Source organism: Enoplosus armatus, chromosome 15 (assembly GCF_043641665.1).
Source record: "Enoplosus armatus isolate fEnoArm2 chromosome 15, fEnoArm2.hap1, whole genome shotgun sequence".
Taxonomy (NCBI): domain Eukaryota; kingdom Metazoa; phylum Chordata; class Actinopteri; order Centrarchiformes; family Enoplosidae; genus Enoplosus; species Enoplosus armatus.
In genome coordinates this window covers 15182684-15325501 of record NC_092194.1, presented here as the reverse complement: position 1 = coordinate 15325501, position 142818 = coordinate 15182684, and the positions used below count along the sequence as shown (strand labels likewise).

At 41.5% G+C, this 142818-nt stretch overlaps 8 protein-coding genes across 11 annotated transcripts; 5 read left to right on the top strand and 3 right to left on the bottom strand.

The window, feature by feature from the left end:
* Nucleotides 1-11139: 11139 nt before the first annotated feature.
* LOC139297520 (SLIT and NTRK-like protein 3) lies at nt 11140-22680 on the bottom strand. The gene is made up of 6 exons (XM_070920228.1): nt 22465-22680; nt 22024-22275; nt 21681-21796; nt 20483-21412; nt 18933-19152; nt 11140-12279 (listed from the first exon to the last, which is right to left on the bottom strand). Exons 1-6 carry the CDS (start codon nt 22678-22680, stop codon nt 11140-11142), a joined length of 2874 nt encoding a protein of 957 aa, XP_070776329.1.
* A 9101-nt stretch (nt 22681-31781) lies between these two features.
* LOC139297228 (nardilysin-like) lies at nt 31782-52812 on the top strand. The gene is made up of 31 exons (XM_070919799.1): nt 31782-31999; nt 32537-32777; nt 33394-33475; nt 34326-34479; nt 35716-35789; nt 35978-36073; nt 36268-36390; nt 38512-38569; nt 39303-39376; nt 39630-39699; nt 39968-40045; nt 41185-41305; nt 43041-43099; nt 43409-43463; nt 43561-43665; nt 44029-44152; nt 44485-44571; nt 46215-46334; nt 46534-46585; nt 47092-47242; nt 48078-48205; nt 48399-48561; nt 48768-48799; nt 49075-49213; nt 49348-49395; nt 49484-49536; nt 50174-50257; nt 50496-50586; nt 50932-51048; nt 51744-51833; nt 51943-52812. Exons 1-31 carry the CDS (start codon nt 31782-31784, stop codon nt 52165-52167), a joined length of 3312 nt encoding a protein of 1103 aa, XP_070775900.1. The 3' UTR covers nt 52168-52812.
* A 15232-nt stretch (nt 52813-68044) lies between these two features.
* LOC139298128 (protein FAM163A-like) lies at nt 68045-69138 on the top strand. The gene is made up of 2 exons (XM_070921003.1): nt 68045-68137; nt 68761-69138. Exons 1-2 carry the CDS (start codon nt 68045-68047, stop codon nt 69136-69138), a joined length of 471 nt encoding a protein of 156 aa, XP_070777104.1.
* Nucleotides 69139-73093: 3955 nt separating this feature from the next.
* Nucleotides 73094-77229, top strand: LOC139297833 (rab GTPase-activating protein 1-like). Of its 2 annotated transcripts, XM_070920638.1 has the most exons (8): nt 73094-73211; nt 73846-73926; nt 74142-74252; nt 74605-74709; nt 74815-74898; nt 75013-75084; nt 75332-75574; nt 76708-77229. In XM_070920638.1, exons 1-8 carry the CDS (start codon nt 73101-73103, stop codon nt 76939-76941), a joined length of 1041 nt encoding a protein of 346 aa, XP_070776739.1. In that variant the 5' UTR covers nt 73094-73100; the 3' UTR covers nt 76942-77229. The 2 variants fall into 2 exon arrangements, with proteins under 2 accessions (XP_070776739.1, XP_070776741.1); XM_070920640.1 differs by lacking the exon at nt 75332-75574.
* Nucleotides 77230-77676: 447 nt separating this feature from the next.
* ebi3 (Epstein-Barr virus induced 3) lies at nt 77677-80659 on the top strand. Its single transcript, XM_070920919.1, has 6 exons — nt 77677-77773; nt 78341-78455; nt 78576-78678; nt 79507-79624; nt 79776-79939; nt 80434-80659. The coding sequence occupies exons 1-6, from the start codon at nt 77680-77682 to the stop codon at nt 80587-80589; spliced, it is 750 nt and encodes a 249-aa protein (XP_070777020.1). The 5' UTR covers nt 77677-77679; the 3' UTR covers nt 80590-80659.
* A 332-nt stretch (nt 80660-80991) lies between these two features.
* Nucleotides 80992-82738, bottom strand: odf3l2a (outer dense fiber of sperm tails 3-like 2a). Its single transcript, XM_070920977.1, has 5 exons — nt 82690-82738; nt 82206-82316; nt 82000-82116; nt 81683-81824; nt 80992-81337 (listed from the first exon to the last, which is right to left on the bottom strand). Exons 1-5 carry the CDS (start codon nt 82736-82738, stop codon nt 80992-80994), a joined length of 765 nt encoding a protein of 254 aa, XP_070777078.1.
* A 3056-nt stretch (nt 82739-85794) lies between these two features.
* crlf1a (cytokine receptor-like factor 1a) lies at nt 85795-102442 on the bottom strand. 3 transcript variants are annotated; one of them, XM_070920540.1, is made up of 10 exons: nt 102289-102442; nt 98341-98619; nt 96568-96697; nt 95032-95201; nt 90145-90302; nt 88950-89024; nt 88776-88869; nt 86748-86932; nt 86528-86597; nt 85795-86322 (listed from the first exon to the last, which is right to left on the bottom strand). In XM_070920540.1, the coding sequence occupies exons 1-9, from the start codon at nt 102359-102361 to the stop codon at nt 86574-86576; spliced, it is 1188 nt and encodes a 395-aa protein (XP_070776641.1). In that variant the 5' UTR covers nt 102362-102442; the 3' UTR covers nt 85795-86322; nt 86528-86573. The 3 variants fall into 3 exon arrangements, with proteins under 3 accessions (XP_070776641.1, XP_070776640.1, XP_070776639.1); XM_070920539.1 differs by having other exon boundaries at nt 85795-86597; XM_070920538.1 differs by lacking the exon at nt 86528-86597.
* A 12176-nt stretch (nt 102443-114618) lies between these two features.
* On the top strand, nt 114619-129936 carry keap1a (kelch-like ECH-associated protein 1a). The gene is made up of 12 exons (XM_070919992.1): nt 114619-114756; nt 119680-120562; nt 121041-121240; nt 121427-121583; nt 122984-123076; nt 123410-123556; nt 123753-123859; nt 124655-124784; nt 125148-125344; nt 127511-127716; nt 128407-128583; nt 129253-129936. The coding sequence occupies exons 2-12, from the start codon at nt 120353-120355 to the stop codon at nt 129429-129431; spliced, it is 1803 nt and encodes a 600-aa protein (XP_070776093.1). The 5' UTR covers nt 114619-114756; nt 119680-120352; the 3' UTR covers nt 129432-129936.
* Nucleotides 129937-142818: the final 12882 nt, after the last annotated feature.

Below are 142818 nucleotides of genomic sequence, written 5' to 3'. Positions count from 1 at the left end.
GTGCCAGAAACAACGCAGCCCTCTCATTAATTTGATGGAGTCAGTTAGTTAGTCCAGTCTTATATATCTTATATCTAACTGGATTTCTCGCCGGTATCGTAAAAACAACGCCACCAATTCAGCCCCACCGCGTTGTTGTAACGTCTGTATCCCTGCTTGATGTTGCAATTAACAAATATTTTCATTGTGGATTAATCTGTCCATTATTTTCTTGATTCAACGATTAATCGTTTGGTCCATGAAATGTCTGAAAATAGTGAAAAATGTCCATCACAGTTTAAGATTATATATTCAAATAGCTTCTTCTGCCAGACCAACAGTCCAAAGCCCAAAGTATTCCAAGACTACGAAAACAAGCCAATATTCAAAAATGAGAAGTGGAACCAGAAAAGTTGTCAGAATTGTTGCAGATTAATTTTCTGTTGAACGACTAATCAATTAGTCAACTAATCATTTCAGCACATTACACCCCAATTAAGCCAATAAGCCACTAAAGTTTTCCAGAGAAAATACAGTGAGCAGCTTTATAAAAAGAAAAATGTAAAACTGAAGGAAATATACAGCTCATGTTCTTGATAATGTTACTACACTAAAATCCCATTTAACTTAACTCATCTTTGACGCTTATAATTTCCACAGTATGAATGGCTGATAAATCTGTGGCACAGACGCATGACATGAAAAAGTTCGACAACCACTGGACTAAGAAATGACTCTGTTAATTGAAGAATAATTAGCAGATTAATCGACTCTGAAAATGATTTTGTTTGTTGCAGCACTTCGCTTGATTGTTCAACTTTCAAGAGTTCAATATTCAGATTCGGGATTTAATCATGTCATTAAATCAATCGGCACATCAGATATTTGCCAGTGAGCGGGCAGGAAAGAGGAGTCGCCTGAGGAGGAGATCTGACCGGACAGCAGCAGCCACAGCAGCAGAGGGTCGCATAACATCCAGCTCATGAACTGTGAACACTCCCAGCCTCTGGGTTGTGTTTGCTATTGTGATCCCACTGTCCCACCATTGTTAATGATAATGTCAGCAGTGACGGGTGTGTGAGGTGTGTGTGTATGTGTGCTTTACAGTGTGTTTGCAGAGCGCGCAAGCCTTTGTGTGCACTGTCAGTGTGTATCAGAGGAGTGTGTGTGTGTGTGTGTGTGTGTGTGTGTGTGTGTGTGTGACCAGAGGTGACCCAGTGGTGTCCCTGCTGGTCCGGAGCAGGGATAACACCCTCTGGAGGCGACGCTCATTAATCATCCCATTCAAACACACACAACGCAATCCATCCTCCCATCCTCTCCTCCTCCTGCTCCTCCTTCCCTCTCCTCCTCTTCCAGCACCAGCGCTCCGTAATGGGGTCACTGCTCCCATTTAACAGAGACAGACAGAGGAGAGAGAAAGGAAAAGCTGAAGGGATGTAGTGAGGGGGGGCATAGTAAAAAAAAAAGGAAGCAAGATTAAATAAGAAGTAACGAAGGGGGGAAGGACGGCGAGGGAGGCAGATATAATAAAAAAGATGGGGAGGGAGGGGAAGGAAATAATTACAGAGGGAGGTGTTTGAAAGTAGGAGCGATTAAGAGGAGAGGGAGGGGTAATAGAGCGAGGGAGAGTAAGTAAAGAGGGAGGAAGGGGGGTAAAAAAAAATGTGCTGAAAAACAGTAGAAGTCTTTCCCCCTGATTAATGTCGCGCAAGAGAGAAGCAAAACATTGTGTTCTTTGGAAATGTGGAGACGAATCTTTGGAATATGCCGCTGTGGGGACCCAGCACTAATTATGTGACTCTCTGTGTGTGTGTGTGTGTGTGTGTGTGTGTGTGTGTGTGTGTGTGTGTATGATTCATTCTTGCACTGGAGGACAAGCATGTGTACATAACCAGCACGCATAGAGATGCAGTAATGCTGGTAGAGGCACATAGACACATACACACACACACACACACACACAAACACACTACTGTAGCTAGCGAGCAACGCCAGGGGACCTCGGTAGAACCACGTTCCTCCTCCTGCTGCATTATTCTCTTTGGAATGTTGTTTTTATTTCCTGGTTCGAAACTGTGGTGCATCGCCCCCGGTAATCCAGTATCACACACACACACACACACACACACGCTGGAACGCCTCACTCATCCTCATCCCAGAACCACTTTCGAGAAAACAGCCTCTTACAGATGCCCCAAACAAAAAGGAAACAGAAGGCCAAAAAAACCCCATCTGAGCCTGACAAAAAGCGTGGTTTTCCCTCCCTCCATGCTCGTGCCCTCGAAAAGTTCACTCTGCTTCCTGGTGGACGGCGGCCCCTGCGAGTAACGTCGACATCCCTCTGCTGTTAAAGCAAAATTTTGACTTTTTGGGAAGTATGCTTAGAGTTAGATGAGAAGATTGACGCCACTCTCACATCTGTACAGTAAATATGAAGCTACAGCCAGATATCTTAACTTAGCACAAAGACTGGAAACAGGGGGAAACAGCTAGCCTGACTCTGTCCCAAAGAAACAAAATCCAACTAAAAGCACCTCTAAAGCTCAATAATGAACTCTTAGTACTTCATTTGTTTAATTGTTTGTTTAATCCAAAGGTTTTCAGACTGTGAGGAATGCCTCTCCAGGGGAGTGTGGGAGAGTTTGAGGGGGGAGAGATGTGAGGTTAGAGATAGAAATTACAAATCACTTTGCTGACTGTAGGATGTTCATGTTTTTTTCTGAGCAAAGCGCTCGCATCACCGGTCAAATGCCTGATTGCCACAATTTGTGTCTAAAAATAGCACTTAAATCTGAGACATGATATCAAACACACAGGCACACACATATTTTTAGATTCAGTGTGACGTACATTTTCCGAGGATATCGTGTCCATAAATCCGCTTAGAAATCATAGAAAAGAGACACTCCTTATAACTCCAGACCTTCCCTGAGAATCATCACATTTTTTAGTTTTCTTCTGTATCACAGTAATCCAGTCATAGTTGTCTGTACATCCAGCAGTAGATTGTAAACAAGAACTGCTAATAGCTAATTTGGCATACTTATAATGGTGCCAATTTGACGTTGTAGCAATGATCCTGTTTACCCCCTTGTCCCCCGGTTTTCCGGACTATTTCTTGAAAGTTACTGAGCCTGGCCAATAAGTAGTCCGACACATAAACCTCCCGTAAAACAGCGAATTGTCTTTTTTATATTTAAATATTTGTATGAATAAAACGCACCATATATAACGTGTTAATTAGTGAGCTTTAGAGATGTTGGTGTTGATGTTGGACTAAGCCAGGCTGGCTGTCTCCCCCTGTTTCCAGTCTTTGTGCTAAGCTAAGCTAACCTTACATTCAATGAATGAATAGAGTGGTATCAATCTTCTCATCTAACTCTCTGCCAGAAAGAGAATAAGCCATTTTCCCCAAATGTCAAACTATTCCTTTAAAGTGCTGCGGTTGAAGAAAAGATCATGGCTGTTCCTTGTAGTTGCAGTGATTCCACCCAAGTCAGAGCGGAGAGGTCTGGGCATTTGGTGTCGACTCCGAAAGCTCTGTCTGCCAGAGACGGGGAAGCTAATTTATATAAGAATGGGATGGAGATTAAGACCTCTGAGGGTATTATGGATTTTGGGAATTAAGCATAATGGATTTCATGTAGGGCTTTCTTTTACGAGTCCCCGGTTGGAGTGAGGTATGCAGCCTTGAGAGCAGATCTGATTCATTCCACGGCTGAAGAACTGGCTCGTGCACGAACCAACCAGCTTTCATTCAGTGAAAACACACAAACACACGCCTATTCTTATGCCCGCATTCATATAAACAGCAGCTCCCCGGGATGAGCCATGGTTCCTAAACTGTCAGAACTAAAATGCCTTTTGTCATCCCCAAGTGTATATTTATGAAGATTTTCCACTTCTATTTCACACCGCTCTGGTTTTTGAAACATGGTTTAGTGGAAATCATCAAAACCACAAACAAATACAATGCACAGTACACCAAAACACTGCACAACGATTTGTGATACTAACACACAGGATTTTAAAACTCTGGAAAGTACTCACGCAGGCCACTATTTCATCTGTCGTCACGACGAGCGTGAGGTAAACTGTGGACATACGCTATTCATGTTACCAAGTATTCCAACTGGAATAAAACCAGACAAGATTTTGTAAACAGTCTTTAAATTGTCCGCCCTAGACATTGTTTGAACTGTTAAAAGTACAAGGGGTGGACACAATAATATGAACACCTGCAAAATTTCATTCCATCCAGTGCGACAACATCACGAACCAGGGCTTCATTAGGAGGAATTAACTGCACATACTGCAAGTTCAGGGCAAGTACTCTTAAATTAAATGTTACTATTAATTATTACTTTGGATTGTATTAAAATTGCAATGATACAGTGTGTACAAGGCATACTGATGATTTTGTTCCTGTCTTGCTTCATCACACACACACACACACACACACACACACACACACACACACACACACACACACTACTCTGTAGAGTTAAATAGGTAAGGGAGATATTCTGTTATATAAGACTTGGATCATGTCTGTAACCTTCAAGGGTAACTCCTGAGTCGGTTTTGATTTATTACTAAAAATATTATTCTGATTGTTCTAAGGAGGTTTATCAGTGACGTTTAAAGCACTAAGGGGCAGTGGAACAAGTTGTAAACACAACATTGACATATTATCACCTTATAAAGTTGATATGGAGAGACTTATTAGCAAACAATTGCCTTTTTACACATCCAACAGACACGGGGAAATATTAGCATTCATTTGGAGTCTTGTTTCTGGCCACCTCATGAATGTATGTTCAATATTAAGTCTACTTTTAGCTCTAGTCTAGTCTCTATTACCTCCTGAGGGAAATATGTAGTTCTTCAGTTGATAAATGTGTCACTACCTTTGCTAACTGTGTCTGTCTACAGTTTGGTGCAGAGCAGGTAGCGAATATTAGGTTTATTAGAGCTGTTTCAGTGAAAACAGCTGCTGTTGCTGCCACACGTTGATGAAAGTGGTGAGAGTGAATCAAAACAGTAAAGTTGTGGGTCATAAAATCAAAGCAAAGATGCTAAGAAGCTCTGTAGAGCTGAGGAGAACTGCAGAGGCGGGTGATAAATCTGTGGGTTCATCACTTCCAGCAACTCCTTTCATATTACATGTACTCATTTGACCAGTTGTTAATATAAAAATATTGATTGGAGCTTTAAAGATTTTGTCTGGGTGTGTGTTTGTTTGCTAACTAGCGTTTGGTGAGAGCCACATAACTCCAGTTGATGTCAATATTTTCAGTCGATTCACTTGTTACTGCATTATGATGGATAGGTTGATAAAACAGCAGCAGACGAGACAATGTTTTTATTGCAGTGTTGCTCTGAATGCATTTCAAGTCTGTTGCCAGTCTATCCAACATTTGAGCATCTGTGTATGTGTGTAGAAGAAATATTGACTTTGGGGCATCACATTGGCTCAGATGTGAATCACATCACGATGGTGCCCAAGGTTCGAATCTATGTGACCCTTGTTGAATGTTATCTCTGTCTGCCTCTCTACTATATGCTATAAATAATAATAATAAAGAAAAAATGTAAAGAAGTCTTGAAAGAAATTGACTTTGGGCTCAAGAAATTGTTGGTTTTTGGACTTTGGCCTAAATTTGAGGCACCAGATAACAAAAATGTGACAGTATAAGCTTCACAAAGGTTATATTTATGAAGTTTATTGCAGGGTTGTTGAATAACATAGTACTGATAATCATGTTATTGATTTCAGTCTTGATTAGTCTTGACAGCTCCGTGCCATCAGGGTAGCACCCCCCAAAAAAGATCAGAACTGATCAGTAAATCTAAATGTGTGGCCGGGTGGATTTAGATGTTTGTTTCATCTGGTGATGAAAAAGTAAAAGAGAGGTCCCAGAATTCCCCCTCTGCGCACAGGACCCATAAATCACTGTTACGCCCCTGCAACCAGGCACATAAACACAATCGCACTCCCAGTTTCAGAGAGGCACTTGGAGGGAGAGGAGATATTCTGGTTTATCTCTGTGCACGGGTGCCTTCCCCTGGCTCCCACTCCACTCGCCTTCCGCCAGATAAACATGTTGTTCCAAACACTGGTTCAACACACGGCAACGGGCGGAGATTAAGGCCGACTTAAGTTTATCATAAATGAAGAGCAAAGTCGACAGTTGTGTGGCCCACTGCCTCTCAATACTAAAACCACCAGCTGGGGTATTTAGGAGGTGATGGGAGCTGTGCAATAGCAGCCACCAGGCATTCCAGTGCTGAGGTAGGTAATCCTCTGCTCCTGGCTCGCTCGTGACAGAGGAGGAAACAAGTCGAAACAGCAGGCAGACACGTTCACAAATCAGAATTTATGGTGCGATCAACAGTCTTATAGTTGTTTCAGAGAGACACTGAACCCGAGGCTTAGTGGTTTCTGTTGTAGCGCTCAATCCAGCGAATAATTAGTATGTAGTGAATTTTAAAAAGGCGGAAAATTGGATAAGAAAAATCAATAACACCAGTATCTGAGTAAAAATCAGATTTTGAAAATACATTTGTGGCAAAAAAAACATCTGTAGTTGAATCGTTTGATGTTGTTTTTGTTACTTTCAGAGATGCAGGATCAGCAGGTCATCTACATTTCCCCTCATTTTTTCTCTTTTTCTGAATGTTGCAAGCAACCTGAGGTGAACAGTGTCTTCTTGCAGCAGGAAACTCAACACCTTTCCGATGTGTGGGGACTTAAAATCAAACAAAAGGGAAAAAATCCTCTCACCCATATTCTCCTTATTCTGTCTGTTTCTGATCTTTCACATACAAACCTTAAGAAAACTCAAATAAACGTGCACAAAGATATAAAACCACACACACACTGCAACACAAGGCCTCTAAAGCCCATGTGATGTTTTCAACGTCAGCCAGGCCCGGTCCCTGCCATCTTAGTGTCTCCACACCAGCTTACTGCAACGGCAGAATGACACAGTAACAGTCACATATCAGCTTACTATAATAACACCTAGCCAATGCGCCGAATAATCCGCCATTTTGCTTCAAGACACTGTAAATAAGTATTGTCATGTTACACTGGGAGGCACGGAAATCTTCATCTTGTTCTGACCGTAACTGCTTGGCAGACACGTAATTGAGCTCCGAGTCTTAACAGAGATCATGTGGGTGGCGTCGCGTGCCGGAGAGCAGACACACAGAGAGAGATTCACAATGGCAAACACAGTATCTGTTTCACTCACATACTGTAAGTACTTCTTCCATCTCTGTGTCTCACTACCTACTGTAACTCTCCTCTCGCACACAAATTAACAAGTCCTCCAGCAGCCTTAAGCCTGGAAACACCCGCTCGCTGATCTTTCTCCCCTTCTTTTCATCCCCTCCCATCCTCCCTCAAATCTCCCTCTGTCCCCTTTAGTCCCTCTTTCCCTCCCTACCTTCTCATCATCCTCTTCCTTCCAGCATCCTCCTCACCCTCCCCTCTCTCTCTCTCTCTCTCACTCTCCCTCTATGTCTCTCGCTCTCTTTGTAGGTATTTCCCTTGCTGATGCTGTCCATTGAGAGCCAGTGATTGTCTGTGGGTGAGAGCAGAGGAGAAGAGTGGAGCCGATTACTGCAATGCAGAGCGACCAAACAACATCACGGCGCTGCAGCACACACCAAGTGTTTGCATGTGCGCTTGTATGTGCAGTTTGTGTACATATTTAAATGGACTTTGTTTACTCGTGCATTTGTATTTGTGTGAAGAAAGTGTGCACACATTTGCAGCACTGATGCAATGATGTAAATGTTTATATGTGTGTGTTTGTGAGCGATGACCAGCTCTACCACAACTATTTGTCATGCCCAAACACCAAAGCTTCTGCAGCTATGCACCATGACTTTTAAATAGATCTCTTTTCACTGACATCAAACTATGCCCAACTGTGCATTTCTAATACCCCGCATGTTTATGCAGAGAAGAATATGGTTTCACGCCTTCACACATACACACACAAGCACACACACAAGCTCACTCAGAAAGGATCCGCCTATTGCCGCTCAGGCTAAATCTATTATGCAAAATGACAGTGTTTTAATCAGGCTAATTGTCCAGCTCCTCGGCATGTCTCTGCCATCTCTACTTAACCGATGCCACAGCCGCACTGTTTTTTTCCCAATTTTTTTTAAGGAATAAATGACACGGCGGTGGAGGAAGAGCGAGAGGCAATCTAAGCCACAGAGGCCCACAGGCGTTTGAAGTCTAAAGACTCTTTCATCCTCGACTCTGGGAAATGAATGATTTTTTTCACACAGTGACAGGACAGCTCTGACAGGACCCAAACACATGAACCATGGCAAAGCTGTCAGATAGTCAAACCCACATACACACACATATACGGACGCATACAGGGAAACACAAAAAAATACATACACGCACACACACAGCTGGAACGAGTCCAGAACAGAAAGTGTTGCAGAAATCAGGCACTCTGCATTCATGGGCGAGGAAGTGAGAAGAGAGCGCTAAAAAGTGAGAAAGAGGGAGAGAATAGGACAGAGAGAATGATGCTATAATTAGTCGTTTGTTGCTTTAACTGGCATTTAGTTTTAACTGGGCTTCTTTGTCTGCAGACACAATGGGGCTGATGTGGCATGAGTGAACTACACAGCTTAGAGGATTAAAGCTGGACTGAGGCTGTGGCGCCGCACTCTCTCCGTCACGCACACACAGACAGACTAGCGCTCAACGAAGCTGCACAAACACCCGGCTTCACACACTTCCTTAAACACACACATCTACAAACAAAGGCACACCCCTCTGAATACACACACACACACACACAGTCCCGAGTGTGCACACACACATACACGTACACACACACACACACAGACGCACCCACAGGGGGATTATCTGTGCAACAGAGTTCTGAACACTGAGAGTGAGGAGGCGTCTGAAGAACTGCACTCATCACCGAAGGATGGAAAGAGCACAGCAAAGAAAAAAAAACACACACACACACACACAAACGTAGACACACTTCAGTGCGAGCTACCTGTGTGTCGAGCAGCATATAGAGCAGCATCTCTCTCCGTGTCTGTCCTGTGAGGCTGAGCTGACAGCCACAGCAATGAGAGAGAAAGAAGAGAGGGAAGGAAGGGGAAATAGAGGAGAGAAGAAAGAACAAAAGAGAAAGGTGAGGAGGGGAATAAAGAAAGAGGAGAAACAAAGAAGTGAGAGAAATCAGATGGAGGGTCGAAAGTGGAAGAGGACGATGGAGAAAATCATTAAGAAAGATACTGAGCTGGAGAGAGATGGAGCAATTCGTAACCTTGGCCCTGAGGGCCACCAGCCTTACATGTCCTTATTTCACAAATAGATTGTATTGATCTAAAACCATTAATGTGGTAGATTTCACACTATTAGCTTCTATATCCATCCTTTAGTGTGTGAGGAACCCTGCAGGCTCTCAGCTTTGCTCAACTCTCATCTGATCTCTCCAACACGCTGCGTGGACAAGCTTACAGGCTTAACATACCTCGAGCCGTTTCTTTCATGCACCATTAAGGCGATGGAGAGCGTAAGTGTGCATTTATGGGGGTCAGGGCATGTGTGTGTGTGTGTGTGTGTGTGTGTGTGTGTGTGTGTGTGTGTGTGTGTGTTTGTGTGTGTGTGTGTGTGTGTGTGTGCGTCAATTTGTCACACAGTAGCTGCCATCGAGAGGTCTTGTTTACGTAGCACCCTTTATTGTATTTCGTGGGTCGGCGGTAAGAAGGCTGAACCAGATGCAGAATCATCCTATACATTAATATAACATGATCCCTTACAGGAGAGCTTCAACACGCAAAAACTAAGAATAAATATATTCACAACTGCCTCTACTATTGGTAGGAGATGAAAGCATAAAAAGGTACCTCCGTAAAAGATAATAATCGATAGTTGATAGAAGTGTCTGTCTTTTTTTTTTTTGACAAAAAAAAAAAAAAGCCATTGCGTCCTGGGTTTTTTTTGTCCATTCTTTTGTTGCCATTCAATTTTCCTCTGAGAAATACTTAAAAATCAATACAATAACCTCTGTGCCTTTGTCCGGTGAAAGAAAACATGGAGCAGAGGTCCTTAATGGCCACATTAAGTCTGGCTGATTAAGAAATCCAAAACGCATCCATTGCCACAATGTCCTTCTGTATGTCGGCCTTCCTTTGTTTTGTCTTGCGTTAAAAAAAATAATCTCTGTATCCTTTCATCCATGAAATCAGAACCTTTTTTTATAATTTCACACAGCAAACCAACTATTCCTGGATAAGTCCCTCAACTAGCCCTGTAAAAATTCAACTGGATAAGCAAATTAAGTTAACTGGATGAGATGAAAATGAACTGCATACAAACAACTCCAATATTGACTGGGTATATCATTATTTTTGGTTCATCCAGGGAATGCAATTATTCGGCGGCTTTGATTGGTTTCAGTCTCAGTCGTCCATCAGCGTTCCATCCGTTGGTAGTCAAACCTCTTTGTTTAGATAAATAGATCTGTATTCATAGAAAAATAAGCATTGACCACACTGCTGGCTGTTCATTGCTAAGGCACTTGGCTGTTTTCAGTCACTTCTCTCCCTCTCGCTTCGTCTCTGTCGTTTCTCCATCTTACACGTCCGCCCAGCTCGCTCCATACCTTACGGCTGTAACAGTTTATGACTCTGTGTTTGATGTTGCAAAGAGCTGGTGTGTTTCACCTCCACGCAGGTCTTTTGAGAGTGATAATATGAACAGTAACGCCCACCACCACCACCACCACCACGCTGTCTCCCGCTCATTGTGGCTCTGAGTAGAAAAAGGGAGCCTCAGTACTTTCGATTGTGAGGCGTAATGGAGGAAAAATTCTGTAGTAGCTGCAGCTGAAGTTTCGCCTCCAGGCAGATATCTGGGATCAGCTAATCCTTGCCAAATACCAACTGCCAGTAGTGGGGAAAATACAAAAACTGACCTCAGCTCGTTATCCAGGAATAAACATAGTGTGTAGTGTAGTCCCGCTCCCCCACAGGCTCCTCTCAAAGCCACGCCAGCCTCTGTACAGGAGTCATTGTTACAGGGTGATTCATCACCAGAGAGCGAGATGATGAGGAGACAATAGAAGAGGGGTAGCAGGAGGAGGAGGAGTGTTAAAACTGGTAAGAGCGGTCCAGCACCTCCATGTAGTCTGGTGTGGTCCTCAGTCTGGCTCTCTGCTCTCCTGCTCCCTGCTCGCTCTGGCTGCTGTTACTACCGCCTGCTGTGGAGCTGGCGGAGGTGACCACGAGCGTTTGGTCGGGTCTGGCGTCCTGTTTGGAGTCTTGGGGGTGAGGGTAGCGGGGCGGCGGCCTCGCATACCTGTCTGGCAGGTCTCTGAACTCGGGGGCAGGGAGTCTGAAGAGGCAGTCCACCAGTTCGACCTTAGGTGTGGGGCCCTGGCTGTCGATCACTGTGGGGCAGAGGATGCCGTTCCCATGGAGGCCGGCGAGCGGTCCCATTGCTCCTGTAACAGTGTTGATGGGTGATGAGGACACCTCCAGAGTCCACTCCCTCTCCTTCTCTGCTGCAGAGCAGTATCCTCCCTCGCTCTCTTTGGAAGCTGCAAACGTCTGCTGCTGATGTGGTCGCTGTGTCACGGCTGCATCCTGCTCCTCTTTGTAGATGGGGTTGCTACACATGTGCGAGGCTGCAGCAGGGTCGGGACCTTTCGACGCAGCCTCTGGGGGGTGGATGGTGTCGTAGACGTGGTTGTGCTCGGGCGGAGGCAGAGGCGGCGTCTCCGGCAGGCCGTGGTGATGGTGGTGGTGGTGGTGGTGCGTCTGCTCTGTGAAGATTCCACACTCCATCTGGATGCCGGCCAAGTCTACCTCTCCCTGGCGACGGAACGGCAGCTTGTCCCTCCTCCTCAGGGCGTAGGCGATTAGTGCCGCTGCCGCGAAGAATGCCGACACAAACAACACCAGCAGGCTGAGCACTAACACCGACAGAGGGATTGAATCCTTCCCCGAAGGGATCAGGGGCCCCAGCCCTGAGCCGGGGTAGCCAACCGATACGCCGCTGTCTGCGGCTGTGGAGGTGGCTGTCTGCTGCTCGTGCTCCTGGTCCTCCTGGGGCTCCAGCTCAGGGCAGAGCAGCTCCATGGAGAGGGAGCGGAGGTCTACGCCTTTGGTCTTTTCCGGGGAATGGCAGACCACCTCTCCCATCACCACCACCGCGCTGAGCCCCTCCAGCCAACGCTTCAGTGGAGCTGCTTCACAGTTGCACTCCCACGGGTTCTGCTGCAGGTCCACCTGGAGAAAACACACAACACCACAGCGCGTTGTCATCGTGTAATAGCACACTAATTACTGGTCTGCCATGCAATGCAAGTTCATGAATCACTTTGCGGAATGTAAACAAGAAATAGATAATTTTGCAGGTATCCTTGTGATATATATTCGTAACTTGGAAACAGTCTCTTGTGTAGAATAAGCCGGTAGCTAACACTCTAATAAGATGACAACAAGAAAAATGATGTTTTCTCTCTTTCGCCACCTTTCACCAGCTAGAATACATGGAAAATGAGTTTTTCAGCATTTGCATAATAGAATACAGCTTTGCGCGATGGCCAGCGTCTTTAAATGACTTTTTGAAATATGCAGGCGATGTAAAGTACTGATTAATGTAAATTATGTCATTATAGGGTCATCATAACGTTGAAGTGCTTACATTTCCTGAATGGCTGTGCGCAGGCATGATATATTCTCAATAATGGAGGACGATCCGAGCAGTGACCAATTCAACTTGTACCACCCACAAGTGCTCACTTTAAAACCTGTTCACACATGTACTACAGCAGGTTATAGGAATATTTTAGTTTACAATAAAGACCACTCAGAGTTTACACAAGTGGTTATTGACAAAACTCACCGGCAGGTTTTGTGTGACGAGAATGTGAGAGTATCACAACACTTTGTTTTTAACAATAGATGGGATGTGATGCAACTCTCCCTTGTGCTATAATCCAATGGGTAGGTGCGTAAAGCCATTTTCTCGTTGCCAGCTATTGATTGCGTGTCCTAAAACAAACTCAAATATTCACTTTGCCACACTTTGAATAGGCTAAAGCAGATTATGCACAAAGGGAATCACTTACAGCACGTAGTATTGTCTGCAGAACTGATCTGTTCCATATCTTTAGCAATGACACTGGCAGCGAAAGCTGATATTCTCTCTGTCACACTTCCAAGGGCCTTGCACAAATGTTGTCATGCTAATTTGGTTAGGCCCTCTCCCTGGCTTGCAGAAATAGATGAATGCTTTGTGAGATGATTCAGCATTGCTGTTGTGGGAGCCATGGTGCGACTACTTCCCCATGCCTCACACTGAACAACAGGATGCTCCTTCACTTTACTGGAGTTGGCCCACTGTGGGCTTTTGTGTGGCTTAGATAATGACATAATTGCGACTGGAGGGTGAGTATAAAACAACGCTCTGCCGCAGTTTTAACTCAGTTTGAACACTTCCATGTTAAAGGTCCACTGAAAAGTGTAGTTGTCCATGTTTCAGCATGATTGTGACACAACTGGGCTGTAATTCAGCATGAATGCACATTAAAAAACAAGGTGACATTTAAAATGAACATTGTATGACCAAAATGTCAGCTTGTTTATGCAGTTTTATGACTTCCATCTGGTTGAAATTCTTGAAGCATTTTATTCCAGGTATTGTTTGCTTTCACACAGATCCCAAGGGCTCTATCCCCTTCTCTTTTGCAAGCATCTGTCCAACATGTCCAACACCGTTTACAATTTATACGCCTGGTCACCTAGCGTGTGATTTGCTGTCAACTTGTCAATCAAAGCTCTGCTGTGAAGGGAAATTATAGACCTCAGTTAGCCCGACAGGTGCTAGTCACAGAGAAAATGTTTGAGCATGAAACCATTATATATATATTTTTTTGTGTGAACACAAAGGCTTTTAGCAAACTCATTTCACTTACAAAGTCAGTTTTCAGTTAATGACACTGTATCGTGAACATACAGTACACTCAGTACACTGTTCACCCATAAAGAAAACCAGCCACCTAGAGTCTTGTTTTAATGTTACAGTTTTAACTGCAACATTCACTGTTTCAATGCTGCTTGTGATCATATTGCGAAAGAATTCATTCATGAAAAACACAAAAAAATCCTCCTTTGTCAGAAAATATATTTAGCCTGACTCAAATAATGGCATCAATTTTGGATGGAAACTGACCTCCTTTAGCCGCAGAAGAGTAAAGTTGCTCTTGTGGGTTTTTTATCATTATTACGGGGCTCAAAGATCAAGCAATAATTGTCCAAAATTTGCTTGGGAGCCATAAAAACTAATCACATCAGGGGAGAAATTCAGGATGTTCTCAGTGAGCCATGTGTCTTATAATTGATCACTTTGCCCAAACAGCAATATCCTGTCAGTCATCCGAATTGCTCCAGTTAGTTCACAGAAATATAGTCAATATAAGCAGGTTTTGGAAGTTCTGGTGCAGGGATTTTGCTGTAGTCTCTGGTGACAAGACGCCCCTGAGCTCCAGCTTGCCAAGCCCTCTCCATACTGATGAATGTGTTTCATTGTCTTTTGAATAATACACAGAGTGAAAATGAATAGAGGGCATTGGAAGAGGAATCTGCAGTACATGAAAAATTTTGTTTTTGTGAAAAAATGTGTATATTGGAAAAGTGTCTTCATTGGTACAGTATATTTGAGATAGTTATACATACAATACCAGAGAAATGCGTCAAAGCAATTCACCCATGGATACTCTTACACTTGAGTGCATTCCAGGAGGGTTTTTTTTTGTTGAAGTGTAATTTACTTTCATAGTGTACTCACGCTCCCTTTGCCTGCCTCGTCGACACCTACCTCAGATAGTGATTACCTATATTTCCCAGAGCGACTTCAACAACCCCTTGAGAAGGGGCATGAACTTGTTCCATACAACAGTTTGTGTTTCATGTAGGTGGAGAGAGAATGGTAGTAATAGCAGAGAGCAAGATGTTTCTGGTCCATTGAGGCTATTGTCAGTGGAGAAATTGGTATATCTGCCTCTGTGTGATTGCCGAACATCAGTGCAACATGGTGAGTCTTGAAAGAAGCTCTTGATCTTTTATTCTGAGGGAAAACAAACACTGACTTTTAATATTGCTGTATTAGAGGTCTGGATTTTCTGTGTTCGAGGTGTGCCGAAAATCGCTATGAAAGTGCGTCGACATGACGTGATGAATATGTTTGCCCTGTTACCTGCAGAAAGATACAATACTATCTACTACTTCACAATACTACTGAGCCCAGGAATGGAGGTTTTCGTATCATCTTTTTTATCAGATTGGCCATTTTTGTAAATCACACACTGGAAAGAACATTCAAAAATAATCTACTGTTCACAGCTGCTAGATAGACATATTGGGCTGACCAATAATCCAATATTATAGTTTATTACCTCTGATTATATGACTGTATGATGGCGATACTCTCATATCCAAATTTTGTGGGTCAAAATTTTCATGTTTAAACGAATGCAAACAACTTATATGGACCAAAATCTGTCACAGCATGACATATTAAATACTATAAAATATAAAAATATTTGTAAATAATACAAGATATTGTCCCTGTAAAAACTGAATATTTAAGTAAATATCACAATATATTGATCTAGAAATAATACTGCAACAATAAATGCAATATTAATCATGTCTGCATCATCCACCCATTCAGATAATCGAATAAAAGTGGTTATTAACACTAAATTAGAGATGCTCCGTGGCATGTTGTGTTGTAAACTGGCTTTATTGGTATTTACTAAAGTAGAAGACAGACAGTCAATGAGACTAAAGTCCATCTTCCGTCCTATAATAGAAAACACATTGGTATGTCTGCCAGACGACTGGTCAAACTGCTAAAAGCCTGGTATTTCAGGGGCTTTTATTGAGCTAATGCATTTATGTCTAAAGCACCTGTGGTGGTCATGTTTTTGCTGTGCTGTGCTGTTTCAAATGAAATATTTGCTGATATTACAAAAAAAAACATATAACTTGTTTTCGGTGCATAAACATCTTCACTGGTTTGTTTAGTGTTCAGGAGATATTTATTACACAGGACGTAAACCAGCCTCTTTTAATAGAACTACTAAATATAATGTGGTAAACATTAGTGGTTATAATTAACTCTATTACTGCTCAACTCAACATCATTTGACTGTCCTAGTTACTGGCAAGCTGTTAGTCACTTGATATTTATATGACAGACTACGTAGTTTGTTTGTTTTTTATAAGCTAAGCGATCGTTGATCATCACCATTGATAGTAGCAAGTTCAGTTGGTTGCTAGCCTGAAAATATTTTGTTCAGTTTGGTACAAAGCTAGCTTATTCAAGCACTGTTTATAAGGTTAATAGCTCAGAAGCTACCTATTTGTAACAGAGTTATGACTACATAATTGTTTCTGTAGCTTTCACGGGCCTTTCAATAAGCATTTAACCAGGAAGTAACGTACTGCGTATCACAGCTTAATCGCTCCACTGCTATAAGCTAATGACTCCGGCAGTGACAATGTAAATTCAGTATAGTCAGTTTAGCTTGAAGATTCGGGAGCAGAACAGGGTTGTTGTTGTTTTTAAACAGTTTTTGTACTGATTAAACAAAAAATATATAACGTCTTAATTTGTGAGCTTTAAAGGTGCTCATAGGCGGGTTTTTGCTAACGTTGGACAGAGCTAGGCTAGCTGTTTCCAGTCTTTATGCTACAGTAATAAGCTAACCGGCTGCTGGCTTTAGCCTCAATCCGGACAGACAAACATGAAAGTGGTATCAATCTTCTCATCTAACTCAGCAAGAAAGCAAATAAGTGTATGTCAAACTATTCCCTTTAACATTAGTTTGTACCAAACCCCTTTAAAAGGTATCACTGAGTCAATAAAACCGTTAAAAGTATTGACACAGACTCAAGCAAAACTGATAATCAGGTGAATATTAGTTTATATGCTCTCCTGTCAAACCTGCCCCTGGTGAATACTGTGTTGTTTTCATTTGTTTTCATCAATCTTTCTGGGGGTGCACATTGTTTTTCTATCTGACACACAAGGTGAGATGTGGCTGTGGGCAAGTTTCTCCATTGCAGCTGGCAGTGATGATGAGGGAGAGCTGCCCCACTACACAACAACGTTCTGTGTGTTTACTGAGAAAGACATATGTACTCCTGAACTGTGCATATTTCTGGCATCCACTCAGATGCTTACCTGACTTCATAATATTCTTTTCATTGGTTTTCAAATGGAAGACTCATTTGCTCTTGTGTTGCTGTTAATTCACTAGTTTAAATAAAGTATAGACACCATAGCAATTTAGATTTTCTCTGTAATGTCTCACTAATGGTTATTTTAAATAACAGTGACATCAGGGAGGTATTTTTCTAAAATATCGCAGCGTGTAAGTGGGTGTAACTGTATAATCCTGTTCTTGATGGTGACAATGACTCTAAGCTATACATGCAGCTGCTTTATGATTATCAAAATGGACTGCTTTTTACAGCAGCAGCGAGCTTCACCCTGCTTCCATCTGTGTTACCCTTTGATTTTACTGTGCAAACTCTGGCTCCAAAAGCACATGCCAGCGCCCAGAAATCCCGCTTCCCCAGCTTCAAACAGGCCAGCAGTAAGTCAACAGGTGATATCATTGTCACATTATTTTCTGCAGTCCATGGGCAGCGCTAATGTGGCTTTGTCAGAGTAATAACAACCCTGGTAAATGAATGAATTCAATTACTGTGCAGCAGATTTTGAGAGCTACAATGGTGATACCGCTGGGCTTTATGAATATGGCCCACAGTGTACTTCCATTTGGTGAATGCTTTAATGCTCTTGGACATCAGAGGCGTATGACAGCACAAAAACATAATACACTTCTACATGGTTCCTCCAGCTCCATAAACCACTGTCGTCCTTCCCCTGAGCAAACATTTAGAAACAGCCTCTGAACTGCCAGCCTCACCCACACTACCTACAATCAGGATTTTTTCATGGAGCAAAGTAAAACGGAAATTCACAATGACATTCAGGCTAATCCACACCCACCTTACCTCATTCTACTCTGGCTGTCTAAGAAAAGCCTGGTACACTAAATTTGCTGAAGTGAGAGGAGGCAGGATGAAAAAATGTAATACCTCGGGTTCGGTCCTTATCGCCGCATTGTGTACAGCAACCAGTCACATAATGCTGCAGTCAAATGTGCAAGGTAAGGTCTAACACAAACAGCAAATTTAACACATACTGTACATTATACAGTCTATTTACTAAGAGGTGCGTTAATTACAACCACGCTCAAAAACTTGAGACGTTTCAGCTTTCTCCAGTTTAGCTCCTGATTTATTAAGACCACTTATGCAAATCGAGTCAATTGCAATTTTCCAATTAGAATACCTGAGGCGCAACCGTAGTCCCACATGCCACAGCAGAGCTCTCAAAACAACAGACGATGCAGATGACGGAGAAAAATGCAGCTGTGCCAGGGGCCAAGAGATCAGGGACAGCCAGAAGTTTTTTAAACACGGGTATGGTTTGATCGAAGATTTCAGCTTGTTTTGTTTCTTTCATCAAGCTGTGATAATTTGATGTGTCTTGGCAATCTATTAGTTCTTTTAATTTCATCGTCTGACATTTGAAACAAATACACTCTGTATAATTATGCACATTTTCGTTTAGTAAACCAACGGGGGTGATCCAATTCAATAATCTAAATTTTTCACCCTGCCACTGTCACTCAACAGAATGCATGTTATTTGGCCTAAATTTGCTAAAAGCCTCATGCCAGGTATCTGACTCATTTACGCTAACAGCAGGTTAGCAGATCAGAATCGTTTTTTTTTTTTTCAAGCATCCACCTGCACTGAAACCCCCTTAATCGTTCAGCGAATAGGTTTGCACCGACCTGTACCAGTCCGGTGAGGTGCTCCAGCACGCCAACCATAGGAAGCTGCAGAAGGTGGTTGTTTCTCAGATTGAGGCGAGCCAGATTAACTCCAGAAAACACACCGAGAGGGAGGCTCCGCAGCAGGTTGGCGTTGAGGAACAACAGCTGGAGGGACGGCATAGAATCGAAGGTCCCAGGATCTACCTCACGGATCTCGTTGTACTCAAAATAAAGGTACCTAAAGAGATGAGAGGACAGTGTTAAAGTGTCTCTGTGTACATGCAAATAAACTGAAGATGGACTATGGAAATAGGAGGATAAATAGAGAATGGTTATGTAAAGGAAACTACCACTGCACCTCAGAAATGAAAAGCCAATAAGGTCCTCTGTTTATCAGTCTTTGTCTTAACTTTGTATAAATAAATAATTATTTTCACATGATTTATTTTGAAGTATTCCGTAAGGTAATTTACCTCCCCTGCATCCCGGCATGATAATTGCATAAATTAATATTTATCTAAAGAAGTCAAAGTCAATAACAGAAATTGTACTTATTCTGCGATTTTTGCACTGACGAGTACTTACACTTGCCTTGATAGGCCTGATCATCATGTCAAATTCAAGACACTTTGAATTTTTAAGGTTTTTTTTTTTTAGTTAATAGAAATCAGTGTGAACTTGGGGAATAATTAAGTATGAATGGAGACTTTTCCATGCATGCTAGTCATCCAATATACTTCCATTGCTCAAATAAGTTATAGATGTGGTTTAAATGTACTGCTCACTCGCTCTAGAGTCACTAACAAAGGCTAACGAGAGGTTAAGAGGAGACTTTTTGAATGTCCTGAGAGGATCTTTATTATTGATTAATAGTCAAATTAATGAGTCTGTAGATTTTCTGAACCTTATCTTGAAATATAGAGACGCTGGAGCTGAAAATTAAAGGTTAAATGATGCTCTGAATGAATACAAAGGTACTGTGGCACAAACCTTCTCATTCTTTTTATAGCAGAGGATGAAAGTTGACTTGTTGTCTTAATCAAACACCACAATGTTTAACTCACTGAATAAATACAATCACTGACTGTAGATATAAGCTGTATACATTATTTGCAGAGGAATTATCTTTGTGAGCTTAATCTGACAATGATACATATGCATCATTCTGACGACTTGTTTTTATAATAACCCAAAAAGCTAATTCCTGGCACCATCCAGACGTCTCACCGCCTTATCAACACCTCTGTATGCAAATACAAAAAAACACTAATTTTCACGTTGTCACTCATACCAGGCTCACACCTCAACTGAAGCATGCCATCAGGCAGCGTGACTAACAAATGACACTCCTGGAAGAGAATGGGCACCTTTCATCTCAATCAAACTCCTGCATAATGGTAATCAAAATGTTCTGCTCTGTGCTATGCCAGTATTACAGTGAAATTAATTTCCACATACAAATGTACAACTGTCCAAATAGCTGACATGTGGTTTCAGTTTATGAATTGGTTTTAAGTTCAGTGATGGCAACATGCTTGAAATGCTGCAGGCGATCCAAAACATCCTACCTTAGATTCTGCAGCCCCAGGAACATGTGGGGGCTGAGCCTCTCCAGGTTGTTCCCGGTCAGGTAGAGGCTCCTCAGGGTTGTCAGGCTGGAGAAGGCCCCCTCTTGGAGGTAGGAGATGCGGTTGTCCCCCAGGTGAAGCAGATCAAGGCTGGAGAAATTCCAGAAGTCCGTGCGGTAGATCCTCTGGATTAAGTTTCCACTCAGGTACAGCTTGCGGCCGTTGAGAGGCCGAGGTGTGAGCTGGGACACATTGAGGAAGGCGTTGCCCTTGCAGTTGACGGTCAGGCCCAGGTCTGTGATGTGCAGGTTGCAAGTGCAGCCCAGGGGACAAATGATGGGGATGGGGGGTCGTGTTTGGTAGCCAGCCACGGGGGGATTCTGGTTGGGCATCAGACTGCGAGGTGTGGGGGATATTCTGGAGGGTCGAGGCCTTTTAGTGGGCCTCGGGTGCCTCTCCCTGTCTTTACGCTCAGCTGAGGAAGAGGACGACGAAGTGGAGGAGGTATGAGTGTTCTGGCGGGAGCCGTGGACTATGGAGGAGGGTTTAGTTGGCCTGACTCGCCCAGGCTGGGTGTTGGGTTTAGAGTTTGGGGGTAAATGTTGGGGCTGTGATCCTGCTGATGGACCACCCCCCTCTGCTTGCAGCTCTTTATCCGGGAGGTCGGCACACAGCTCCTTGCGGGGGATTTCCCTCAGGTCCTTGCCGTGAAGGTGGAAGGGATACTCGCAGGTAACGTCCCCCACTACAGCCGTGTAGGGGATCTGACCCAGCCACTGTTGTAGCTGCACTGCCTCGCAGCCACAGTTCCAGGGATTCTCCTCCAGCTGTATCTCCATCAGGGAGCGGCCCACGTACTCCAGGGTCCCAGCATATGCCAGGCTCTTCAGACGGTTTCCCCGCAGGTCCAGATGAGTCAGAGACACAGATCTGGAGCAGCAGGAGGAGGGGGATAGTTACTAGGTTAGATGAAAGGACAATGTGATAGTAAGTGAAAATAAAGGCTCATACATTCCATTCCTGAGAAATCTGCTTTTTATCTGATGATTAATCCGTCTTTTATGATATGAAATGGTATGCCACAGAAACATAAATTCAACAGCAGCAAAGACTGGCTAATTGTGTCTGACACTGATATTTCTACAGATCAGTACCGGCGTAATTCAAAAGCTTTGCAGCAAAATAATCAGACTCTAACCTGAACAGATGAGCAGGCAAGACAGGGATCAGGTTGTCGTTGAGGATGAGAACCCGGAGCTTGTAGAGAAACCTCAGAGCGCCGCTGTCGATTCGTTTGATCACGTTGTAGTCGGCCTGCAGGTAAAAAGAGAAAATATGATGAACATAATTGTTGCAATTAAAAAGTCGAGGAAAGCTGAGGCACTCTCTGTTTGAAAATGCACAGAGATCTTGAGAAGATTATTTCACTCAAGCCACCTGCTAGCCATTGACTATTTCTGTCACAGCCATATATTGTAATCTTGTGGGAAACAATCCCGTCAATCATGGATAATCAACACGGATTATATTCTCAAGCCCACCTGGAGGTATTCCAAAGCCTCTAAGCCAGCAAAGGTGTCATTTCTGAAGACCTCCAGCTTGTTCTCGTGGAGGTACAGGCGTCTCAGTTTGGCCAAACCGTGGAAAGCTCCCACTCGGATGTCCTGGAGTGCATTGTTGCCAAGGTTTATCGACACTGCGTTGCCAAGGTGCTGAAACCCGTTGCTATAGAGACGCCTCAGAGAGTTCCTCTGGAGGTTGAGTTTGAAAGGGCGGACCCATGACTGTGACACCTGAAGGATTAATTAGAGGTCTGATTAGTTATCTTATTAATTACATGAATTTAACAGTTAGAAACACCTATAAGCCACATCAGAGACAGGATATTAGACTTGGAGATATGTTAATGAGATAAATGACAGCGCCATAAAGTGCAGTCTGCACTCCACGTGCACGGCCTGATAAATGAACAGGGATGATACCTGGCTGACATTAGTGAAGCTCCGCCCATCGCAGTGCACGTGCAGCACGCCTTCTTTGACCTCGCACGTGCACGGCTCGAAACACGGCTCGTCCACTTCCTCCTCTGAGTTGTCCACTAGAGGGGTGTGTGTCGAGGTGGGGGTAGGGGTGGGGGTGTGCGACGCCCGGGACAGACACACACACCCCAGGGCCACTGCCAGAGCGACCCACTGCATCCTCCTGCTTCTCCCTCTCAGCTCAGCAGCCTGGGGCTACAGCCCGGCATCGGCCCTTCACCGCACTGCACGGCGAGACACAGCACATACATCCATACATACATACACACACACACACACACACACACACACACACACACACACACACAGTTAAAAGAGGGCAAACAGCCAGGGAGGCAACAGCAAAAGTCATTTCCAGATGAATCAGAAGAATCAGATTGATGATACATCACAGGCATACTAAAGCAGTCAGAAAATAAAAGTTAAATCACACGGACTGGAGTGCCATGGGGAAATAATTACATTACATTGGAATAATGATGTATAGGCCAACTGGAGGCCACAGTAAGCAATGATATGAGCAGAACCATAGTAAACATATGTAAGATGCATCCAGCACAGGAAAACAAGGCTTTGGACTGACAGGGTTCACCAAAGCATGAAATATTGATTTAAAAACAACAAGCTGAGCAATCTGCTGCTACAACGTTGCTTTTGAATTAAAAATTCAAATTCTGACATTGAAAATGCAAAACAAAGGAAAACACGTGGGTTAGTTCACCTGTGAATCACATTTTATCATTTTTAGAGTGGCTTTTTGGACAAGTGGGGGGGGTGGTGGGGGACTTGTGATGAATATATTCATCTGTACTCTCAAATGCCCGGTGAAGCTGAAATGTCACGCATGTGTTGTTTTAATGTATGCGATATGAATATGGGTGGATGCAAATCAGATTCATAATGCTTCTGTCTAATGAACTGCTCCATTTAATAAGATGAATGGCAATCAGAGAACAGGAGAATGAGGCACAAAATACCCCATATTATCAATCAGCAGAATATGTTAGGTTATCAACAGCCATCGAGTCCTGTCACAATCATTATTGTGATAATGACAGTGGAGTGAAAGCATCGCTGCGAATCCAAACTCTTCAACATTTTCAAAAGGGCTGATGTGAAGGCAGTGCAATGACGGGCAGGAGCATGAACTGATGGTGATAGTGATGGTGGTGATGATGATGATGATGATGAGAATGGCACTGCAATAACAGAATGAGAACAGAGCTGCAGTAGTCCTGGAAACAAAAACAACAACAAAAAAAAAGAGAGAAAAAAACAGCTGAGATGTGAGTCGTGCATGGGGATATTTCCTCTCAAGTCTTAATGAGATCTAAATTGGATAAAGCATCTCGATCTGCTCATACAGTGTTGAACACTGCCATGCGAAATGCAATAATGATCATCATGGTATAGTAGCTGTAATCATACAGCAATAATCTAGCATCAGCGAGTTAGACAAGGAGGCAGCAGTGAAAACATCACCGCCCGGGAGAGGAAGAGCAATCACAGAGATGATTATGACGGGGGGAAAGATGAAGGGAGAGGTGGAAATGAGAAGAGGAGGAGGAGGAGGAGGAAAAATGGGAACAAGGTGAAGGAATGGAGTAAAGGAGAGATAGACGGATAAAGGAAGAGTAATGGGCAGAGAGTAGGTACAAAGGAAGAGGAAACGGGTGAGGTGGGAGAGAGGAGTGGGATTGCATAAGCAGTAAGAAGTCAGTCAAGGCTGCCACTCAGGATGAGAGCTCACAGTGAAACAGCTGAAATCTGATATTGATTACATCAAAGCCCTCCTCTCGCCCTGCACACAATGTACGCCTGCCTCACAGAGAAGCAGCGCTGGAGCCAAGTTGCATGCGAGTGTGTGTGTGTGTGTGTTGAAAACAATGTGAGAAAGGTCAAACCATATCCAAAAAGTGTGCTTTTATAGCCTGCCAAGTACAGAAACAGGTAGCTAGACACGTGTAGATGAGTGTGTGCTTTCATAACAAACCATGTGTAATGCTGCAATACTTGTTGGACAACCCTACAATAAAAAGCATGGAGGGAAGTGAAAAAACACGTTTCCCCCCTGTAAGGTGCTTGGAGCATGTGAGCTGCACACAGGACACACACGACAATCTAGGCCAACATGCTCAACAGAGTAAGACAAACTGGAATACAATACAGAATTCGCAGTCCCAGTAGGTACTCGTTTTCGTCAAAGAAAATGCATTGTTTATTGCTGGGCCCGAAGCCCCCTGTATAGAAGAGATCAATACCGAGTCCAGATAGACCACTGGGATCCCTCCTGTTAGATTCTGCTTTGGTGGATGGCCATCTCTCTTTAATCAGAAGAAACACAGTCAACACTCAAGCCTCTTCCTCCAATCAGCCGAGTGGACTAGTCAGCAGTCGGCATAGCTCTGCATCATTATGGTAACAAGAAAGGAAAGGACTTAAGTGTTGACTGGTGACAGCACAGCAGAATTTAAAACTGTCCGCCCGTCTGTCTGTCTGTCTGTCTGTCTGTCTTCATGTCCATCTGAAAACAGGCCTGACACAGGTGTGGCTTCCCTCCCTGTCTTTCTTGAGTCCCTCTGACTTTTTTTTCTTTTTTCCATTTTCTCCCCTCTCTCCTCTAGACCTGCACACTGACGCAAGCGAACCAGAGATGACGGTCACTGCTTATTCTTCACCATATTATTCATGTCACATAATTCCAGTGTCTACCTCTCCATCCTCTCCGTCCGTCAGAAACACACAGAGCCTCAGCGAGCTTCACACTGGCTTTTTACATGGGCCCCTTTTCCCAGCACAGACCCGCACTATCAGGCAAGCATCAGCATCACAGATCAAATGTATGGGGGCTATCAGCCTGGATAGCCCACAGCCCTCCAAGAAAATCAATTAGCCCCTAACATTACAGCACACAAATTGTAATAGTTAGTAGAATTAAAGCATGACCAATTAAACAGCCTAGTCATTAACAGAACCTATTAAGACATTTACCAGGCTATGTATGAAAATCCTTGGCAGAGTAACGCAATCCAATTGCTTTCCCCATTGTCTGTCTCTCCCCACCAGCCTCTCTGATCCACACAGCGACGCTTAGCAGAGCAGGGATGCGGGTAATACTCACTCAGTCCGCCGCCAAAGAATTAGGGAACGACCGAGAAAACACTTTAGAGGCTGACTGTCGACATGTCGTTCACATTCAGCCGCACTCTTCTCCCTCTCTCTCCTCTCCTGTAGCGGCTGAGGCGGATGGGGAGGGAGAGAGAGAGGGGGGGCAGAGCGGGGGGGTGGGGGGGGACGTGATAAGACTGCAATGAGGTGGAGGATAAAAACCGGTAGAGAGAGAGAGAGAGAGAGAGAGAGAGAGAGAAAGAGAAAAAAACCGATTGGCTTTAGGATGCAGGTCCGCTTCTCCACAGTGCAGCCCGTGGGAGCTGCGGCACTGGACCGCCGGACAGGCGTGCACTGCGCGGAGTTGTAGCCTGCGTAGTGATGGAGAATCCTCTCTTCATCTCAAACACAACTGGGTAATTCATAGAGGAGAAAAAAGGGGACGGAGGCGCCGGAATTAATCATGCAATAAGGCAGCGCGCAACTGCTAGTTTGATGAAGCATAAAACGCGCAGGGTGGGTTTCCTCCTCACCAGAGGAGCCACTCCAGCTCCTCATCATAAACAGATTACAGAAGACACAACAGAGTCACAGACAATGGGCCCCATAAACTTTCTCCTCACGTTGCCCGCGTGTGCAGTCTGGTAAAAATACCCCGACTGTTCAGCTATACCGACAATAATTTATAATCTCATTAGTTTATTCATCTCTCCTCTTGCCCTTAAGCACCGACGGATTTCGTGAAACCGGTGTGTGTTACCATGGCGACTCGTGCCAGCTGGCTTCGTCGCGCACATACACACGAGCGCGCGCGAGCAACGCACGCAGCATCAGTCGGGAAAACTGTGGTGGCTGTTATGAGGGGAACAGCGGAGATTACTGGGAAGCCTGGAAGTCTGCATGGCCTACATCAAAACACCTGTCTTGCCAAATGGAGGTGGTGGGCGCAACAGATGCCACGGAGATTGAGAGCAATGTAGCCCCCCCACCAACACTGAATTTAGCCTCCTACACCGGCTAATCACAGCCTATAGGTGGCTGCTGCTCCATCAATACTGCCTCTAAATGGCAGGTATAGGTCCCATGTGAAGCCTGGCGTCCCCACTGGACCAATGGCAGGGTCTCCATCAAGGACACCATGGTGCCAGTGTTGAAAACAAGCATTCAAAAGCGTTCAAATATCATTCAGCCGGTTTCATGGCTATAGGAAAAGATTTAATAACAACATGTCTTCCACATTACTGAGCTGAAAGTTCAATTTTCAGTTCAATTTCACATTGATTTCAGCGTGCATTAAGGTGAATCACCTTGAGGAAATGGAGAGGTGCATCTCTCACACTCTTTCCTTCCTCTCTCTCTCGCCATACCTCTCCCTACAGCAGTGGAGGGGAAAGCTCTCCCTGGAGATTCCTATCAGAAACAGTAACAGAGACGGTTCCAGTAATATCAGGAAGATGTAGATGATGTTTATAGATTTCAGGGCTCTCAGGTGCATTAGGCTGTATTACAGCTTCCCCACAAGGCTACTTAATGCTCACTTGCAATGGAAACAGGCTGGCAGATGCAGGGCATGTACACACAGCGACATGCACTCATGCATTTGTGGAAATTGCTTACAGACACACGCACACATTTAAGTCACCTCTAACATGCAGGGTTGCAGCTGATGTATATAAATAAGGTTTTGTCACTGAGATATTATTTCCAGCTCTGTGATTGGTGATGCCAGATCTGTGGCAGGGGTAATGTGATCCCAGACCTGAGGCTATATCCTCAGAGTGTAACAATGCCCGTGACGGAGAATCTTGGAGAAAAACACCCGCTCTACTCACCGTGGTGTTGTCGTTGAACCGTGGAGGCTCCCTAAATTAAGAAAACAAACGGAGAGGAACTGAGGGAAGATGGTTATCAGGCACCATGAGATACCTGCGTGACTGTTCTCTAGGGGCAGAAGCCGCTCTGAGCACATAAAGCACTTTTTTGGAGCGTTGATGGGGCCTCTAAAGTAGGGGATCTATTTATACTGGCCTAGTGCTGTCTGTGGAGCTGTCCAGTGCTGAAATGGATGGGGATTCATGCTGTTTCACTCCAGCCAGTTCTCCTTTCTTCCTCCTCCGCTTTCTCCTTCTCCAAAGCCTTTTCCTTTCTCCCATCTGAATAAGTTCTGTCAGATCATACTAAGATTCCTTCTATTTTACTCCCCTTTCTTCCTTCCCTCCTCTCTCCCTTTCTTCCTTCTTTACTTTCTTCCTTTGATTCTCCTGTGGGCTCAACTTGTCAATTCCAACTGGTTTACATGCCAGTCCTTCTTTGATTTCTTCCCTCTTGTTTTCCTCTCCCTGCTCACTCCATCTTGTCTTCCACTGTGGACACATTGCAGGAAGTGGTCATCCCATTTTTGCAGCTCTCTCCAATTATGCTTTTGTTCACAAGATATCCAGGGGGAGTGCCTTGCACGCGCAAATGCACACACACTCAAGACTCGAGGACAAGCAGTCACACTGAGAAGAGTAAGAGCGTGGTTTACTCCTCTCCCCTGTCAATCCACGGGTCACAAAACCTCCTTAAAGCTACATGTTGTTCACATACTGTTGTGCTGTCCCTTAACATGTGTCTTGGCTGCTTTGGGGCCCGCACTGCCCCCCAGTCTCTAGTTACAGAGCGGGATGAGGCAATCAGAGAGACAGGCAAGGGCACCCTGCACTCTGTGGGAAAGAGTAGAAAGCAAGTGGAAGAGAGGGAGGGAAGAGAGGGAGGGAAGGAGGAAAAGGAAAATAACAGGCCGGTTGTGGGAGAGAGTAAAAGGGAGGCAATGAGCAGTGGGAATTTGGGGGTTTGTGAGGGCTGGCTGAGATGCACGGCGAAGGGAGAGGGGGGAAGAAGAGGGGAGAGGAGGCAACAGATAGAGTGGAGAGATATGGGGGGGGGGGGGGGGGCGCAATGGCCAGGAGGGCAGGTGGTTCTGTCATTAGCTCCAGATTAAAGCAGAGGGCAACTCCAGAGGACTCACCTCTGATTCACACAGTAGTACTGCAGGCAAGGACAAGCCTCCCAGGAGACATGAAACACACACACACACACACACACACACACACACACGAGCACACATGAGCACACATGGTGGAGACACAGTAGTGATTCACAGGATTACCCGCAGGCTCATGAACACACACATAAACACATACACACACACATAGGCATATAACACCCCCTCCTCATTAAGTATAACTACACACAAGATACACCGTGACTCACGAGAACATGCCGACTCCCACACACATGCCACATTCAGAGAGTCATGCAACACACACACACACACACACACACACACACACACACACACACACACACACTCATACACACATATACACACCGTTGAGCTAATTAATCGAATCTCCTGTTTTAATTAGGATTCAAATCAGTTGCTCTGGGAACCTTGCCCCCTTGGAATCTTAAGGTAAAGACTCTCGTTGCTGCCGCTGCTACTGCTGCCTCCAATGACTCTACAGGAAGCTGACAGAGGGGGACAAATTCATAATACCTACAATGATTCAGCTGGCTGCATTCTACATTGTGTTTTCACAGACACATTTTTCTGGGGAGGCCTGAGGTGCCAGATCTGAACTTCAATTTGGGCTCAGTCATAGAGAATGTAGAAATGTGGAGCTCACGTTGTAGCCGCGCTAACACAATATACCTTACCATGAAAAGGCCATATGTGTTGGCATTAAAGGGGAAGTTCATGGTCTGCAGAGGCCTGACCAATCAATCACTAACACAAGCCTGCCATTCTGCTCTGAAAGTTTTCACGTGGCGAGGCATGTAAAGGCACTTTCACACAGTCCTAATAGGCTGCTTATCCTCGCTATTACCACAGCTTTGTAATTTCAGGGGAGCAATGGCTCTGTACTCTCACCAGCACTGCTACTGTACGCCTGACACAAGAGCATCATTCCTAGTGTTTTCACAAAAGCTCCATTAGTGATCAATAGGATATGTTTGTGAGAATGAGCTTAGTACTTTCACTTTCTCTCTGGCTGCTTCAGAGCAAGTCAGAGGAATCAATATGCTAACATTTCTGTTCATTTGAATCAGACTGAGGAAATATTTATTCAGTGACTAATAGAGCTCTATTTAAGCAATGTGGAGGTTTTTGTGTTTACACTGTTTAATCTCATATGTTGATAGACCTACCATCAGCTTATTTTAGACGAGGATGAGACAGCTCAAACTGTAGTGGAGCCACGCCACCTTCATCTGTCCCGAGTGTCTTAATATCTGCTCAAGTGAAGGCTGGACTTGATGAATTAAAGGAGGAGAGGATGCCAAGTAAAGCCATTAGGATACAGGAACTCAGGCGTGTGTCTGGCTCGCCGGTTGTCATGGTTGCGGTGTTTATCACCTCTTTCTGCCGACAGAAGCCCAGGGGCAAATCAGATTGGCTTCAGACAGAGAGACTGAGAGAGAGTTGGTGAGTGAGGGGGAGGACATATTGGCACAGCGGAGGGGTGAAATGCCAACACGCTGCAGAGGGGAAGCTGAGGAAGGGCATTGGACAAATGTCAATGTGGCTTATTCATGATAAGATTTTGTTTTTTAACATCTGAATGTGATTTGATGGTTCGAGGTACAGTAAGTAACTGATATTAGTAGGTCAAATTTATTTAGCTCTCTTTTGTTTACTCACCTCAGGTTTATTCAGTTTTTGCTCTGCTTTTACAAAACTGTTTTAAAATAAACACTTTCTCTGCTGCTTTTTGCCTTTTTATTTTTCTGTCTTACTTGGATGTCTCATGGGATCACTTATAAATCTTAATACATTTACACATAATTGAAAGCCCTTGAAATTCTATGAATAAAAACAGATTGGTAGCCCTTTAATAGGAGCCTAGGAAGAAACGACATGTCTGACTATCCTCAAAAATCAGCTGTTAAATTTGCCCAACATCCCTCGTGGCCTATGCCTGCCACCTAGCGGATCGTAAACCAATCATCCCTGTTTGGAGCCTTGTAAAGGTGCATTAAGATGTGGGGGGTACAATTTCCATGAGGTACAGTGGCTGTCATGTGGCTAGCTGACAAGACAATTCATACCCAGTTCAGTTCTGACCGGTTACATTAGCCGAGGAGATTAAATAAAATGACTAATTATGACATTTACCGGCTTTGACAAGTGGTCGGTTGAATATTCTCAATCTAGCAGTCATAATCATAAACAGATGGCTAGCAGCTGCCAGTTACATCCAGGTGGCTACTTGTCGCTGCCGCTGTCCCGTCCCTGCAGCTATTACAATGTAACCAGTCCTGACTGCACGGCGCACACGTGTTAGCGTTCTGGCCACGCCCCTTTAACTCTAAAACCAATCAGAGGGCGGCATGAACAAGCGCCGAATCTTCTCAGCGAATCGCGGCGCTGCTTGTTCGGGAGACACTCGTAGTCACATTATGTTCAGGCCCTTGTGCTGTCAGCAGGGAGGAAGGTACGGATACATTCTTGTCTCACCGGCTTCATGAACTACTTGTTAAAGTTTCTGTTTGGCTTTGCCTTGAAACAGACCACTAACTGAACCCGCTAAAGCTCATTTTAAAGAAAATTTGTTGTTGTTTGTTTCCATTAAATGTCTTTTTGTAGCCTGTAGCACACATTTCTGTTTATCTTTCTCTGTATGTAAAGGGCACTGTAGTCATTGCTTCTTGGTTGTGTTTATTGTTGTTCTTGGTGGTCTCTATTGCTGTGTTGAGTCGTGCCGTGCCATGTAGATAAGGGGTTCAGGTTTTGGTTGGGGTGATCCGGCTGGGTCGTATTTTAGCTGACATCTAGCTGAATAGGGCGAAAACACCAGACAGCCTGTGTGAATAGCTGTATTGTGGGCGCTGGCTGGTGTGTGTGTGTGACAGTTCAGGTTCAAACCTATAGGCCTCTTCCACAGAAAGGGTATTTGGTTAATCTGTGTTGTTTCGGTCCTATTGCTTTCTGAGCTTTCATCCATACCCGTCTGTCAGGGAGGGTCTTCATCATAGCTCTGTTCAGGCTGACACGGCGTGTTGCCGTGCTGAGGAGTAAATTACCGGTGTCAGCGAGATGTCCTGCTGTTTATGGTCGTACCTTGCTGTCAGCCCGCAGTGCCAAATTCTCATCATCTCTGCCGAGGATGCCGCAGACAAACAAATCCACAAACGCCCCAGCCTGTGACTCCTCAGGCTCGGTCCAAGCAGGAGCCTCAGCAGAAGATGCAGACCCGGTGTACCGGGAGGAGAGCCGGGCTGCAGGGGACTCAGGAGGAGGAGGAGGAGGAGGAGGAGGAGGAGGAGAGGATAATGTTGGAGACGGCGAGATAATCAAGTCCCCCAGTGACCCCAAACAGTACAGGTAAAGGACTGAAGTGTTCATACCACATGTGGCCATTCTCCTGAGTATTTCAATTATGCATTTTACTGTAGCCCTGTTTCATGATTTATTACCTCTATTCTGTACTTTATTCTCTGTCATTGTTATTACTGTGTTTTTTACGTGCACTGATATACATGTGAGGATACTGTTTTCTCATATTCATGAATGTGAAAGTGCTGAGAACATGACCCAGATCCACTAACCCAGATCCAAAAATGATATCGAGCCTCTCTTCCAGCTGGATCAGTACAGTATTATTGTAGTTTGATGAGACGATTTCATGCTATAAGCACACACCAGTGCCTCAGGCCTCTGTGGGGCTTACACAGAGACATTTGCTGTGAAAAAACATAGAAGAAGAGAGTCTCAAAGGGTATAAGATGAAGTCTGCAAAGAGACATTTGATTTTCACAAAACAAAATAGGAAAAAACAATGAAAGCTGTAAAACTTGATGCAACAAGACTGTTTCTCAAAGCTCTCTGTGCTGCTTTCACCTTTGACTTCGCTCCCTCCAGGTACATTGTGCTGGACAACGGCCTGCGAGCTCTGCTCATCTCAGACTACAGTGGCCCAGCAGCATCTGAAGACGAGGACTCCGAGGGAGAGGATGAAGGTGAGGAGGAGGAGGAAGAGGAGGATGATGAATCTGGAGATGAAACAGAGGACGAGTCTGAGGAAGACGACGACGATGAGAAGGGCAGTGATGAGGATGATGAAGATGAGGGGAAAAAGAAGAAAGGAAATGCAGAGAAACAGGTACAACTCTGAGGTTTTTAATGCAGAGCTCCATTCAGTTTTTAGCAGATTAGACATGTTGAATGTCTCAGAAGAGGAAAAAACTTGAGTCATGTTGAAACTAAAGAGATTTGTGCTGAAATTGGATATGCAGATATTATTTATGTAAGAGATTGTCAGCACAAACTGGAAACTATTTATAGTACTATTAAATACACATGCTTTTTTTACTACACGTACACCTAAAACGTCCATGCATACAGGCCTCAAGCGACTTAAAGGATAAAGCTTATTTTTATTTATTTAATTAATTTGTTAGGCCATATCTGCAGCCCTTAGCTCCATTCCCAATCGTTCCTAAAGAAGATGGTCTTTTAAAAACCACTCAAGAATATACAGTTTAATTGTTGAACAAGGTAAATGTCTTTGTGGTAAAGAAGGAACATGTCACCCAGTGCATGTGGCTCATCCATGTGCTTTTAATAGTTTTTGATGGCGCAGAGGAATAAGCTATGTCAGGCTTTAGCTAGACAGGCAATAGCCTACTTGTTGGTAGGGTCAACATAGAATGTCACCAGATTTATCCTTGAAGTGCGTTGCCAGACTCAAACATGACATGGTATCCTGTGTGTGCCAGTCTGCAGCGGCGCTGTGCGTTGGAGCTGGCAGCTTCAGCGACCCCAGTGATCTCCCCGGCCTCGCTCACTTTCTGGAACACAGTGAGTAATCAACCAGAGAGGGTCAAGTCATTTTCTTTAAAAAGGAAATTCTTTGCCTGGCCAAGGGTTAATTCTCCCACAGCTACTCTTACATTGTTTTCTACCACCTATCAAGTCAAGTCATTTTTATGTATTTTATTTATATGGCCCAAATTCATGAATCAAAAATTTGCCTCAGAATGTGTACAACATACAACACCCTATATCCTTAGACTCTTTGGATTTGAACAAGGAAAAACCCAGCAACCATATTTTTCCGGGAGCTGTTTTGCTATTTTAAATAATTTAGTGTACCCTATTTTCCTTAACCTGTTTTGTCTACTTCTACTTCAGTTAATAATTTCTAACATTTCCCAGAATACCCTCTACCAAGCAACAGAGAACGGGTAGGAACTTGTTGCGATGAGGTTTTTTTTTTCTGGTCCAAAAAAGCAAGAGTTGCTCTCATCTCTTGAAATGCAACTTATCTTCTGAATTGCATTCCGGTCTACTGATGCTACAGTCAGTGCAGAAATTGTCATATCTGTCTCTTCTACCAATGTGATTCTTGTTCCTAAATGGCCCATTTTTGAAAAGAAAGCCTTGCGCATTCTTACAGACTGTCATCAAAACGGTCAGCAAATGTTAACAGCAATATTTAGAGATATCTTTACAACTATATCTGGAAGAAATACTATCAAATTGTATTGTGGCTCAGTGGGAAATATATTGCCACACTGTCTGTTTGGCCAGCTATCCACATACTGTAGATAAGAAAACAACAAATGCAAGACACATCACCAACTAGCTGTTGTGGATTTTTCTTCTTCTCTCTTCTCTCCCCCCCTACTGTTTTTCTGTTGTGTCCCAGTGGTGTTCATGGGCAGCGAGAAGTACCCCTCAGAAAATGGGTTTGATGCCTTCCTCAAGAAGCATGGTGGGAGCGACAACGCCTCCACCGACTGCGAGAGGACCATCTTCCAGTTTGACGTCCAGAGGAAGAGCTTCAAAGAGGCTCTTGACAGGTGAGGAAGGATCAGAGGTTTTTTGTTTTCTGAGCAGTCGCTCTTAAGAAGTGGACTTCTTGAGAACTATCAAATGATTTTCAGATAAACACAAAACTCAGGAATAAGAAAAGGAGAGAAAAAACTTGGAAAAACAGTTATTACATACCAACTAGAAGATGATAGCTCTTTGAACACTTTGTGGCAAGAAGTCCTGGTATTGTATATTTTAAAGACACTGTCCTGACTTTACTGTTACTGTGTTGGATATCGACAGACCAGGTCTTCCCAAGTTCTTAGTAACTATCTAGCTCGTTTCAAACTAGTGATTTACTAAATCATGTTGTATCATTAAAACTTTAGCAACGTCTTAGTTATTAACGACTTTAGCAATATGTGGCTAAATTGATAGCAAGGAAATATTTGTAGCACAGTAAGCAGGAAGTCACTGTAGCATTATAAGCTAGCATAACTTTTATCATTTTAGGGGGAAATGGACAAATGACTAAAGTGCAAATCATAAGTTTTGTAATTTCAGCTGACTAATGTATATCGTGTTGTTTTTGAGAAATGTAATGTAAATTCTTCCCAGTTCACATTGTTACTAAACAGCATTGTAATCAAGTGTCATGGCAGATGTGTCAACTCTAACCCTATTCCATATTCCAGCTCTTTTACAATCTAGCTACACGGGTATTTGCAAGCTAACATTAGCTTATCTTTGTCACTTAATTCAGTTAGCTAGCTACAGTATGCAACAGTTGCACCTGGCAGTTACTGGATTTAAATATTTAGTTAATATCTACGTAAGATATAGTTTGTGTGGTGCGACCTGTTTTAATTTAATGTGCAAATCTTACAAACTGCTGGTACAACCGGTGTTACACTGTATTCTGTGATCGGAATTTTAGCTATATTGCAATAACGTTTTTTTTTTTAATCATACTTTATCGCATGCTTTATTTTGATAACTGTTAACAAACATAGTGCCCTCATTTGATAGCTGGTATGATGATAAAAGTATGTTAAAATGTTACTGGCAGCTGAACAGACTATTGATGTCTCAGAATCTGAAGGGTCACAGAATATGGTGTAACACCGACTCCTGATGTGTACTAACATTACCGGCTCAATCAGCCGCCCGCCTGTCTGTTGTGTACATCAGTCTACATCTGATTGTCTCTGTCTGACCTGTGTCCTTTCTCTCTGGCTGGTATGTGGCCCCTGATTAAAGTCTCTCTGTCCTGACCATCTCAGGTGGGCTCAGTTCTTCATCTGCCCCCTGATGATCCGAGACGCCATTGACAGGGAGGTAGAGGCCGTTGACAGCGGTGAGTCTTGGTGCCTCTGCGCATCACTCCTCCGTGCTGAGACATAAAAATTTTAGCTGCTGCACTTCGTAGTTAAACTTTTCATCAGCCACATTGCTGAGTCCTCCTCACGCAGCTCTTTTGCACACCATTGATCATCGTCTTTTTCTGTCGTCTCAAGTTTTTCTGTCTCTCCTTCTGTCTTTCAGAGTACCAGCTGGCTAAGCCGTCGGACTCCCACAGGAAAGAGATGCTGTTTGGCAGTTTGGCCAAACCTGGACACCCTATGGGCAAGTTCTGCTGGGGTGAGTTGGTAAACAGAACCGCTGGGACACATAATACACGCAGGGCCTCCTTGGGGTATGTTCAGCAATAACAAACAGGAGCACTGAGACAGATGCCAAGTCTCCTTCCTTGCTGATGTCGCTGCATTTGTAAACCATTTTCTACAGTGTTTTATAGTTCTGCTGAATTGATTGCTCACTTGTGACAACATCAGGGAATGCCCAGACACTGAAGCAGGAGCCAAAGAAGAAGAAGATCAATGTCTATAAGCGACTGCGTGCCTTCTGGAAGAAACACTACTCTGCCCATTACATGACTCTGGCTGTGCAGTCAAAAGGTCAGGAAAATCTATTCCATTCATTATACACCAAGAACCAGTCTATTAGTAGATTGACAGCAATCTAATTGATTTCAATAATTTCATACAACAAATGAAACGATTAATTGAAAAAGCAATCTGTAGATTAATGGGCAATTTAAACAATCATTAGTTGCAGCTCTAATAAGGGTTCTCTTCCTCCAAGTTCAGCCAACAGTGGTTAATCATTCCTGAATCAACTCAAATTGCAGTGTTTCTCAAAACAAAGTCAGAGACAAAATATTTTTTTCAGGGTTGCACAGAAATATTACACGCTAATTAACTACTGCATACAAGTGAGCTGATGACTAGTGTTGACATTTGTGCTGAGAAAAATCCTCCTTCTAAAACAGATGAATTATTTGCCTTCAGTTAAAACGTCCATTGCTCTTTAGAAACTGTCTTCACCTAGAAAATCAACTGGTGTAAAGTGATGCAAAGGCGTCATGATGACAAAGACAAAGTTTCTATAAACATTTCACTTGGAAAATGATGCAGCTAATAAGGAAATATGAAAACTGTTGAAAAAGTTGAAATTTGCCTCCTCACATGAGATTTAACTACAATCATCTACATTTTAATACCAATGCCACTTTACATCAGCATTCATTGATTTTGGTTACTTTAGGGCAGTGCAACAAGCTGTAAACACACTGCTGACTATTATTAAGTTGATATGACGAAGTTGGTGGCAAGCAGTTGCTTATTTAGACATCCAGTGGATATGGAACAACGTTCATTTGGAGTCCACATAATAAATCTAAGTCAAATGCTCACTCTACTTATAACTCTGTTTTTGGTCTACACCAGCTCTTGAGGGAAATATCTGTCTCTTTAGCTGCTAAATGCTCCACTATGTTTTCTAGTTGCTAACTTTGTCTGTCTGCCGTTTGGTGCTGGGCAGGTAGTGTGCAGTGGGTTTATGAGAGCTTTTGCACTGACATAGCTGAAAAAAACAATCAAGTTGCGGGCTGCAAAACCAAAACAATGAGCTGAAAGATGCTATAACACTCTGTAGGTCATTTGAGCCATTGTTGATATAGAAATAGTGATTATAGCAGATAATTAGATTAAAGATTTTAGTCCCAGAGTTCCATCCAAATGACACACCATTAGAAATGCTGAAGAAGAGCAACTTCTGTATCTGTTTACAGCACAGCCTCCAAACAAACCGAGCTGAAAAGATTCATTCCATCACATTGTTTTATTAAAGAATAAAGTCAATGATTAGCCTCGTTCCATCATGCTGTGAGCAGTCGCTTACAATCTGATCTCATGCTGCGAGCAGGGCAGGAGTGTTTTATTTCAAGCAAAGAATGCTTGCACAAAGAAGAGTGATCATGTGTCCAAAATGTCACTTCATATCAATAATAGTGAAACCGTAGACATCGATATGCCTAGTGTAGGAGAGTGCTCAGTAAACAGGGAGGCTGTTATCAACGAGAACCAATGAATCCTGTGTGTGCAATTTGAATCCCTCACAGGGAAGAGGGACTCAGAGGGACAGTTACAATGAAACTGCTATATAAAATTACAGAATGTAATGTAATACATTGAATGGCTGTTGCAGAAAAAATACTGACCATGAATAGTATCCAAATGAGTGTAAACAAAAAGGATTGCCCACTGCCAAAGAAAAACAGAACTGGAACCTCCTATTACTCCCAAATAGTTTTTTTTATATATGGACAGGCTGACACTTTACAACAACTAAATTGCAGTTCAATTATTTTTATGATGTTATGTTCTTATTTAATAATGTGAAAACAGGTATATATAGTAAGTATCATTTGGTTAGAAACCCAGAAAGTGCTGACCTTTCATCTCTATGTTAAACTCAATTATGCATGTGAAAATGTTACTATAGTCTATAATAATAAAATGATTTACACAAAACAATTTAGGGATTAGGCCTTTTATTAGCTAAATGTATTTAAAACTTCAGTTATAGTCAACACCACAGTTGCTTTGAAACAAACGGTCTGCATTGCCCTCCACCCCCCCCCCCCCCCTCAAACCCACAATTGTGAGTTTTCATCCAGAATTATTGAGACGCACTCAAACTCTAATTTATCCTCCTTCACTCGGTCTGTCCTTTAGAGAAGCTGGACACTCTGGAGGAGTGGGTGAGAGAGATCTTCAGCAAGGTGCCTAACAAGTGAGTATTGGAGAAGAGGCTCTCAGTCACTGTGATGAGGTGCCGGTGTGATATAGATTGAGCCTGAAAATCCTTTGAGACTTTGCTCAAATGTAAATGTCAAGCCTCCCTCCGTCTCTCTCTCTCGGCTCTCTTCATCTCAGACGTGTTTTTTTTTTTTTTTTTCAGCATCACACACCTGAAAGGGGATAATTTCTCCCTAAAGTCGAACTGAATTAGTGTTTTCTCACAGAACTCCACTTCTGCTTGCTCTATGAGTCACTGCGTTTTTTAAAGAATCGACATGCGTATCACTGAGATGCGAAAACCACATAACCTCCGGTTTTTAATGCTTTCATTTCAATTAAAGGATTACATGCTCCTGTATGGGTTGATGAAATTTCTCTCATCTATGAGCTTATGAAATATTCTTAAGCCTATTTATCTCCTTTTTAGATGAACTAAATTAATTTTCATCAAGCTAAAAACGTGAAAAGTTAACATTTTGGGGGTATTCTTGACAGAAACAAGTTACTATTTTTGTGAAATGTAAACAATAATTGGAGACACTTGTATCTTGTTAAAGATATTTAGTGCAATTACACGAAATTAGATCTGTACAATAATGAAAAAGCATATGGTGGGTTTAAAACATGTTAGTGACATGTGGTGACATATTGGCTGTGTTTAATTGATGTTAATTGATACAGTATCATCACTCTTGCTTCCCATAATTCTGTTTTTGTGTCTACAGTGGTGTGCCCAAGCCAGACTTCTCTGAAATGCTGGATCCCTTTGACACACCAGCCTTTAACAAGCTCTTCAGAGGTACTACAACTCTACAGAGGATCAATCCTGCTGTCCATCTCTGAATACTGAACACATCTGGTGTACTCTGGTTCTGTAGAGCAGTGGTTCCCAACCTCTAAATAAATCTGAGGGGTCAGGAGATGGTGTAAAGGATAGTAAAGCTCATGGCTTTGTCTTAATGGATCACAAGCTGAAAAGCTTGAGGAAATGCAAGCCAGCAGTGAAGTTGAGTTCACTTTCTTTCCCTAACTGTGTGTCCATGTGTTTGTAGTCGTCCCTGTTCGGAAAGTTCATGCTTTGAATATCACCTGGGCCCTCCCCCCTCAGGAGAAATACTACAGGTGAGCTACATACAGTAACATTTACATGGCACATAAATACAGAATGACACAATCCACAACAGACTGTGTTGTCCCCTGATTTGGAAGAAATTGCATTAAATGTGTTTGTCCCCCCCCCATGTCCCTGTCTCCTTTCTCTAAAGTGGTGCCTCTTCATATAAACATAGAATTAGACCAGCCAAAAGATACCATGCTTTGCCCTGATTATAGAGGGATTGCATCAATGTTTTTTGTTTCTCCTTTTCATGCTCTTCCCTCCTCTTTTCAGAGTGAAGCCTCTCCACTACATCTCTTGGCTGATTGGCCACGAAGGCACAGGAAGCATCCTCTCAGTGCTCAGGAAGAAGTGAGTGTTATTGCCTCTGTCTGTTTGTTTTTCTGATTTGAGGGCCCTCCAAAACCCAATTAAAAGGTCTTCAATTTGCTGGGTATACATGAGCTTTTTCAAGCTCTGAGCGAGCCCTGAGTGTTTGAGCCCAATCTTCATACTATACACTTTGCCAGCCCACTTGACGATGTGATTCATACATTCTCATCCCTGGATGTGGTTGTACAACAGCATTTCAGCCTCTTGTTGTTAAGTGGCAAAGTGATTCGCCAAACCCCTTGTAGTCCCACAGTACCAAGAGCCCATCCAATAATCCCTTTACCATCAGCACCACTTGGAGCATTTGATAGAATATTCCTATTTACTGTGTGCGCTGTTTTCAATTGTTGATAAATGACAACAGTGAAATTTGAGTGTACTTGGTCTCAATTCCCAGTCCAAACAAACTGCTGAGGCAGTAGAGTGTTTGTTTCTATTGAGTTCAGACAATCACGACGTCAAGGGCCGAGAGGCTGGTTTGAAATTGGGCCATTGATGTCCCCCTCAGTGAAATTGGGGAATGGTCTGTCTGTCTGTGTCCCTCACACACACTGTTTAGAACACTACTGATCAGATGCCTTCAAATTTAAAGGACCATACCAGTGTGTTTGCAGTGTTTTACTGCATTTACTGTTCAACAGAATAAGACCACACCACTCACCACTTGTTTCAGTTAATTCCAGTGCAGTATGAAAACCTTCAGAGATTTAAAAACTCGATCCATAACAGTCAACATCATTTCTACTTGTTTGTAAATGCAGTAGTGCAGACTTTTCAAACCAACCATCGCCTTTACAGTAAGTGCATCATCGTAGAGCTAGAACATGTCTGCATGCTGATAAAAGCAGACATGATGTTGGAACGGACGCTCAAGGAAGTTTAAAATCTCTGCAAGTAATTTTTCAGTTTTAAATGAATGAAAAGCTGCACGCGAGGCAGGACAAAGGCATAACAGAATGATACGTGTTATTTCTTCTTCTTTCTTGGAGGCAGTCAGCTGTGCTGCACATTCTCCTCCCAGTTTATGGCAGTGAGTGAATCTTTACCAGCAGTCCTATTTTAAAATCAGAGTTATTCACTTTGAATGTGTTCGTGTTTGTGTGTGTGTGTGTGTGTAGGTGCTGGGCCCTGGCTTTGTTTGGAGGAAACAGTGAAACTGGCTTTGACCAAAACACCACCTACTCTATCTTCTCCATCTCCATCACCCTCACAGATGAAGGTTTCCAAAACTTCTACCAGGTGAAGAAAATCTCTCACTTTTTTACTCTTCTTCCCTTTATTATTCTGAAGTCTTCTGGATACATGGAAACACTGCGACTGAGCAGAGGAAAGCTGCCTTTTTACACTTTCATCTTCAGTTCATAGTCCAAATAATTTGTTGTTGGGTCTTAGAGAATCAGTGTTTTTCTTGTATGTCGGTCTGTGCAGACGTTGAAATGTTATCTGTCTGTTCAGCAGAGACTGGCAGCAGTATAAGTTAGATGTACCCTGCATGGACCAAGCTGGCCTCCTTGCCTTGTTTTAATTAATACAGCAGGTAATTTCAGGGAAGCAAACTGTGTTATCAGTTGCTATGACAATGCTTGTGTTAAACAGGGGAGGCAGTTGGCGATCATTCAACAGGAGGACTGTTCTCTAATCTGAAGCACTTAATGGAAAAATGTTTCAGTCAACAAACTTGCATTGATCACTGCTGTACAAATGCGGCTGCAGCCTTGAGGATGTTGTTTACTGTGATCAAGAGCACTTCATCACCCACTCTTCTTTTCAGAGAGTAGGAACCTGGAGTCTGACTTATAGTGTGGGGGGGCAAAACTCAGTCAAGTGCACAGAGCGCCAACGAGGTGGCATACTTTTAGTATTTTGATAGCTGGAGGTGCGTGACACACCTGAGGCTCATTTGGTGATCAGTGTACTGTGTAGGTGGTTGTGTTAAGAACAGGTAACAATCATGGCCAATCATATTAGCTACAGTTAAGTGTTGTCATGGTTAACTGCGTCAACATTTGTAGGTTTTGAACGTACTCTTTAAATAACTTCACTTGAGTCGAGGGTCCAGCAGGCCGAGGGTGGACAGCACTCATCACTATCAATCTCAGCATTAGAATAACAGTGTGCCCCTGGGTTATTATTGGTGACATAGTGTCTACTGTGCCTTCTATCCACTCGGCACACAGCAAGTCACCAAAACATGAAAGCAACGAAAGGAACCTCACTGCTCCTCAGAAAAATGATACTTCACCAGTGCAAGGCTGTGTTTGTACGAGTTAATGTTGATGATGATAAATCCATCCAATCCATATAAGAAAAACATTAAAATACACAAAATACAATAGACGAAAATAAAACGTATGGTCTCTCTGTGATCATTTGTTGTATTTTCCGTTATTAAATATGTTTTCAACAAACCTTTCACACTTAAAACGGAATAGGTTGACGCTTATTTGCTTTCTTGCCGAGAGTTAGATGAGTAGATTGATACCACTCACATGTCTGTAAAGATGTCTGTACTCCATATATAGCAATTATTATGTCATACTTCTCCTCCTGCATTCTCCTCTGACAAACAGACTGGTCAGGACTGAGGACCTTATTGTTCACAGTAATAATTATTCCTCTTTATTCACAAAGGCGGTGGTGACATTTTCATTTACACGTTTGCATCTAAAAGTGGGCGAATAAAAATGCACATTACTTTCTGTTTAGTATTGAAATGAAGACACCTTTTTCGAATGATGGTCATATCTCGTTCTAATGACTGTAATCAAATAACAATAGTCAACACGATTGGCAGCCTCTGCCTTGCATCAGTGTAATTGCTGTCATTTATAAAACTTAACAGTACGTTTCACTTAACCCCCATCATTTATGGTGAAAAACCAACAAAATGAACGCGGCAACGATTCATTAAAGCTGAAGGGCTTTTAAGTTATAGCATCTAATGTGTGTGTGGTGTGTGTGTGTTCTTTCACAGGTTACTCACCTGGTGTTCCAGTACCTGAAGATGCTGCAGACACTTGGACCACAGCAAAGGCACTTTCATTCACACACACAGTCTCACAAAACAAAACAACACAACAGAGATGTGCTTGTACAAAAAAAACTCAAACAGAGCTTCTATATTCTGTCTGTCTGGCATTTTGGTAGTTAATACCGCATTATACCGGATACTGACAGGTTAATGTGCCGAGTTTGTTTGTTTATTTATAAATTTATAGCTGTGTTTTTTTGTTTTTGTTCTGTTCCTTAATCTGTCTTAAGGAGTGTTGATGTTGGTGACATCTGAGCTTCTGTCTGGGATGAATAAAGGTAATATTTCAGTCTGTTTGTTTGTGCATTCAGAATATATGAAGAGATTCAGAAGATTGAGGCGAACGAGTTTCACTATCAGGAGCAGGTGAGAATCCAAATATTCATGTGTTGCTGTGCTAAATGCTTTCTGGACAAACAGCAATTTAATATTGTGTCACGGAGAATGATTTCCTCTTTGTCAGATTGACCCTATAGAGTACGTCGAGGACATTTGTGAGAACATGCAGCTGTTCCCTAAAGACGACTTCCTGACAGGAGATCAGCTGATGTTTGAGTTCAACCCAGAAGTAAGTAGTTCAGTAGTTCGGGGAGTGAACCAATTCAGGCTTTTATTCTAAAATCATATATTTCCTTTTTTTAGATAAAGATGTTAATGAAACGGGTCACTCAAAACTGGAAAAATGTAGACATATGCCAGAAATATATTTGCTAGAGTCGTTGGTACTGTCTTTGATTGGTGGATATTATTTTGCATCAAATGTTCAAATTGTGGCTGTGCTTATTCTCTGTGATGACAGTCACTTCAGTTCAGATTTGCTGCCTCTTATTGTGATTGACAGCTAAAATTGTTCTCGCATAAACAAGTAATTTAGAACAAAGAAAATTCTTCTCTCTTTGCTGAAAAGTTGACTTTGTGTGTGTGTATGTAGGTGATCAGTGCCGCTTTGTCCCTCCTCACCCCTGAGAAAGCCAACCTGATGCTGTTGTCACCAGAACATGAGGGCCAGTGTCCCCTCAGGGAGAAGTGGTTTGGCACACAATACAACATGGAGGGTGTGTTTCTGTGTGTGTGTTTGTTTACTGTCAGTGTAACATCTCCTCGGCTCCTTCCCACAATGTAGGCATTCAGTGAATACTTTGTCTTTTTCCCCTTGTGTGGTGATACTCAGCCTGATGTAATGCAGACCACCAGCAGTAGAAATGCCAACATTTATCTCTGTCTTTTAGATGGCAAACAATAGTGTTGGAACAGCATTTTAAATGAAAAAATGTCTAAAACCAATATTTAATTTTTGTTGGAATGAAGCCTTTAGGGCACTCAATTCAAAACATGAATAAACTGCAGCTATGTCTTGTGTACTAATGGATGTTTCCCCTTCATGCAGACATCCAGCAGGAGTGGATGCAGCAGTGGACAGGAAACCTGGAGCTGAACACTGACCTCCACCTTCCTGCTGAAAACAAGTTCATCGGTGGGTGAATAAACTTGAGCAATAAAAAAGAGGGTTGTTGTGGCCCGAAACTGCTGCAAGTATCCAAAAAGTGTCCAATAAGATGGTCATGAACAAGACTTGCTCCAGCAGTTTGTACTTTTGCTCTCCATTCATCCGTCCAACAAATACAGTAATCAGATATATCGATCAAGCTTGGAGGAACAGTGCGATTTGGTCAATGTATTCTGTCATCTATAACACTCCCCTGTTAGTCACTGATCTTATGGAAGTGTTATTATTCAAGCTCACTCCGTCATTCAGACGGTATTTGTTTCTCTAGAAGAGAAGGGGGAGGTAATTGGGGCTGTAATTTAAATGCAGTCTGGAGAAACGTTTTGCATTTTAAGATATTTTGCATTTTGAACTTTCACGAGTTTTGTTAGCTCAATGAAAAGTTTGACAACAGAGCATTTTGCTAACCTGACAGATCACTCGTTAACATCAATCAACTCAATCAGAAGGTTGCACATAGCCGAACTGATTTTATGTGTAGTAAGTTACATGTTTTTAACACCACTACCTTTCTTACTGTAAAAGTGTAGCCTAATTGACATTCAGAAAGACATTTAAGTAGTTTGAAAAATTACACCGAAGTAATTGCCGGTAAATATTACTAATCTTAGTACTCGTAACGACTTAGCATTGCACTTCTATAACATTGTCCGACTCGCGATGGACAGTTAAAAAATAGGGATAAAAAGTGATGCAGCAGAACAAGAGATAACGTCTTTTTTATAGTTTGGTCGGAGATTTTGGTGCCTTATGCTAGTAGCAGCTAACCTCGAACCGTTAGCCTCAAGCAGAGATGACGAGCGGGCTTCTTTCTTGCTCCACACCCCCTAACCCAAGTGACATCGCTTGAGACAGTGTATCAGATTTCACACAAACTGCCCAAAAACTGTAAACTACTACTACTTCTATGTGTAAATGTAAAAATAAGAATTGGTGATTTCTTTCAGTGATGAAGGGCACGTGGTTTTCTCGCAGCATTCTGTGTGATTACCGATCTCAGAACCAGCTCCTGTGGCGAAAATGCCACCCATAACAACTGTTATTATTTTATTATATTATAATCTATATTATTATATTAATCAGTCTGAATGCTCTAGACACCACTTGACACATTTTTGTCACACTCACCTGATTGATGTGCTCGACTAAAAGTGTGAAATGTCTTAACTTTTAAAAGCCCCAAAGCCTTCACTATCTATCTGACTGACATGTTCCACAAATCTTTGCAGATTGCATTGATTGGATTAGTCGGAGTACACTGATTAAAGGTCACGATTTTAACTCAAACAAGGCTCCTCTGGTCCCATTCTGACCTAACTTTAAGGGCTAATGCATTTTGGCATTGTGTTCTGTATATAAATTTTGGAAGGCCACAGCCGAGTCCACATTGCCAATTCTGATAAAATGTGGAGAGGTGATGCGTCTTCACTTATTGGCCCAAGGGTTACTGAATCATTTATTTAGGAGGGGGCAACATCTTTTACAGTTTTGACAACTACCTGCATGTTTATCCCAAACTGGACACAATGAATTGTTGAAACTCACACATTATTTATGAGATTGTACCGAGTAGAATGATGATGTTTTATTGTTTATGTGCATTTGCTCAGCCACTGACTTCACCCTGAAGCCTTCTGACTGCCCAGACACCGAGTTCCCTGTCCGGATAGCCGACAGCGACAGAGGCTGCCTGTGGTACAAGAAGGACAACAAATTCAAAATCCCTAAAGGTGAAGTGTGTGTGTGTGTGTGTGTGTGTGTGTGTGTGTGTGTGTGTGTGTGTGTGTGTGTGTGTGTGTGTGTCTGTGTGTCTGTGTGTGTGTGTGTGTGTGTACTGTTTTCATCATTTAGCATGCAAGATGTTTCCATAAAGACTTTTAACATCATGATGGAGGTGTTGACACTCGTTTGTCCTGCCTCCTGCTGCAGCCTACATCAGATTCCACATAATCTCTCCTGTAATCCAGCAGTCTGCTAAGAAGTAAGTTCAGCCTCACATTTGACCTTGTGAAAATAGTGTTTGTTTTTGCTGCAACACTGATTAACATTCCTGTCTTTTCTGCCATCCCTTTCTCTTTTTTTTATCTGTTCTTTCTCTCCCTGCTCCTACAATTTCTTCCCCCTTTTCATCACATCCTTTTTACTTCCCTCTTACCCTCTGTCCTTCCCTACTTCTATTTCCTCTTTTTCCTTCTCCTTTCCTTCCTGCATCCCTTCACCTCACTCTTGCTCTTATTTGTTGCCTTCTCCTTCCTTTCTATATTGCCTGTCTCTTTAACTGTCTCGATTCCTCCTCTCTTTCTCCATCTTTGCTCTGCAACTCATCCATCTCACCTCCTGTCCTCCTCCTACCTCTCCCTCCCTTTCTCTTTGTCACTTAACTACTTTTTTCCTTTTCTTTCTCCTTCCTGCTCTCCTTCATCTCAAACTTCCTCCTCCCATCTTTTCCCTTCCTCCATCTTCACCCCTGTCCTTCCTTCCCTCCAGTGTGGTCTTGTTTGACCTGCTGGTCAACATCCTTGGGCACAACCTTGCAGAGCCGGCCTATGAGGCTGAAGTGGCCCAGCTGGAGTATAAACTGGTTGCCGGTGAACACGGCCTGGTCATCAAGGTCAAAGGATTTAACCACAAACTGCCTGTGAGTGAACGCATCTGGAGAAACCGCATAAAGAGATATAGAAATGATTACATGCATAAATCACACACTGATTAATAAACAGTCTTTCTGGCAATGTATGGCTCAATTGTACATTATGCAATAAATGTAATATTTCACAGTAGCGCATATCCTTAATGTGCAACAGAGAACTCCATATGAATGAGATAAGGCCTTGTCATAGCCTGTGAGGTGTAGACTTTTCTTCCTGTGTAATTATTGTCTACGTTTTCTAACTTATTTTAGCTAAAATAACTATTTGATACCACTTTCTAAAATGCATTCTTTACCTTTTGTCTATAAGTGGTAAATGACATCTTTATTCATTGTAAGAAATCATTAATTAAAGCTTTATAGATCAGAGACAGACAATAAAAATTTGCCTTTAATAAGGAATACTGTACATTTTGAGTGAAGGTCTGGTATTCGTCACAACCTGGCAACTAAATAGTTGGTCTCATTGTTGGCTTTATGGTGATCAATAAAGCATTAAAGGAATGGTTTGACACTTTGGAAAATATTCTTATTCGCGTATAGAGCGAAGGGATACGATTGACACCACTGTCATGTCTGAGACCGGTATCAATCTTCTCATTTAAGTCTTGGCAGGAAAGCAAATAAGCGTGAGCGTAAACTACTCTTGCTACTTGATTTTTGAACAGACAATCAGTGTAAAATTGCTCATCTGGATGGACATAATGTCTTACATGCATAGTCTCGTATTTATTCTGGACAAAAACACACACAGATGTGTTTGCATTGTCTTCATGCACGATAATGATGGTGATCCTTCATCTTACCTTCTGTCTCTCTTTAGCTGCTGTTCCACCTGATCATTGACCACCTGGCTGATTTCTCTGCCTCCCCTGATGTCTTCAGCATGTTCGCAGAGCAGCTCAAGAAAACCTACTTCAATATCCTCATTAAACCTGAGAAACTCGGCAAGTGAGTTGTTTACCTTCTGTCTTTTTTTTCTCTCTCTGACATTTCCATCACACTCTCGGACTCATCTTCAAGTCTATGATGCCGTCTAGTGGTGAAATGTGTGACATCCCTAGCTGGGAAAACCCCTCTGCTCTTGTCGTCCTCTTTGTCCCCTCTCTCTCTCACTCCTCCTCTCCCCCCTCCTCTTTCTCAGGGACGTGCGTTTGCTGATCCTGGAGCACTCCCGCTGGTCCATGGTGGAGAAGTATCAGGCTCTTACGGCCGGTCTGACCAGCAATGAGCTGATGGAGTTCAGTGGGAGTTTCAGGGCTGAGCTGTACGCTGAGGGACTGGTGCAGGGCAACTTCAGCAGTGCTGTGAGTAGACAGCAGGAAGTACACAGACAAGTAGATTGATTAACAATAGAATTAGCTGATTAGTTAATAAATCAGTTAATGCCTATGTCTGCACTTGCATCAATTGATTCTGAGTGTACTTGACATTGTTTTTGTTTTTCTGATTTCCTCTTCTCACTCTACGTCTCTCTACCTGTTCATTATCCTTTATTGTATTTTCTCCACAGGAGTCAGAGCAGTTCCTGCAGTATGTCACAGAGTAAGTCTGCTATTACACTGAATGCACTCCCTAATGAGAACATCACTGCTTTACAATCAAATGGATTTGTTTGCCGCCATACACAGTAATTTGCATTAGCTTCAGTTGTTCAATCCACGATTCCCCTTTCACCTCCTTCACTTATGCCTTTTCCTTTATTCCCTCCTTTCAAACTTTCTTCCTCTGTTCTTTCTTCCTCTCTTCTTCACCTCCTTACCTATTTTGTTCTCTCTCCTCTTTCCTTCCTCCCGTTTTTTTTTTTCCCTCTCTGGCAGAAAGTTGCAGTTCTCCAAGCTGCCAGCAGAGGTGCCAGTGATGTTCAGAGTGGTGGAGCTTCCTCTGAAGAACCACATCTGTAAGGTCAAATCACTCAGTAAGGGAGACGCCAACTCTGAGGTCACTGTTTACTACCAGGTACAACCACATCTGGACTACATCACATCTTTCATATTTCTGACATGCTGACTTAAACATATCCCATTATAGCATCATTTATTTTACGCACACTATTTCACTCCCGTTTTTCTTTCTCTCTTCTTTCTGTGTAGTCTGGCCTCAGGGCCTTGAGGGAACACACACTGATGGAGCTGTTGGTGGTGAGTGTTTCTACACCCATTTCTCCATTCATTCTGTCATTCCTCCGTGCTTGACGGAGTTGTTGTTGTTGCTGTTGTCGTCGTTCAGATGCACATGGAGGAACCCTGCTTTGACTTCCTCCGAACTAAAGAGACTCTGGGGTGAGTGCAGTTATGTTTTTAAAAGGAAATCCATGACATTTGGGCAAAATTAAATATGAATCATTGTACGTTTCCATTAAACTTACATGTATCACTTTTAAGAGATAACTTAAAACACATCAACTTTTACATATATGACCTCACCCACAGTATTAATTGAAAATGATTTACTGTTCATTTTATTTGTCTCTATTAAATGTTCTTATTTCTTGAATATGTCGTTTTATGTGTATTGTCATCTTTTGGTATGAAATGTGTATTATTATTATTATGATTATCGTTATGATTAACTACCTTTATGCATATATATTCATATAGGACAAGGGAACATAATAATGAAACCAGTAACTCTTGCTTTTCAATATATATAACTTTTCCCAACTTTTAAGTTATTTTATGTGCAAATTGAAGTTGTGTAAGGAAATGTACTTTCTGTTTTTGTTACATTGGAACAATGCTTTTCACATTTATCCGCAGTTCAATAATAGTATATGATTAAATTTCAATTCTCTGCTTCCCAGACTGGTTTTTATTATAGAGTGCAAAGCAGGTAAAGTCAGGACAGGTGGGACGCTTTCTCATGTAGTTATTTTGATCCGTCTCTGTTCATCTGCTTCTCAACACCTCTCATCTGCAGGTACCATGTCTACCCCACCTGCAGAAACACCTCAGGCGTTCTGGGTTTCTCTGTCACCGTGGAAACACAGGCCACCAAGTTCAAGTGAGTCTGCAACACAATCGTAACCTTTCATCCGCCCAAAAGCAAGATAGGATTTATCTTAACAGCTTTCCCAAAACCAAGGTATAATTTATCTTACTGTTCACCCAAACCAAAGCTACAATTTATCTATCTGGCCCTGGAAAGAGAAGCGAGTGGAGCTGATAAATGACTAAAGGAATCAAATACACCCTGTAGCCTATAATATATCTCGTACCTCTCATGAACTTTTCTCTCTCAGTACTGAGCTGGTGGAGTTAAAGATTGAAGAGTTCTTGGCTTCATTTGGGGAGAAGCTCAATTCGCTGACTGAGGAGGCCTTTAATACTCAGGTCTGTGTCTGTGTCTGTGTTATTTTGTGTATTTGTGAGTTCCTTCACTGTTCTGGAAAAGCAGAAAAGTTAGAGAAAATGGTGCATAACCAAAAAGTTTTAGAAAAGTCAAAAGTTGCTCTTTGATTTTCTTTGGTGGATTAATAACACATTTCCTAACCATGTTAGACCGAGCCGCACATTCACATCTGCTGTTGCACTTTGAATTCTCAAGTACTTTGTGGAAGTCAAAACAGTGTGTAGGAACTGTGTGTGTGTGTGTGTGTGTGTGTGTGCTGCGTGTGTGCTGCGTGTGTGTGTGCGTGTGTGTGCGTGTGTGTGCGCGTGTGTGTGTGTGTTGTACAGGTGACTGCTTTAGTGAAGCTGAAGGAGTGTGAGGACACACACCTCGGGGAGGAGGTGGACAGGAACTGGGCCGAGGTGGTTACACAGCAGTATGTGTTTGACAGGCTCAACAGAGAGGTGAGGACAACACAAACACACACAAATGTTTTAGACGAATGAATGCATACATCATCTTTTATGCTTTTGGGGAGCATGCATTGACTCTTAAATAATTCCCTTACCACTGACCGTTATATGTATAATAGATATATGAAATAAATAATAATAATAGACTTTTACATGGCAGTGTAATGTGTGTGGGTGTATTCTATTGCTGAATATTACTGCATTCTCTGACAACTTAATGCACTATTAGGGTTAGGGTTTTTTTTTTGGTCCAGCCTTCATCATCTTCGTCATTTATATTCAATTTATTTGGAATATCAAACACACAAAACAAACCTGAACCCAAGTTCCAAGTGTTGTACAAATACATATTGTATATACCACCTTCCTGACAACATGTTGTGGCAACTCTCACTCCTAATATTGCCAAATTAAATATGTTAAATCTCTGTTAATTGCATTTTGTCCACTAGAGGGCAAAAGAGCTTGAAAACAGACAAAATATGTAATGTTTGTAACGTGGTAGCAAACAACACATGCAGTGGCTGTCCCACCTTATGAATGTAAGTCCAATATTTACTCAACTTTTTAGCTTTGGTTTGGTCTCCACCAACGTCTGAGGGAAATATCTGGCTCTTCAGCTGCTAGATGCTCCGCTTTCTCCTCCAGCTGAGCTGTGCTTACCATCAGTGTTTCTGTGTGTGTAGATCGAGGCTCTGAAGCAGATGACCAGGTCTGAGCTGATCTCTTGGTTCAAAGAACATCGTGGGCAGAACAGCCGCAAACTCAGCGTGCATGTAAGCAATGCCTTGTTAAGTATGCGTGAATGTGTGTGGGGTATTTTGCTTTTTCCTTTCCTTTTACGTGCATTTAGCTACACACTAAATGTACCCCTGTCTCCTAAAGGTGGTGGGATTTGGTGCTGAAGAGAATGATGAGGAGGAAGGTGGTAAGAGACAAGAAGGAGAAGAGGGCAAAGAGGAGGATTTAAGTGGCTCTACCTACGGCGAGGTGTCTAAGCTCACCTTCCTTCTTGCCTCACCCAAGATGGCGGATGCCGTAGCCATCATGGACATTCCTGCTTTCATTGAAGGCCTGCCCCTCTTCCCCTACCACAAGATACTGGAATAAACTCGTGCTCAGACTGTGAGACAGACAGAAGGCTGCACTTCGCCTCTCACTGAGCCACGGTCGGGGACTCTGCCTCATTAGAGATGCAGGCACTTAATATGTGGAGGTGAAGGGAGGTTGAAACAGCTCCGGCTCCTCTCTGGACCTGGATACTGTCTCTGGGGCTCAGCTGCAGATTTTACCCACACTGTGTGCATAACCAAAAAGCCTGGAAGTGATGATAGAGTTTTCTTTTAGCTAAGTGATCATCTATTCTGCTTTCTCACACTCAATTATTTTATATCCTCAGAAACCGGGAGTCTGGGAGCCCCCTATCTATTTCTCTATCCCACACTGACTGAAAATCTTTGAATCAAATTCTCATTTATTTGTTTCTCTGAGCTCTGCTGCTATTACAACACTGAATCCCTGTCTTTTCCAACTGTTTGTGTTTGAGCCCAGACTGAGTTTAATATCATTTAAAAACACAAATCAACCGTGAAAACTGCGGAACTGCTGAGTCCTTTGAACTCCAGATGTGTGTATTTGAGTGATGGTGTGCTGGATTTCAAGCTCTGCTGTGCACTACTGTTATTAGCTGACCTGGATCATGCCATGGTATGAACACAACTCTGCAAAGAAATAAATCAATGAGTGATGAGTGAATGAATGAAGCAATGTTGTGACTACAGAAAACACACTTGAACCTGTTAATCCAATTAAGTCTTCACAGTTAAAGTGCACTCAAAGTAGTGAAATGCTAAGACTGAAACTCATTTTGTTAGCCTTTTCGTACATGTTCTCTACAAGCTCATACTAAAGGTGGAAGGAATTTATTATATTATATAATAATAATATAAAATATATAATATTTTGACATTTTGTGCATTTTTCTTTCCTGTAAATTCTAGCTTAACTGACACCTGCAATTTTCTTAACATACAAATCACATCAAACACCACAGACAACTCCACTGAGAATCCACTGTATGACAAACAAGGTCTTTTTTAAAGTGTTTGTATGCTGGTGACTCAGTATGGCATCAGCTCAGGTTTAATCTAAGTGTAAATTGTACATTACTCACAGATTCTCCGCCTTGTTCTCCCTGAGGAAAAAGGTTTGTTGCAGGCGATATTGTGTTGGGCTTGTGGCTGGTGACACTGTGGCACTATTGACTGTAATTAAAAACTAATCCGGAGCCCGGCACAGCAGAGCGTGTTAAAAGAATTGACTAATATGCCCACAGGGAAGCCATACTGTGGCAAGGTCCCCACCTGCAGTAGCCTCGTGTATAATGATAACTGTGCTACCTGTATGATGGGTGGCGAGCTTGTATAAATAAAAAGTATAAGCTTTTGGAACCTGGCTGCAAGGGATTTGCAGATGTTGGGTGTTAAGGCCTGGCTGCCTTCCAGTTCAACACAACAGGTGTTGAATGGGGTTGAGATCAGGGCTCTGTGCAGGCCAGTCAAGTTACCAAACTGACAACAAGACCATTCCTTTATTATACCATTTCCTCACTTTGTGTACAGGGGGGTTGTCATGTTAAATGAGGAAATAAAAGTGGGAAGCACACCATTAACAAAGATGAAACCTGCAATAGCACTTTTTGGCCACTTGGGGGCAGTGGAAACAAGCTGTAAAACACAACTTCTGACATACAGTTGCCAGCTGTTATATATATATAAGTTGATATAGTGAACAAGTTGCCTTTCAGAAGACACAGAGCAACATCAGCATTCATTTTGAGTCGTGTTTCTGGCCACCTGGAGAATGTAAGTCCAATATTCACTCTCATTTTAGCTCGGTTTTTAGTCTCTGCCAGGCTAACTCCCGAGAAACATTATTATCTGGCTTTTTAGCTAACCTAGCTAAATGCTGAACAATGTTTGCTAGGAACGTTAGCAGCCATCTTTGTATGTCAGTTGGTCCTGGGCTGTTCGTTAGCACATAGTCGGTTTCAAGAGCTTTTTCTTTGAAAACCTGACAGCAGTGACAGTAAACACCGTTAAAGTGTTTCCCATAGCGTGGTTAGGAGTGTCCACATACTTTAGGCCAAATATTATCATTGTGCTACAGCTGGAAATGTTGCTTACAGATATGCACTGTAGAGGTATACTGCAGGGAAGTAGTAGTAGTAGTGCGCAATAAAATTAAATGAGGATAACTGGACTTTGACAATGTGCTTTTTGGCATTAGCACAGTGCAAAATTAAGAGAAAAATAAAAGGAAGCCCAGCTAAAAATAAAAATCAACCTGTGGGATAGATGTTGGTGTTACAATCCTTAATGATACCATGTGGAATTCACTTGACAAGTGGTATCAACATGCAGCACTGTACAGTCCCACAGACCATTCTTGGAGATGACAAACAGATCTAATTAGCTTTCAGTTTATTGTGATCTGAGCTTTTCCTCCCTGGTTGATCAGCTGCCTTAATCTCCTCTGTGGAGAATACAGGGTATGAAGGATAGGGACACCTTGCCCACATTAAACCAAACCAACCATACTGCAGCTTTGATTATGCAAAATTAGTTCTGTGAATATGAACTACTACCAAGGAACAGACATGTTCTAACTTCAGGAAAGCTTCAGTCCTCCTTACACTGCTGCTATACTTCATCTGAACTGTGTGTGCTTCAATCCAAGAACATCCTTAAAGAGGAAAAGCCTCTAGTTCTTTGAAGGTTGAAGAAGTTGACGTCTATTTTTTTCACAGTCTGAGCTTTTGAGATTGAAACATCACTGAACCTTTATGGGAAATCCTGGTATGCAGAGGCCATAGACGCCACTTGACTGTTTTGGTGTTTATAAAAACACTCTTGAAGCCTTTAGAAGAGTGATGCTCTTTTTAAACCTGGTGTAGTGCTACCTGGCATTCAGCCTAATATCCTCAATTTAGTTACTCCAGAGTTAAAAACCTTTTTTATGTGATGTTTCCATTAGTTTAGTCCTTCTTCTGTAGAGGTGCCATATATAAGAAACGGTTTATTGAGAAATAAATCAGTTTGTGTTTTTACTAGTGTAACAAGATTTACTGCAGCTATATTCTCCTTGTCGCCGTACCTCACTGGGTTGCAGCAGACAATTTTTGCCTGTCACTGGTAATAAAAGATTTCATAGTTCACCCTCAGTTTGCAGAGAGACATTTTGACTACCTTCCCTTTTCAGAAATACTTCACATTCAGCTTTTTAGTGAATAGGTTTCCTTTAGAAAACTGTCCCCACAAATAATTTGTTACTTGCAAATGAGATTTTATTGCCCTTTCTGCGTTTATGCAAATGCTAGCGGGTCTGTGAGGCTGTATTGGGCCAAAGCAGTGCTTTGAGCTAAATGCTAAAGTCAGCATGTTAACGAGCTCACAATGACAATGCTAACATGCTGATGTTTGGCATTAGTTTACTATGTCCGCTATAGCTTAGTTTAGCGCTTACTAAGTAGCACTAAACACAAAGTACAGTTGCAGATGATTGATCATTAGTTTTACAGGTATTTGGTTGTACACGAGTATAGTATAGTAAGTATTGGACAAATTGGAATTTTAACCTAATGATGGCGCTAGATGAAAAGTTATTACACTTCATCCTGAGGGGAACATGAACCAAATTTTATGGCAATCCTCATACAAATAGCTGTGGAAACATTTCACTTAAAACCACACATCTCAACCTCATGGTGGCGCTAGAGGAAAAGTCAGGGGATCATCAAAGTCTGTAGGATTCATCCTCTGGGGAACATGAATATCTGTGCAAAATGTCATGGCAATCAATCCAATAGTTATTGAGATATTTCAGTCTGGACCTAAGTGGGGGACTGACTCGCCAACATTGCCATCTGTTGAGTGAGCTAGCATGGCAAAAAAAAAAACGCAGCTCATCCATACATCGTCTGCTGATATCTGTAGCTTTTGAGGAAAATTTGCATTTGCCTCTCCCCATTGTCTGCCTGTGCAACAGCAGCAGCGTCTTGCCACGTCTTTGGATCAGGAAGTCGTAATTCAGCCATTGGAGTATGTAACTGTGTCACAAGTAGTATTGCCAGTAAATGAACTCAGGCTGCGCTGTCAACACTAACTGGTGGCCCTGCTAAGAAAGGCTTTGTGACTTTGTCCCAGAGAGTTGCGCTCATGCTGTGTTCTACTGTCAGAAGCCATTCTTCCTCGTTCACTCTCTGTCTCCATCTCTTAGACTGAGTACATACGCAAAGAGGAAGTGTATCACAAATGCATGCAGACAAGCTTGCCCATGAATCAGAGAAGATTAGATTTGTTCAGCGCACACACGCGCGCTCTCGACTTCACCCTGTGTAAACTTTCCACTGATACACTCTGTGTCATTCCTGTTGTCATTCTAATTTCATCTGAGGAACCCTGCCAAGGCAATAATGAACTCAAGTCATGAGGCAGGGGCCATGCTGAGTGGTTGTGAGTCGTTTTGTGTGTGCGTGCGTGCGTGTGTGTGTGTGTGTGTGTGTGTGTGTGTGTGTGTGTGTGTGTGTGTGTGTGTGTGTGTGGGGGGGGCGGAGAAAATGAGAGGGAAGGAGGGAAGGTAAATGGAGGAAAAGACGGTGTTAAAGAGAGGGGCTGGCCAGGTTTACGCGCCTTGTTTGTGTGTATGTGTGTGTGTGTGTGTGTGTGTCTGTGTGTGTGTGTGTGTGTGTTTCTGTATGCCGTGTATAACATTGTGCTGGTTTTAAATTAACCAGTGCAGTGGGGTGTATCATCTAAGCCGCTGTAATGTGTCGACTCCTTTATTCAATTTGAGCAGTAATCTTAGAGCTCCCCACTGGCCTCCCTTCATCAGCCCCCTGCCTCAAAGCTAGCTTAACTTAGCCAGAGACGCACAGAAGCAGAGACATGCTAAAGAGATGAGCCACTTTTCTGAATCAAGATTATACTTAAACAAATGTAGCCAGGCTAAATCTCCTCATTATACGGGTATTATGGTCAAGATGGATCTTGTTTGCGGTGGTTGGCTCCAGTTGGCTTTAGGGAATTAGAAAGATGAAGATAGTGTAATAAAGATTTATGAAATAATCCTTTAGTTACATGTATCTGAGATAAAGAGATGATTGCCCCAGTGTTTGCCCTTTTTGTGAACTTCAGCACCATGGACAGCAGCTTGCACTCACCCAAACTGTTTTCCTTTGAGACTTTACTGTCTAGAGACCCAGACCTGTATGTGGTTTAAGGTACTCTTACCCAAGATTTCACTTTTCTGTTTTAACAGCAGGAGAGAAGACTGAAACATATAATCAGTGTGGTCATTCTTACATTGCTTCTCTCTCTTAATTTATTGTGAATCTATTTTCTTCATAGTACCAAATTCCCATAAGGCCTTAAAATGTATCATAAAATGTAACTAATAGCTTTATAAATGGTTAATAAATAATTTACTTGTGCTTTATAGATCAGTTATATACCATTGATAAGATCAAGTTTTCGGTTACAAGGTGACCATCAATAAACATGAATAAATAATTAATAAATGCTCATGAGTTGCTCGCTTTCTAAGCCATCAAGTGTTCAATTTTAAATCTTAATAAACATCAATTCCTCAGTAATACATGTAAATAAAGTCATTATTGTGACTTATATCAGCAAAAGCAAGTAATCTACAATTTTAAATCTTAATTTGTTGATAAATAACTTAAGTCTGCAGTTGTAAATATTAATGTAAATGCCCTGCAGCCTTTTGTCCAGAAGGTCAGAGGTCAAATGGTCTATTTGAAGCGGTCAGCTTCCTGATTAACTGAAGATCTAAAAAGACAAAATGTTTTGTAGCAAGAGGATGGACATGGAGAATTTTCACAACCTGGCAACCCAAAGTTTCTTTTAAACATGGCTGAAAAGTGGTCTATAAAACATCAGTAAACAACTTATTAAACATTAATAAATCTATTAGTTACAACTCATAAACCCTTCATAAAAACTATTATATTTCAATGCTTCTATTTCAGTATGTGTGTACTTTTACTCATTAGTGGAGTACATCTTGTTGCTGCAGCAGTTTAGTGTACTACATGGTGCCTACCTGGTGTATTTTGTGGTCAGTCATTTGAGAGGAAAGTAAAAGAACATCACTCCCTTATTACCACCACTGAGGTGCCATTGAGCAAGACCCTTAACCCCCAGCTGCTGCAGTGAAGCCGCTCAGTGACCAGCAGATCAGTGGTTGGTTGTCCTGTGCAGCTTCAGGTGTCAAACTTCTCTGAATACAAAAACGTTTAAAAATATATACTGGCTTTAACTTTATTGGTGCACTTTGCTTTGAGTTTTCAACAATTTCTTTAAGTACTTTAACTTGTCTATTTTCCACTCCTGCCTTCACTTGAGTATTGTTTCTGTCAAGATATGTGAAAAACGCATGCAACTTGGTGGGCAGGTTGTGACAGGCCGGGTTACGAGATTCGTGACATCATTCTCTCAGCTTTTTGAAACTCACTGAGACAGGTGGCTCATTGCAAGTTCCAGTAGAGCAGAGTCGAGAAATCTTTTTTACTTCGAGGCTGCAGTTTTCCTTCAACAAAGGCAGTGTGAGCCTCTACCGCTGAGAGTGTTATTCCACCAGTTTTACGCTTTCATCTCAGGGATGGTGACGACCCCCCTGTCCACTAACACCACCACCACCCCCTCCCATCCTCCCGGTAAAGTGATATCACGCGGTGTACAGCTGACACAGTCGCACCCCCACCCCCTGCTGCTATTCCCACCCCGCCCCACCGGGACCGGCGGCAGCGGGTGCCAAACCGCCCCCCGGGAGCCGCGCCGAGGACGCAGCCATGCCGAGCGATGACACTCAGCAGCCGGACCGCCGCCTCGCCTCATCCGTCTCCAGCGCTTCACAGAGGAGGAGGATGCCATGAGATTTCCCACAGGCCCTCACTGGCACCTGGCTGTGAGTGAACCAGGGGGAAAGAGGGGATAACCGACGGCGGATAATGACGTGATGGTTCCGGTTGTAGAGCGAGCACAGGGGGGCTCCGGGCGTCTTTAATGACCGGTGCTGGAGAGGAAATCACCGGACTTTATTGTGTGTGGAGCCGCGTACGATACTGGACCGACTGCAGTTACAAACAAGAAACGCTCTGTCAAACAGGTTGCTGAGATTTCCTTCCATCTGAAAGGTAAGGCATCTGTGCGCCACTTAACGGCTCTGCGCATCAATTTATCCGCTTAATTGAGTAAAAATTAGACTGATCAGTGACGTAACAGCTGCTAAATTGACCTCCAGCCGCAAATTCAGTTAAAACATTAAATATGTGCATACCAGAAAAGTATTGACTCACGTTTTTGGTGGTCGTATATGCTGTAGTTTGACATTACTTGATGATTACAATGATGTGCATCCTGAATTGATATATTATCGTTATCTAGTGATAACGTAAGGTGAGTAAATCCATTTTAAGGTGGGTTTATCTTCCATCTTATTCCTGTTTATGATAATTTAATATACAGTGGGCTGTTGGGATTATACTGAAAAAGAAATCGAGAGAGTTTGTGGACACTAATGATCATAAAATCTGTACTTTACTCTGCATGATTATGACCACCACTTTTATACAGATTTAATGTAACAATTTCTTTCTTTCTACAAATTATATGTTGTACTAAACTACAATTTGATCCAGTTTCTTGTGTGTAATAACCTGTGAGCACTGACTGAAAGTGAATGTGAGACTGAGACGGTGGATACATGCAGGAGGGATGAATCAAACAATCAGGCTCATGTACTGTAGCTGCAGTGCTGACCACATCACTGCTGGGGCCCGAGGCGTCTCCTGAACATCACGGTTACAACTGATGTCATGTCTTGTTTTTTTTCCCGCTTTCCCAGGGGGCTTTGCAGCACAGTCGAGGATGATATCCCCCAGATGGTGACTTCTACAGGTAAGGTGTGTGTTTGAGCATGCTTATTCGCAGTATCTCTCTCTGTACACACACTGTTTGACTAGACTAGTACAGGTCAAAAGGGAGCCAACTATAAACCTTTTGCCACGAGGTTGTTCGTGTGGTGTCTCTGATCTCTGTTCTGCACCTCAGGGATCTTGCTCTGGGCAAAACTGTCTAACTGAAAGTGTTTCAGCTCTTATATCTTCAACCTGGCTCTCTACAGCTCATCTGGGCTTCAGTGGTTTCCCTTTTTTGGTACTATCTGTACAGAATTTAACCCCTGCTGAGTCCACAAATCCATTTTCTTACATATTCAACCATAAATGATCCAAAATAAATAACACAGAGGTAATTATGACACTCTAGCCCCTCCAAACACAAAAGAAGACCAGGGTGAGTGTACGCTTTGTCAGTCATATGGAAAAAACGGATGACTGAGTTCCGTTTAGACTATTTGAAAATGAAATCATCCACTTTTCCACCCCCCCCACTCTTTGCTGTCTTTGTTCCCTCCTGCTCCAGCAGTGGGTGTCTCTGTCCTAGATGTGGATGTGTTCCTCTCCTCACACGCTGAGATGAGTGCTTTCAGAGGTGGACCAGGCAGAAAAGTCCCGATTTTACTACCTGGCTAAATTGCCCTGTGATGGAAAAATATTGTCAAAGGAATGATACTTGAATAATTGAAGCCCCGGGGCTTTAAAATTGCAGGGACTCGCTGTGATTTCCAGCGCAAAGTTAGAGGCCACCTCAACGAAATATTCATATCATTATTTAAGAATGGATATATCAAGGAGCCACTCAGGTGCTGCCACCCTCTCGCTCCATCTCTCCCCCCTCACTCTCTGTTTCCCATCTCTCTCAGCTCCTCCATTTCTTCCCTTGGAAATGAATTAAAACTCATCCACATAATGAATGTCTCTATCTAATGTCTTCTTAAATGGGAGCTTAAAATGAAACACGGATGAGTTTCAGCCTTCAAAAGGAATTTTTAAATACTCTTTAAAGCCTGGTTATGTATACTCTGTCTATTTATCTGCAATGACACGGGATAATGAGACTTATAAAAATAAAAATGATTAGGGCACTAAGCCAGAGTGATTTCCAGGAGACTTTCTAAAGAATATATAGAATAAAACAGAGTGTAATGGGAATACAAACGGGCTGCAACGATTAGCTGATTGACAGAGAATTAGTTGAATAATGCTTTCAGGCATTTCTCAAGCAACATGCCAAACATTTGCTGGTTCCAGGTTCTTGAAATATGAGCATTTGTTGATTTTCTCTAATTGATATAATTGTTAAACATTTCAGTTCATTAGAAGAACTTGTAATCTGCATTTTCCGTATTTTCTGACGGTTAGCTTAGCATAAAGACTGGAAACAGCTTGTAGACTCTGTCCAAAGTTAAGAAAATCTGGGGTTTCTGTGCCGGACTATTTCTTTCTTCTCAGTGAGCCACTTTCTGCCAGCCAACCTCAGAGTGAAGACAAGTCTCCAGGAGGTCACTGTTCACGCTGAGAAATAGTCCAGCACCTCACCCCACATGAAACCACAGTGCCATTTTTACACTTCGCTCTTTGTGCGGATCGAAAGAACGAGATATGATGTGTTTTAGAGGTGGTGGTAGGTGGATTTTGTGTTGGACAGAGCATGGCTAGCTCTTTCCCCCTGTGTCCAGTCTTTATGCTAGGCTAAGCTAACCAGCTGCTGGCTACAGCTTCATAGTGAACAGATAAATAGAACAGGGGTATCAATCTTCTCAACTAACTCCCAAGAAGAAAGTAAATAAGCATATTTGCCAAAATGTCGAACTATTCCTTTAATTTGTAAATAAAGTTGGGCTCTCTAATTAAATTTTCAGTTCAAAGCTTCTCTAATTTTGTGGTTCACTCAGGCATCACATGGGAGAAAACCTCTTAATTTCAAAACACAAATCATCAGCACATCATCCCACGTGAAAATTCCGAGGGAAGCAGTGTTTTTACCTCTCCAACTTTCGATTAGGGATATGTTTGGCAGTGGTTGTGTAAGTGTGTGTGATGAATGTGTGTGTGATTGTTCACTCACACACGCGCGTGTGTGTTTCTTTGCGTTCGCATTCAGCTGACTGCTAGGATCGTTTCATTTCCCACAGAGAAAACGAATTAAAATATGACACCTCTCTCAGCTGCCTCTCATCTCCTGCTTTTCACTGACAAAACTGCTAAATATAGTTCTGCAAGTGGAGGGTGAAACCTCTCCACCTCTCCCAACATTTCTAACATCATGAAGGTCAAAACTAGATGATGTTGTGGTAGCTTGAGCAAAGGTATAATCATCTTGCCAATCAACTGTTTTTGTGTATGAAAGAGAGAGAGAGAGAGAAAGGGCAAGGAAAAGAGCACATTTCTTGATCTCTATACTGTGTCTGGGTGACATGGGTGAAATCAACGTCACAGTATTAATAAGAATAGTTTCTATGATAAATATCATGATACAGCAAATACATTCATCATCACAAACTAATGTTCAGTGCAATACACAGTGTGAGCTGCAAAGTAGTAGGAGTCACTGGTTTCAGTATATTCTCATTTCTTCTCTCAATTATATTCTCAGTGTTCCTCTAGATGGAAACACAGGAGTCTCCTGGAAAATCCTGTAGCTTTATGTTATGGCCATCAGTTTTAATTATTTGTTTCTGTCAGTTTGGCATGGCAAGTAGCTCTAAATACTATGATACACAACAGCAAGTCAGATTAATCTGTTGTGTATTTTCTCAATGAATAGCCCAAGGTGACACTCAGATTGCTTGTTTTATCTGACCAACAGTGAAAACCTTAAAGGTATTCAGTTTGCTGTCAGATATGATATGAAAAGCACTGAAGACTCATTCTCATTTGAGAAGCTGGAGCAAGAGGATATGTGGCAATTTTTCTTGAAAAAAATTACTGAAATGATTAATTGATTATCAAAATAGTTGCCAATACATGTTCTGTTGAAGGACTAATCAATGAATTGCTCATTTCAGCTCTACTGTGATATCCCTTAGCTGAAGCTAGAGCTGGTGACTTCCCTTCTTAACTTTTTATGTCTTCAACTTTTTATCAAAGAACCAGATATTTTCTAACTTTTACTTCTGGAACCGTGAACGGCAACTAACTCCTCCCACTGAACCTCTCTCTCTGTCTCACACACACACACACACACACACACACACACACACATACAAAAACAACAAACCACTTAGCATTGCTTTTGTGCTTCAGTCAAAATCCCTGCACATCTCAGGGATACACATGTCTCTTGTACAGTGGAGAACTGGATCCTTTACTTGCTGTCACTGAAGCTCATTTGGCAGACACACACTGTCTAACTGGAGTCTGCTGGTCACCTGGGAGTCGCACACTTAATTACTTAAAGGAGGTTTTGTGTTGTGGAAATCAGATGCCTGTTGCATCCTCTGAGACTGTCTCATCCCCATTCATCCCTGTTGCTTGTCCAAGTCAGCAACTGACGGGATTTCTGGCAGATCTTCTAACTCCTTTCAGGGCACAGGGTAGGGATGCTTGTGATCTAAGGGTTGTTATATATGTGTGTGTGTGTGTGTTTGCTCGGATCTGTGTTTGCGTGTGTTTCCCAGTTGAATCAGACAGCTCTAAACCCACTGAGAGTCATATATGAACTGCGCTGGTTAAGACAATCTGACAGCGTTAGAGTCGAGTCTCCCAACCTCTGTCACTTGGCGTCTTTGTCTCTCCAGTCTGTTGGAAACTCTAATCTGAGGCTTTGCCTCAATGCTCCCTTTCTAGCATAATTTGGTTGCATGTTAGTCAAAACCACTTATTTTTGGTTCTAGAAGATTCCATTGCTTTGTCTGTGTTGATATACATCAGAGAAGGCCATAATTTCTGCATAAATATGCTATAGTAGCTTTGGCAGTGAAGCACAGGTCTTTAAAGTCCAGGGAATTTAAATGATAAACCAGGAGGGGAATGATGTGCAGTGTGGTGAAAGAGGAGGATATGGCTAAAAGAGTGAATGAGAGGCAGAAGGAGGACTGAAGAGACATTAGATAGTGAACTAGAGAGGGAAGAGATGGAGAAATGGGGAGCAGGAGAGACTTCACATCGCTTTTAACGACATTATCGTGGCCCGTGGTGTATATAATTTAGTACGATGACGCAATGGAACATACTGCACCGAGTGAGCTGTCTAGGAGGGAGGCTCGCATGCTCATTTCAACACACACACAAACATTTCTCTCTGAGATGGTGTTAGATTTGTCAGAGATTCATGTGCATTCAATGTAAAATGTTAAGATTTATGATCCTAACCCCGTCTTATCACAATTTTTAAGGGTTACACCCCATTCACCTTGCGTTTTTGTTGAAAAGCAAAAGAGACACATGGGAAAGAAACCTCTGGCTGCATTTGACTGTAGGCAAGGTGGGGAACATGTGACTCCACGGTCAGGCAGCAGACCAAACCATCCAGCCGGAAACTACCATTTATTTGAACCTTCTGGCTGAGATTTGCCAGTTGTGACAATACAATAAGTGCCAGGATGCTTAAAACATTTCATTAGGCAATAAGACTAAAATTCACTGCAAATTACAGCCTTGGGAGGCTCATAGCTTTTAGAAAATTACATTAATACACCAGTAATGAGAATTTTTTCATCAGTTTAATAGAGATAATTAAATGTTGTTCTTCCGCTGAGAAATATCTGGATGTTTTACTTAATCAACTTGAACAGTAGAGAAACAAAGTCGTCTGGTGTTGTAATTACTATAATGGCAGTGCTTAAAATGAATAACTCAACCATATGAATTAGTCTAAATTAATGTCAAAATCATGCATTTTATATACTGATATAAAAGGTCATTCTCTCTTAGTGCATTAATGTTGTTGATTGTGTGTTTGGTATTTTAATGTGACTCCAGTAAAAAGAAATCACTCTCTATCTCTCTTGCACTCACGCAAATCTATTGCTTTCTGTCTGATGACTGTTTATAAGGTCTATTTGAAGCTTGGCTTTACATTTGCGGTGTGCAGTGGAGATAATTATGTGCTTGGATTCTTGATTTCTTTTCATTTACACCATTTTTGCTCCCATGTGACTCTGCCAATCAGAGATATTTGTTTGAGATCATTTACCTGCAATGCGGAGCAAACGCTGGGGGAATTTAGAAATCCCAACATTTGACTGTAATTGTGCAGTGCGTGTTTGTGCATGTATTTAAATATTTTCTTGACTTTACCCTGGCAGAGTATCTCAACTATCTCTGATAGATATCCTGTGTGTCTTGTTCTTATCAAAACATTAAGTTAATTAACATTAAGCATGTGTGTTTTGAATTGTGTAGTAAATTCATCTTTACTGTGTTGTTTAATTCCTGTATCAGCACCGAAATCAGGAGTTCACATCATGATAATTATCCAGAGGTGCTTTTGAATCAGTCACAGTGAACCAGAAGATGACAGAAGATGCACGTACAAATCAGATTTAGTATGCTGAAACTGTGCTGCACATATGCATACAACATACTGCCCATATGGCAAGTGTGCACAGTAGGTGCTGTTGCATTCAGCATGCTAATCCATCTACATCCCGAGTGTCTGTTTGCCATCCAAAGTGGTCCTGTTGGAATTCACTCACACTTTGCAGATGTTGCTTTTAAGATTAATGTAGTGAGTCTAATTATGTACACTCTATGCCTAAATTTGTGGATCTTATTGTCAGACCAGATTCCATATGGAATAGTGGTTGTAACATATCAGCTCGTTGATTAATCTGGTTCCAGCCTCTCTAATGTGGGGATTTGCTGCTTTTCTGTGTCTCATGTCATTGTAAATTGAATACTTTTAGGTTTTTGGGCTGTTGATCAAACTAAATAAGCAGTTTGAAGTACACCACTTAAGGCTCTGGCAACTTGTAACAGTCACATTCATTATTTTCAACATTTTATAGGCTACACAGATTAATCCACAATGAAAATAATCATTATCTGCAGCCCAATATATTTTTATATTGACAGAAGCCTCTTTCTTTTCCTGCAGGAGTTCCAGTGAGAGGAGGATTTGAGAGTAACACTCCACAGGCCTGTCATGGTTTCCTACCTTCTCACACTCCTCCATCTCTGCATCTCCCGCTGTCTTCTAATGTAAGTGTCCATCTCCTCTATCAGAGCTCAGACATTACTGCTTCGTCAAAGAGTGAAATTATTTTTCCTCTAAGCTCATAACAACTGGAAACATATAGGATAGCATATATAAGAGGGTGACAAATTAAAGAAGCAGTGCGATATGTGTGAAAATAGGCTTGTGTTGTGATTCTGAGAGTTAGATGAGAAGATTGATGTCACTTATGTTTGGGTGTTAAGCATGGAGTTGTAGCTGCGTGGCGATTAGCTTAGCTTAGCATAGCATAAAGACTGGAAGCAGAGGGAAACAGCTAGCCAGTTCAAAATGACACCTGCCAGCATCTAAAACTTACCAATAAACACAATGTATCTCGTTGTAGAGACTGTCTCTGGGTATAGCGCTGGTTGCCTGGCAACCGCACTGTGACGACAAGATTCCGGAATTGTGTCTGGTTGTTATAAAAGCAAAGCAAAAATGGCCAAACAACAGCCCATTTGGACATATGTGAACAGATTAAACAAACACGATTAATGATAATAAGTGAGTTTTAGAGGGATTTTGAACTAGGCTAGCTGTTTCCCCCTCCTTGCAGTCTTTATGCTAGACTAGGCTAATTGCCTCTCGGCTCAACCACCATAAATATGCTGCGTTCATGGAATGTTGGAAGAGTGGGAAGAACAGGAAAACCTCTCGTTATTCCAACTTAGGGGTGTTTCCGCATTATACCAACATGGTTGGCCTGACTGCTAGCCTTGTAGTCACGTCATTTAATGGTTTGAAATTAGCTGCTTTTGCGGTGTTGTGTATTTGTAACACTGTTACAACACTGTGTGTAGCTGCTTTTAAATCAGCTAGATTGACTAGTGTTACGTGGGTAGCAGCTGTGGATGTTTTGCAGCCATTTGTGGTTTGCTGACACTTGTAGTTCTTTTTACCAAGTGGGAGATATCGTAGCTGTCTGAATGTCTTGACATCTCAGACTCGGAATTGAAACTCAGACGCTGATGTGGACCAGTTTTCTGCCTCAGTTTCTCTGAAATACTGTCTGAATGAGATGACATTAATGCAGCTTTAGCACACAGACAAAAGGTGCTGTTGACCTCATCTCACTCTCAGAAAGAAAGCGTATATGCGGAGAAACAGAACAAGTGCAAATGCTTTCATACAGGGTGGAGGGATCAGTGGTTGGATGAGTGAACATAACGTGAACCCAACTTGAACACCTTTGGAAGATTTTGGAGCAATGTGTTAAACAGCTCTCTCCACCATTTCTTATTTCATTTGTGGCGATGTAATTTTGGATTTCAGGGTTTTATTGTTTAGTTTCATGTTGTATTGCTTGTGTTTTGTCTTTTAACATCTTTGGATCATGTTGGAAATACATGTAGTTATCCCTTGGATTTGTTTACATCTGTAATCCATAAATAAACTATATCACATCATGCCATCATCATCATCAGAACACTAAATTAGGGATGATATGGTGTTCATGCCTTCTGTAGAGTTTTATGTCAAGGAGCACTAAAGCTGTTCTGTAGGTTCGTGGCAGTTTTTCATTTAATTTATCTTCCATCTGTATCTGTGAGGCCTGAAACTGCCCCAGCTGACTGATAACAGCTGCATGATAACCAACTAGTTACAACATGTTTCATCAGTTGAGGTTACATCATGATGTTACATGAATATACTAATTCAGCTTACATTGGTTATTTTTGCAGGGATTATAGAAACCTTTGTTGGACGTAAGTATGCTGAATATTTTAATGTACATTTCAGTTAAATTTCTGGTGAAACAAATCCAGACCATTCTCTTTTTTCTTCAAACTTCCATCTCTCTCTCTCTCTCTGTCTGCCTCTGAAGGGTTTGATGGAGAGCTGGTCGAATGTCAGCGGGAACTATTGTTATATCCGGAGGAATTCTCGCCGGAGTGATACTGCTGTGCATTGTAGCAGTGCTCTGTTACTGTAGACTCCAGGTATCACTGTGCCACTGAGTGTGCATGAATGTGTATGTGCTTCAGTCATTTGAAAGGAGGATTTTAAAAATTTTTGATTTTTAATTTAGATCAAAAACTATGTCAATATGAAGCTTTATGTAGATTACCTATAAAAATAGCAGAGTAGGGATTTCTAGCTCAGCTTCACCTCCTTCCAAGATGCATGGAGGAAGGAAACGGTCTTAAAGGGTCACAAATCTGTTGCCCTTTTACTTAATGTAGCATAAAGACTGGAGGCAGAGGAAAACAGCTAGCCTGGCTATCTACTTTTACTTTACATTACAAGCAGACAAAATAGATGACTCTAGATATTTTTTTATTTAGTCTTGCTTTTTAATGAAAACGCTCATCTAGGGTTACCCCCTGCTAATCTAGTATATAGTATATAGTAATTGCCTCCTCAGACATGAGTGGTATCCATCCTCTCATCCAACTCTTGGCAAGAAAGCAAATAAGCTAAATTCTCACAATGTCAAAGTATTCATGTAATAACCTTTGATGTTCACAATACAGTATGTTTTACCATATAGTGAGAACTAAACCCACGAACACCTCCTTCTCCATCCTAATCTCCCCTGGTCTCTTCCCTGTCTCCTCTGCAGTATTACTGCTGTAAGAAGAATGATTCTGAGGTGGACATGGGCTCTGTGGTGGGAGCGGACCCTCTCTCTCACTTTCCCTGCAATGCTTGCAACGCCCTCGCCATGGATGGCGCATCTGTCACCCCCGTCTCTCTGGATCAGCTGGACACGGGCTCTCACCATAACCACTGCCCCACCTGTTCACCGTACACCCTCCGCCCTGGACTCTCAGACAACATGCGTAATGGAGGGGAGCGGCTGGGCTTCCACACCTACTACGAGAACCCGTCTGTCTCTCTGCCGCTGTCTGCCAACCCGCAGTGCTCCTCCCCTCTGAGTTACTACAGTCCCACGGACATGTTTCCTCCCCCGCCACGCCCCTACAGCACCCAGGTCTGACCTCTGCTGCACCATCAAGACACACACTCACACATATAGAAAATCATACTTACACACACCTGACGTTTACACGTCTAGCACATGCCCTTTTGTTTAGGACTTTATTCAGGTGATGGATTACGATACAGCACAATTTCACACATGCCCACATTGCTGTACATGCTCACTGATTTCAGACTCATTCATCCCTGGGAGTGACCCAGAAACTGAGCTCACTGGCAGAGCCGCTGTGTGGGGAACAAATCTTTGGACCAAACCCATGGGGAGCTGCAGACGGCAGCATAAACAGTGTTTTAACAGTTTGTTTCACACGGGGCCAAATCACACATAGTACTAAAATGTGTCTTTGGTAATTTAGGTGTGAACGCACCTGGACTGATGCAGTCATTCAAGCCACATCTGAAGGTGGTCAGGGACACGTGACCATGCATGTGCTGTAGTGTGAACACAAAAGGGTCCCCAGACAGCCAAGTCAGTTTTCTTGTGTTGGTGCTAGGGATGCAAATTTTAAGCAATTCCCATAGGCCATATTAATGATCAATTACCAATGAATCATTAAAAGCTCAAGAAAAATGCATATTTTTTCCAAAGAAAACTTATTTTTAACAATTTATGTGCACTGTTTCTGCACCACAATAATAATAATAATAAATAAATTAGATAGTTTAATCATAACAAAATAGTTTGAATCATGAATAACCAATAAACAAAAAAAAAACAAAATAACTTTCTGAATAAGTAATACGTTTTCTAGATGTAACTATGTCATTTAATCATAGGAAAACTAAGAATTCCCCATGGTTATTCATTTATTAACTGAACTTTATTCTCCGTATAAAGTCTGTTGAATTGTATGCCCAACTGTTCACATTTTTGCATGTTCAGCTGATCTGTTAGCACTGACTAAACTCTTGGTTACGCTAGCAATTAATGAGGGTTAATTCATTAGAAGTTTAATTGGACACAGTCTCTATTTTCCCCATAATTAGCACCAAATTACATAGATCTTTTAGGAAACTTAGTGGGGAAAGTATTAGGAAATGATCTGTAAATGATGGACCCATAAAATAAAGTGTTACAGAATGTTATGCTCCTGCGCCACCTGCTGTTATTGTCATTATTCAAATGACAAAATTCAGTTAAAGGACCTAAGTTATATTAGATTAGACATGCAAGACACTTAAAGAAAGTTAAGCCAATTCTTGGTCAAAAGGCTGAAGCCTACAAATGCCTATGTCAAGTAGAAAAATAGAAGAGTCTAAGATTTTTAAGTCGAACCACCACTTCTTTAGTTTCTGTTACTCTCTCTCTTTCTCCCTGTGCTGAAACTGAAAGTTTCAAATGCTAGCCTGAGAAACCCCCTCCCCCAACCCCCTCCTGCTTACTGTACATGAGGGCTAACAGTTTTTCTATTAGGTGTTGTTGTTTGACAGTTACAGAAACTACTAATGGAGCTTAATTGTTTTTGTCCAGAGGAAAGACATGAAGGAGAAATTACAAGTTTTTAAGCATTTTTTGTGCATCTTGCAATTATTATCCTAGTTTTAATCTGCTAGAGAAGAAACAGTCTGCTAGAAAAGTATGAATTTAGTTTGCTTGTATTTTCACTTCTGGTTAATTGTAATGAAACTAGACAACTACAAAGAGGTTGGTTCTGCGGTGTCTTCCATATAAGTTGATGTATTGAACTTTTTCATGTTTACAGACTCAGATAGATGAAAAGAAAGAAAGCATCCTCAGATTTCAGAGATGTGGGCAGAAACAAGATACTTAGGATCATGTACCATACTTTGTTGATCTTGAAACTTAAGTTTTGTATCTTATAAGCCATTATATCTGCTATACAGTTCAGTTACAAGATGCAGTGTTATTCTACAGTATATGCCTGAATCTATATATTTTTTAAGGAGTATTGTTGTGTTTGTGAGAGATGTCAGGGTGTTTTACTGAGTTTGTAGCAAATGTGAGTTTTCCATACTCTTCAATTATCCTTCCATCTTGATTTTTCTCTGCATTTTTGCCAGTTATGATACAACAGAGGAACACAGTGAGAAGAGAATGGAAATGTACATTTGTTACGGGAAATTCACTTTGAAATTGTCCTTAAATTTAGCTAAAATATGAAAAATGGTATAAAAAAAAATACAATGATTATTTAGTATAACAGATTAAAGACTATTAGTTAAAAGACATATAGAAGATATTTATTCAGTATATTCTCACACCACATTGTTTCCACTGAGCTGTGAGCTTCATTATCACATCTCCTAACTTTCCTCACCTCACATCCCCTCGTTGTTCAGACGTGCGTGCTAAATTATGTAAAGTAAAATTACTTTTTCAGTTAATTTAAGTGTCGACTCAGCATTGGTGTTCACTGCCACATAGCCAATATACTCACTCAACAAATGTGGTCCCCATAGTTTGGTGAAAGGGGTTTTAGTTTTTGTGTTCACCGGTTCTGTGATGACCAGTTTGTTGCACCACAAAGAGCACCATTGCTGTATCAGAACCGACCTGTTATCTTTAGGTTCCTTTTTCTTGTTCTGAATGTTGAAAAAAATGTATTTTTCAGATTTTTCTGTATGAAACTAGAGTACGTTTTGGTATCCCCGATACAGTGAGGAAAATCCACCAAGTTTCACAAAATGTTCCTTTGTTTTTGAGGAGGAATAAATGTTTATATCTGCCTGGACTTTTTTTTTGGTCTGTCTTCACTTACAATGACTCAGACAGTAGATGCACAGGATGTTGAAATCCCAGTTTCTGGTAAAAGAAAAAAGAAAAAAAGTACAATGAAATATAGCAGGAAGTTTTTAACCACAGAGGGTTACACAAAACAAAAAAACTTGAGTAAAATCAAAGACAGAAGTGAAAAGTAGCTGCATGTTGAAGCTCAAAGAAAGAGAAGTGAAACTGGGAAAGAAATGAATAAAAGTTAAATTGAGAGATTTCTGGAAACGAAGAGAAACTGCACCCATGACGTGAAAGTAAGGAAAAAGTGGGTGTCATTTATGGGCGGAGGTGCTGGATCCTCTTTGTTATTCTGCATTCATGCTGTGGCATTCTTTACCTGCCGGACCCGTTTGCTCTCCTGTCTGGCAGCTCAGCCCATGACAATAATAGACTGACGGGCCTGTGTCACGCTAACACCCCAGGGTGAAATATCACAAATACCACATCATTTACTCCCTCCTGATGCATCAGCAGTGTTTAGTTGGCAGTCTGGCAGGTTCACACAGCATCTGTTCGAGCCCGGGTGAGAGTGTGAGCAAAAAGAATCGAGGAAAATCAAAGTGTATGATAAAATGAATTATCGTGGGAGCTCATTATCACCAAATAAATCAGAATCAAGCAGGTGACTTGATTTATTTGAGAATGGTGTGTGTGTGTGTGTGTGTGTGTGTGTGTGTGTGTGTGTGTGTGTGTGTGAGAGAGAGAGAGAGAGAGAGAGAGAGAAGACAGGTGAGGTGATAAGAAAGGTGAGCACTGTGGTGGGTGTGTCTAAGGCTGTCGTTCTTTCACACACACTCTCAGGCCTCATATAAACCCTGTTGAACCTGTTACTGCCCATATACCTGTAACACACACACTCCTTCACCTGACACTGTGTGTAAGCAGCTCTGGCTACTACTTATTATGTGTTGGTGTGCTGAAGTGTAGCTTCACTTTACCTGTTGGAGTATCTCTCTCTGTTATTCACCTTTGGACCATAAGCAGAGCTACAGACTTTGTCCTGATCGTTTCCCGTTCACGCTGACGTGCCGGACTGACTTCTCGCCTTTACATCTCTGATTCACTCCAGAGATACTGTTCGTTCTGGCCTGATGGTGTGTTCAACGCTCCTGGTGGATTTTCTGTGATTTCTCTGATTTGAAATTGGAAGCTTCACCTGCAAAGGCAGTGATTATCTTGCGTTTGTGTGAGCGTTAGCGGCTCCTGGGGCTGCAAATCCAGGCAAGATGATGGAGGAGGTGTCCATGATGATGGCATATGATGCCCACGTTATGGACCGGATGAGCGAAGAGGAGATCCTGGCCTGCCTGGTGGATGAAACCGGACCTAAATTCTCAGTAAGACTCACTGCTGCATGGATGCATCTCATTACATGAGATTCCAGTTACTGTACAGGCACTTTTTGAGCACCACAACTAATATCAGCAGCTAAACCACAATGACAAACTAACTATTGATTAGATCCGAAACCATTGCATGATTCTAGTATTGGTACACTTAATGTAAAGCACCTAAAAACTTGCAGATACAAAACATCCTCACTTATATGTTAAAGTCACTTTGAGAGCAAAAAAACTGTACAATACTAGTAGTGGCAGCGACAAGAGCAGAACACAAAACACATTCCTCTGCATGACAGATATCTGATTCCAGATAGAAGGAAATTAATTCTGATTGCTCATTTCAGATATTTGAGATATGGAAATTGTCATTTCAGGCTTTAAAAGAATCCTCCCCTCCTCTATTATTCCCTTGTGTATCTTAAATGATCATTCCCTGATGTGCTCCGCTCCGCCTTATCTCAATCTTATCCCGATCTTGATCTCTTTTTGGGGGCCTGTTCTTGATTTGTCGCGCTCATGCAGCATACGGCAGCACCCAGATCTGTTTGGAGGAGATTTCTTTCTTCAGCTCTGTCAAATATGAAGTTGCTGTATTTCATTAGCCTCGACTCTCTCTCTCTCCCCTCAGGTCCCGACGAAGAAAGCTAAACGGATGGAAAGCCGGCTTCAAATAATGGATGATGAAGAAGACCCCATGGACAAATACCTGGTCAGAAACCTTTCACTTCAGAAACAGAAACATTGAAGTCACTCCACTGATAAGCTAGTCCACTTTCTGTCTTTGAATCTCAACTGTATCCCAATTAAATTTCCCAAAGCCACATTTTCTTTCTCTCTCTCTCTCTTTTTAAAATGACCTTGTTTCCCACATTTGTATTCTGCTGTGTGCAACCGGCCCTAATAGATTGTCTCTGTGTTTTGCAGAGGGAGAACCGTCGGCTTCAGCAGGCCAGCCTTCGTCTGGAGCAGGAGAACGACAACCTTGCCCACAGACTGATCACCGGCAAGGTCGCCCTGAGGAACGCCCTGGACAAGGTACGATTAGCTGCTGCCCTTCACAAAAAAGGGCCTAGGGGTTTGATTTGAAACTCACCTGCCGAAGGTCTCAGGAGTTCTCAAATATGGAAGAGCCTCTCAGGAGATGAACTGTAAACTCAATAAAACTGTCCAGCATTAGAATAGCAACACGTCAACTAGTCTTAAATTTCTTTAAAACAGAGCCAGCAGAGCTAAACATGGGGCCATTTTATTTAAATGAACATGAAGCATACAATATTATTTACATGGACTCTTTAATTAGCTTCTCCAGGATTATACAATACAGTAATTTATTAATTTTGTTGTAATTTCATTCATTCATTCGTATAAAATGAAATCTTCTCTTCAGGCAGAGGACAGAGTGGACGAACTCAGCAAAGACCTTCTGCAGACCAGACATCGACTGCAGTCTACAGAAGAGGAGAAGAGAGGGAAAGAGGAAGAAGCTGCGATGGTGAGATTGTTCTTCTATCCGAGGACTTTTTAAAACCTCACTGTCCTTATAGGTTTAATGTAATCCCCTACGTGCACGAGTAAAGGATCTCTTCTCTTCTTACAGTTGAAGGAAGTGTTTCGGAGAGAGCTGGAGAAGGCTGAGCAGGAAGTCAGAAGGTCGTCGGGTATCGTTGCCGACTACAAACAGGTATAGAGGATTAAGGATTGAGACTGTGTGGAATTAAGACTTACTGTACAGGTCACAACAGACATATAGATAAAGGATACGGTGATGCTTAATGATGCTCTTTCTTCTGCTCAGATTTGCTCTCAGCTGACAAACCGCCTGGAGAGGCAGCAGGCCGCCCACAGAGAAGAGTTAGATTCACTCAAGGTGAGAACAGCGCTCTTCCTCATCCTTCCTACTTCTATCTCTCCTTCTGCCTCTTTAATGCTCAGACTTGAACGCCGTGTTGGAGGAAATCATTTTGCAGCCCTCTCTCAAAAATCTGTTCACCCATTTCACGCTTCAGTTGGTTAACTTTCTCATTAGGGTTCATTTATAACAGCAGGTGTCACTGGTTTTTAATTGCTGGATGTCAGGAAAGTCACATGTTCTGCCTGTTTCTCCACCTTTGCAGAGTGCAGTGAAGTCTTGCTTGCACTGTCGAAACGTCGTAGAATCAGACGAACCATCCGCCTCAGCAGCAAAAGTCCACGGGATGACAGAACCGGCCCGGGATGAGGACAAGGAAGGTCCCAGGAAGGCAGAGCAGAGGAGAAACGACCAGGAGAAGGAGTCCCTCAAGGCCCAGATCAGGGAGTTGGAACAGGAGTTGGCCCAGACCAAACTCCAGATGGTGGAGGCCAAGTGCAAAATCCAGGTGAGAGCCAGACCCATCAAACGGGCACACAGCACGTGTAAATATTCGGGCATACAGTCGCCAAACTGTATTTTGGGAATCCAAGCAGGAGATATCCAGGTCAAATCACAGCAGCTGATCATGTGTTGAATCTTCAAACACACACAGAGGGCTAAAGGTTTTTACTTGTGGATACTTCCCTGGGAATATATTCACCGTCTGGCTCTGTGTCTAAGAAGCAAATTGTTTGAACTACCTGCTCAACTTTAAATCAATAAGGAGAGATCAACTTCAATTGTATGAGAATATTCATTGAGGTTTGCAACAGAGGAAGACTTTGGCTATTAGAGCCCATTGATGTGAAGCATCCTCATTAAATGTAGGCCCATGTGAAGATGGGAAATAGGACAGGATTCCCCTGAGTCTCCACGCTGATGGTGAAAGAATCGCATCCAAGGACTGATTGGCTTGAAGCACTTTATTATCTTTGGTGCTAAATTTAAGTGCTAGGAAAATATATTAAAACTGTTATTAACTGCTTTAAAGTGTAATATTCCTGTAATAGTATTTCAATGTACTTAAAATAACTATATTAATAAGAAATACTACTTCAAGTATACGTCATTGTATTTCTTCCCATGCAACAATAAAAAACAATACATAATAGTGTTCAATTAGTTTATTTATTATTTAAAAGTATGCTTTGGGCAGTCTAGATATAAACACAGTTACAATTTTCATATGAGGTATGCTTAATGGATTAACTCAAGAATTTCACTTTTATTACACTTTGCACTTTACAAAAGACTTTACAGTAGTAGTATTGAAATTCACTTAAAATAAGTATGCTCTAACAGTCTCTAATCGTCTACTTCAGTTGGAAGTTAGCGTATTCTTGTATATCATCAGCTTGTTATTTAAAAGTATTCATTGATCAGTTTAATTATAAGTACAATAATGTGGATTTTCGTAACATTGTTAGTTAATGTACTTCTTGGATTGCCTTAGAGAATTCATTTTTGTTGAACAAGTTTTGTCAGAGGAATACAAGAGCGTAAACAGTACGATTGCACAAATCTGGACTGAAATTAATTTTCTGTAAAGTAAATTTTCCTGCTGCATTTCTCACATCTGCCTGTTTTGTCCTTGAACAGGAGCTGGAGCACCAGAGAGGAATCCTGGCCAACAACCTCCATGACGCAAAGAACAGCTGGATCAGCAAGGCCCTCACCTCCCTGCGGACCTCCAGCGGAGGGGGACTTCACAGTATTAGCATACCCAGAGATGGAGCTCCCACGGTGGGCTGGAACCTCCACGCCAGCTCCCTCTCTGGATGGAGCGCCAAGAAGCTGTCGTGGCCTCACAGAGACAATCGAGAGAATGTCTGATAGCTTGGACTGTGAATGTGCAGATAAAATTGGACACAATAGAAGGATCAGACCTGGATCAAAGTATTAATACACACTGTTGTGTACAATGTGTATTCAATGCTGTAGCTGCTATTTCTTGTTTTGTGCACTGGAGGGCAGTCTGGAGCACAGGACGAGCAGTGGAGAGTACCCGAGAGCACATACAGGTGCAGTACGACATGTACTCTCTTGTCTGTTCACCACTTTCCAACTACTGTAAACATGCTGTATTTATATTTGTAAACCAGATCCATGTGCCACATGAGTTTTTTGTATGTAATTATTTTATTTGTAAACAATATAAATACAATATTAAAGAAAATATGGCACCAACTTTTTGTCGTGTGTGATGTAAGGAAACCTGACTCATAAATAGAGACGCAATTCAAAACGGGTCTTTCTGAAGGAGGTTTTCCTGTGATACACCACATTCACTGTTCCTCTTTCATTATGACCACGCCGGCTTTTAAAGTGCCGATCAGACACGATCAGCACTCAGACGCACAGAGAGAAGAGCCGTCGGCAGGCTGTAACACAGTTTGTTATCTCTGAACTTTGACATGCAGAATAGAGTAGACCATTACAGAAAGAAACAGAGCAAAGAACAAAGAATCCAATAGAGAGCCACTATCTTGCATAAGTGAGGGTTGACTGCAATATTTGCAAAGCTATTCAGACAAACCACACTCTTGTAATAATTTCACACTGGTGGCTGCGATGGCTGGCGGTGTGTGTGTCGCTGTGACTCTCCTCATGTGTGCTCTGGGAGGCCAAGCGCTGGACCTGCTGAGGGCAACTGCAACATCAGGGTGTGAGTACTGATCTGAGTGGTAATAAACTCACAGCTGAATGACATTTAATCAAGAATCCAAAACCAGAAAACACAATTATTCTTTTATAGTAATCTGACTCTTTTTCACTCTTTGTCACAAAGACTTTGCTGTTGTTTTTAAAGGCTTCTCATATGCTGTCGTTGTGTTAATCTTCCTGCACCTGGAGAGGACTTTTTGTGCTCTATTAGTAAATGATTATGATTTTATTGAGAAGTAATAGATTTTCAAAAATGATGATAGTCTGTCTGTGATGCTGCTATTACGCACTGAAAGTCACACCTCTGTTCTGTTCTGAGTGGTTGTAGAGTCATTTTGTCAGCATTTTTTTCCTTTTTTCTTAGATATTTTCATTTATATTTTATTTATTTTATCTAATATTTAATTTATTTTACCTTACAAGTGACAAGCAAACAAGAAAAAAAGGGAATTAAATAAATAAGCAATTATCTAATACTAAAGCAGACCCTTATATAGAAGCAATACAAATAGTTTCTGTATTTTCTGCTCTGCTCATGTTGCACATTAAGTGTAATTTCTTCCCACAGATGCTCCCCCCCCTCCCACAGTGCATTGCTGGTGTGCAAGCTATCCAAACGTGACTGTTTGCTCCTGGCCTGAACCTCCTCACTCTCCACCAACACACTACGTTGCCACCTACAGGTACATCTGATGTGTGCTGACCTGAAACCGCTGACACCTTTCACTAAAACAGACTCCAGCTGTCAAGTGGCATTAAGGAGCTCATTAACATGTGTGTGAATGTGTTTGTGTGTTTGTCAGCGAGAGACACAGACAGGCGGTCACCAAGGAGTGTCACCTCATCCAACCTGGCTCTTCACCCTCTCTCGCTCCGACATCAGCATCGTCATCCTCATCTGAACGGGTACCAGCTTTGTTTACCTTTGCAGCAGATACACTGTACAGTTCTGTACTGCACTGCACTGTAATGTACTGTACTTTAATGTACTGCACTGTACTGCACTGTAACGTACTGTACTTTAATGTACTGTACTGCACTGTACTGTACTTTAATGTACTGCACTGTAATGTACTGTACTGTACTTTAATGTACTGCACTGCACTGTAACGTACTGTACTTTAATGTACTGTAATGTACTGCACTGCATTGTACTGTACTTTAATGTACTGTACTGCACTGTACTGTACTTTAATGTACTGTACTGCATTGTACTGCACTGTACTGTAATGTACTGTACTGTACCGTACTTGAATGTACTGCACTACACTGTACTGTTCTGTATGTCGGGCTGAAGAGGGGATTTCCAAAACTCCCTCAATCTGATCTGATTTTAGTCAAAATGAAACAGACATCGACTGAAGTGAATATTATGATAAACATGCTCACATTTAATTTTATGCTGTAATGTTGATCCAAAAACTCCATTTCCAAACTTGTCACAGTGGATCAGCAAAGTTTTTGGAAAACCCCAACTCACACTTCTTGTTATATCTTGTAATAGACCACAGACCAGTGAACAACATGTCAGTAAGATAAGATGAGCAGCGTTGCGTGTTATAATGGGAATTCTCTTTGTATTGTTTATGTTTTTACTTTTATGTCCAAGTGTTTTCATTTACTGAGGATTTCTTTCAAATTGAGACATTAAATATGCTGAAAAATATATAAATAGATTATAGAAACTACAAATAATATATATTACCTAGCATCACATATTACATCTTTTTTCAGCTCTGGCAGTGCCAGCTGCCCAACCTGAAGCTTCTCACCGACTACATCTTCAATGTCACAGCCGTTTATTCTGGTGGAAGCAGCTCCCATCTATCAAGTTTCATGTTGGAGGATATAGGTGAGAACTGAAAATATTAATAATCCAATCTAAAAGTACAGAGTGATTGAAACTCAGTATTGAGAGACAACTAAGCTTGATATGATAATGTAGCGCAGACGCTTTTGTTTTTATTTAAATGTCCTTTCTTTGTCTGTCTCTCTGTCTGTAGTGAAACCAGATCCTCCCGTAGACATCCGGGTTTCCCCTCATAACGTCAAAAGCTTGTTGGTGAAATGGTCCCCCCCCCCTACTTGGGCTAACCTGGACATCCTCCCCCTAAAATACCAGATACTGTACCAGTGGGAAAACAAGGGCACCCCAAAGTCTATCAATGTAAGAACAATCAGAAGTTCAAAATTACCTAAAAAAAAGTTTCAGAAAGTCCCTTCATCTGTGGACATCCTTAATTTGTATTTAATTAATTTTACTTGTTTAGTTTTAAATGTAAACATATACACAATAATAAATCTTATAGTGTTTAGAATTAGGTCGCTATTTTGGGAAATATGCTTATTCACTTTGGTGTTTGTTAGTGAGCTTTAGGTGCTGGTAGGATTTTTATTTAACCTTTAAACAGAACCAGGCTAGTGGTTTCCCTCTGTTTCCAGTCTTTCTGCCAAGCTAAGCTAACCCAGATATTTAAAGGACAGCGTGGCATCAATCTTCTCATCTGACTCTTGACAAGAAAGTGAATAACTGTATTTCTCAAAATGTCAAACAATTCCTTTGAAAATCAATTCATTCAAATAAAGCCATTGTGTTGTATTTTGAAACTCCACATTAATATGAATGATTTTTAAAAATATATCATACATTTTCTCCTCCAGCTGGGTCCATTTGAGAGCACCATGGTTGAGCTGAAGGGGCTGATACCAGGACGGCCCTACCTGCTCCAAGTGTGTGCGAAGGAGCTGCTGGGTCTGGGCGAGTGCAGCGACTGGAGCTTACCTGTAAAAATCACCATACCAAGAGCCAAGCTGTAGAGGCTGCCTCTCGCTCCCTGTTTCATTTAGCCATCGCCTTTTAAGCTAGCAGTGAAGTAAAACTGAAGAACTGCAGACCAGTAGTTTTAGCTGCACAAACAATGCAAGCGATAGTTATTTATATTTTGTTTTATTTATAAATGAATAAATGGATATTATCTGTACAGTTTACAATCGCCATTTCCTTTGAACATTTTATGTAATTTTTGTAATACTGTTGGTTTGTGTTGGTTGAGTCGTTTGGAGCAACTGATAATACAGTAACCATACTGATCAGTTTTTAACAGTTCATGACCCCTTTTAAGACACATTTTACTATCTTTTTAATCATTGTGTGGCAGCTCTACATTTGCGTGAAAAATGGAATAAAAACAAGGCGTTTGTATTGAATCCGCAGTCCTGTCAGTCAATGACATCCACCACGAGTGGGGTGACAAACTCAGAGTGTCTGACACCCATAGTGCAGGACGGCGGTTTGGGGAGGTGCAGGTGAAACTTCTCCGGGCTGTATGTGCCGGGGCCAGGAACAGCAGAGGAGTAATTAGGCCTCTTAGTCCGGCTCTGCAAGGAGAAGGAGGGCTGGCGCTGGCGGTAAACGTCCGGGTTGATGCTGTTGTATTTTGCTGGCCCAGGGCTCATGGAGAGGTCTTCCGAGGGAGCTCCGACCTTCCTCCGGCCTGAGAAGCTGAAGCTGGCACTGGAGGGTTTATTAGGAACCTGGCAGCCCAGCAGATTAGGAAGGCTGTAGCTGGAGTGAAGAAAACATGTGTTAAGGTTGAGCTTCAGAGACTTTTCATTTTAACAAAGCCCCAGTCATTCCTACTGAAGACGAACATCTTTAAAAATAGTTCATAAATATATACTTTTTAAAGAGCTAAATGATAACCTGAAAGAGTTAAGCACTGCAAATGTTACTCAAACAGGAGTGCTTTTTTTGGGAACTAATACACAAATATAAATTTGGTTTGCAAAGACATAATATGTGGGATTGACTCAAAATAAAGTAGTGTTCATGTTCATCATAATGAGGGAACATGGTGTGTTTTTAATAGTTTTGGACAACAGTAGAGCTTTGTGGCACATACGTATTCACCTGTTGGGTGCTGGTACAGCATCCACAGAGCGGTATCTGGTGCGGCTGCCGATGGTGTAGGATGGCGGCCTGTGGTGAGCATTGACAGGCGGAGCCTTCTCTGGGCTGTAGGCCCCCGGCCCTGGAGTCTGGAACAGCTCACCTGGAAACATGAAAAGAAATTGAAATTGGCTTTCTGCAGTCCACTGATTGGATGATTTACCCAGCATCTGTACATATATATATATATATATATATATGTTTCCCCATAACCCTGAAGGTTGAGCAGATAAACAGACATATACTAGCAGTAAATAAGCAGTTTGTATTACCTTTACTCCCTGTACGCCTTCCTCTGCCCAAAATGGAGTAAGAGGGCGTTTCCATCCGTCCAAACCGGGTGACCTTGGCGTCAATGTGGTACCTTGGTCCTGGGCTAGAGTCCACAGAGACCACTACAGAAAACACAACCATAATCTAAAGACACCTTTAGACACTGCAGACAAGTCGAACAGATCTTACAGATTAATATATAACGACTCACTGGCACTGCTCATGCGGCTGTGGAAGGTATAGGCGGGGCTGCTGGGCTTGGTGAAGTCATGGTTGATGTATCCAACTGTAGGGGGCAGAGCATAGCGTCCAGGGCCCGGGCCTGACAATGATAGGAGGAGGAGGAGGAGGAGGAGGACAGTGATTAAAATGATGCAACAGATTCAGCTCCGAGGAGCAGCAGCAGCAGCAGCAGCAGTATAGCACTCCCACCGCTCTGCTGGCTTGGGCTGTATTGTCTCTGATGGTTTCCATATGGAGCTCTTTGACTTATTTTCTATGGTTATGCATTTTAACGTTCCTCCTCTGCTTGTTTGGGAATGGATTCTAAACAAAGTAGAAATCTCAAACAAGTGTGCAGCAATGGCTGTATAATGCTGCGAGAGATTACATTGCAGAAACAGTTCAGTTATAATATAGTCCATATGGATGCACACACACACACACACACAGGCCTACAGATTTCTTACACTGACCTCTTTCTCTAGCAGAGATTATTGGCCGTTTCTTCACCACCTCCTGCATACTCTGCCAGCCTCTTTCTTCCTTCTTCTTCGTCCTCTTCTCTTCCTCTTTCTGTCCTCTGTGACTTCAGGCACTTCCTCTTTTTCCTCTGTGTGGCTCTCTCCAGGTGATCCGTGGCCTCCTGGGCTGAATTATGCATGACCATGAGGTGAAGAAACCCAATCTTGACCGACCGAGGCCCTGGGTACGGCCCAACCTGCTTAACCAAAGGTCCCCTCGGGACAAAAGGTTTTCACAACCAGGGCCAAAAAGTTGACTCTGTCAAGGCTAAAAAGAGGACAGCCAGTGATTGTTTGGGACTGAGATGTCTTTTAAAGTTAAATGGAGAACAAAAGGATGTGCATTTAACGTATAGATTAAGAGGGAAACTGTTTTCTTAAAGCATTGCAATGATAATCATGTAACATGTAACATAGTTCATTAGTCACCCTATTCCGAGGCATTAGGTTACTACAACTGAACTACAGTAAGTGTGCTGTAACTAATAGCATCTCAGTACACATGCTATTAAAAATGAAAGGACTTACACTGATCTTATGTTGCAAGTGGATATTTGACAAGCAATGAAAACTGTGGCGTATTCAAATTTTGACCGGCTTTTTGTTGCTCAGTGAATATATTTTAGATCAGTGCAAGATCTCCAAATGATTCATTAGCTGCCGAAGTAGCTGGTAAGTAAATTTAGTAAGTTGATGTAACAGTCTTCTTCTGGGAAGGAAAACAAAAAAAAAACCAAACAAGCTTTTAAATACTGAAAAACCCCACCAGGGATATTTCAGCTCTTTCTCTTCTATTGGCTCTATTGGCTGGTAAATGAGTTAATAGCCGAAACTGATCAGAAACTACTATAAGAACATTTACTCAAGTACTGTGGTTACTCTTTACAATACTATACTACTTTGCACTTCTAATCCGCAATATTTCAGGATAGAGATTTCTTATTAAACATTTGTTCTAATCATATACTAAAATAATGACGGGGGGGCTGAATCTTATATTTCATTTTATAAAACAGCAAGACCCCAGCGTTATGCATATTTTCTTTGGACTCTCCCCTTTACTGCTATGCTGCTACCGCTGGGATTGAGAGAATTTTAGGACCTAAAAATGGGTTTGAATCCAGAAAAATGTTGATAGAACTCCACCATATTCCATAGTAGGCTACTTCGACTGTTAGCTTAGCACCCAGGTAGCATCTGAAGTGTCAACTGTGGCAGAAATGCCCTGAGGACAATTAACTTTTGGCAAATACGAAGATGTTTGCTTTCCAGTGTGAGAAACTCAGGCAGAAATACGCCCTCTTGCTCTCCACTATTTCTATCCCTGAGCGAGCACAGATGTAACTAAAGCCTTTAGAGCAGAGCCATGACCAAGTTAAACCCACACTGGTTAAATATTGAGTACCAGTGACTCTCAGTAACAAGACTCTGCTGGGTCACCAGCAGGAGAGGAACCCACTACGCTGACAGAAAACACAACCACTGTCTTGAGTTGCCTGATAAACAGTGAAATAATGCAGCAAGCAGTGAGAGATGCGTTCAAAGACGTAACTCACTGCTGTGGGATGAGATGCAGCCTGGATTCATTACAGAAAGTATGTGTCAAAGATGTCAGCCTTTTATTGCCCTCTCCAAAGTCATGTTTTCATTCCTGTCTGTTTTTCTTCAGCAGCTCATTCACAGATTTCAGTGAAAAGTGTTGGAAGGTTAGGCCAACGACCGAAGAAGAACTAATTAGATTCAGGTTCAGATAGCGCCACCATGTGGTCAGCCGTTGTATGTTTTTGCTCCTAAATGCTAAATTGCACAGCTTTTCTTGGCCCATTTACATCCACACACATTTTCTGCCATTGAGAATGTTTTGCACAACGCTTTTTTGCCACTCCCAAGAGATTTCAATAACGAACTCTTTTCCATTTTTCTATGGTTGCTAAAATACTATGAGCTTGGCCTAGTTGACATGAATTGTTTGGTAACTGTGACCAAATTCAGATGGCATGTGCAAGATCAGTTCAGAGTACAATCAAAATTGAAGTAACTTGAACACTTTGTGCACAATATATCACTGGAGTTTCTGTATGTTAGATAAGTAAGGAATTCTGGCACAACTTCACCTACTTCCAAGATGTATGGAGACCCTGATGAAGGCCACAAGCTGAAACGTGTTGGTCTCACATAAAGTTGTTCTTTACAAGTGTTGCTGGAGTTTCGACCTGTTCTAGATAATTGAGCATGTTTAATATATGAACTTTGAGCAGATGTGGATCCAGCTGCAGGTTAAAAACATCTAAACGTTTTTTAATACTAAAAAATAACAAATGTAGGGGTCTGAGACACTGACCATGAGCCATGGCATTCCTATTTTGAGTACAGATGGAGACCTTTGTCTTATGTCATGCCTTCTCTTTCCCCTTGTTTCCATCTCTAATAAAATACATAGAAATGCCCCCAAAAGACAAAAAAAAGGACAAAATAAAATAATAGATTTAGAGGATTGTGCAGCCTCGGTGGAGCTATGAACCCTTGAGTTCTAGTTCTGTTGAAACTTGTTTTTCTTGGCCTTTTAAGGGAAGACATTTTTGGGTATAAAAGATGAAACTTTTTCCCCACATTATAATGTTGATGTAAGTGAACTGCCACTTTGTCTTCGTGGCTAAATATAGAATCTCAACACTGGATAAAGAGTTAATAAACAATATGTAAGGCAGCAAATTAGTGACCAGGCTTTCCATATTTCCTTCTTTGAGGAGAAACTGACAGCAGCGCTCTACATCACACAATTTATTGCGTCCATTCTGCTTATTTTGGGGGTGATATATTCATATTATGACGTGCTATTTTTGTCCATATAAATTACTGTTTGGAAATATTTCAGCTCAGACAATCTGACCAAAATCCCTGCAGGAAATGTCTCAGTAAGTCATACTGAGAGATAACTGGGGGAGTGTAGGTTTGGGTTTGGGTTTGCTCCTGTAGTGTGCACACAACTCATTTCCAAACCCTGAGTTTCTGACAACATTTTTTATAGAACAACATTAGAGATCGATAACAACTTCAGTCATTGATATTTCTTTACTAACTAAACATAACTTAAGAAATAAAACATAACTTTATACACTTTTAAATATGCTGGTACAATTCAGTACAAAAATAAAGGCAGTGAAACGTCTCCACACACAAACACCATCAGTCACATACTGTCGCTCAGAAACACATGAATGCTGGGTGAACCAGTTTGGCACATTCTCCACTTATATAACAAAGAATTAGAAATACTGTATCATAATTTGTTACTTTTTCTTTTTATATCAGGACCACAGTAAAAGCTTTCATTTGGAGTATCCATGGACACTGAACAGCCACTAGATGGTGCTTTGGATCCACAGGAGAAACTCACAAAAAAAAAGGTCACTGAATCTGTTTTGATCACCTTTGCGCACATTTAGAGCAGGTACACGTCAAGCGTCTCTACTGAGGCCCGAGTTATTCATGCTACAACGTCCTTTGAGAAAGCAGAGTAGTCCGCTAATGGTGATACCAGGATGTCCCTGGCAAGTCCGCCTTCTCAGTCCCTCCCAGTTGCACCTTTTTGGACAAAGCAAAAGGGCTCAGGTCGACTGGAAAAGATGCGTAAAAGAAGAAGAAAAATCCCACAGTGTCTTGTTGGGTGTCCTCTCACGGCCACGGCTGGTATTCGCACAAAAATGTCAAGAGCAAAATGTCTTATAATTCCCATATAAGAATACAATCTCTCTTCCTGATACACACACATAGACAAAAACACACTCACTCAGTTCTTTTCTTGACTTGTTTTCTGCTCATAAAGGCAGCGTGTGCTAGGATTTATCCCCTTGGAGAACCTAAATTAAAAGACAAAGTTACAAATCAGCTTTTATAAAACAGACTGTTACTTTGAGTGTGTATCTGTTTGTGCGACACATGCCTGCATGCATGTCTGTGATTAGATTTGAATACATGTGTGTGTCCCTGCATTAGTGATGCTTACCTACCTGGTTGCGAGCTTTGTGGGATTTCTGCATCAGCCCTCTCCACTGGTCGTACAGCTTCATGGACATGCTGCTGCAGCCGTAGGCGTGTTTCCGCACCCAGCCGAAGAACTGCTTCAGCTCCCGGCGCAGGGTGGAGTTGGAGTCCCCGCTGGACTTTGAGTCACAGGAGCCTGACATCAACCGCTCTGCATGAAGGGAAGAGAAGGAGGGAGACAAAGAGAGGGAGAGAATGAGACTGGAGTTAGATTGGCTTTGGTGCTGTGTAATGAAACATCTCAGAGGACCAGTGGTGGAAGAAGCACTCAGATCCTTTCATCTGAGTAAAGCAAACAAGTAAAAAGTACTCGTTCTGCAGTAAAATGACCTCTGTGTCTGATATATTATTATATATGACATTATTAGATTATTAATACTGATGCATCAGAATGTAAGTAGCATTTTACTGTTGTAGCTGTTTGAGGTGGAGCTAGTTTTAACTACTTTATGTGGATTTAGGTGGTTTAGACCAGCAGTTCCCAACCTAGGGAGCCTCCAAAGGGTAACAACATAAATTTGAGGGGTCATGAGATGATTAATCAGGTAGGAAAAGAGAAAATAGAAAGTTGTGAAATATTGAATACTTTGACCTCTTTGTGCCTTGAACATTATTTACACAAAACCATCTGAGAAGTGTCCAAGTGAGATCTCTCTGCTAACAACTCATAGACATCTGAAACATGACCAGGGGCTCCAAGACAGGGCTTGTTTGTAAGGTTTCAGAAGCCGAAACAGTTGAGAAAATCTCAGCTTATTGTTTGGCCATTCCTTGGCCCATAACTTTTACTGTTTTGGTTCACTCTCACTGCTCTCATAGCATCGTTTTCAGGAAAAAAAAACTATGTACACTACCTGCTCAGCACCAAACGGCAGACAGACACAGTTAGCAACTAGCTGGTGAACATAGTGGAGCATTTAGCAGCTGAAGAGACAGATATTTCCCTCAGCAGTTGGTAGAGACCAAAAATAGAGCTAAAAGGAGAGGGAATATAGGACTTCATGTTTCTTAGGTGGACAGACGCACAACTCCAAATGATAATGTTGCTCCATAACTGCTGGATGTGCAAATAAACAACTGTCTGCTAACAATTTCACCATATCAACTTAAAAGGGGACAATATGTCAATGTTGTTTCTGCTGCCCCCGAGTGGCCAACTGTTATTGCAGTTTAAATACACCTGTTTACAGCAAAGCAAAGAAGAAGAGAGTAACTGCTCAGGATGTGTGATGTACTGCATGTGTGTGCCAGTGTTAGACACACGAAGAGTCATGAAGAGTTCAGCCTGGTTCTCAGTTTTTACAACCCATGTTTTGTTTTCATAGTCGTGGCTATTATTCCTATCAGTTATGATAACATTTTGTTTCATTGTGAAGTCTGGGAAGGCAACAACCGCAGGTAGCCACAGCTTCATTGTCCGGGAACCAGACGAATCTGCGAACTTGTGTTTTATTTGCTTTGGCAATTTATACTCACAAATTGGTCTGGCGATGTCAGGCTAACAGCTTTATAAGCATCCAGTAGGGCAAAAAGTTCAATTGCGTTCAGTCTCCTGTATTGATATTTTTATCAGTGCTTTGTAAAGCCCTTTGTGTTGCAACTAAAACATTATATAATCAAAGTCTGGTTTGATTTTGTGATGTTTGATTTGGCAATAATTAAATTTGGTGTGGATATGAATTTTGATTTGATTTGAGTTGATTTGATTTAGACGATGCATCTGTCATAAATAAAACTGCCAATACAATACAATACAAAAAGGCTGGAAGAAGGATAAAGAAGGCTGAAACTGCACCATCTTCTTCTACTTCTTCTATGAGGCTGCCAGTTTCCAGCAGTGGGAGATAACTGTGGGATGTGCGGTACACCAAGATATAAAACAAAGCTTAGTGGTACAAATTACCTCCTAAAATGGACTAAAAGGCTCTCAAAAACTGTGATCAAGAGCAAAAAATGCCTAAATTTAGTGTGTGTGTGTGTGTGTGTGCACTCACCACTGTGGGGTGTGGATGCAGCAGTAGGATGGCTCCACTCGCTCCAGATCCCGGCTTTGCGAGAGCCATAGATGCCCACAGGGTTACAGCGGACCTGGAGAAAGTACAACATTATGAACACAGACACACACACTTCAACACACGTACACACACAACCACATCGTACCACCATACCTGGACAAAATACACTGTTCCAGGTCTCAGTCCAGCCAATCTACAAGATGTCTGATTCCCAACGTCATCCATCACCTACAAGAAAAAAAAAAAGACAAACACAGAAGAGTTGAGCGCTGGAGGTCTGACCGCAGTATTAAATACCAATGGGCATAAACTAAAACACAGGGCAAGATGTAGAAAACACAACTGCAAACCAGACCTAAACATGCGTGCACACCACAATGTTTAGTGGCTCCTGATCAGCATGTTTATGAAAATATTTTCATGTAATCGTGCCTGCTGGGTAAAAATCTGCTCTCTATTACTTACTGCAGAGCTGGATATGCTGAGAAACAGGAGCGTGCACAGGTACTCGTACAACCAAACAGACAAGATGGCAAAAATAAAGAAAGGCAAATAGATGGAGAGAGAGAAAACGCCCACACACAGCAGTTAATAATGTTGTCTAATAGTCTCCACTTTCTCTCTGGCGTTCAGTCTGTAAACACTTGTTAAGAACGACTACAACAGAAAACAGAACATGGAAATTACAGGCATCAGAGGGCTAATGACGTGACGGCGGGGAAGCCAGAGTGTCTTTACAGCCATATTGAAGACATTAACAGCTGAGATGTATCCCTCCATTCCTCAGCATGACCTCATGATTAGGGCCGGTTCAGAGGGAAACAACGTTTTTGTTTTCACCACCAAACCCTTAAAAGCCACTCGGATTTAAGTCTCCTCTCTCCTCCTTCGAAACGGTCTCATCCCTCCTCCGCCTCTCTCCACTCCCCTTCTTTTCTTTTTCCACTTTGCGAGCAAAGACTTGCTTATATTACATCTGTGTAATTCCCCCTTAATTACTGGAGAATCTTCGCTCGTACCCAGAGGACTCAAATGAATTCTGGGAAGCGCCATCTGCGCGACTGAAGGTTTTATACTGTATTTTTCATTCATTAAAAGTTTGACCAGAGGTATACACAGTGGCTCTGGCCGGTGTTTTTTTTCCCCCAGGGTCAGAAATCCGACTTCTAGATTTATGGCTGATGAAAGTTTTTGAACGGCCCAACTATTAACTCATCTGGCAGAGGAGCCCTCAATCATACTGGATTAGAGGTGATTACAGCATTAGGATGAGAAACAGCTGGGACAGTGCTGCGCTGGGATACCTGTTTGTGTGGAAGAGACACAGATTTATGTCCTTGTCCTTTACCTTCCAGTTTTGGCTGTCCTCCAGTCTGTAGCGGATCTGGTATTTGGCCTGAAACAGGAAGTCTTTGAGAGCCGGCGGTGCCTCCCAGCGAACACTCAGCTGGTCCTCTAACTGCCCGACTCGACTGACAGACACACCTGACGGAGGGTCCGTGGTCACTGCAGGAGGAGATGGAGGAGGTTATTAAGTGAGAAGATCTCGTCAAGAGCTGAAGCGTTATGTTTCATATGGAATATGTATGTATTTACTAGTTTTCTTAGTCTTCTGTGATAGTAAACCTAATATCTTTGCGGTTTTGACTGTTCTAGGAAAGGCTCTCGGAAAATGTGGAGCAATTTTTACTATTAACTATTACCATTACTTCTAGCATTTTATAGACCAAAGAATTAATCGATTAATCAAGGAAATAACTTTTAGTTGCAGCTCTAATCCCACCAAATCCACTTCTAACAAGTCAGGCCCGGGTCTGTAATGAATTCATGTTGGGTGAGGACATGATTAGTGACATTACGGCTGCAACTAATGATTATTTCCGTTATCGATTCATTTGCTTATTATTTTCTCGATTAATCGATGAATTTGTTTTGTCAAAAGAATGTCTGTCTTTTGATCCATTGCTAATATAGAACCATTGAATGGGTTGAAAAGGATTTCGGAGATGTCTTTAAAAAGAGTGTATGAAATGTACAAACAATGACTTCATGAAAGGCACAAACTGGGGTATTTTTTAATTTATTGCTTTCATTAAATAGTATATTTCTTTCCTAAGAACTTAATGATAAACGTCTGGCAGACACATGGCCCAGATTATTATTTTTAGCCAAAAAGTCCATAGCAGAGGGGCTTCTCTCTACATCTCAGGGTTCTGTTTGCAGGGTCAAGAAATCCATTCAATTCAAATTTAAAGCTTAAGAAGTGATGTCTTTATGTGTAACAGCACATTGAAGGATTGTTCAGCGTTGGCGGAGGTTTGTGGTCTCTGAGTGCCTTCTCGTTTCTGAAGAGTTGACTTGTGTGAGCTGGAAGAGGCTTTTTCATCTGACAACGATTATCGTTTCGACAAACAAACATATGGTGACAGACCATTATTTTAACTTTCCTCGGGTTTTGTTTTGGGCTTTTGAGATCGTTTCAATATCAACTTCAGTTCCTTTTCATAATGTCATCCCTTAGCAATAAACAAACAAGGCGACCGAGGGGAGAGAAGTAAGATGGGAAAGATTCTGTGGAGGGAAAAAGTGGGAGTTGACACGAGAGTTTTAGAGGATTTGTTTCTGGCCGCCAGTGTTCAGAGAAACCAGAGTTTCTCTCATCACGAAAATGTGTAACTTCAGACGTGTCACAGTCATCCGTCTTAGAAAAATATTTATTTCAAAAAGTTGACAGTAAAACTAAGAAAGTTTAAGTTTTTAAAGCTTTGGTAAAACATCTGGAGACACTAATTGCCCAAACCAATGACAAGTATAGGACATAGGACAGAGTACAGATAAACTACAAATATACGATGCACTGGAATGTGTTTTTCTATGAGATTTTCCTGACCCTTTTCCGCATTAATATGAGGCTTTAAATTGCTGTGGTTTTAAATAAATTATCTTTTTAGGCTTAACAGGTGAAAAAAATCATTTTAAAGAAGGATGAATATAGTATGGAAGCTGAGAAGAACCACAGTTTATACCAATATCTCGAGACCAGGGTGAGTTATGAGTACATTTTTTCATTATCTCAGGATGACAAGAGTTGTTTTCTTGTAATAACGGTTTAATTGTAACCAAGGGCATCGTTTCCACACTTCAGAATCATGTTTTATTCCATTAAAATCTCTCAAAATCAACAGACGCTTCTTACTGTCCACATTTCAGCTGACAGAAGAGAGGGCTTGATAAAAATGATTATATGTTTTTCAGTTATTTCTGCGCTCACAACAGTGAAGCGTTTTCTGGACTTTGTGTTCCCTGTGTTTCACTTCCCAGGCTACCCTCTGATTGGTGGATGTTTGGACCTAGCCTGAGAGCTCAGGGCTGGAAAAAATATAAACTAAAAACATCTTTTGCACTTTTTTTGAGTGAAAAAAATAAAATTGAATCCATATTTTTGTTTACAGCTAATAAAGATGCTAAAATTAAACATCTTTCAAAGGCGGTGCTCTTTGCAGTAAAGATCCATATGAATGGCATTCAGATACTTTCATTGTTATTTTGAGGTAAACAAGATTTTCAGTTACATCATTCTTGTTTTTTTCAAGACACTTATGTCTTTATCACAAGAAAACCCAAAATATCCTGAGATAACGAGATTATTTACTTGTGTAAATGTATTGCAAACACAGCCGCTCTTGAAGAGAAAACTGTTCAAATGGTACTTTTAATAAAGAATAAAGTGTGCAAGTGTGCTGTTCCTACGCATTATATGCATTGGGCAATAAATGTCAGTGAGACATGACAAATTACAGGTGAATGATTGTTAACATATGTTGTGTCATCCCTCAAAACATCTTCATCGCAGAGACAGACTCTAATACAAGTTGCCTCTAGTCTCTCAGAGGGTTCCCCCCGTGACTGAGGAATGCAGAGAGAAGTGTAGGTGTTTCCGCCTCGCCTTCATAACTGATTAGACATGACCGAAGACGCGAGTGACTCACGGCAGCTTGGCGCAGGTGTGGTTGCTGTGTTTTATGACCTGCTACTGTTGTGGAAACTGCTTGAATGAAAAGAATGGCCAGGGCAACCTGAGCGAAACAAAGCGTGCACACAAGTCCAGAAACCGCCTACACACTGCCTGCCTGTCTGCGTCTATACTGTTACCAGGCCCTGCCCTGCCCTCGGGGTGTGTAAACAGGTGTGTGTGTGTGTGTTTGTGTGTGAGGAAAGGGATTACAGTTTGATGGACACTTGTTTCCTCGCCGATGACGTGTTCACCTCTGAAACTCTATATGGTTCTCTCTCGGTACATTTCCCCGACACCGTTCAGAGCGCGTTAGGCGTGAACCAGGTGAAGAGCTCCGAGCTAATCATGTTGTATTATTTCAGGTCCAAGTCTTAAAGCCTCAAAGCCCAAACTCCTCGGGCCTCTGGGGTCTGCAGCCGGCTCGGAGACAGGATTAGGTTCAAGGATCAGTCTGGAACATTCCAACGCTGCATAAAAGGGGGTTAGCGAGCATCTTTCCTGTGTGTGTGTGTGTGTGTTTCTGTTTGTGTGTCCAGTGAGCATGAGTAAAGAGAAAATGAGCTCATTTAAAGAGAGAGGGCGTTTCACACACCTACGCCTCTTCAGGTGTGTGCATGCATGTGTGTATGACTGAGTGTTTTCTTTTTTTTTTTCTTTTTTTTTAGGGGATAATGAGAAAAGAGAAGAATTTGGTCTTGCTGCATGCTCCGTTTGCTTAAACCGCACTAAGCTAGGCAACGGACCACATAACAAAGCTTTAAAAGGGAACAGCGCTCAGTTCCTATCAGCGTGAAGCTGGATGAGCACTTGTGAACAACTTTCTCCAAAAGCCTGAAGCCACAGAACTCAAGCCAATGTCCTGTCTGTAGGAATAATAAGAGATGAATTCATAAACGGGAAGTGATGCTCTTCTTCAACTTGAAGTCATTCATGGTAACCAGCCTGTGAGTCACGAGATGATAAATATGGGTAGGAATCAACTGCTTAGCTTACGGTTTTCTCCTTTAAGGAGCTTTAAGATTATTAAATCATTTTATTCCACGCTGTCTGACAGTATCACATATATTCTGTATCAGGTTGCTCCAGCTCTTCATTGAATCTGTATGATGTTTACACTGGACTCTTTGCACCATTCATAAGGTGTAAATATTTCAGTTGTCTTGTGCATTTTATACACATGACTCCAAACTGTAGTTTAAATATATTAAATATCTATATCTATAATAGCTAGAATTTAAAATACAGTCCTATGGGTTGGTGTTTGTGGGCTGCACACTGTGAGGTTTAAAGGGTTAAGAAAATACAGTGAATCTGCTGCACAAAAGGATGTTTATTTTTTAGAATTAAGAAATTAAGAGCTCAGGATAAAGACTGGAAATAGCTAGCATTGGCCTAGAAAATGTCTGGCACATAACCCCCCATAAAACCACAAATTGTTGCTGTTACACCAACGTTTTTATATGAGTTAAACAAACAAGATACAACGTGTTCATTAATACGCTTTAGAGGAGCTCAAAGGCATATTTGTATGTTTTGTCTGGCTGTTAACCCCTCATTACAGTCTTAATGCTAAGCTAAGCTAATCGCCTCACGCAGATACACGAGAGTGGTATCAATCTTCTCATGTAAGCCATGGAAAATAAGCGCATTTCCCGTCATTTAAATGAACTAATACTAAGATAAACAAATCAATCCTTCAATTGCGTTTAAAGAGCCAAGTTAGCTGGAGGAGAATTAACGTGATTATTTTAGCCAGCTAACATCATATTAGCCTGGATTAGTTAATCCACAACAGAAAAACAAGAACCTGTTCTCTAAAGAGCTTCTTCTGTGAGGAATAAACAACTCAAATATACAACTTTAAAATGTTTCGGGTCACTGTATACATTTTATTCTTTTCTTTTCATTTGCGGATCACTTTGATTATTGTTTGCTTCAATCTTCTTTTTCCTGTTGCATTGATACTGTGTGATGTTGTGTGAGAGGGGAAAATCACAAAATCCCTCCCTGATTGAAGTGCTCACAAGTCGTAGACATATGTAGCCTGTGATGAGGGGTCGAAGGTAGACATTGCTTTGTTTTTTCGGTGGTCACAAGCCTAAAAGACCAGTATCCACTGTCCTACATTACAGCTTGAGGGCTTATTGACACTAGGATCTAAGCTCTAAAAAACAGCAGCTCAAGAAAAGGGGGTCAAAGTTCACTTCCTCTCACACTCACCCACGTCTAGGATGTCGAGGGTGATGACATCAGAGGTAGCCTGGCCCAGCTGGTTGGAGGCCTGCACCCAGATCTCGTAGGGCGTGAAGAGGTGCAGGTCCCGGGTGATGCTGCAGGAGTATGGCTGCGAATGAGTGTAATCCTCACACTCCTTCTCCTTACCATACCATCTGGGAGGAAAACAGAAAATACTGAAATAACTCTGGACATCAATATCCTTGAATAATGCATGTTATATTGAATTTATTGCATAATGTCTGGCACTAGTCCTTATTTACACATAGCTGACAGCATTAAGAGCTCTCCATGCAGTTGACATGCCTGTGGGCACTGCATGTCAAGTAATTTACCTTTTGGTATTTTTTAAAAAAGCTGTTGAAGTATTAAAAATGTGCAGAGAGCTTACAACCCATCTGAATCTCATTTTTGAAAATGTATCGTTCCCAGATGAAAACCCGTTTACCTAATTCTCATGAAATCCGACTTCTCTGAAGACGAAGGCCTTCACCCTCTGGCAACCGTTGATGTTATTTTTCTTAAAATAAAGTCTGCCAAAGAGATAAGGTATTTTGTCCCGTTTCCAGCTCTACTTTAGCTCGTTTCTGGGGCTTTTAGGAGGCATGTCAGTATCATAAAAAATCTCATGAAATATGTTGATTTTGACTGGGAACATTCACAATAGGCTCATCAAGTTGGATATTTAACCCATTTGAACCCAAAGCTGGTTTTGCTTGGTTTTCACTCCCTTCCTTTACAGGCATACGGCTAGTCGCTACATGTCACTACATTTCAGAATAAGTTAGGCTACTCAGGAATGCTATTAATTGACCGTTTGCTAAACTATTCCTCACCCAATTGTCCAATCATAGCTTAGCATGGCTAAGGCTTTCTGCACATGTTGAAGTGATGTTCATGGGGCTGTAAGAGTGATACAAAGAGTGTGGAGGGTTGTGTCTTTTTTTAAGCCTATCCAAAACCAAAACCCAAGATCAAGTGTGAGGAATCAATTACACGATGTGGTTATCTGCTCTGTCGCAATCGTAAGCACGCCCGGGTAACTACCTTAGTACTCACAGTAGTAACCGAGCATTACTTCCAATTAAGGAGCACGTCGTCAACGTTAAAAGGTAATGTAAGGTGTGAGGGACCAATTTCGGGGAACAATAATGTAAACAAACAATGGCGTCCGAAGCGGTGGGTGTGATACTGGCTGTCTTGTGTTTGGAAAAGCCTGAAAAAAGCTCACAAAAACCACCTCACAGCACCAACATCATTCCGCTGATATCATGTAGTCTGAACCCGGCATTAGCTCTATAAAAATATACCGATAATGTAAACCCCCTAAATAATAATAACTTCTATGGATTTATGGATGTTTATGATGATGAACATCATCTAGTCTTTTAGAAAGAAAGTTTTACTAATTCCAGCAAAATGTGTGAGAAGAAGGTGTTTGATTCTTGACGCAAAAAGCTGATTTTCAGTTACCATAGTGAACTGAAGGACTGAACTACATGTAGCCGTGTGTGTATATACCTGAGTTTGTACTTCAGTGTGTACTGTGTGCTAATGTTAGTCTCTCCTTTTCCTCCTGGCGCCCAGCTGCAAGTCAGGTCTTTGGTGTTCCTGGACCAGCAGGTCAGATTGACCGGCTTCTCTGGAGGCACTGGGACAGAGAGAGGGACCGGTGGACAGATGGAAAGATGGGGAGAAAATAGGGATAGAGGTGGGTGAAGAGAAAGGAGGGCGATACAGAGAGAAATAGAAGGTGGAGAAAAAGGTGGAGGGAACAAAGTTACCTCCAGCCATTACTTCAGTGTAATTCACCCACTAGTGATGTTCCTCAGAAATTGGTGTGTTTTTTTTAATTGGTGTATTGGTGTGTGTGTGTGTGTGTGTGTGTGTGTGTGTGCTGTCTGGGTGTGCTTTGGTCAGACTCGGGATCCCTGCCAACATTCCTCGTCTCTCAGAACACAGGGTGCTGAACACCAGTGTCGCACAGAGATTAGGATCCCGACTGCATCTCCTTGTGTGTGTGTGTGTGTGTGCGTGTGTGTGTGGGTGCGTGTGTGTGTGTGTCTGAGAAAATGAAAGCACGTTTCTTCATGGTTAAGTTTTTGTGACTCCTGAAAAGTTGAAGTTTACCTCCAAATAAAAGTGGTTTAGAAAATCTGTCTTGTTTACAACCTGTCTGTGGTGATGTCGCTGTGCTCCCAGACCTCAGCATTGTTGAATACAATGTTATTATAATCAATAGAAATGATGTCCAAAACTACAAACATGAGACCTTTAAGGCTTGGTTTTAGTGTTCGGGGTAATATTAGGTTTATAGTTTGTCATTTTGAGAAACACACCTATTTGCTTTCTTGCTGAGAGTTAGATGAGAAGATTGATACCTTAGCTTAGCTTAGCACAAAGACTGGAAACAGGGGGAAACACCTAGCCTGACTCTGTCCAAAGGTAAAAAAAAAAGAAAAGAAAAAAGAAATCAGCCTACCAGCACCTCTCAAGCTCACGAAACATTATATATCGTACTTGTTTAATCCATACAAACTTCATGGAGTCTCAGCTGACAACAAGACTAAAGGAAGTCCTCCAGTCTTAATGCTAAGCTAAGCTAGACAGCTGCTGGTTGTAACTTCATATTTATCCTACAAGCATAACAGTGGTATCAGTCTCCTAATCTAACTCTCAGCAAGAAAGCAAATAAGTGAATTTCCCAAAATGTCAAACTATTTCTTCCCCTTGAGAAAATAGGGTTATTTTAAGGTTGTTATGAGGCATAACATCAACAAGATCACCCAATGAAATTCACTGTAAATTAAAAAACATTCAGTGGCTAGGCAATGCTTTATGCAAATGCTGGTCCTCATAAGAATAGAAGCACAAACACGTGTCTGTGTAAAATGTCCTATGACCCATGCCCTATGAGTGATAGCGCGAGTAATGGACCACACAGGTGGTCAAAGCGTCACACAGTGACACACTCATGGAGGCCTCTCACTGGCCTGAAGGCAGGAATACTAAACATAAAATACAGCCACGACTGTGTAGGGACATTTAAACGTCTGCACACTGCTTTCTCGTTGTTTCCTTTTATTCCCATTTCCTTTTTACTCCTTGTTGTGCAACTCCCCTCACTCCTGTTCTACCTTTTATTCACCCTTTTTCTTAACATTTACTAAAAGTGAAGCAGAGACACAAATGCAGACACGTTCCCTCCCAGAGAAATAAGATTATAATATGGTGGCCAAATAAATAAGGACCTCTACGGAAAACTCATATAACCACTGACAAACTTCGACTCACTCCCGACGTAGAGACAGGAGCCAGCCAGGATGTGTCCCTTGTGGTTGTGACAGACCAGGTTGTCACCGGACGTCTGCCTGGAGGCGTTGAGTCCGGCCAGCGTCACACTGAGGTTGGTCGGGCTCAGCACTCTGTACAGGGAGCTGGGCAGCTGTTGACCGTTGAGCGTCCAGAACAGAGAGCTGGCGTGGACGCCGAGGTCGGAGTGGACCCAGCAGCTGGCGGTCAGGTTGGACCCCATACGAAGGACGGGGTCCTGGGGGTAGATTACTGCTACATCTGGAGGAGGGCAGAAGGAGATGGATATTAGACAGTTGATTACAGTATTTTCAGATGGTTACTGGTCCAAAGTTTAGGCTGATGACTATTTTGACTATTTATTTTGTATCTATCTTTTGGGAATCCACCGGCATTATGGAAGTGCCACGCTAAATCACTGGCGGACCCCTTTCAGAGACTCTAGACTTTGGAAAAAAACAACTTGAGGAGGATGGAATAGCTGTCAGCTACCTCTTTTTCAAGATTTCATGAGCTAATATATGTTGGATCGTCTAATTCAGGAGACAAACAATAAGTGAACATGGATGTCATGAAAAGGATGATGTGAATTTTGTGGTTTGTTAAATTACTGTTAAAAGGTGACTGGCAGCTGAAATCTCAGACGGTGGAGCCTTGAATGCAACAACATGCAAAAAAACAGTCTGTGATTGATGAAACTGTGACAAAACTGTGGCAAAAAAAGGTGAGGAGCTGGTCACTGTGATGGATTATCTGTCTAAGGCAAGTTTCTGCAGGTTGATTTTCATGCTGCGATACAGTCAAATATGTGAAAAGGTTAAAGACCTGGGACATGCCTCAGAAAATGGTTGTTTAACTTGATTATTGTTCATTTGGACTGACTCTTTTTCAGTCTGCCGTTTTCATCAGTTTCTTACAGTAATTGTGCACTGCGGTTTGCTTATTTTCCTATGGTCTCAGGTTTTTAATCCTGTAAAAAAAAAGTTGGTAAACTCTCGAAGAAAGTTGCCAAATAATTAAATGCTATAGCTATTTACAATTTAAATGGAAACTACACAAGTGGCAAACTGCAAACTGTAGTTAGAGACACTCGTTTGTCTGAGAGAAGTTTTACATATATTCGAAATAATATTTGTGAATGTTTTAATTATTGTGTCTGCGTGTGACTGAATTGTCTTGATCCTGTAAATGTCATTTGTTCTCAGGTCTCTCCTTCAAAAGACGTCTTGGTCTAAATATCTGTGCATAAATAAAGCTTAAAACTAACTGACTGGACTTTTTGCTTTCACTACAGGTAAACAAAGCCCCAACATTTAGAGAGGGAGTTTATTTCTTCAGGTTGGAGGATTTGAAAAAGAAAAGGTTTCCCATGTAAGCAGACCGCACCATGAAAACGTGTCAGTAAGACGATTTCCATGCAGAAATGGCTGAGCAGTGAGCGAGTGAGAGCATCAACACTTTGTCAGACCAAATCTGCGCCCGGGGCCACATCCATTCAGCTGCCAGCCACCTTACTGCTGACAGACATTGTGTTGTCCTTCATGGAGAAGCCGCCTTTGAAGAAGTGAATTCAACGGTAACGCCACACCAATATTAATATCATAACCCCGACTGGAGCTTTGACACAACGCTTTCACTCATTTACGCACACGCACGAATACAAGCAAACACAAGCACAGAGGGTGGTTGTCTTTGTCACCAGATACAGCAGACTAAAGGCGGCCGTGATTAGCCAATAACATGCTGATCCAGCTGAATAACAATCAGTGTTTATGTATCCCGGGCGCTGTGGACGGGACATTGCCCTGGAGCGGGGTGTGAAGCCCCCTAACACCCCGTCTTCTACAGTTCAAACACTGCAGTGATAGACACAATTAATGCTGTTTATTGTCTCTGCTTGACACGCTCACTGGAGGAAATGGCTTGTAAAATGTTATTTGTTTGGAGAAGCTGAGGCTGCTTGAAGCACAGCTCTGATCAACGGCAGGGGATGAGTTTAACCCTGCGACGGTGGACGATGGAGCTATTGGGCGTGTTGAATTTAGAGCGAAGAAAAACGTTAAATTTTTGGCGTCTTTGGTGGACTGAAAGGACTTTTCTGTAGGCTGTCAACCTTCAAAGGGGACGTGACATCCCCTCCTGTTTCTAAAGAACTACTTAAGCCTATACTTTTCTCTGTCTGCTGTACAATAGACAGTACATGTGGAAAATTTCGAGGGGCCGGTGTGGACGAGCCAAGTGGAAGAAGTCACGCAACACTTAGTGACAATGAGCCGTGCAACACCATCTGAAAAGAGATCGAGGAGACAGCGGCGGACGTTTTTTTTTTTGTTGTTGTTTTTTTTTTTTTTTGACTTACATTATTTAACGGATGCTCCTATCTGAAGAAAGGAGAGATTATCTTGTCTAACGTCAAGTCAAATGAGGGCAAGCACAGGCAGGAGAAAATGGGACATGTAGGATATGAGAAGTGAATTTCAGTTGGTTTTTCAGGGATTTTTGTGTGTTTCTGAGTCGAATATTTGGTATTAAACGATCACAGCCAACACGAATACCTCTTTATACGCTAACAGGACATATAAACTCAAACTTTATGGGATTATGAGCTGCACTAAAAACTAATTATACGTTAGTAAGAATATTCCACATTTAAACTGTTTTATTTCAGTGGCATCTGTAAACCACAGCACACTGAGTGAAGGGGAAGCACCCTCCATCATTACAGTGAATAAAACAGTAATAGCCTATTAGGCCCTATAATAAACAGCATGGCAGCTTATGATCAAAGCCCATTGTCTCCTATAAGCCCCTAGAAGTATACTTTCTTTTATTAGCGCCTTTCAGACTGGATGAATAACAGGAGATCCTCTCTAAAGGAGCTGCTCTTTGCCAGTGAGCTCACCATAAAAACTAATCCAGCCACTTAACGGGGGAAGCGGACATAACTTTGATTTATTTACGTTACTCTGCATTAAGCTGCCGGTTAACATTCTCCAAAACCCGAGCAAATGATGTCACTGTTTTGTTGCGGTTCGTAAAGCCCCCTTGCCCTCCATGTGTTAAACGAATTATGGCCTGACTTGTTGAAATTCAGCCTCCTGGGAGAGGAGTTCTCTCTGCAGGGATACAACCACCATTCTTCAGCAGGAGCACATCAATAACAGGAGGTGTCAAGTGGACAAAGTGGCATTTGTCCTTTTTTAATTTTTTTTAAATGCATCTAGAAATCAACCAGAGTGGATCCAAGCAAGTGAGTTATTATGTAAAGCAACTTAGGAAAGAGTCTGCATTGGAAACATATTTCAAATACAGTATTACCCAATGAGAGGCCACTGTGAATCTTATGTGTTTAGGGATTTACATAATCTTATGTTGATTTATTCCTCCTATGGAAACCCTGTATGCTTGGTAGTCTTTAGTGGAGTTAAAGTAACCTTTTTCTGTTTTTATCCTCTTTAATATCACTATAATATTCTTATAATATTATTTAGCAATGTTTGCACTGACTAATACCTTTCTAAAATAGTAATTCTATGCCACATGGTATCACTATAATATTCATCTCAGGACTTGTATCTGGACAGTGTTTCTGTCATGTTTGCCTTTTAAAATATAAATTTTATCCCACATTAATATCACTCTAATATTCCTATAATATCCCTATCAATGCTTGTAGTTTATCTGTACTGTTTGCAATGACTAAACCTTTCTAAAATGTGATGTGTGTGTGTTGCAACTGTATTATCTTTAAAATCATGCATACCAGAGCAGGACAATGTCACACAGCGCTGTTTACACTAAGATCTCTGGGTGACACATGGCTTAAACTGATCTCAGTGGAGCAAAAAAGGCAGTCTGTACCCAAAAAACCCAAAACCCTTCCCCAGCAAAGACCATGACTTTGCGCATCGATGGACATCTGCAACTTACGTGTGGACAAGGACAGCACGCCGGGAGTGTGCAGCATGAGGAAAAGCAAGCAGATATCCAAGACGGCTTTCATTTTCCCCCCCAGTTGGTTTTATTTCTGTCTCGATTCCTCGGTCCTCGTGTTGTTGTGATGTCGCCCCTTTTTTTTTTTTTTTTTTTTGGCTCGATCCTGGACAGAAATTACGCACAGTGGAAAGGAGGAAAAACAGCACGGGTTCAAACTGAATGCTCCGGATTTTATCAACAAGACAACTCTCAGGAGTGAAGGAGCGCGCTAGAAAAAGTGTGACCCGGTGGAAAAAGTCACCCTCTGAGGAGCCATAAGGCAACCCGTCCTCAGTAAAGGCTAAAAGAGTGAGTATACCGCGTCCCGTTGGCAGTCTTTTCCCTTCTTAATGCTTCCTGCAGCTTAATCATACACAAGTTCATACTTTCTAAGCCCCTCCTCTCTCTCTTCCCACACAGTCGCCAGTCATTTCCCCCTCTTTCCGTCCTTTCACTGCTCCTTCTGTTTTTTTTTTTCAACCTCTCCCCCTTCAGTGATGGGTAGGGGAGTCACTTCACCATTCACTTTCACTGAATCACTCTGTCTCTGTTACTTTCCATGCCTCAGGTCTCTGCTTTACAGTTTTTCACCATAGGAGGCTGTTGAGTCACTGAGAGTAACAGGAAAGGTTTCCAGATCCTGAGGTGTCTTCTTCTTTTTCCTCTTTTAAATCTCTTTGTCTATGAGTGTGAGACAGATCCTCTTTTTCACCTTCAAAACACATCTTTGTACCCACTTGAATCTCTCTGAATTGTCATTTTTGACTCAAACATGATTCACTTTGACAGAACTGTATTATGATGTGTTGAATAACATGATCAACAGTAAGCTACTGTAGCCCTAATATCCTATAATCCGTATACAGTTCATTTATCCCTAAGATCTCTTTATGTCCAGTAATTGTGCGCTGAATTGAAAGAATCTGGTGGCCTTCTGTTGATCCCAGACGTATTTCTTCTCCTCAGACACATGTGAGGAGGATGGATGCATTTTTAAACCAATGAAATTATCTGTGATATATGCCATATTAAGCTACTTGTTAGCATATACAGCTATCTTGTATTTGTAACTTTTGGAGCTGGTTTCACAAAGACCGACTTGAGTGGGACTAATTTGCCATGAATTCAGGGTGAAGGGTAAGACTTTTTTTCAAACTAAAAAACATGGCTGACCGAGCAACCACATCAGGCTTCTCATCTCCCTTCAGACTGGCAGAAAATGTTTGTATTGTGGAGGAATTCAACAGTTACTGGGACATTTTACTGGGAAAATTCAGCGAAGACTGTAACAAAACAAAAAAAAACTTCCAGTGGCATAAAATCTCAACGCAGTGCAGACCTGTAGCAGAGTGGAGCTGCTGTGGCTCAGTACTTCTGCTAACTCGTCAGTCAGACTCAGGAGAGTTTCCTTGAACTTGGCTGTATATTTCCGACAGGTTACCGCCGTCTCTAAAAACTCCTTCCCTTCTCATTCCCCGCTCCATAACAGTGTTAGCAAATCACAAATTATGAGCCATGTTGTCCTCTTTGGGTGCCACTGATCAGCTGGTGTCTACTGATTGTTACCATGGAAACATGGCTCTTTTTTCAGGCTCGGAGTAAGGAGGCTAGTTTTATAGGCTTAAAATAAGTCAGTCATTATCTTTTGTGAAACTGTCTAAAAGCAACAAAAGACAGAACAAAAGTCACATAGTTTAGCTTTCAGTGGAAAATGGCTTTAGAGAGAGTCGACCTACTTCACTGAAACATTTCACATAAAACCCGACCCTGTGGTTTATTCTATGTTAAAGAAATAAGACTGGTTACTAACAATGATGTCACAGTGTTGTTTGGTTTGCTTGCAGTCACATTGTTATGAAAATACCGGTCACTATTACTAAATATACAGTGACTAAGCTCGAGTCAAAACATGAAGCCCCCAAAACAACCACAAACTGTCTCGCTTGCTGCTGATTTATTTCATATTTATTTAACATGACCTTTCAGTCTAGGTGACCTTCATCAAATATGTAAACAGGAATCCCAACAGTCCCATTTATATATACATAGATGCTGCTGGACGGATTATCCAATCGCCACAAAGTTAGATCGACAGGATTTTTTATGACTTGTCATAGCAGGAAAAGCGCAGGTGTTACTAATAACGTTAACGATGGCTCCGTTACATTCAAGTGTTCCAGTAAATGGAATTCAGCCATCATTCATTTTATACATGTGCTTTTCCAATTGTGACATATCAAAATATCTTCCATGTAGAAAAGGCCTATTGGAGGATGAAACACCTCGAGGAAACATGCAAATATTTGTGCAGATAATTAGGACAAAAAGTCGTCTTTTCTTTTAAAAGTCTATAAAACGTCACACTTTCAAAAGCTTTGAAAGAGACAAAGATAAATACGAGTAAAATAAATGGGACTCATTTCACCTTCAACTTCATTATTATATATTTGGTTTGCAGGCAGACAGTATACACTCACAGGGGCACAGTGACAACTGTATGGTGGAAGACGTTAAAGCAATTTAAAATGTATATGTGTTAAATATAAATGTAAATGAAAATATTAAAAGTGAATATAGATATTTAAAGTACAACAAAACAGCTGCGGATCAACCCAAAGATAGATGCACCACTACCATCCTATATTAAAAGAATTAAATAAAGTAGAAGATTAAGACGCACACCAAATGTAGAGCAAATAAAGGGCTGTTCTAGGTAACAGAAATGCCAGTATTTATCATTAAATTAATGCACATAATATTTATCATCCATGCAATATTCTGTGACTACGGCAATCAGGTAAGATCACAATGCAGCAGTCAAAATTTAAGCACTGCCTGGGTAAATTAAATTTGATTATCGGAAAAATGTTTAAAACCAACGTTTTTCAACAGAACCCAGAGCCTCTTGCCAACTGATTGATTCATCAAAAATCAAGAAAATAGACAGGACCCCTGGTCTGAGGACTGATATGATTACTGATATGATTACAACAACCTTTTCTCAGAAATATGAAAGATCAGATCCACAGAGGAAGAGTTACCCTCTGGCACAGTTTTGGTATCAGCCAGTCAGCATCTCAGTGGGAGTCCTCTGATGCTGGAATCCATCAAGTCCACCGAGCAGGCAGAGGAAATGCAATCACATCAGGTCACACTGGGATTGAGAAATCCACATTTGGGCCCCTGAATGTGTCTGGAGAACAGAAAACTCTCTTCATGTTCATCACCTAAATGGGCGCTGTGACTAATGTTTGACTAATGGTGGCCCAAGACATACACAAATTAGTCCTGGTCGTCCTCCTGGTCCCGGTTGGACTGGCAATGAGTCAGCAGGAGTCCAGCCAAGAGGCGTGAGCCTAACAGCCGTGATGACCTTTGGGTCCCCGGGCCTACAATGTCCCCCTTTTTCCTCACTCAGAGGGGACTCTTGTTCGAGGGGCAGTTCCCGCTCGTGCCCTGCAGTTACTGTCCAGGAAATGCGAAAAGAATTTCGTGACACTGTTGTGGCCGTTGTGTCACTTTCCGGTCATTATCCTCCGACGCCCATTCACAGTGCTGCTGTTCGAATAGTTGATTTATGACGGACAGTCGTCACCGTCTGTGAAAATGTTGTCACTGTCTCAGCTTGTGTGATTTATGCTGCCATTGTCTTCCATTTTTTGTGCCCTCGAAAACATTTGCATACATGTAATCTCTCACTTGTTTGCACACACATGTGCCCCCTCACACATGCATACAAACACATAGACTTGCACAAATGCGTGCCATACAGTCAAACACACTCACACACACACATATACACACAGTGCCATTCATATACCACATCTTCCAGCCAGACAGCCCTTAATCCAAAACACCACAGACGAGGAGCAGAGGACAAAGTTGTTGAGAGGCAGTGAAACACAGTAAAGATGGTGACAGAGAGCGAGAGAGTGAGAGTCAGAAAGATCAAGAGAGCAGTTAAAGCAGTGCTGAAGTTAGATGAGGAAGGCTGCCCTGTAATAATGCCAGTCATGTGAGGACAAAGGGCTTTACATCTCTTTAGCTGGGACCACAACGTGAGAACACAGGCTCGGTGCAAACTAATGGCACATGTCTGGCAGGATGGTTCTCGGTGGAGAGCCGATGAGACTCCGTCTCAAAGGCAGCTTTTTAGCTCTTTTAAGGATGGCAAGTGTGTTCTGTTGGTCGGAAACCACCACTTTGGTCCAGACTGAAATATCTTAACAACTATGAGATGGATTGCCATGAAATTTTGTGCAGACATTCATGGTTCCCAGATGATACTTCCTAATGTATTTGGTGATCCCTTTGTGAACTTTTCCTCCAGCACTGTCATTAGGTCAACATTTCAATTTGTCCAACACTTTGGTTCACAACCAAATACCTGAAAAACAACTGACATTCTCATCAACCTCAGCTGCAACACGCTAAACTAACATACTAACAAAGAGTATAACTGAACACGGTAAACATTGCACCTGCTAAATATCAGCATGTTAGTGTTGTCTGTTAGCATGCTGATGTTAGCATTTAGCTCAAAGCTGTGCCATGCTAGTGGACTAGCACTAAGGAAGCATAAATCTGCTCCAGGATGCTGTTTTTAAGGTATCATTCTGGCCCGTTGACAAAATGCATCAAAGTGAGAGTGTTCAATGACATATTTCTAAAGTCTTGATTCTGAGAAAAAAAAATGAAAAGGAAGAAACGCCATAGAAGAGAAAAGCAGCAGCTCCACAGACTGCAACAGATCAGAGTTTTCTATATTTTCTAGATATCACTGTCTTTACAGTGTTACATTTTTGTTCTAGAAATAACCATGTGATGCACTGTCACATCACTTGCTGACAGCCGTGTATCAGGTATACTTTTGATTAAAAAAGAATACCACATATACAAAACATGCCCTTAAAAACAGAGTTAATTCACTGTGTTGTATTTTGAGAGGCACACGCCTCTCTTGGTCTTACAGACAAACGTCTTCTGAGCAACTCCAACGTTTTAGGAGGTTTTCCTTCACTTGATTATACATTTTAAATTGGTCCTTTCTGTCAGTATTACAACTGTAATGATGACTGTGTTCCTTACAGTATATCTTGTCCTTTATCAGTCTTCTATTGTCTTCTAATGTAATATGTAGAATAATTAGAATTTAAACAAAAGGTCTCATAAACATAATAAATACAGCTAATTGATGCAGACTGGTGAATAAATTCTCTGTAAGAAATATATATTTAGAGCCCATACAGTTTTGGGAAAATCATGAAAACATGCATTGGCTATTAATGGGAAATAATGAGATTGTTGTGGAGAATATCTGCTAGAAAAATATTAATCATTTGAAACATTTCCTATTTCCTCTGGTGTTTCTTTTTAGAGGACAAGATTTGAGAGAGAAAAAGAAAATACAGCTAAAAATTAAAAACAAATACCACTTGAAAACGTTTGGTTAAACTTCTCATTTTAACTTAGTCATATGGGGTTGTAAAGAGTAATTATTATAATTACATATATTTATCCCTGTCACACATGTCAGTAGGGCAACTGATAAATGAACAGGCATACAGAACAACACTGTATCCTAACAGTCTCCTTAAAGTCTTGATTGAAGGATTTGTTGAATTTTGGTTGATTCTGCTAACAAAGTGGATAAACAGCTCATCATCAGGAGACTGGAAAACTCCGAATACCGAACCAGGGAATAATCAGAGGGATGGATGCAGACGAGACGAGAGAGAAAATACAGTGAGTAGACAGAGACGGGAAAGAAAGAGTTCGAGATTGGGTTAGAGACAACAGGAGAGCCAGAAGCCACTGAGACAGAGATATTTGGAGAGGGAGAGAGAGCGGGGGCAGAAAGAGGGGGACTACAGAGAGAGAGAGGGAGTAATCAAGCAGAATCAGGACGTTTCCTCTGTAATACCCACAGGCCTCGGCTGAGCCCTGCTCCACAATCCTCCCTGATTGGAGGGAAGGGTTTGTTTGAAGAGGAGGTCAAGACCATCAGTACCTTGTTAAGGAAAAGTTGTGTCCAGAGGAATGAAGAAGGCTGACTCCTTCCTGAGGAATTCATAGGGGGATAGTGTGTGTGTGTGTGCGTGTGTGTGTGTGTGTGGGTGTGTGTGTGTGGGTGTGTGTGTGCGGGCGCATGCGAGGAAGACATAAAGAAAGCACCCGACGTTTGAGAAAGAGACAATGTTTTTTTATGTGTGTGTGTGAAAGAGAGAAAGTGTGATTGCCTGTGTGTGTTTGTGTGTTGATATAGTAACTAAAAAGGAGCAGCGGAGAGGAGGAGGATAAGGAGGAGGAGGAAGAGGAAGAGGAGGAATCAGATTGTGATTTAAGGAGGACCCATCAACCCCCTCCTCACATAGTTTCTAAAGCCAGGATAGCAGCACTGGCATTTGCTGCAATAATGCATGACAGATGTACATCAACCGTGCTCTCTCTCTCTATCTCCCCGTCTCTCTCTCCTTCTCTTTCTGCCTCCTCCCATCTGGAGCCAATGTGTTGTTGGTGATGGGCATCACGCATCCAGACATACGCTATTATAAAAGTGAAAAAGAGAGAGATTACGGTAGTAACAGTCTGAGGGATCCTCCGGGTTCTGGTGGTTGAAAGGTGACACTACAGTGTTTATTAGAGATGTTGTGGTGTTCATGGGCTCCAACACTGCTTTCATCGTTTTCCTACTTCTGTGGGATCACAGGCATGGCCACCTGAAAAATGAAGTTGATAATATACATGAAATTGCTTCTTAAAGTAGAAACGGATCATGGACTGATGGAGCCTAATGACATGTTTCTAATGTATGTTATTGTTTCTCTATTTAAGTTTCCTTCATAGGAACCTTTCATCTTTATCAGTTGTTCCTGTCAGGTATATTTACTGTGAGCCACACAACAACTGTCCATCATCACTCAGATACATTATTTACACAGCAAGACAATTTTACATTTGAAATACACTATGTAAGTACAGCACATACATTAGTTGTCGTGAGTGTATTACATAACTAATTAGTGATTATTAAGTAGAGACTATCAATCTGAAAACTATATGGCAGTGACACTCCTAAATGAGTGTTTGGTTTAAACCTCTTGAACTCAAATGTTTCCAATATTCCCCTTAAGTACCATAAATGATAGGATAAACTTTCTTTGTGTGTTGTATGTGTATTGTAAGGATTGAGTATCCAATCCACAATTGTTCTTTTGGGGGTTTTTTGTCCTGACCAAAATGTGTACCAAATGTTGGCATTGAATGTCTGGTCAGATTTGTAGTATTTTTCACTCATTTAAATAATAAAAGTGCTTGTATGGCTGCTTGTGTTTAGACATTTGATATTTGAAAATAATGCTCACTTTGCTTTGATGAATATAAACATGTTTTTCCGGTCAGTACCGAAAGCCAGATATTGTATCTGCACTACTGTGATAACGTTGTACACAAAATATTATGTGTCTTCTTGCTCCTGATTTTTGCATCACATGTCAGTGCAAGTGTTTGATATCTGTAAACCTCTGGATCTTGGCTATAATTTGAAATCTACTTCAGTGCTTGTCTGCACAGGCTTTCTGAAAAAAATCTGTCTCAAGTCCAAGCTGAGATATTTTTTCAAACTTTGGACATCTCCTGTGGTGGAATGTATCAAAGTACATTTACTCAAGTAGTAACTCAAGTTATACTTCTACTCCACTACACCTCAGAGGCAAATATTGTACTTTTTACTCCACTACGTTTATCTGACAGCTTTAGTTATGTATCTCCAAATTTGCTGATTTTGAATTAGACTTTTCCTGATCAACTGAAAGATGAAGTGTTCCTTTAGGGGTTGAGAACATCCTCCTACTTCTTCAGCTAAATAAACTATTTAACGCCCCCCTCTTGGATTAGCTGGGAAATATCGTCACAAAGCTAAAAACGGGGCTGTTTTTCTGAGCTCATGAAAACTTTTTAGACATACGTTGTTCTCACAACAACGCTAAACATATGATGATCTTATAGAATATGATGCATTGCTGTAGATCAAACTACCCCACAGTATATAAAGTACTACAATTAGCACAACCATAAACATCTACAGCAGTAAAATGCAACAAACACATTTATGCAGCAGGAATATTAATCAAAAAACATCATATATAATAGTGAAACAATGACAGGAACCACTTTACTGCAGAATGAGTACTTTTAATTTTGATGCTTTAAGTAAATTTAGCTGATAATACTTAAATGCTTTTACTTAGATAACATTATTCAACTGTTTTACTCCCAGTCAAGACTAAACTGGACTTATCGCCCCTTTAACTAGTGTTTTTCACATTTGCTTGTGTTTCTGTGTTCAAACAGCAGAGGGCAGCACATTCACAGTGCATGATGTCATACACCCCCCCCCCCCCCACTCTCCCCTCTCATTATCACTCTAGCACAAAGGTCAATAAAATCCTGCGGTTCTTCCTCCAAACACAGCCAGCTTTGATAGGAACCCAGCAGTGTTCACATCATCTCTTAATTTAAAAAGTGTGTTCACAAACAAACATGGTCTTTTTGTTGGAGTGAGACACGCATGAGCTGTTTTATGTAGTGAAGTGGGATCTGACGCCAGGAATAATCTAAGCTATGGTTCTCTCTCATTACTGTAAAGAAAAAAGGGAATAAAAAGTGAAAGTTAGATGCATTAGAGGATGGAGCCGAGGAAAGGAGAAGGCACAGAAGTCGATGCAAAAGAGGAAAGAAGAGAACTGAAACGTGGCCGGCATTGTGCTGTGTCACCGTGCTGTTGTACTTTGTTTTATTACTTCCTTGTAGTGGTAAATGGACTTGAGCACAATGCCTGGGCAAAGGGTAGTACAAACACAAGTGTTCGTCTAACAAAGAATATCTGGCTAAATAAAGAATGATGAACAATTGCTGTTGCTGATACTTCTGTATATTGACTTAAAGGATTTTGAATGCAGGCCTCTCACTTGAAATTGAGTACTTTTACATTGTGTATCTTCTTCCATCACTACTGGAGTATTTCCATTTCATACCACTTTACACTTCTTCTTTTAAAAATTGTAGTTTTCATTCCACTACAAATTAAGATTTTACATACAAAACATACGATCAGTTCATAAAACATGATTAAACTACCTATCAGAAAAGAACATTAGTATAGAAGAACACATCAGTAAAATGGTACAATACCAACACATTAAAGCCCCTGAAAACTTGTTTTCTCTCTCACGTTAAATATTCATGACAAAACAAACAACAATCAAAGTTAATGTTCACAGAAAAAATCCTTAGTTATTATTTATTAAGAATCAGGCATTAGAATTGTGATCCAAATATTGCTAAATCCTGATTGGTGCTAGGAAGTATGTGACATAACACATTTCCAACTTAGCCCGCCCACTTTGAACCAGAAAATCACAGATAAAACTAAAAGTACAGGAAATCTCTCAAGTGAAATAACCCAAACTGCTTTGACAGAAAATGCTGCGTTCATGGACTGTAGGACCCCGCTGCTCATAGGGCCTGTTAGGGGCTTTAATGCATCAGCAATACTACAAGGGCCATTTTTTGCATTTGCATTGAGTACTTTGCTGTTAATATTTACTTATACTAATACTTTTACTCAAAGGGGAACTTGGGGATTGCATACACAGTATATAAATAAAAAAAGACAGCATCTCTGGTTTTGCTGCTTTGACTGATCAGACTATTCATTTTATTTAAGTTTCAGGTCCTTGAAGCACAGAAGATAAATATAAAGCATTTATTGGCACTCACATGCACACGCATACATTCCTGTACCACACCTTTATTCATACAGTCTGTATCACAAAATGAATCACCAGTTGTGAATCACCTGTCATTTGTTCATAATCTGAGTTAAGATGAGACATTTACACCTTTATTGCACCAGGAAAAGGCTTGTGTTAGATAAGAGTGTTTGCAGATGACAAAGTAACCTGCTGAGAAAGAGACAAAGAAAATAGTTTGAGACAAAACAAACACCTTAGTCCTACGTCTGACTCCAAAAGATTTAGATGAAAAAGTCAAGATAGGAGACAAATATATCTGAGTGAACTGGGCTACAAATATGAAATATTAGCAATTAGCAATTACTCAGGAAATAGCAGCTAATTCATGGCTTCACACTGGTCATCCTCTCCAGTATGGTTACCAACATCTTTCACATCTTCCTGGATTTGCTGTTGTGTTTGTCATGACAAACACAAACAATCTGCGGTCATTAAACTATGCGGAAAACTCTGGTGAAGCAATCATAAAATTATGCAACCCGTCCCTGGCATCGTATCTGCAAGTCGTTGTTGTTTTCATGTTCTTGGTGTCGGAGGGTGTGGTGTGAGAAGCGAGGATAATAATGACAGCATAGGAACATGTAAGACTTACTGAATGTCATCTTAGTTGACACTGTTGGAAATAAGCTGTGGTGCATAAACACACCCATCTGTAACTGGCAGAGGCCTGAGACACATGCTATAATTACAGAATATCAAGATGAGGATTTGAATAAAGCTCACTATAGATGTCTTGAAGATATTCACATATATGATGAGGATTCACAGCCCTACAAAACAAAAGTTTAGTCAAGGATAAACTGAAGTTTCCACCTGACACAAACACTCACCCAGACTCTAATCACTATCTTTGTACTTTAATTTATCCCTTGTTAAAAGGGCTTAAAGTATCTATAGGTATGAAGAGGATGATTTTGCAAGTCACTAATTCTCTGTATGTTCAGAGCGAGAGCTGTGTTTGCTTTAAGTCGACCATGTTCAATGTGGCCTTGTGCCAAAGGTGTGGACTGTCACCTGTCCTGTTTGAGATATCCATGGACAGGATATCAAGGTATATCTGACGTCTGGTTGCGTTTGATGTATAAATCAAAACAATTTCATACAGGATAGCACAATAGAAATAAGCCCTTACGCTTTTCCTTCTTTTTAAATTCATGTATTTCTTAAGGCAGTTCTGTCTGTACATCAACTGTCAGGTCAAAGTCATTCACTCAATCAGACCAGTCAACCGTTCGGGGAACCTGGAGTAATACAGACTTTGCATTTAGACCATGGAGATGAACAACTTGATGTCAAAACAACAACCTTTCATGAGCTCAGAAAAACAGCTCTGATTTCAGCTTTCCTTCAATATTAGATCATTCTTTTGTTTCTCCTTTTTGGAAATGAGTAATCAAAAGCATTGGAGTGTGGTTGCATAAACCACTGCAAGAATCTCCCCAGCTGTTTTTATTAGGAAACAGGTATCTCTTCCCATCGGGGATGTCCAAACAACAATGTGAGCTTTATTGGTGCTTCATGGATTGTTCAGCAGTTCACCACCACTGGAAGAGTCGGATAAAATGGTTTGATGAATGATTGAATCTCTGATCAAAGACAAGACAATTTCATAAAAATTAAATAAAGAAACATAATAGGAATATACTTTTTTATAGTGAAAACGTGTTGCCCCATATTTTCTGTATTTATATTGAATCTCATTTGTACTCTTTATCTTTAAAAAGTCAACTTTTCATAAACTGAAAGAAAAGACAGCCCTGTTTTCAGCTTTGTGACGTTGCATTTTCCAGCTAATCTGAGAGTTTTTTTTGAAATTGTTTGTTTAGCTTAAGAAGCAGGATCATTTTCTCAGCCCATAAAGGAACACTTCACCTTTCAGTTTATCAGGAACATTCAAAGTGTGATTGATATAGTGTCGTTTACATAATCCCCTAACTGTGCTACATGTTATTATAGTATTTACTGTTTGTTGAAAGATAAAATGTCGCCCTCAGCCAAGATGATTCATCAGGGCAGAAAATAAATGGGCAGATCCGGAGCCTGTTTTATATTTCATCAATCAAACTTTGTCAAAACTGCTGTGGATTTCGTCAGAAGCAGAGATGCATGAGGAGGAGGAGGAGGAGGAGGAGTGGGGGGGGTGGTTTCTCGATATGATCCAGCGCGTTTCAGCAGAGTAACAGTTATATAACCCCTGAAGCTGTCCTGCCCTGGCCGAGGTCCAGTTTCAGTTTGAGGAATGCCGCTCCTGACTTGTTGCCATGTAGGTCTCTGTACATGCGTGTTGCCCGCACAGTGTTTGCAGTGCGCTCGAGAGTTGCAGAGTCATGTTGGTGCAGGAATTCCTCCCCACCACCACCACCACCACCACCACCGCCGCCGCCTTTGGACGCCTGCCCGCGGCGACGCAGAGCAGCAGCAGCGACACTCATTTCGCCTTTTAGCTTGAAGACCGAGACAGACCTGCTGGTTTTACCGACCGCACAGACAGCCTCAGAACAGAGACCGGGGAGGACCTCCTGGAGCTGGACACGTCGTGCGTCAACTCTTCAGAGTGTCCTCTCGTTGATGTGGAGTTTAACAGCTGTCGGCGAGAGGCTGCTTTCAGGTGAGTGGATCTGCTGCTGTTTGTAAGACTGTCAACAGTTTCACATGCTGAGTGGACGCGCCCTTCGCGAGAAGAAAATCACTAGTATTCAACGTTTTTGTCGCGTGTGTGTGATCTAACAGCTGCGCTCGTGACATGTGTTTTGTCTCGTGACAGTTGTAATAATGGCAGTATTTCTGTACGGGAAAGTCTAACACACATCCGGTAGTTTTATAATTCTGTTGTCGACCATTCAGTTTATTTCCTCTGTAGTGCGCAGACTCCGAAGAGGGAATTGAAACTTTTGCTCATTGTCCTCTGTTCATACGTCACAGACGGAGCTTTCTTTAAAATCGTTGCCTGATTAGAACTTCTTCAATGTGAGAATTTGCTGCTTTTCCCTTCCTTATGTTATTGGAAATCAGACATCTTGACAAGCACTTTGGGAAATTATTATTATTATTATCTTCTTGCATTTTATAGAACCAACCCCCTAATCTGTAATAAAAAAGAACCCTTAGTTGTAAGCAACCCTAGAAAGGTGCAATTAGGGCTGAAACTAACAATAATTTTCAATGTTGATTAATCTTCCGGTTATTGTCTTGATTAATCGTTTAGTTATTTAAAAAATAGTGAAAATGTCTCTCACAATTTTTGTCACTTCTATCAAATTTAAAATGTCTTGTTTTGTCTGACCCACAACTTTAAAACCCAACATGTCTGTTTAGCGTGTTCCCAAATGTTTATGTGAGCAAACTTTTTACCACCAGATAACAAAGGAGTTTTCTTTGTTTAGTGATAAACTGTGTATTTAGTGCTTCTGATATGATGAGTTTGTGGTCACGGGGCAGCGTTGGGTGATTGTAATACTTAGTTCTCAAGTGTTATTTTAGGTCACAGTAGTTTGTGTGCAGCACGTGGCTGAAGTTTCCGACCATCAAATATCTTCAGAGGCTTTTTGAACTCTTTAATTCCCCAAATATCAACAGTGAGTCACTTTGGCTCCTGGTTGAGTTGTGCGCTGTTGTGATTCTTAAATAACACAGTTCCTCTCTGATGCTGTCTTTTTTTAACCGTAAATAAGATTTGTCATCAGCAACCTTTGACCCCAGTCAGCTGTCCGGCCAGCTGAAAGATGACATGGCAGGAGTGCTTGTGTCACCGCTGTTACAAAATTTTGCAAAAGACGTGTGGTCATTACAGCTCAGCAGTTTTTCGACAAACATATTTTCAAAGGTTAAGCGAGGGCGTCTTCACTCCTTATACAAAGTCCTATAGTCTGTTGTATGTTCAGGTCAAAGCTGACTGCACAGGCTGGCGTGTTTCCAGACTGCTGTGCTGTGCTGGTCTGCCATCTGCCAACAGAAAGAGTCTGTAAATGGTTAACTCTCCCTCTCTCTGCCTCTGTTGTTCTCTCTTATACATTCTGCACGAAGCTAGGCCTGTATGAAAACAAACAGTCCTGATGCCAAAATCAATGAGTTACAACGACTCTGTCTTTATTTTTAGCGTCTCAAAAGTACAAATGTCATCTGATGAACACCACGGACTTCCTTTTTTCAAAACATTCAACAACTCAGTCAAAGACTCAAAGAGTCAAAACGCATTTTTATCAATGAAGACCCAGTGATCTGCATGGTCCTCATCTCACTCCATGTGAGAAATACATTTGACAAAACCAAACAGTGCTACCACCTGCGGTGTTAACAGTCAGGACCTCTGTCAAACAGTCATTTTGAAACCTTGTTGAAATCAATAAACTGGCCGGAGCTGGCGTCGCAGTGTTCTCACAGCGCAGGCTTGAGCAATGCTTCATGTAGTAGCCAGGTCCTGCACACTGTGGTTACACAGTAATTCACTGTTAACCCCCTTAAAGCCTGATCAGGAGAGTTGGACAGGCTGATATATCCAAGCACAATGGCCCTTTATGGAAAACTGAGTAGCTCTACTGTATTAATGACTCTCGCTTCTCTTACTCCCTCCCTGAACTGATCTCTCCGTCTTGTATCTTCCTTCAGCTAAATCTAGGTTCATTTGACTTCTCTGCCACTTTTGTTTTTTCTCTACTTTTGTTCACTGTATGTTGCCCTCTTTCTCTGCATCGCTCTCTCCCTCCCTTTCCGTCTCACACTTTTGGTCATATGACCAGACTGTAGGGTGAGAGGTTAGGGAGCTCGGGGCTCAACAGATTAGATTTTGCAACTCTGCAAAGCTGAAATTAACACCAAACTTCCAGGTATTGTAAGTATTCCTGTAGTTCTCACAGGGGTGTGGTAGTTTTGTCACTAGCGGGATCAGGATTTGTCTCTAAATGGATCTACTGCTATCGATTCTAAGGGTTTCTACAAAGATAAATGCTCTGTAGCTAACAGGCAGCATAGCAGAAGTCTTTTCTTGCTCTTTAACTCAAGAGTTGATTTGTTTTGCTTCAAGCTGTAGCAGCGAGTGACACACTGGAATTCAGACATTTCATGTAGGCTGGATATGCAGTTCTGGTTTTGCTGTGTTGTGCAATAGAGACGTAATACTTGTCATATGTTTGTTGATAAACATTGGTAGGGATCCTTATCAAAAACGTTTATGTTATGCGTTTATGTCAAAGGAATAGTTCAGCATTTTGGGAGTTAGATGAGAAGATTGATACCACTCTCACATCTGTCCATTGAGTATGAAGCCTCTACACTGGATGAGAGATTTAATGAGTTTCTTGCATCTTGAAAAGATTAGATTTACAGGACAAAGCACGGCAGAGAGATAACATTTTATTTGGGACCCATTTATTTCTCTCTTCTCTCTCAGCGCCGGCATGCTCACTCCTCTTCTAACTCTTCCTGTGTTTAATTCAGTTGTTGCTGTCAGGATAGTGGGAAGGAGAGGGGATTCGGTAAAAAAAATAAATCCATGAAAACAAAGTTAAAGGATATGAAGCGCCATCCAAAGGATGGTTAGCTTAGCTTAGCATAAAGACTGTGCATGGGAGAAACGGCCTGTCGGCTCTGTCCAAATTTAAAGTCACTGTTCCAAGTTTCGGAGGAGCATAATTCCAGCTGTAGCCATTTCCCCCTGCTTGTAGTCTTTATGCTAAGCTAAGCTAAGCTAACCTCCCCTGGCTGTGACTTTAACAGGCTGACATGAGAGTGGTATTAATCTTCCATCTAACTTTTGGCAAGTAAGCAAAAAAGCATATTTCCCATAAAATCAAACTATTCTTTCAAAAAAAACAAAACCACAATCAGCTGATGTAGTGATATCTGATTTTTCTTTTTCTTGCGCTAAAATGCGTCAATACTGATCTCAACAATCCAGAATCAGTCAGGCTCTGGCCATCAGTTGACATTTACCTGCATGCTAACTGCTGAGAGGGTTCCACTTGAACTGATAAGAATCCAATGAGACCCTTAATAATTAGAGACAGGTGCGACACTTATACCCATATACAATAACTATGTTAAACTCAGTTACAGTGCTTTGATGATGAAGTGGATTGATAAAGATCTTTCGATGAAACGCTCAACAACAAACACACCTCACTTCATTTGTACTCGTTCTTTACTTCCATTTTTTTCAAAATTAGGGGTTATCAACAATACATGTGGAAATACAATCCTTGGATTTAACCAGAAATGAAAGACAAGTGGTGTTTGAAAGCCTCAGACTGGTTGTGTGCTTTCAATTCACTGCTCGCCTGTTATATCAGAGGCAGATAATTGCTATTAGTGTGTTCTTCTATTGATAAGTTTGGATGGACAGTCAAACAGGTTCCAGTCTGTACGGAGATGAGCTGGAGGATGACACCAGCCTGCTTTGACATTAGGGAGTGGTTTTACTACTTCTTCAGAAAATAAGTAGGAACACAGGAGTGAATGTGATTTAGGGAGTCGGCGTCAGCGTCTGGTAGGAATTCATTCATACTTTGTGTTGCTTTAAATAGTGCGAATGTGTGTTCTGTGTTATGTTTGTCAGCCGGCTGCTGTCTGCAGAGTCTCAGTCACTCCTCTGTGACTCACCTGCTTTCAGTGTGGCTGTTAACACTCTCCTGTTTGGCTGAGCTTCCTGAAGAAGCGAGGGGGGGAAAGAGAGTTTTAACTGGTCCTGGTTGACAAAGTGTCAAGCTTATGTTTGAACGGCTGAACCAGCTCTTTGAGGGCCTGTGATCTAAGGTTGTAACTACCGATTATTTTCATTATTAATTTTCATCATTAATCCAACAGCTATTTTCTGGTTTAATCAAAAACTCTAAAACAATGGATATTGGCCATCACATGGTCCTAGATTATTTTATTTACTATAATTTAAGACCAAAAAAGCAGCAAATTCTCACATTTGAGAACTTGGTACCATCAAATATTTGGCATTTTTACTATAAGATAACTGAAATGGTTAATCGATTATAGTTGCAGATTAAGTTTCTTTCGATCACCTAATTGATAAGTTGACTAATTATTTTGATTAAAGGTTTCTGGTATATCAGAATAAATGCTATAAACTATAAACTCTGTCAAATGAGCATGTTTAAAAATACCATGCCGCCCATAAGGGAAAGCCTTTCTATATCTTGTGGCTCCAGACTAAAATAAACTATTTAAGCAGCTCTTTAAGAATCAAGTAACATAAAAACGGTAGAGCATTAAATCCAGATTACCCATTTACAGATTTACAGAAATATTTTCCTGAATAAACCAAATTTAAAAACACAGAGGCTGTTTTGGTTTTCAGATTGGCCCATTTCCTTGGGCAGAAGCTGTGGCGTGAAGTGATTCAACATAATACATCTTTTCTATTTCAGCTGCAAGGAAGTGAAACTTTGAGTGTGTGACGTTGGCACACACACACTCATACATGTCCAAGGGGAAAACGACATATTCACATGATTCCATTGTCTTCTTTTCAAACCACTAAAAGTCTTTCTTAATCTGTTTTGTCTTTTTTTTGTTTTTTTTGCAGGATAAGCGTCACAACAGACAGTGTTGAAGGAATCCCTGCCAGGATACATCTGATTGTGCAGTTACACACATTTGCCAACCACTTCCTCTTCTCCTGTGAATTACTAAACTCTCTGACATGTCAGAATGGATTACTTTCAAAACCCTGAAATCTGTCAAATCTGGACCAGCGGCAATTTAATGATCATGGTTTGACTCGTGCTTTGGGAACTGTCTGAACCCGATTCAAAGACTATCAATCATGTTGGAGCCTGGATCTGTGGATGAGGGACCAGTCTGCGAGTTTGTTTACTCACCATATTTTTGCAGAGAAACATATGAACTGAACGTATTTCATGTAGCTACTGGCTTTTCCTCTGGACTACTTCCGCTGCCTGCTGGCTGTGGCTGGGATCACCAATGGATAGTGACATTACACTGTTCACATCCCTAATTTCTTGGGAAATGTCCACTTACTGAATAGATTTTTGTGTTAAATTCGAGGTAAAATGGAGGAACTAAGGACATCTGCTCACTGGAGCCTTTACATTGATGAATTAAAGAGCAAAGGAGTTTCCTCTGTTGAAAGTCTGACCCCAATGGGATAAGTACCAAAAACTTTGAACTATAGAAGACTGTAAGACTGAACAGGTTACACAAACACATCTGGAGTACCCCTCTTCCTCTCTCCCAGAATGCATTGCCCTAGGAAGAAACGTCCCACACGTGACTCTGATTTCTCGGCCATCGCGGTTCCCTCGATGCATGGGTCCGGGTATCTCGACTACACGGTCGAGACCCACGCTTCCAGATCCCTCAAGGTCATGGAGGAATTCAGGCGGCAGGAGATGTTGTGTGACTTGGTGCTTCATGTCACATACAAGGACAGGACAGTGGACTTCAAGGTGAGACACCCTCTAAATTAAACGATCACAAGTTTGTGCCATTTTGTGGGATGTTTCATTCAAAGTTTCTGGAAAAAATCCAAATTTATTAACTTACAAAGTACAAGCAGAGTATGGAGCCCTTAAACTGACTAAATGTAGTAAAATGTTACCTCTATGTGCATTGACATTGGTGTAGTTTTATGAAAGTTAGCTTCAGCTAAGTAGCTGGCTGAAAAAGCTGATGCTCAGTGTGTTAAGCGTCCAGTAAAAAGCTTTTTGTTTTTTTTTACCGATTGGAGATTTAAGTGTAAAGCTTTTATTTTCCCACTCTATTTTAATTATTTAACTAACAATTGTTTTCATGATGTATTCAGTTATATTTTTGACTTGTCTAATAACCTTTAATTACATTTTGTCACTTCCTGGCCTCCATAGAAAAGCACTGTTTACCATTCAGTCCTTGGCCAAGTACAGTAAAGTACATTGTTTTATCCAGGTCCACAGGGTGGTACTGGCCTCCTGCAGCCCTTACTTCAGAGCCATGTTCACCAGCAGCTTCAAAGAGTGTCGTGCCTCGGAGGTCACCCTGCGTGATGTCTGCCCCCAGGTGGTGGGAAGACTCATTGACTTTGCCTACACCTCCCACATCACAGTGGGAGAGAAGTGTGTGTTGCACGTTCTTTTGGCTGCTATGAGGTAAACATGCAGTATTTAAACAGCAGCACATTTTGTAGAAAAGATAATTCACTAAAATCAGATGACATCCGAATACAGACTTTCAGGATTTACCAGTTAAATGCATGAAAATAACATTTTAATTATACTTTAAAGGTGGAGCATATAAAGGAAATTACAAATTCTTTTTTTGTTCTTTTCCTCAAGGTATCAGATGGAGGATGTGGCCAAGGCATGCTGCGATTTCCTCACCAAGCACCTGGAGCCTGCTAATGTCATCGGCATCGCCCGCTTTGCCGAGGAGATCGGCTGCACAGAGCTGCACCAGCGAAGTCGAGAGTATATCAATACGCACTTCAATGAGGTGAGGTGCAAATACAAGCAGAGCACAAGCACACAAGCTTTCCTTTGAAATATAGTTGAGTCAAGTCAGATGTTTTTGTGAATGCTTCTTTTATTGTCAAGTGTGCTTTAGTTTATGTTAAGCAAACATGCGACACACGGTATATTTATTGAGAAAAGTGGAGAAACACAGACTCGGTGAGAAACACAGACTCCTGATGTGTTATTCTCACATGGGAAAAGAGAAGGAAACCACCGACAATGTTGAAGTGATGTTCAACAAAATCAGTGGCTTTGTACCACGTAGGAAGAAGCATGTACACTACATCGCCCCGAAAGAGCTTCAGGACAACTCCGTTGGAAACATGCCCATGATCTTCCCAGTGATTCCAGGCATAGTTGAGAAGAACTCTTTGCTTGTTCTTTTACAGTGCTGTGCCCATGTGGTTGCTTTTCCGGGTTATCCATGGCATGGAAAAGTACATGTGGCAACTCATCATTTATCATCTCTTCAAGTTGGCTCACACCAGATGACAGTTTAGCCCCACATCTGGATTGTTTGCAGTTAAAATTGAAGAGAATCAACTTTATGACCCCTTAAGATTATCATAGATAATTTCCTAGCTACCCATTTTTCCTCCATTTTTGTTAGTGTATAATTTCATCTTATTTCCCGGTGTTACCTGCCAGCTTTCCCCCAGCTTTCCCCCTCTGCCTGCTCTTTGTACTGAAGTAACTCCGTCTTGGTATGTCCAGCTCTGCTTTTAAATCCTTAACAGAGTTTTCCTGAGCTTGTTCTTTGCTTTCACTTGCTGCCAGTCTGCTCTCCATCAACCTCAGCTCCTACACCGTGGCTCTTAGTGCTTGCAGCTCAGCACTGAAGTCAGACTGTGAGGCCGTCTCTGCCTGAACAAAGCCCCTGACAGACACAGGGTCAGCAGCAAAGCTGTAGCACTTTTCATTCTGTCTTTATATCTTATAGATGTTGATGACTGCATGTAGCAGGCAGTAAGTCACCAAAGAAGCTACAGAACTTTACAGCTTATATGCATCGCTAATTAGCCACAGCAGCACGTCTCATTGGTTAGTACTCTGCTTTGTATCTTTAATACTAGATAAGTCACATCGCATGCTGTGCTCACATGTTATGATAACTTAGGGAGCATTGCAGCTGCAGTGTTTAATGGTTACCTGAACCCAAAGGCCTCTGATCTGTCTCAAGGACAAACTTGGCACTTTGGTTGCATCACAGTACTTTATGATTACTTGTTGCCAGCACATTGCACATGTTCTCTTTTTCCTAGACGCCTTTTCTGAATGATGTAATCTACTTTTGTATGCGTGTGAATGCTCTCTCTGTGTCTATCAATATGCCTTTATCTGACCATGCTCTTGTGTACCTTTGTATTCCTCTGTCTCTAGGTGACTAAAGAAGATGAGTTCTTCAGCCTCTCTCACTGCCAGCTGCTGGAGCTCATCAGTCAGGACAGTATCAAGGTCCTCTGTGAGTCTGAGGTGTGTGGCATTAAAAGAACTAATTAAAACTTAACTGACATGCATGTAGGGAATATATTGTCATATCATTGTATGCTCTGCCTCTTCTGAAATGTCAAAGCATAAGAATAATACTGTATATTGTAAGTTTTAATTGCTCATTAAACCATTAGCAAGTTTTACCACAGTCACAGAAAAAGGTAGTTAAGTTATGGAAAATCTTGAATGTTTTTTGTTTTGTTCATTATAATATGTATGACACCTAAGAAATCTGCACAAATGTTATTAGTCAAGAGTGTATTTAGATGTACATAACAAACCACATATTGATATGTCCCAATTAATCCATGTCAGGTGTATAAGGCCTGTACAGACTGGGTCCGCTGGGATATGGAGGGCAGAGCCCAGTACCTACATGCCCTTCTGAATGCGGTTCATATCTACGCCCTGCCTCCCAAGTTCCTAAAGAACCAGCTCCTGTCCTGCCCCATCCTCAGCAAGGTAACTTACAGCCTTGCTTTATGTTTTTTTCGTCATGGAAATGAGTGGACAGATGAGATTCGTGCCCACAAGTATTAGCTAATGTTCCCTTTTGGTATTTGTTTCAGTAAAAACTGTAATATATTCAAAAGTCATTTTTGTCAATACTCACTCAGTTACCTACTCTAACATTTTCTGTCCTTTCTTTTAACTCCAGGCCAATTCCTGCAAGGACTTCCTCTCTAAAATCTTCCAGGATATGACACTGAGGAAGCTGCCTCCTGCACCTAACCGGGGAACTCAGCTCATCTATGTGGCCGGCGGGTAATTATCTCATAGTTTCCTCAACAACATTTCTTTGTTCTGCAGTGTATTATGGTTTCACACTTATTGTAAGAAACACTTTGGGACCTATTTCTGATATTGATCATCAGAAACTGATTATGAGACAACACTTGGGGCTTCATGGCTCACACTTTATGACATACATGTTAATGAGTGAGCTGCATTCACAGCACAGATGTCCATTTATAATACGCAACTTGTGTGCAAATCACCTCATGGATACAAAAAGAGTCTCAGTCTGCCACCCAGTGGCTGTTAGGAGGTCGTCCACACTGTCTTCCCTCCAGAGGTGCACTGCTTTCTGGGTTCATGTGTGCACCCTCCTATTTTGTAAGCCCTTTATTTATAGTGGCATACTGATAGTGGACCTCTGTCATAAAGCACATGCGTGTTTCTAACCAAAGTGGGAAGCTTCAGTTTATACACTTCTTTGAGTATAATCATTTGAATACAGAACATTTGGATTTTGCTGCTTGAGCTGTTTTTGAGTTATTTGATGGTCATGTTATTCTGTTTTAGTAATTTGGTATCCGGCTGGTATAAAAGCACAGATACAAACGGCGTGTGCAATGTGTTTTTGACTGACATGGGGGAGAGTAGTTTTCATTTTCACATGCATGCATGTATCCATGTATCAGCATATAAAGTTATTGGCCTTTTCTTGTGGGTCTTTCCCTACTGTGTACTTGTTTCTACATTTTTAAAGAATGCATCTAAAATCAAGACAACATTTAGCGTGAACTCCCCACTCACCATTTCCTTGTCTTTGTTCAGATACCAGCAGCATTCACTGGCCTCCATGGAGGCGTATGATCCCAGGAGAAATGTCTGGCTAAAACTGGCTGACATGGGGTCTCCATGCAGTGGTCTGGGAGCCTGTGCTCTGTTTGGACTGCTCTACACTGTAGGTTACATCAGTTATGTCACACCACCTATGAAATGTCATCATAAAAACATTGCAAAGGTTTTAATAAAGAAGATTTAAATTCAGAATGACACTCGGAAGATGGGATATGATGCATTACGACACAATTACATGTTATGATGCAATCCAATATGAGACATACAAAACTGGGAAACAGTAGATTTAAACACTGTTTAGTTTTGTACCACTGTATTATCACATACCTGTGTTTATTTTATATTTAATACTGTAATCATTTTCTTTTTTTTTCTACCTGTCCGTCCTGAATGGACTAATGTTTGTTTTGAGAGGTTTAAGAGATTGACATAATCTCCTTATTAATCCCTCTTTTTGTGACTCCAGGTTGGAGGCAGGAACCTGTCGTTTCAAAACAACGTGGAGTCCAGCGCCCTGTGCTGCTACAACCCGATGACTAACCAGTGGAGCCAGCGGGCCTCCCTCAACATCCCCAGGAATAGGGTCGGGGTGGGCGTGGTGGACGGCTGCATCTATGCTGTTGGAGGCTCCCAGGGCTCCACGCATCACAACACGGTGGAGAGGTGAGACATTTTGAAGGTGTTCACTCAGTGTGTGTGATTTTATTTATTTAACCAGGCACTAAAGAGGTAATTTGATTTTAATGACACCTGATTTAGTAGGATGAATGTAATGTGCACAGATTTCCTCCCCTATACACACATTCTTAAATGACGTGCTTTACCTCGGTATAAGTATGGATAATGGCATGAGAGAGATTGAACGAATAGCTGCCATTCAACCTAAAGAGCAGTCAAGAAGTTTGCAGGTATTCCTCTTAGCCTAATTAGACACCAACACGGGCTCTTCAAAACATGTTGAGACACACTTCCCAGGAATGTCGATCTGGTCGGGAATGCTTTACAGTACATTTTGTTGCTGCCACCGCCGAGCAGGGAGGAGTTTTAATGCGGTTATAAATCAGTTTCAATCAATTAATAACAAAAAAACTCAAGCCAAGCCAAATGACAGTTTGTTTTGATACTATTAGCGTTTGTTTCCATATCAAAAGAACTGTGCTTCAAATGTAACCTGAATCCCTTTTTATATTGAAGGGTATAGATTTCTTAAAGATGCTAGTCACAAGAGAATTATTAGAACTCATCAGACGCCACTTGGAAGCCTTTTTATGAGAAGCTGCTAAATATAATGAAAGCTGATAAAACAATTGAAATGAAAATTCAATGTGAAACACATCAAAGGGAGATTAGAGCATTTATAGTAACAACGGTTGGCAAGAAAAGGCTCTGCTCCTGAGGATGCTTCCCAAATGAATCCACGCAACATGTAAGAGATTCAACAGGGAGCTATACCTCCCTGTTCACTGTCTTAAGTGTGCTAAATTGAGATTATGTTTTAGTATTTATCATTGAAATGTGCCTTGCTGCATGAAGTAGTTTCAGGGGAGCACAGGGTCAGTGTCAGCACAGTGCCCCAAGAAGTGATTTGCATTTAGTGCTTTTCTCAGAGGCACTACGCCAATGTTTGAGGGCAGCTGATGTAATATCAGCCCCCCTCCTATCAGCAGTTTACAGCTGGAATACACCCAGTACTGAGAACTGAGCCAACAACCTTTTAATCATTAACCAGTCGGTGAACATGCAGTCCAACCTGCCTCATCATGATTCAGTTCATTGTTGTTACACTGTTAAAATTGCATTATATTCTTTTACAAAGTTTCCAGTATTAAAGGAATAGTTAAACATTTTGGGAGCTTATTTGCTTTCTTGCCGGGAGTTAGATGAGAAGATTGATACCACTGTCATGTCTGTCCGTTAAATATGAAGCTACAGCAAGGAGGTGGTTAGTTTTAGCCTAGCATAAAGACCAAAGGTAAATGAAATGCACCTGCCAGCTCCTCTAAAACTCACAAATTAACATGTTAACAGTTTAATCTGTTCAACAACCCAATTATAAAAATGTTACGCTGTGGTTCCACAGGAGGTAAGTCACTACACCCGGCCATGAAATACATAACCCCCATAAAACCACAATTTATCATTTTCACAGTTTGGTTTTTGTACAGATTAAATAAACAAGGTATAGGTGTTAATTAATGAGCTTGCTTGCCGAGCTAGTTCTTCCCTACTGTCTTTATGCTAAGCTAAGCTAAGCGTCTCCTGGCTGTAGCTTCATATTCTACGGACAGACATGAGTGTGGTATCAATCTTCTCATCTAACTCTCAGCACAAAAGTGTTTAAGCTTATTTGGAAAAAAAATATCAAACTATTACTTCACAAAATATGTTAAATAGGACTTGTAGTTTACAGTAGTATGAGATTAATTTGACCTTAGATTTTTAAACCTACTTTTTTCCCCAAAGACATCATGAGCACGGGGTGAAAACTTAACAATTTAAGTATTTAGAGACGTCTGTTAGACTACAGAATCATGGACTTTCTTGTCTCTGTCGGCACTCAGTGGTGTTACAACCTCTTTGGCTTCAAATAAAGCTTGTCAATAGTTGCCAAACATGGGTGCCAGCTTAACCTAATCCACTTAAAGTTGACTGGCTCGTGTAGATTGAGAAGGTTGCTGCACACAGCCACAGCACTCTGAATCATTTAAAGTTCTGCAGCACTGATACACTAATGTGATTATATTAATTGACTAATATGGGATTAGGAATTGTCAACGGGTTATCACAACATTAACTACATGCACTGTACAACTGCTGCTTGGTTTCCAGGTGGGATCCAGAGTCTAATCGCTGGTCCTTTGTTTGCCCGATGTCGGTGGCTCGTCTGGGTGCTGGAGTGGCGGCATGTGGGGGGGCTCTGTATGTGGTGGGGGGATATGATGGGCAGAACCGCTGGAACACTGCTGAGAAATACCAGCCTGACACTAACACCTGGCACCAGCTGGCACCCATGAACACTATACGTAGTGGATTAGGTGAGTGTGTGAACTCCTGTCTTTATGAGAGTCAATCTGAGATTTAGACAAACAAAATAAGGACATTTTGATGTTTGATTTTGTTGGTTTTCAATTGTGTGTGTGTTTCTGTGTATGTGCCTTTTTTATGCTCGTGTTTACCAGTAGTCTCACTTACTATCTTGGTGTTTTGGAAATGCGCTCATTTCGAGAGTTTGATGAGAAGATCGATACCACTCTCATTTCTCTACATTCAGTGTAAGGCTACAGCCAGCAGCTAGTTATCTTAGCTCAGCATAAAGACTGGAAACGAGGGGAAACACCTAGCCTTGCTCTCTCTGAAGGTAACAAAATACGAGCTATCTGCGCTACTAAAGCCCACTGATTATTATTATTACTCCTGGAGTCTCCACTGTGCCCGACAAAGAAATAGTCCCCCGTAAAACTGGAAGTGGTTGTTTGTACACTTCCAATTTTGTACAGATTAAACTAATTTGAAATATCATATTACTTACATACTGAGCTTTAGATGGGCTGGTAGGCTAGCAGTTTCCCCTGCTTTTAAGATTTTATGCTAAGCTAAGCTACCTGACTGCTGGTTCCAGCTACATATTTCCCGTACAGTGTGGTATTGATCTTCTCATCAAACTCTCGGCAAGAAAGCAAATAAGACATTTTGCCACAGTGTTGACTTCTTGTCTGTCTTTGCAGGATTGGTGTGTGTGAACTCTTACCTGTACGCCATAGGAGGGTACGATGGGCGGACCCAGCTGTGTTCTGTTGAGCGCTACAATATCGCCAGGAACCTGTGGGAGCCCAGGGCCCCCATGCAGTACTGTCGCAGTGCACACGGAGTCACAGTCCACCAGGGATGCATCTTTGTCCTCGGTCAGTTACATCACTTATCAAAATATTAGGGATTGAAAGTTCAAACATGATTTAAATGAAAAGGGGGGGGCTTTGCACACAACATGTAATGCAGAGCCAAAGTTAAAAGAAGTTTAATTTGGTAATCTGTCTGTACCCGAAATTCCTTTAATATCTCAAAACTATATGTCAAAATGTCACGTTTATGCACATAGTTGCAATAATAAAACAGAGTCGTTCAGTAATTAAATAATTCTGATTAATTAGTAGACAGTTTCAGGTCAGGAGGTGGCCAGTGAGATCCTCTGTTACTACCGAGTGGGCTGAACACTTATTTCTAATGTGGCTCAATGACTCAGTGTTGTTAATTAAATAAAGTGAAGTATGGTTCAAATGTTAAGAGTAAACAGACGAGTGGCAGGCAAATGAAATGTCACATCAGGAAGAAATAACAAACCAGTTTAGTGAATAAAATCTATTGAAAACCTGAAAGTAAAATTAGCCTTTTTTAAAAAAAAAAAACATTTTCGAATCCATTTTATAAATGAAAAGGAAAAAATGGTTCAGACTGGATCATTTAATTTAATCATTCATTGACACAACTGTTGAACAGTTCCCTAATTGGTTTATTAACAGCTTCATTAAACATGTTGTGTGTATGTTTGTGTGTGTGTGTCTCCATCCATCCAGGAGGATTTAACCAACACGGCTTCCTGTCCAGCGTCGAGTGTTACTGTCCAGAGAGAAATGAATGGAAGTGCGTCACCGACATGCCTGTTGGACGCAGCGGCATGGGCGTCGCTGTTACCATGGAGCCCTGTCCCGGCAGCCTGCCAGAACAAGAGGAGGATGAGGATGGAGCCACATAGGATGAGGAGGATGAATAAGGTTTTAAGTGGTGCTGCTTTTCAAGAGAGGGTTGAGTGCATTAAACAAAAAAAAAACCATTCCAGTATGAAACCTCCTCCATATATCCCCTTACGGATCTCATTTGCACCGTGGAGTCCTGCAGGTTCAGTTTGTATGGACACGCTAAAGAAGAAGGAAGAATTATATTTCTACATCTGCCAGGATAACAAGCGACACAGAAAAACTGGTAGCATGACACTGACCTCCCAATGAACAAGGTGCTACAGATACATGAGATAATCAGATAATCTCAAATAATGGTACTATTTAATTAAATAATGTTATTCCTCAATTTTTCTTTTTGTAAATTTACACAGTGAACTTTGAATGGCCTTCAGTGTCCTAATTTCTAATTTCTCTTTGTGTTGTATCTCTACCTCTGACTGTGTCTAAATGAGCACCTCTTTTCTGTGTTTTCTTTATTTTGTGCCAATATAGTTTCACCCAAAACTGCCATTTTTTGTTTTTGTTGATTTTGTTTGTTGTGTTTCTGAAAATAAAATTAATCACGTGTGTTGTATGATAAATATTTTATTTCTGCACCATATGTTCACTGTTGTTATTCACAATTTATCTCACGTGCGCTGATGTTAGTAAAGGCAAATGTGTTTTTACTGACCTCTTGTGACCTAATTTATTTGGATGCATCCAGAGAAAGTGTGTAGCCCCAATATGTAACAGCATATGCACTGCCACTAGATGGTGGAATAAGTCCAAAAACAGCTGCACGCTGCAACATAAAAATGTTTTCTCTGTTTTTTTGTTTTGCCGTGAAAAAGCACCCTGAAAGAACTCCCACGACACTGACGGCTCAAAAATGACAAAGCAAAAGAATTAGGGCTCTAAATCTGTTCACATCTAGACAAACAATGACATATCACCAGAATAATATAAATACAGAATGTGCACATTATAAGCAGTGATATCCTGTTTGGATACAGAATATTTGTCCATGTTTTGTGGCTCAGAGAGAATAATTAGCACCAGCCAGCGAAGCCTTCACAGCAACCTTTATTCCAGCGGTCCTGAAGACAGAGGGGACTGGAGTCACTATAGCATTAGTCATCAACCGCAGACGTCACTTGTGCGTTTACTTATCTTCCTCTGCACTGCTGTTCTCTATCTCCTCCATGGCTCACCAGCAATTATCCCAGCAGGCCACCAAAAGAAGACAGTTCTGGACAGTGCTATTATTCAAATGCAGCCTCATCGTGTTGAGATTTCTGACAGAGAAGGAGAGGAAAAAAATGTTCATGTTTGTTTTATTGCTTTTCTGGAATAATAGATAGGCAGGTGCTTGTGGTCCCGTGTTTGTCTCCCTTTAATGTATCTCCGATTTCAAACTCATGGACACACAGTGCATTGTGAGCATTCATTATTGACTGAGCAACCTGTTGGGCGATGAGCAGAGATGAAGTAGTGGCAGAGGAGGAAGCAGCAGAGCTCTGGTTGTGTGTTAGGGGCCCCAGAGAGTGAGAGCGGAGACAGCCGAGGGAGTGGAGGGCTCTTACTCACTACTTAAAGCTCTACACAAGAGCAAGTGACTCACATGGCGAACGCATGACGCAGGCGTCTCACACACATTTGCACATGGATACGCAAATACTCGCGTGTCCACACACAAACACATTTTGACACACACGCATGTGTGTGTGTGTGTGTGTGCGCACACATGCAAAAACAAAGCTGGCTGTCTCTCTTTCGCAGGCTGTGGAAACAGATTTGCCTCAATGCCTTCATTGTCTCACGAGGGGAGAGGAATACAGAAAGAGATGTTGCACTGTACAGCGGGGAGATTTGCCTTCCGTAGAGAATCAGTGGAGGAAAATTAGTCCTCATACAGATGTAGCTGTTGTACGAGTCCATCTTTTGCATGCTTGCTGCACTGATGCCAAACAGTTGCACAACCCCAAGAGGAACCGTTGGAAGAGAGACTCTCCCTCGGACAGAGCAGAAGAGATGCAGGGACTGAGCAAGGCCATCTATAACAGCTGTAATAACTGTTTTTTTGCTTAATTCTTAATGTTTGCCCACAAACTAACAACAATGATCAGTAATCAGTGACTTACTCGTGCAAAGTGTTGAACAGTTACACCAGCCGACGGACAAGACCAAAATCTGGGCCCGAGACTTGTAACTGCTATAGGAGCTGCACAAGTGTTCCTCTGGCATACTTTGTTTCTTGGAAGTTTTGCACACAGTTTATGCCCAGCATATACAAATATATGAACACAGGAAGTAATCAAATCTAAAAGAAGCCGATCTGATCATCAATCATTGCATAACAGAGCTCGCAACTACGCAGCACGCCGAAATGTGCGTGTAGGGATTAAAAAGTCTATAGGGGCTTAGAGCTATCCAGCCCTTTTCAAGTCTGTTCACGGGCCGAAGGAAGCCTGAAGGAGCCGAAGCAGCCTGTTCTATCACTCAGTAGTACAATAAGGCTTATCCTGTTGGATATGGCTTATTCTACCTTATTCAGAGGAGGTGGTAGAATCGAGCCTCTATAGGATCTGAAGAGGTAGAGGGGGGGTTTAACGCCAGTGGGCCTATAGCTAGATTTGTGTAGGTGTGACCTTGGGAAGTGATGACCTCATCAACATCCCTGCCTGCAAAGCTAATCTGTTACATTCTGAAGGATGCTCCTACGATGGAGCCACCCATGAAGGTGACATTGGTGTGTGGGCCGGTGGCGTGGAAACACACCCCTCAGCGAGGCACGCGCAAACACATTCAAATGAGGATTACATGCACGCAGACGCATGTGGGTACTGTACATGCATGCGCCCACATTAGTCATGTGACACAAAGATGCATGTGCACTGTCATGACCACTGTAACTACATCAAACTTGATGTAAAAAAAAAAGCCCTGGTTTACATCAACAGCAGGTGTTGCGGCATGATGGTGGTTAAAAGGTCAGACTGCTTTCTCTAATCTGACCCTGAATAATGCCGGTTTTATGCTCAGCACATTTCATACCATTATTTTTCCAGGAAGGGTTGGACAACTTTCTTATTCACGTGCAGTAGTTTTACTCATATCTGGGAAACGCACAGCACCCAGCAGGAGGTGTGGGTTCAATGCCTCAGAGCTGTTGCTGCCTTGGATTGACTGTTAGTTACCATTTATCCTTGCCATCCTCTCTGTCAACAGTGGCCGTTGAGCAAGGCATGTCCAGCTGATGCAGTGGAGCTGATTAGTGAAGAGCAACAGAAGACAGACTGGTGGAGCTGTTCTGAATGAGCAAAATGAGTGGGAAGCAGAGCATATGTACATATGTACTCAGCCAGTGTACCTTTGCATAAGTTTTAGACGTAGTTGAAGGCCTACACACTGTTTAATCTGTGACATCGAGTTTCTTCTTCTAAATTTGATTATCGTTTATTTATTCACCCGTTTTGTTCTATATGTTTACATGTACCGGAATTGAAAATAATAAAGTTTCATTTGAACATGGGACCTTTATGGCCCCCGCGGATGCAAATACACGCGCACACGTGTACGTGCGCGCACACACACGCACGCACAACCACGCGCGGAACAGCTGAAGCTCACTACCCTGATCTTGAGCATCACATTATGAGTCGCTTCGCCTGATGAAGGTTAAAGCATCATCTGCATTCATGACATCTGCAAGAGGTAAAATAGTACATGGAGGCGACAAATAACAAACCCTGAAAATGAAATTATTCATAACATATATATATATATATATATATATATATATATATAATTTAAAATACCATATGTTGGGAATATCAGACAGGCATTTAAACTTATTATAAAGATATATATTTTAATACTGTTTCTTTAGGCATTCACAATGTGTCTGTGGCACTCTATAGTGAGTTCATAGTGACCTTATACTTTTAAAGATCTATGATAATGAAATCCCTCTATCATTCCTGAAGTGACATACAGTTTTGCAGATCTTTGCATAGTGTTTCACAGAGTATCATTATAATTATATGCAGAGACACTGCTGTTGTTTTTGGTTAGTGATCGGAGCCTGCCTGTTGTGGGCATGTAGTGCGGCCGACTGGTCTGTGTGTTCACTTCAACTGTGTTTCTCTCAGACTCGGAGGAAAGCATGAGTGGACGGTTTCAAGCTCCCCTCTCGCTGAATTGATTCTACTATGGGTCCTACAGAAACACGGCGCTGGAGCACGGGGGAGGTGCACTTCAAACTATTCCTTATGTTCACCCTTTTTCACCCTTTTAACGCACCATGTTTAATGAATTCAAGTTGATAATCTCCTGTTGCAATTTGTGATGGCGCTAAAACGTACACACTAGCTAGTGACACGCGCTTTCTTGAAAATGCACGTTTCCAGCTCCCCCCTGTACCCAAAGATGGTATATTCCACAATTTATTCCAGGGAAAGACTGACAGTTTTTTGGGTCATGAAGCAGCTGTTCAAGTCAGTGGTTCGCCCTCCCTCCGCAAGAATAAGGAATTAGTACATTTCAAATTAGATAACGACAAACGTTGGTGCAAGAAGAGAAAAAGTATGACATTGTGTCCGTGGCACAAAATACATCATTTAAACAAGGCCAAAAATATTTTCTTAATGCTAAACAAAAAACATTTTTATCACAGTTAATTTTCCAACACATTAATATGAACAATGTTGTGTGTGTTGCTTATAATTTTGCAGTTTTAGTGACCAAATTCCTTTTAAAATTCTTGTGATATTAAAGGTTGAGAACTTAGATCTCCCTCACACACACACACACACACACACACACACACACTGTAGCAGACCTACAGTAGAAAGTGGAGTTGAACAATGGTGGAATTACTGTTGACCCCTCTTCAATAAATCCAGTCAGTGTTGGGTTGTGCCTTTGCAATCAATCAGCTTCCTATATAGGTTTACATTTTCATCCAGGCCCTGTTTTAAAGGTAGACAATTGAAACATATGGCCGGGCTTGGCTACCCAACCTGGTTATTATAAATTTCATGATCAATACATCTCAGAACGCCATTTAAATTTCAGCATAGTTTAACATGTAGAACCCATGCGTCCGTTTGATTTACTTTAGTCCTGTATGTGTGAAAAATGCGTGTTTATGAGGAGTGACTGCATCTGTGCTGCATGCTATTGCTACTGATTGTTTTTGTACACGTGTATAAGTGTGTGTGTGTGTGTGTGTGTGTGTGTGTGTGTGTGTGTGTGTATGCAACGTGGGTCAAGCCCCTTGGAAACAGCAGCAGAGGTCCTCTGCTTTTAAGTGGATTAAAACTCCAGCACAATCCCCAGGGCCAGCAGGCATTGGACAGACTGGGTGTAGTTTAGATGAGGACTTAAGACTGATTATCTCTCATGCTGCCTTTGTTTTTGCTGCTACTGTTGTGTTTATGGGTAATACTGTAGAGTATATGGAAATCTGTACATATTAGCAGAGAGACAGGTATTAGCTAGTCAGCCTGCAAATCGGTGTTTTTGTGTTTTTACCATCTGTGTTGAATCTTTTGCTTCGAGTTTCAGCTCCACTTTGAACATCAGCTGTTACCAACTTTGTCGTGCTGCCGCAGTGGAAAGATTCCTCAGCTCTGAATTTATACCTGCAGAGTGTTTATGTTTAGTCTGCCGTCATGCAGCCTGTCTTATCTACGCTATAATATGTGAGCTCCTGTTATGGTTTCCCCGGGACCCAGTGTGTCACTCCCATACTTCTTGCAGTGTGTCAGCACCAATTACCCAGGTCAATATTTCTGTGCTCCAGGTGTTGCAATTCTGATTCTGAAACTCATTCGACTTCTGATTCTGACGTCTCATATCTATAAAATATTCTGGTACTTAATTATATTAACCAGTGTGCTTCAGTCTAATGTCTTGTATATATAAGAAGCTCTGATTTAAAGCCAAAAGATAGAGTTCATTATTTAATGTCTCAAATATATTAGCATACCACAAAAATTATTTTCATTTGCGGATTAATTAAGGGTTACTTTTCCTAATATATCACACCACTTTGGGACACATTTTCTTTAATGTTTGTGTTAAGCAATACATGTTGTGAATTCAGTGGTTGTTTTCCTTTTTGTGACCCCACATGATCTTCATGACCTCTTTAATCTTCTTAGGATTTATGAGGCTTGGAACCAATGAAACAAATGAAATGATCCAGCCTTTTTTCACTTCTGCGGTTTTATTAAGTGACCATCACTAGGTTTTTCAAAAATGACAATAACAGTACATAAATTAAGTCACATACTCTTGTAGTCGTAATGCTTTTGGGTGTGGATCTGGCTTCTGAAATCACATTATCTGCTCTGTCTCTGTCACTCCCTCCTTCCCTGTTACTGTCCACTGTATACGAGCCAATGATGCAGAGATGCTATAAAATTAGTGTTTAAGGAAATAATGACAGTCAAACAGCGGTGTTCCCAGCCAACAAGATAACAATGTCTTTGGCATACAGATGGCGATGTGCTCTACTTGTCTGACTGTATACATATATAGAAAAAGCCTAAACCTGCACACTGTAAAGGTGAAATCCTTTGACAATGTAGGATGAGGTTTCAACCCTGCTCATTTTTGTTGGATATGTCTTTGCTTATTGTTTGTCTTTCAAGGACACATAACAAAACTTAAAATAAGAAAAATAAGTGTAAAGATTGTAAATAAAACTTTACTATCAAGTGACACTGGTGCAAGTGCTGGACCAGAACCAGTGGAAAGGTTTTACAAACCTGCCTTTAAATCTGCAGGTTTGAAATGTAACAAAATGATCTGGATGTGCTGTAACAGGAGTTCCCCATCGTGTGCAGTTAGTTACTCAGGAAAAGGTAATCTATTACTAATTAGTCAATCCTGGTTGATCTGGCGACACACGTGGTTACTAGTGGTAACAGCAAGAACAGTTTAATACTACAACAAACACTCCTTATGTGGCTTCTTTGTCAGAAATACAAAAGAGGAGCAGCTGGTGTCTGTTTTTACAGTCAGTGTGAACAAATACATTGCGCTTCCTGTTAATGCTTCACAATAAAAGCTCTCTGTGTTTTGTGTTTGAGCCCTTTTATTTTGCAGCAGCAGAAGGAAATGTCGGTTGCATTATAGTAACTTAGTACAGCTCTAATACAGCATTAGGAGAGTGAACACTACACAGTGACACTAATATCAATGAATACATAAAATTAACAATGACATACAGCAACACCGAATTACATGCTGAATTGTTTCCTGTGAATCCCAAATGGCGGACTCCACCATTAACAATGATGACTACTATAAAGACAGATAATTAAAGAACGTAAATACATTGAATGTGGAAATAAATTGTGTAAAATCTTAAGGATTATAACTTTAAATCGTAAAGCGATGATTTTACTCAATAAGCAAGCTTGTAGCATAAGTTACTACTGAGTTCTTACTGGCTTTGAACAGAACAAGGCATAACCAAAATGCATGTTCAATGCTACAAGAGGCTATTATTAAGATGGTGATTCTACTGACATGGGCAGCATTTCTCGATGACGCAGCCTGCCGCAAGTCTCTCAATGTCTGCCTGTGTTATTTGCTGCCCAGCCAATCAAAAACTGATGTTAGCTTATCAGGCATTGAGGTGTTTTCACCATCATTCAGGCTCTTTTGCCTTGGACTTGTTTTCCTGATGAGGTGATCCAACAGATTACATGTTGAGTTTGCTGCTGTGGACAGTTAATTATGACCTGGACATAACTCACATTTTATGGTGGTGTTCTTATCTTTACATGACATAGATTAACAGTAAAAGGGGCCAAGGCAAGCTAATTTTCCTTCAGAGATATTGGCACAGAATTAATACGTTGAGTGGTGGGATTATTTTGTTGATGTAACCGGTACTATGATGCAATGACTTAAAATAAACCAGTAGTACATTACTGTGTTACTGGCAAATAAATGTGATTATACAATTTTACATTGTCTTGTTTACCCCTGTAGATTAAAACATTTTAGTTTTGAGAATAATACATGTAAAGAAAGTTTAGAAAATCGAATCATATCTCTGCTTAGATCTTGCATGCTGCCCTAATGTTATATTCTTCACTGCCAAATTGCCAGTTAGCAGTTAAGTGGCTAGCTGCCAACTGCAGCCATCTTGTACAGAAGGAAAGCACCTTCAGCATCAATTGTGACACGTGAAATGTTGGACAAGTTAAGTCTGGTCTGCGTTTTTAATAAACTATACATGTTCTCTTCAGATTGGGATAAGACGTTACATGGTTGTGTTTACAACCAGAGACTCTGGGCAAGTCTGATCGACTGAGATAGATAAATCTCTTTGGAGTAAGCGTAGAATTACAATCATTGCACATCGTAGTGAAAAATACAATCATAATTGCAACAATCATTATATCCATTTTTTTCCACACTTGTGGTCTGATGAGGCGTTATTTTCTTTCCACAGCGCTGTTGTTACATTGTGACACCCACAAAGAACCTGATTGGACAGACCCTAAACATGACCCTGACCCTCACCCCAACCTAAGCCATTCATTTCTCTTTCAGCTATTGTCAAACAACAACCATTCAAGTGCAATCAAGGGCAAAGACTTGTTGGACCCCTATGATTTCTCTAGTGGGGAAAAAGACACATTACACAGTCGTTATGTTGTAGCTTAAAGAACATGTGAAACATTCATCTCGGGTAGTTGGTCACAACATTATCTCAAACATGGCTGTCGCTAAATTCAGTTCCTCAGTCATTTTACCTGCTAGTCTACGTCTGGGTGCAGAATTGAGCAAATAGAAATTTGCTCCATTGTTATTTTTGCGACCACTTGTTGACTTTTTTGTAGTCCTTTGTGAAGGATTTATTCCATTGTTCTGGAGAAGCTGGATTTCGTTTTGGCTTAGCACGTGAAGGTTGTCTTTGAAAACTTTTCAGCCTTCATGATTCTTAAAAAAGTCGTTGCCAGTAAAGCATCGGCCTCTTCAGCTGGCTGATGAATGACGCTTTTACTATTAATTCTATTGTTGTTACCAAACTGAGCCTCAAAACTCTCCTCCTTGCTCACAACACATCTGGTTTCCTAGGACACTTGTGGTTGCCTAGGAATGATGTTAGGTTTTACATGGTGATGACATCACCCTATACCCCGATCCTCTGGGTTGCCGCAGCGCTAGAAAAGCAGGTTTAAGTGGCCGGAACAGGGTCAATTTTAATGTCTGAGAACCAGTGTTTTGCAATGAAAATGCTCAAAATTTTGTTCAGAAACCAGTTCCAACACTGGTCCCTTGTTGGTGGAAAAGCCTCGGGGGTGAAATGGGATCAGGCCCCACAGAACCCCACTGTGCATGTGTGTGAGTGTGTGTGGTGGATGCATGTATACCTGCATGCATACGTGTGCTTCCATTTGTGCATGTCCATGAGTGTGTGTGTGTATGTATATGTGCGTCTGGGCGTGGATGAAAGTGTGTGTGCAGTGTGTGTGTGTGTGTGTGTGTGTCTACTCCCGCCAGCCTCTAATGGGGATCATGTGTGGAGTCAGCAGCGCAGACACACAAAAACATGCTAACCCCCACCCCCCATGCACGGTCCGCATTAACACGTATGTGCACGCACGCACACACACACACAAACACACACAGACATGCACACAAATACACACACACAGAGTGTGCCTCAGTCAGCGAGTTAAGAACAACTCCTAGGGGAGATAAAGCACCACTTTCTATGTGTGTGTGTGTGTGTGTGTGTGTGTGTGTGTGTGTGCGTGGCAGAACACACACTCTGTTTCAGAAGGATGGGGGTGTAAGGCGGAGGGGGAGGGGAGGGAAGGAGAGGAAGGGGGGGTGAAGAGAGAAAGGAGAAAGATATGGGCAGTGAGCACAGGCAAAAGGATGGAAAGGCTGTGTGTGTGTGTGTGTGTGTGTGTGTGTGTGTGTGTGTGTGTGTGTGTGTGTGTGTGTGCGTGTGTGTGTGTGTGGACGAGCAGGGAAAGAGAAGGAGAGCGAGGAGAGAGGGAGAGAAAGCAGAAGATCGACAGGGAGGATAGAGTGAATGGCTGAGAATAAGAGAAAGAGAGAGAGAGAGAGGTTGAGGGGCCCTGTGCAGGGGGGAGAGGAGGCCCTGTAGTTTTAGTCAAGGGGCGAGACAGTCAACAACACATGTATCCAAACCTTCAGACAAACCCCTTCATCCAGGACAATGGCACTATGAAGCACACAACCCTCCTCTGCATGTTTGTAACCACCACGGCTTTATCCTTTATCCTTTCTGTTCATTTCTAATGTTGTGAATGTTTCGTGTTGACCCCTAAGAATCAGTGTTGCCCTTGTGATAACTGACGGGGATCTGAACACACGGTGAATGATCAGGGGTTTGTTCAATGCAACGCTTTCTGAAGCAAGAAAACAATAGTACTCCAAATAAAATCAATGTTCAAAACAGTGCAAATAGAAAATTATTTCCAAGTAATGATCACGCAGGTCTGAACATTGGACTGCAAACACAGCTTAGGGCGATCACAAAGTCTCAAACTCTTCACTTTTTCCTTTGTTGGCTTTAACTGTTTTTCATTATGTGTACATTGTCAGTTTGGCGAGCTTGCTGCCTGAGAAACCAACATTCTTAGTTTCTCAAGAAACATGAATTCAAAACTTTTTTGATTAATAATCTAGTTATGTTACCATTTAGATTTTAACTGTGTATCAATTGAAAAGAGTACTCCACCGAGGTTAGCATTGCACTCTTATAACATTGTCAGACGAAGGATCAAAATTGATGCAGAAGAAACAGAGATATTGTCTTTTTTACTCCACACTTTCTTCCTCCTGGTCAAAATCTGGCAACTCCATTAACCACAATGCAACATGACCTCTGATAGTTCTGTCTAAGATTGTATGTGATTGGTGTGTTATGCTAGTAGCGGCTAATGTAGCCCCAACCCGGTAGCCTCGAGCAGAGATGAGGAGCGGGCTACAGAGGTCTGGTAAGCTCACTTCTTTCTAACTCACCCCCAGATTGTTTTCATTTTCAGCCCCAACCAACAGACTCAAGTGACATCACTCTCCGAAGCCACAAAAGACTTTGTACAGCTTTTTTTCACATATGCAGTAGTTCTCCCCAAGACCTGTAAACAGACTATGATGTGTAAAATTGGTGGCAATTTAGATTTAAAGCAGCACTAATCCATTTTCCTCCACAACAAGCTGAACATCACACACACATTTTACATATTATGGCCTTGTAAAGTTGACATAGCTAACATGTTAGCAAACAGATGCCTTACACATCCAGCAGACATGGAGCAAAAATGTTAGTATTAGCATGTAGAATTAAGTTGGAGATGTGTTTATGGCCACCTGAGTAATGTAAATTCATTGTTCTCCTTTTAGCTCTGTTTTGGACTCCACCAACTCCTTTGGGAAATATCTGGCTCTTTAGAGGGGCCTGTTCATTTTGAATACATTCTACAACTAGATCTAGTGTTTGTTCTCAATTCCCAACAATTATACATTTTGAATTAGCTACAACTCTGATTTGCTTCTTCTCATAGTAACAGCCACTGAGGGCCCATGGGTATTGTAGTATTTAGAGCTATGAGCCTTACCATACTGGCGGAATAGCCCTGACTTCTTAGAAACAAAGCTGAGATCATTAGAACTGATGGCCAAACCATACACCTACAGAAGATTATCTCGTGTTTTGAACATTGAGGAAGTCACAAAAAGAAAACGAGGAAGTTGCAGTGGGGAAAAAATACTTCCATAACCAACATCTCTTCCTAATTCCTAACTTTGTTTTTGTTTATTAGATGAATAAAGATTCTTAAGCTATGACAGGACAAGACATTCACAAAAGAGCTAAACATGTGTCAACACACTTTTACAGTAGCAGTTGTTAATATATTAAGAATTGTTACAGGACTGTTAACAGCAACATCCCCGTGGTCACTTGAGAAAAGCGTGCAGAAAGCGATTGTTCTCAATCTCAGGAGGTGACAGAAATACAGCATCTGAAATTACTCTACAAGTTGAAAGAAAATAACATCTGTAGACTGTCTGTGCAGCCAATTATACCACCGCACACTCATGTTTGTGTCTCTGATAAAAAAAAAATGAAAAAAAGAAGGTCTTGTAACTGTTCAAACGTTTTCAAGAGGACACGCAATCTGGATCCAATTTGACATCCAAGTCAACATGTGTTTCTGTCGCGAGCTTTCAGGTCAAATGTAAATAAAAGACTGTGAGCACTTTATGTTGTGAATTCTTCACACAAAAGAAAAAAGAAAATTGCCACATTGCTGAATTCATACCAAATGTATGACTTTGCTTTTGTGATGTATTGAATGAAGTGTTGCCCTCATGTGTAGGTGAAAAGGTCCTATATGTTATATTTTAACTATTGAACAAATTCCTTTATACCTCCTGCTTCATTGGTTGAAGTTGGATACTGTCAGAGAAAACCATGGCTTTGTTTTCAGCTAACTTTTCATCTTAGAAGTCATGAAAAGATAACAGAAGCAATATTTACAAGCATGAAGAATCCCCATCTCAACACTTAAGAAGTTCCAGTCCTTTGTTGACATAAAGTAGCTGAACAGTATCTAATAAAAATCAATCACATTATCTGATTACGATAAACACTTTATTTTGGCATGTTTCACGACATTCCAGTCCTTCCTTTCTTGGTTTTGGCTGTTGAGTCAGTGTGACACTGAAATGACTGCTGACAGGACACAGTTTTTTAATTCTGACAGCAACAATGTGATTAGAGCAGCGATTGCGGTAAAACCAAAATGATTGAAGTGGGTAGAGCCCACAGGAAACGGCAGAAACAGAAAAAGAAAAGGCAAAAATAAGAGAGACTAAACTTGAAAAGCCATCTTTCTCATTGAACTTTCACTAAGCTTTATAACTGTTGTTTACTCAGAGCAGCAGGGTATACAAAGTGCATGTTAACAACTTAACTCTCTATTTAGTGGTGCTAGCACACTGTCACTGCAGCTGGTGATATGAGGTCACATGACTAGTTTGAAAAAATATATTTTGCATTCTAAGTATCCAAGCTAAATTGTGGTCAATTTTTTGTTAAACTTGTTCAATTTTGTTAACACTTTGGTTGTTTTATTGTTCATGAACTGTCAACATATCAGTCAATGTACTCCTCTCATTGGACCAGATAATATTTCAGGGTCATTGATTGGATGAGCAAGGCCAGAGAATGAGCGAGTTAACACATGATATGATATAAACACAAAGAATGAAAACACAACATGAAGGTATGACATATGAAGCCTTTCACCAATCTGCAACATCATTTGAGATCTGCATCGATCTGCGAAGGACAACTATCCTTCCTTGCAAACTTTACTTTCTTAGCCAAGTATTCTTCTTTGGTGCCTC

Excerpts from the sequence above, each read along its gene's own strand:
- LOC139298128 (XM_070921003.1), top strand. The coding sequence starts at position 68,045 with ATGTCAGCGGGAACTATTGTTATATCCGGAGGAATTCTCGCCGGAGTG. Across the intron at positions 68,138-68,760 it reads TCTGTTACTGTAGACTCCAG|TATTACTGCTGTAAGAAGAA; the intron begins GTATCACTGTGC and ends TCTCCTCTGCAG.
- crlf1a (XM_070920538.1), bottom strand. The coding sequence starts at position 102,361 with ATGAAAGCCGTCTTGGATATCTGCTTGCTTTTCCTCATGCTGCACACT. Across the intron at positions 98,620-102,288 it reads CGTGCTGTCCTTGTCCACAC|ATGTAGCAGTAATCTACCCC; the intron begins GTAAGTTGCAGA and ends GCCCTCCTCCAG. Across the intron at positions 88,870-88,949 it reads GAACAGTGTATTTTGTCCAG|GTCCGCTGTAACCCTGTGGG; the intron begins GTATGGTGGTAC and ends TACTTTCTCCAG.
- LOC139297228 (XM_070919799.1), top strand. The coding sequence starts at position 31,782 with ATGCCGCAGACAAACAAATCCACAAACGCCCCAGCCTGTGACTCCTCA. Across the intron at positions 35,790-35,977 it reads GGTAGAGGCCGTTGACAGCG|AGTACCAGCTGGCTAAGCCG; the intron begins GTGAGTCTTGGT and ends TCTGTCTTTCAG. Across the intron at positions 49,396-49,483 it reads CACTGATGGAGCTGTTGGTG|ATGCACATGGAGGAACCCTG; the intron begins GTGAGTGTTTCT and ends GTCGTCGTTCAG.
- LOC139297833 (XM_070920638.1), top strand. The coding sequence starts at position 73,101 with ATGATGGAGGAGGTGTCCATGATGATGGCATATGATGCCCACGTTATG. Across the intron at positions 73,212-73,845 it reads AAACCGGACCTAAATTCTCA|GTCCCGACGAAGAAAGCTAA; the intron begins GTAAGACTCACT and ends CTCTCCCCTCAG. Across the intron at positions 75,085-75,331 it reads AAGAGTTAGATTCACTCAAG|AGTGCAGTGAAGTCTTGCTT; the intron begins GTGAGAACAGCG and ends CCACCTTTGCAG.
- keap1a (XM_070919992.1), top strand. The coding sequence starts at position 120,353 with ATGCATTGCCCTAGGAAGAAACGTCCCACACGTGACTCTGATTTCTCG. Across the intron at positions 121,584-122,983 it reads TCAATACGCACTTCAATGAG|GTGACTAAAGAAGATGAGTT; the intron begins GTGAGGTGCAAA and ends CTCTGTCTCTAG. Across the intron at positions 125,345-127,510 it reads CATCACAACACGGTGGAGAG|GTGGGATCCAGAGTCTAATC; the intron begins GTGAGACATTTT and ends CTTGGTTTCCAG.
- ebi3 (XM_070920919.1), top strand. The coding sequence starts at position 77,680 with ATGGCTGGCGGTGTGTGTGTCGCTGTGACTCTCCTCATGTGTGCTCTG. Across the intron at positions 78,679-79,506 it reads CGTCATCCTCATCTGAACGG|CTCTGGCAGTGCCAGCTGCC; the intron begins GTACCAGCTTTG and ends ATCTTTTTTCAG. Across the intron at positions 79,625-79,775 it reads TTTCATGTTGGAGGATATAG|TGAAACCAGATCCTCCCGTA; the intron begins GTGAGAACTGAA and ends CTCTGTCTGTAG.
- LOC139297520 (XM_070920228.1), bottom strand. The coding sequence starts at position 22,680 with ATGCAGTGGGTCGCTCTGGCAGTGGCCCTGGGGTGTGTGTGTCTGTCC. Across the intron at positions 19,153-20,482 it reads CTGGGGCTGCAGAATCTAAG|GTACCTTTATTTTGAGTACA; the intron begins GTAGGATGTTTT and ends TCATCTCTTTAG. Across the intron at positions 12,280-18,932 it reads ACCTCACCGGACTGGTACAG|GTGGACCTGCAGCAGAACCC; the intron begins GTCGGTGCAAAC and ends TGTTTTCTCCAG.
- odf3l2a (XM_070920977.1), bottom strand. The coding sequence starts at position 82,738 with ATGCAGGAGGTGGTGAAGAAACGGCCAATAATCTCTGCTAGAGAAAGA. Across the intron at positions 82,317-82,689 it reads AATCTCTGCTAGAGAAAGAG|GCCCGGGCCCTGGACGCTAT; the intron begins GTCAGTGTAAGA and ends TATCATTGTCAG. Across the intron at positions 81,338-81,682 it reads GCTGTACCAGCACCCAACAG|CTACAGCCTTCCTAATCTGC; the intron begins GTGAATACGTAT and ends TCTTCACTCCAG.